General features: G+C 45.4%; 1 protein-coding gene across 1 annotated transcript; it reads right to left on the bottom strand.

Moving 5' to 3' along the window:
* Positions 1-64,337: 64,337 nt before the first annotated feature.
* On the bottom strand, positions 64,338-111,861 carry LOC141074132 (mucin-17-like). Its single transcript, XM_073561660.1, has 11 exons — positions 110,592-111,861; positions 107,747-107,848; positions 106,907-107,028; positions 105,838-105,896; positions 103,460-103,596; positions 93,180-93,251; positions 77,102-77,267; positions 71,676-71,837; positions 69,050-69,156; positions 67,906-67,982; positions 64,338-67,541 (listed from the first exon to the last, which is right to left on the bottom strand). The coding sequence occupies exons 1-11, from the start codon at positions 111,427-111,429 to the stop codon at positions 67,500-67,502; spliced, it is 1,884 nt and encodes a 627-aa protein (XP_073417761.1). The 5' UTR covers positions 111,430-111,861; the 3' UTR covers positions 64,338-67,499.
* Between the last annotated feature and the right edge of the window lie 32,318 nt (positions 111,862-144,179).

Below are 144,179 nucleotides of genomic sequence, written 5' to 3'. Positions count from 1 at the left end.
GTGGGTTCATTGAGGAGGAGGTTGCCGAACTCTCGTAGTATGTTCATACCCAGAATAACCGGATGTTTGCTGCTTGTGTCTCCTTGGGTAAGGACCACTCCCCGGCGGCCGAGTGATTTGCCGCTTATTGAAATCTGCATCCAGGCTACTCCGATGACAGGAACTGGTAGCTGGTTGGCAGCTACTAACTTTATCACTGTCCCCCACTGAGGTCTCACTGCTTCGGGAAAATGCTGCCGAAAATAAGTCTCTGGCATGGTCGTAACTTGCGATCCCGTATCTACTAGGCATCGCACGGCACGGCCTTCGATCTCTGCCCATACCACTGAGCACCGCTTGACCAGGTCTTCATGACTTCCACCACCCCGTGTGAGGAGCTCCAGCTCCAGGCGGCGTCCCCATGGCTCAGGGTCCTCTGCTCCTCTTGGCCAGTGGGGCAGGTTCCCCCAGAACGTGGGCACTCTCGGGCGGAGCGTCCCAATTCTCCACAATCGTAACAGGCAAATGGTCGTGGGGACCGACTTGGGTGGTGTCAGGAACACCGCACTGCACTTGCTCACTGAGCCAGTGCGTGTGTCCTGATTAAGACAACCTGTGCTCAGAGATACCTGTGGAATGGGCAGCAGCAGAGAAGATGCGTGCTTCAGACCCACAGGACCTGAAGCATGTGACTGCTGGGGGCGTGGCTTAAACTCCCGAGAGTTAGGAGCTGCAGAAAAACTCCTAGAATGGTAACTACGGAACAAAGTTACTAATAGGCATAGACAGGGAAATAAACCAGATCAGGCCGGGGTCAAAGCACGAGATAGCACGACAATTACCAAAGGGCAAGACAGAACGGATAGTCAAGACGTAGCCAAGAAGTCAGAAACCAGAGAAGCAGATATACAGTACAGAATCAACAGGCAAACACACAATGGGGGACAGAACTGGATCAGAACCATATAAGCAAGCTATAAGACAACGAACAGGCACACAGGGGTCACAACACTCGGCCAAAGGCAAAAGTATAACTGACAGGGATTGGAGTATCTCAGGGCAAAAAAGCTCTGCCTGAACCAAAGAGAGACCACGATAATTAACCCCAGGTGTGCAGGTCAAAGCCTGCACTGAGCTCAAGACATTAACCCCTGACGTGCAGGTCAAAACCTGCACTGGGATCATGACAGGTGGGGGCCGCGATGGTTCATGCCTCCTTTACTCGGCCCTGGCCGACTCCTTGTGGCCGCTTTCTTGGCTTCGGCCAGTTCACCCTTAATACTCTGTATCTCTTGCTTCACTTCTTGTACCCAGTGGGGTTCGCTAAGGGCGCTTACGGATGCTTCGATACTCCGAGCCATCCCCACGGGGACCGTCACCTCTTGCTCCTGCTCCCGAACCTGTGCCTCCTTCCCTATCTCTGAAAAGGTCAGATGTGGGTCCACTTGCACCCGCTCTCGCAAAGCCTGTCTTGCCAGGGTGTCTCGTAACCCGGTCACTAACAGGTCAAGTAATGTTACACCCACGGTCCCCACGCCGACTCCATCCTTCCTTTCAATGGCTAAAAACAGTTCCTGCAAAACATTTATATACTGGGTCACTGTTTCCCCCTCTTTTTGCACGCGTCTAAACATTTGGGTTCTCAGTTCCCCCACATCGATCGGGTCCCGATAGGCCTCTTCTAAGATCTGTAACACCCTGACGAAGGTGTTTCGCTGCCCCCGGGGCCGCAACATTACGGTATCCCGGGCTTCCCCGTCCAACGCCACCAGGGCCACTTCTGCCTCTAGGTCAGGGGTAAGCGGATGCATCCTGAATAACCCACGTATTCGCTCCGTCCAATTCCACAGCATAGTATTGCTGCCGGAGAACCTGGGTAGATTGCCTAGCATGGCCCCCAAAGAAATGCTGGGCCAGAGGCCCTTGCTGTCCGCGCTCGGAGACTGCATCCTGCCGACTACGCCAAATGTTTTAATTGCAGGTACGCAGGATGCAGTGACGAGTCGCGAGACAATTTGGTGCTTTCTATAATAACGTTTATAAGACTAGAGGGAACTTTCCTCAGTCACGGCTGCATCACCAAAAGGGGTAACACGGGTTACCCTCGCAGGGGCTCTAAAACAAGCAAACACAAACCGGTAGAACACGACTACTTCCAGCAATAGCCGGTCACTATAGGGCCGCGGTATGGCCGACTACGGGTCCGTAAATATATAGTCAACTTAGCCGTCCAGACGTCCCTCGCCGTTCCGGATGGTGGTCTTTCGGCGTAGTAGTCGCTGGGCCCAGTTGCTGAGGCGTTGGCGAAGTCTTTGCGCGCTCTGGCGCGCTGATGACACTGAAGCCCAACAGACCCCGGCGGAGTCCTTGGACGGGTGGGCCGCAGTCCCCAGACTGGGGCAAGTGGCAGAGATGTAGGGTGGTGAATCACAGACCACCTGCTCAGCTAGTGGCTGCGACAGGGAGTCCGCAGCCAGCAGAGGCCTGGCCCCTGCTGCGAACCGGAGCGGGACAGTGGTGGCTGGTGGCGGCAATGTACTTGCCGTGGCCTCTGGTGAGAGCAGGGCGGCTGTGGGTGGCAGGGAACAGGCCACAGCCATGGGCTGGAGCAAGATGGCAGCGGCCGCGGGCGACCGCAGGTAGTCCGCAGCTGCGGGCTGAGCGAGATGGCAGTGTCCGCGGGTGACAGCGGGTAGGCCACAGCCTCAGGCTGAGGGGAGGCGGCAGCGGCCGTGGGTTGAACTGTGGCTGCGGGCTGGAGCGGGGCAGCAAGTCCCAGATGATTGCCTCGGTACCGTCCTTCTGGAGTCCTCGGTGAGCGTCCTCCCTGGCACTGGTGAGTCGCTCTCGCTTTCAGCTGCTCCCACGGTCTCCTGCTGTCTCTGTGTCGGTCTGCTGACTCATCGTCCCGGGGATTCCCCACCTCCTTTATACTGGTCTCTCCCCCAGCCCATCTGTCTGTCACAACAGTCCGTCCTCGAACTCTGTCCTCAGGGGACAGTTTCCCCGGAACCCAGATGACGGCTCCCTTGGTTCCAGCCCAGACACTCGACGGGGGCCGTTCCTCCCACACTCACACACATATATATATACATATATATATATATATATATATATATATATATATATAAATCAAGAAAAAAGGGCAACACTACCAAAATAATATAGTAGGTGCAAAACCTATTCAGCAGTGTCTAAACAGCCAAATTAACAAAAGGAAAAAATAGGCAGCACTCAAATTAAATGTGAAAACAGTGGATACTTTACTGATCCTCAGGTGGCAACGTTTCAACGGTGACCCGTCTTTGTCAGCCTTGACAAAGACGGGTCACCGTTGAAACGTTGCCACCTGAGGATCAGTAAAGTATCCACTGTTTTCACACTTAATTTGAGTGCTGCCTATTTTTTCCTTTTATATATATATATATATATATATATATATATACACACACAGCTCTAGCAATAATTAAGAGACCAGTGCACAGTTTTATAAAAGCTTCTCTACATGTCTGAAAGCCGTTCCATTCCAGTGTCAGTTGAATTCCAACCAGAGTACACCTCATTCTACTTAATGTGCTTCTGATTAGGTGATCACTTGAACCAAATTGTATTTAACGAAGGAAAGTATAAAAAACCCTGCTGTGGTGTTCACAATCCTCTTGCAATAGGACAAGCCAGATGGCAAAACAAGAGCTAGTAATATCCCAAAAGTAATAGGGATGAAAAAATAACTTTTAACCATGCCAAAGGAGTTGAAAAGAAAAGTATTGAGTGAGGAAAAGAAGGGCTCAATTCTGGCTTTACTAGCAGAGGAATACAGTGAGCGTCATGTTGCTTCCATCCTTAAAATTTCTAAGATGGCAGTCCATTACAACAAGGTCAAGCAGCAGACATTGGGGACAACAAAGCTACAGACCGGAACAGGGCAAAAACGACTCTTCACTGACCGGGATGACAGTCATCTTATTCGAATGTCACTTAGCAACCGCAGGATGACATCAAGTGACCTACAAAAGGAATGGTAAATGTCAGCTAGGGTGAAGTGCACAGCAAGAACAGTTCGTAACAGGCTCCTACAGGCAGGGCTCAAGTCACGTAAAGGTAGAAAAAAGCCTTTCATCAATGAGAAGCAAAGGAGAGCCAGGCTGAAGTTTGCCAAAGACCATAAGGATTGGACCATAGAGGACTGGAGTAAGGTAATCTTCTCTGATGAGTTTAATTTTCAGCTTTGTCCAACATCTGGTCGTCTAATGGTTAGACAGAGACCTGGAGAGGCGTACAAGCCACAGTGTCTAGCACCCACTGGAATTTGGTGGAGGATCGGTGATGATCTGGGGATGCTTCAGCAAGGATGGAATTGGGCAGGTTAATCTTTGTGAAGGACGTATGAATCAAGCTCAATACAAAGATATCCTGGAAAAACAGTTGATTCCTTCTGCTCAGGCAATGTTCCCCAACTCTGAGGACTGGGTTTTCCAGCAGGACAATGCGCAATGCCACACAGCTAGGTCAATCAATGTGTGGATGAAGGACCACCACATGAAACCCCTGTCATGGCCAGCCCAATCTGCAGACCTGAACCCCACTGAAAACCTCTGGAATGGAATAAAGAGGAAGATAGATAATCACAAGCCATCAAAAAAAGAACTGCTTACATTTTTGTACCAGGAATAGCATAAGGTCACCCATGAAAAGCAGTGTGAAAGACTGGTGGAAAGCATGCCAAGATGCATGAAAACTTAGATTAAAAATCAAAGTTATTAATATATTGAAATATCGATACATTGAAATATTGATTTCAGTTTGGCTGGACAGCCAGGTCTAGGAAGAATTCTGGTGGTATCAAACTTCTTGCATTTAAGGATTATGGAGGCCACTGTGGTCTTAGGAACCTTGAGTACTGCAGAAATTCTTTTGTAACCTTGGCCAGATCTGGGCCTTGCCACAATTCTGTCTCTGAGCTCCTTGGCCAGTTCCTTTGACCTCATGATTCTCTTTTGGTCTGACATTGAGCTGTGAGCTGTGAGGTCTTATATAGACAGGTATGCGCCTTTACAAATCAAACACAGCTGGACTCCAATGAAGGAGTAGAACCATCTCAAGGAGGATCACAAGGAAATGGACAGCATGTGACTTAAATATGAGTGTCTGAGCAAAGGGTCTGAATATTTATGACCATGTGATATTTCAGTTTTTCTTTTTTAATACATTTGCAAAAATTTCTACATTTCTGCTTTTTTCACTCAAGATGGGGTGCAGAGTGTACATTAATGTGAAAAAAATGAACTTTTTTGAATTTACTAAAATGGCTGCAATGAAGCAAAGAGTGAAAAATTTAAAGGGGTCTGAATACTTTCCGTACCCACTGTATATTTATGTTACAGATGTATCCAGTGCAAGCATAACAAAAATGACATACCGTGCAAGCACTAATACGTGTGCGTGTCTGCCACATTGATTGTTTGTTGCATACCTGCACAATTGATCAAAAGATTTGATGCACTAAACATTCATATGTACATAAGGCATACTGTACATAGAAATCAATGGGCCTCATAGCAGCAGTGCTAATTGGGCTCACCCTCCAGAAAAATAAAAAATAAAATATTCAATATATTCAGTACTTTTGCCCAGTACTGCATGTGTTTATATATACATATATATATATTATATATATATATATATATATATATATATATACCACATGGACCGGGGATCATCCCACCAAATGCCAGCTCTCCTTTAATGTGGGCATGACTCTACTCATACAACACAGGGTGTTGCTTTATTGAACCACAAAACAGGCAGATAACACATAGAACAGTCCAAGCAAAATACCCAAAGTTGGTGCACATTACAGAATCTCCCGTTTCCGCTGACTCACCGGGAAAATGGCAGCTGTTACTTCAAAGCTCCCAGGGTTGGCTACCCCGCCTTTGGCATGAACACAGAGGGTAGATAATGACAAGCTTAGGAAGATGACAGTCCAGTGAGGTACAAGGCCAGTTGACCCGAGGGTCACAACCTGGCTTCTCCGAATATCTCCATGGAGCCAGGCGACCAGCAAGTTCCAATCCTAGCTTTCTCTAAACGTATCCATGGTTCAGCGATGGTCAGTGAAGCAGTCCTGTATTCCTCCAACTGGAATATATATTGCAGGAAATCTGACCTACATGAGCTGTTTTCCACATTTTGACACGCACCCACACCTTCATTATTTGCAGAGGTCGCAGTGAGACCCTATCGCCTGGATCTGCAATGATTAATCAGCTTTATGATGTTTTATGTAGTTAATCTATTATAAGTTTATGACATTATTACTTTACAAGTTTTGGCTGATCTATTGTATTGCTCTTTAGAAATACCCTGGTTTAGGGAGAGAGGGAAACTAGACAAGTGTGAAGCTTCCTCTGAGCGTAATAAGTTTTTACCAACAATAAAAAAATTATTTTAGCTGTGGTTATGCTCACCTTCAATCAATAAGAAGTGCATGTTGAGAATCTCAAGGAAACAATCCTTTTGGCACCTCTCCTCCATGTCTTCTATATTCCAATAAGGTGTGCAGCTCACTTTGGAGAGCTATGTGTTGATCCTGCTTCAGATCTACATAGGTGGTGAATAGAGTTCAGCGAAACGGGTCAGCCAAATCCAGAATTTGCCGACTTTGGCTAAAGTCAGGTTTCGCCGATTGGCCATGAGGTCGCCGACTTGAGCGCCAAAGTCGCGTTTCCCACAAAGCTTCCAGCGCCTTTTCTCAGCCAATCAGCAAGGACGCACACTGTGGGCAACGCAATTACATAGGCAGCGGCCCCTGCCATCTTAGAGAAGGGCGTGCAAGTGATTGGCTGGCTTTGTGTGGCATCACAGGGACTATAAAAGGGTGTGCACACCGACCGCCATCTTACTTCTGCCGATCTTAGCATAGGGAGAGGTTGCTCCTGCTCGTTCTCAATAGGGAGAGTGTTTAGGCAGGAGAAAAAACTGCTTCTGCTGATAGCGATTTTCACTGTACAACACTACAGTACAGTGTGCAGTGACAGGGGAGGCTATATTTGTGTGCAGCAGCTCTGTTGGTGATTAGGCTGCCTTATAAGGCTCCCTGGTAGCTGCATTGCTGTTTGCACACTGCTGTGCAGAGTGCTTTTTTAAAAGCAAAAAAATTTTTTAGTCCTTTTCTCTGCACAGTTACCAAGCCTTCATTTTTTCACACTTTTGTGTGCAGCAGCGCTGGTGGTGATGAGGCTGCTTTATAAGGCTACCTGATAGCTGCACTGCTGTGTGCACACTGCTGTGCAGACTGCTTTTTTCAAAGCAAAAATACTTTTACTCCTTTTTTTCTGCATAGTAGTTACTGAGCATAAATTTTTGCACACACCGTATAGAGGTGTACGCTCCTCACACACTACCATGTACCGGCTGGTATCACAGAAAAATACATGCTATATGTGTGTGACTCTGTAAAAAAATGCACGGAGATTAACATTTTTCCATACATACACCGTATAGAGGTGTCCGATTCTCAAACAGTATTGGATATCTGGTGTTCTTATTACTGTCACATCTACACAGAGTCAGCGTGTGTGTGTGACACTCCATAAATACATATACGGACATTTCCATTTCTTTATACACCGTATTGAGCAGTCCAATTGTCAAACAGTATCGGATATCTGATGTTCTTATTATGGTCACATCTACAGTACACAGAGTCAGCGTGTATGTGACACTCCGTAAATACATATACGGACATTTCCATTTCTCTATACACCATATTGAGCTGTCCGATTCTTAAACAGTATTAGATATCTGGTGTTCTTATTACAGTCACAACTACACTGAGTCAGCGTGTGTGTGTGACACTCCGTACATACATATCCATTTCCATTTCTCCATACACCGTATTGAGCTGTCCGATTCTCAAACAGTATTGTATATCTGCTGTTCTTATTACGGCCACATCTTTACAGAGTCAGCGTGTGTGTGTGACACTCCGTAAATACATATACGGAGATTGACAGTTTCACCAACAACGTATACAGCTGTACGCTTCTGATACAGTACCGTATATCTGCTTGTTGGATTACGGTGAAATACATACTGGGTGAGCGTCTGTGACTCACAAAATATATACGGAGATTTCACTTTTTACATACACCTTACACAGCTGTACGCTCCTCATACAGTACCATTTCTCTGCTGGTATTTTTGGTATGGTACATTTTCCCAAACATGAGGAAGTATGGTTGAAGAGCACGCAGATGTGGGCGGGGGGGCACAGCTGGTACTGATGGTGGTGGTGGTGCATCGGCTGGTTCTGGCAAAAGCACAATAGCAGCTAAGACAGGAGGTGTTGAGCCTGCGTCATCGTCTGGCACAAGAAGGCCTTTAAGGTTCCCTTTTCTGGGAGTAGGTAAACCGCTTTTAAAGCTGGAGCATCAGGAACAGGTTTTGGCTTACATTGCCGAAACAGCCTCCAGGTCTATTGCCTCCTCTCCTGAAGTTACAAAAACTGCACGCACAGAGTCGTCAGTGCAGGCTTCTGGTCAGGAACAACACCTTTCCTTGTGTCCTTCACCCACACTAAAAGTGAAGGATGCCGCAGCACACACTTCAGATTACTCCATGGAGCTCTTTTCACATACCATTCCTGGGTTATCAAGTCAAATCCTGAATTCCCCAGTCCAAGATGAATCTGACATGGAGTGCACTGATGCACAGCAACTGCTAGATGATTCTGCTGGTACATTCACCAACAGCACTACATTGCCATCTCAGTCTACTGAGCCCGAATCAGACCCTGATGAAACTCAGGTGCCCTTTCCCGCATACTATACCACCTTACACGGCGACACAGAGGAAGGTACAGAGGAAGGTGCAGATGACATTGAAGACGAGGTCATGGATGACCCAGTTGTTGACCCGGATTGGCATCCATTGGGGGAAGAGGGTGCCGGTGACAATAGGTCAGAACAGGAGAAGGATCCGCAGCAGGCATCGTCATCACAGCAGCGGTTATCAGGCAGGTCTGTAGCTGTCAAAAAACTTGCTAAAAAAACTAAAAGAGTTGCAGGACAGCTTGGCCAGATGGTCAAATTAGCACAGCGTGCAAGCCCTGAAAATTTGTATCATAGTAGGAAGAGTGCAGTGTGGCACTTTTTTGAACAAAATCCTACTGATGACGCAAAGGTTATTTGTAAGAAGTGCCGAAGGACCTTTAGCAGAGGGAAAAATCTAAGAAATTTGAACACCAGTTGCATGCTTAGACATGCACTTGCAAGCGTGGATGGACTACAAAAGCTCAGGTAGCACATGTGCACCTGTTCCGATTGAAGTTAGCCGGCAACGCTCCATCGCTTCCCCCACTGTAAGGCCACCGCTAAGCACACCACCATCAAAAAATGTTGAGGTGTCGTCGCTAGGCCAAAGCAGTCAGGGAATCACAATATTATACTGAATCTAGGCCATCAACACCCTCACCATCACCAACCCCTTCTCAGTCCGTCATGTCCAACAATAGTTCCCCTATATGCAGCTCTCAAGTTCAGCTCACCCTACCAAACACTCTCAGTAGGACAAGAAAGTACTCATCCTCTCATCTGCGTACACTGGCTTTGAACGCCTACATTGCCAAACTGATCACATTAGAGATGATGCCCTTCCGTTTGGTTGAAAGCGAAGCTTTCCGAGAGCTCATGGCCTATGCTGTCCCACTCTATGACCTACCCAGTCGGCACTTCTTTTCTCGAAAAGCCATCCCTGCCCTCCACCGGCATGTGAAAGACCGCATTGTCCATGCACTAAAACAATCAGTGAGTGGAAAGGTGCACCTCACAACAGATGCATGGGCCAGTAGGCATGGCCAGGGCCGTTATGTGTCCATCACTGCGCACTGGGTTAATGTCGTGGATGCAGGCTCCACAGAGGACAGCGGCAGTGGAACAGCGCTGCCTAGCTCACGGTATAGGAAACAGTTGGCTGTAGGCGTTCGACCCTCCTCCTCCTCCAGAAGTGAAAGCTCGTCGACAGAGCGCAGTCGCACGAGCACTCCATCCACATCTGTCAGTGTCGCACACAAGGAGTCCCACTATCGAACAGCTAGTAGTAAGCGGCAGCAGCCTGTTTTAAAAATGATGTCTTTGGGCGACAGCAGACACACCGCGGAAGTACTGGCCGACTACTTGCATCGACAAACTCAGTCATGGCTGGGCAGTCTACATCTTGAGCCAGGCAAGGTAGTCAGTGATAATGGATGGAATGTTGTGGCAGCCATAGCCCTTGCAAAACTCACACACATACCTTGCCTGGCTCACACCTTGAACCTGGTGGTGCAGTACTTCCTAAATAATTATCCGGAGTTAACAGCCCTGTTCCATAAGGTACGAAGACTGTGCTCGCACATCCGTCACTCGCCCGTACACTCCAGTAGTATGTAGAAGCTGCAGCGATCACTCAACCTCCCCAAGCACTGCCTAATCATAGACATTGCTACAAGATGGAACTCCACCATGCACATGGTTGAGAGGCTGTGCGAACAGAGGCAGGCTGTAATGCATTTGTCGGAGAATACACGGGCAGCCAGTTTGAGGGAAGACATGGAATTGTCAGGTGTGCAGTGGTCGAAGCTGAAAGACCTTTGTAAAGTCCATCAGTGTTTTGAGGAATGCACTAGGCTGGTAAGCGCAGACGACGCCATCATAAGCATGAGCATACCACTTATGCATCTGCTCATGCAAACTTTGACACACATTAAGGATCAGGCATCTGCAGCTGAGGAGCAACACGAGGAGGAGGAGGGAAGCCTTGATGACAGTCAGCCATTGTCTGGTCAGGGAACTGTCGTGGACGAGGTGGAAGAAGAAGAAGAGGAAGATGAGGAGGAGGATGAGGGGGATTATTATTTTGGGGAGGAGGATGCTTCTCAGGGGGCAAGAGAAATTGTGGGCATGCCAAGGTCAGGTACAGGGTTTGTGCATGACTGGAGGGATGTGGATTTGCCAGAAAGTGCTCCTCCACCCACCACTGGCAGTGTAGCATTGACACCTGGAACATTGGCCCACATGTGTGATTATGCCTTGCGGATCCTAAAAAGGGACCCCCGCATTGCCAAAATGATGAGGGATGATGACTACTAGTTTGCCAGCATCCTCGATCCATGCTATAAAGGCAAATTACACAACATCATGCCACAGGAGAACCTAGAGCTAATATTGGCTAACAAACAAGCAGCTCTGGTAAACCGCTTGTTTGAGGCATTCCCGGCACACAGCAGCGGTGCTGGTTCTCCCACGAGCCGTAGTGGGCAAAATGGAAGAGGTGTTCGTGGTGCACACAGCCAAACTGGCATTGGAAACAGGGATTTCCTGACCATGTTGTGGTCTGATTTTTCAAGTACCGCGCACACGACAGCTAATACAGAATCGATTGCAAGTGACAGGAGACAGCAGTTGTCAACTATGGTTACAAACTACTTTTCCTCCCACGTCGATGTTCTCCCTCACAGGTCATTCCCCTTTGATTATTGGGCCTCTAAACTGGACACATGGCCTGAATTGGCACAATATGCCTTACAGGAGCTCGCTTGCCCTGCTGGTAGTGTGCTATCTGAAAGAGTCTTAAGTGCTGCTGGATCAATCCTGACAGAAAAAAGGACCCGTCTGTCGACCCAAAATGTTGATGATCTAACCTTCATTAAAATGAACCATGCATGGGTTTCAAAGGAGTTTGTCCCACCTTCCCCTGATAACACATAGTTTGCCAGAAAAAAAGGCTCGCTTTTGTCCTCCTCTTCCTCGGACTTCTTCAATTCCTCCATTTGCAGCCGCTGAAAGTCCAGCCTACACATCAACATATGCTATTTTTTAAACCTGCCTAACTGGGCTGCCCCCCCAAGGACCGAGGTCACCACCTGGTGCACCCGGCAAGTGCTGTTGCTCTGAACAGGTGTGTGGCCCCACCCTTGGGCGACGGCACTGGCACAGGGCCTCTCATAGTACAATAAAGTGTCTCTGCCAGTGGGAGGGCCCTCTCGCTGTCAGACACACTGGCGTACTGTGAGGGGCCCTGTGCCAGTACCGGCGCCCATGAGTGGGCCCCCATGCTTGCTCAGGGCCACAGCACTTGCAATACTTACCTCTCCCTGCTCCGCCGCCGTGACGTCTTCCGCTTTTCCTGACAGTGACATTCAGGTTAGAGAGCGCAATGACATCATGTCTGTATGCCCTCTGCCGAAACAGTACAAGTGCAGAGAGCTTGAAGATGGCAATGCTGAGGAATCCAGAGTAGAGCAGTGCCCAGCGAGGAGAGGTATTTAGTTTTTTTAAATGTTGGGAGCATTTTTTGGGGAGCAATATACACTGGAGAATGATATATGGGGCCCATCATACACTGGAGCATCATCCATTTGGCCCATCATATACTGGAGCATTCCAAATGGGGGACATCAGACACTGGAGCAACATTTACGGGGCCCATTGTACACTGGAGCATTAGAAATGAGGCTCATTATATATGGAGCATTATTTGGGCCCATCATACACTGGAGCATCATCCATGAGGCCCATCATATACTGGAGCATTCTAAGTGGGGCAGATCAGACACTGGAGCAGCATCTATGGTGGTGGCCATAATACTGCATGGAGTAATATACTGTCCATTTTTTGAGCTATTGTTAGTGTTGAGCGATACCTTATGATATCGTGAAATATCGGATCGGACCGATACCCAAAAAGTATCGGATATCGCCGATTTCGATACCGGAAACCAATGCAAGTCAATGGGACAGAAATATCGGAATTAAAATAAACCCTTTCTTTCCTTGTAGGTTAATTCTACATGAAGAAAAACAACTAATAATAATGTAGAATGTATTGGGGGAGGTGGAGAAGACATTAAAGGCATAGAGGTTTAGCCCAATCAAATGGAATAGCAGGAATAAATTTTTTTTTAAGACGTTCGGAGTTACAAAGATATTGACTATGTTAACCTTTTTTATATTTTGTCAGTTATGTATGTTTCACTACTTCCATGCTCTTCACCTTCTTTTTTACTTCTCCCACACTTTCTCCTTCATGATCCTCAGCAGCAGCAGCAGCATCTTTTTCATCAACTTCTTCTTCACCTTATTCATCTTCTTCTTCTTCACCTTCTTCCTATTATTCTTTTTTTTACATTCTTCATATTCTTCTTATTCAACTATTATTATTCTACATATTCAACTTCTTCATCTTCTTCCTATTCTTCTTCATCATATTCTTGTTTGTGTCAGGCATTCATGTAGTTGTTATCTTTAAAAGTTTGAAGATTACACCAGCCGTTCTGCCTGTCACAAAAGATTTACAACAGGATTTGTCCACGTTCAGTTTGGCCTGCAGCAGCAGGCATTTTCCAGGGGCACCACGAGGAGGAACGGACTCACCCCCATACACTGCTTAGTCTTCTTCTGCTTATAATTTAGATAATATCTTTTGCTCTGATTTTTAGTCTTATGCTTAATGTTTTTCTGCTTTTTGTTCTTCTGCTTTTTGTTCTTCTGCTTCTTGGTCTTCTGTCTCTTGTTGTTCTGTATCTTGGTGGTTGTCTTCATGTTCTTTGTCCTCTTGGTCATCTTCTTCAGGGTCATCTTTTTGGTCTTCTTTGGGGTGGTCTTCAGGGTCATCGTCAGGGAGATCCAGAGTGATTACCAAAAACCATTTCAAAAATTTTGAACTTGGAAATGTAGCAGAAGGTACAAGAAGGCTGAGGAACTGCCGAGGACCAGCTGACGGTGCTGGAACCCGGATGGGTAGCAGAAAGAACAAGAGCCAATGACACTACCGAGGACCAGCTGACGTTACTGGAACCCGGTTACTAAGCAGGAGGTACCTGTGCTAGAAAGCACTACCAAGGACCAGCAGACGTTGCTGGAACTTGGATACCGAGAAGGAGGCACCTAAGCCAAAGACACTGCCGAGAACCAGTTGACGGTACTGGATCCCGGATGGGTAGCAGAAGGTACCCATGAAAAACAAAGTTGCAAGGCCGCGAGCCGGCCGCAGTTACCAAAACCCACAGTCCTACAGGGGGTGCTTATCCTATTGGCACTACGGAACCAGCCTTTATTGCCAGAACCCGCAGCCCACATAGGAAGCACCTAAACTGCAGGCACCATAGAGTCGGCTATCCCGACCGCAACACGACAGGACAAAGGTTTGGAGGCAAAGTGACGTTGACACTACCGGAAACAGCTGGCGTGCTGGAACCAGGCTGGGCAGGAGGGAGTACCCGTGCCAAAGACACTGTCGGGAACCAGCTGGTGGTACTGGAACCCAGGGTAAATACTACAAACAGAGTGGAGACAGAGGCCTAATTGGAGCAAGTTTAAAATCTGTAGTTGTGTGAGTGTGGACAGAGCAGGAGAAATTGCCGGACACACAGCTGGGGATCAGCTGACATTACTGAACCCCAATGACACTGGAGCATATGTTGACTATGCAGACGGCACTTCTGAGCAGCAACTGGTGGTGTTGGAGCCCAGGGTTAATCCTACAAACATAGTGGAGCCAGAGGCCTAATTGGATCAAGATTAATATCTGTTGTAGACTACAACTGATTTTAAACTTGCTCCAATTAGGCCTCTGGCTCCACTCTGTTTCTAGTATTTACCCTGGGCTCCAACACCGCCAGTTGCTGCTCAGAAGTGCCATCTGCACAGTCTAGTGGGAATGTGGACAGAGCAGGAGGAATTGCCGGACACACAGCGGGGGATCAGCTGACGTTACTGAACCCCAGTAACACAGGAACAAGTGTCGATTGTGCAGACGGCACTTCAGTGCAGCAACTGGTGGTGTTGGAGCCCAGGGTAAATACTAGAGAAAGAGTGGAGCCACAGGCCTAATTGGAGCAAGTTTAAAATCAGTAGTAGTGTGAATGTGGACAGAGCAGGAGACATTGTCGGACACACAGCAGGGGAGCAGCTGACGTTACTGAACCCCACTAACACAGGAGCTAGTGTTTTTCTCTGTGCAGACGGCACTTCTGAGCAACAACTGGCGGTGTTGGAGCCCAGGGTCAACCATGGAGTAGGCTGAGGCCTACTTGGAGCAAGTTTAATATCTGATGTAGTTTGAATGTGGAGGGACCAGGAGATATTTCCGGACACACAGCAGGGGTTCAGCTGGTGTTGCTGAACCCCACTAACACAGGAGCTAGTGTTTTTCTCTGTGCAAACAGCACTTCTGAGCAACAACTGGTGGTGTTGGAGCCCAGGATCAATCATGGTGTAGGCTGAGGCCTACTTGGAGCAAGTTTAATATCTGATGTAGTTTGAATGTGGAGGGAGCAGGAGATATTGCCGGACACACAGCAGGGGAGCAGCTGGTGTTACTGAACCCCACTAACACAGGAGCTAGTGTTTTTCTCTGTGCAAACGACACATCTGAGCAACAACTGGCTGTGTTGAAGCCCAGGGATTATAGTTCAGGTGGTAGAAACATGAACAAAACAGGAGACCTGGATACTGTTGCCAACCAATTATTTAATCTGGAAGAGGACTGGCAAATTCAGGTGAGATCCAGGCCTTGTTCATTTTCAGAAAAGTAAGCCGGTCAACGTTATCGGAGGATAGTCGCATGCGACGGTCTGTTAGTACACCACCTGCTGCACTAAAGATGCGTTGCGATAATACACAAGCAGCAGGGCAAGCCAGCACCTCCAATGCATACTGGTTAAGCTCTGGCCAGGTATCCAGCTTAGAGACCCAAAACTTGAAGGGGGAAGAGCCGTCTGGGAGTACATTGAGAGGGCAAGACATGTAGTCTGTCACCATCTGACGGAAACGTTGCCTCCTGCTGACAGGAGCCGTCTGTGATGGTGTAGACATTTGTGGCGGGCACACAAAACTTTGCCACATTTTGGCCATACTGGTCTTGCTTTGTGCTGAGGTGCTGCTTCTGCTCCCTCTTTGTGCAGAGCTTCCTCCACTGCCTCGACACACAGAACTGCTTTGTAAAGCACTAGCAGCACTGCTCTCGGGTAGAATGGAGAACATGATGGAATGCACCAGTGTGTCTTGGTACTCCCGCATTTTACGCTCCCGGTTCAACGGTGTTATGAGGCTTTGTAAGTTGTCCCGGTAGCGAGGATCTAGGAGGGTGTACACCAAATTATCAGCCGTGCTGAGAATATGGGCGATGCGGCGGTCGTTTCTCAGGCACTGCAGCATGAAATCAACCATGTGCTGCAGACTCCCAACTGGCCAAGAAACGCTGTCCCCTGCTTGAGGCATCATCTCTGCCTGCTCTGCATCAGCCCACCCTCGCTCTACATACTGACTACTAGAGCATTGTGTACCTCCTTCCTCTGGAGAGATGTCTTCCTCCTCCATGGACTCCTCCTCATCCTCCTCACAAAGTGTCCCCTGCCTAGGCCTTTGTGAGGAAGCATGTTGCGCAGACTGTCCAGAAGCAGATGGCATTTGTGACTCCTCATCCTCCACCTCTTCCAAAACCTCCTCCCTTAGTGCTTGCAGTGTTTTTTGAAGCAGGCAGATAAGGGGGACAGTCATGCTGACTAGTGCATCATCTGCACTCACCATCCGTGTGGAATCATCGAAGGCACGCAAAACGTGGCAGATGTCCTTCATAGAGGCCCACTCAGTGGTGGTGAAGTGTGAACGGTGCGCAGTGCGACTTGTTTGCGCCTGATGCAGCTGGTACTCCATTACTGCTGCCTGCTGCTCACACAACCGCTCCAACATATGTAACGTTGAATTCCACCTGGTGGGAAGGTCACATATGATGCGATGTTCCGGAAGGCGGAATCGGTGCTGCAGAGCTGCAATGCGTGATCTTGCCATGCTGGAACGCCGCAAGTGAGCGCACTCTGTGGACCTTGTGCAGCAGTGCATCAAGATCTGGATAGTCCCTCAGAAAGCTCTGCACAACCAAGTTGAGCACATGTGCCAGACATGGGATGTGAGTGAGGTTGCCTAGGCCCAGAACTGCCACCAGATTTCGACCATTGTAACACACTGCCAAGCCTGGCTGGAGATTCGCTGGCACAAACCACACGTCGCTCTCCTGCTTGATGGCATTCCAGAGCTCCTGCGCTATGTGGCTTCGATTCCCCATAGAAATTAATTTCAATACGGCCTTCAGACTGGATTTCTGAAATCCTTGGAGTTGGCAGAACACGTACAGCGCCACTTTCAAGATATGTACCCGGCTCCACAACATTGACCCAATGGGCAGTGAGGGAAAGGTATCGTCCCTGTCCATGGTTACTGGTCCACGCATCGGTGGTCAGGTGGACCTTGCTACTAACGGCATTTAGTAGCGCATGTTTAATTTTTCCCTCCACATGCTTTTGCAGGGCAGGGACAGCTTGCCTGCTGAAATAAAAGCGGCTGGGCACGGTGTATTGTGGGACTGCCAATGCCATGAAGTTACGGAAGGTGTCAGTCTCCACCAGCCTGAATGAGAGCATTTCAAGGGCCAGTAGTTTTGCAATGCCAGCATTCAGAGCCTGTGCTCGGGGATGGTTTGCCGAGTATGGCCGCCTTTTCTCCCATGCCTGTGCCACCGATGGCTGTAGAGTGGCCTGGGAGTGTGAGGATGACAGGGAACGTGGTGCTGTGGGTGGAATGTCACTGGGTCTCGTGGACAACAGTGCCAGAGGTTCTTCCATGGCAATCCTGTGAGGAAGCCGAACCAGCTGTGTGTGAGCTGGAGGAAGAGGCTACAACACGAGCTGAATAGGTGGTAGGTGGTGCTGTAGGTTGGCCTACGTCTTCAGTGTGTCTTTGTAACTCCACCTCGTGCTTGGTCCGCACATGTTTCCACATATTTGTAGTATTGAGGTTGCTGACACTTTTCCCTCTATTGACTTTCTGATTACACAGCTTGCATTTGACAAAGCAAATGTCATCTGCAACTGTGTCACAAAAGGACCACGCACTGCAAGTCCTGGTAGCGCCCGTTTTGGGTTTTGAAAGAGGCATGCTCCTAATGGGTGCCGAAGTGGAGGCTACAGGCAACCAAGTCTGCCCCCTCCCTCTCCCTCCTGATTTGGCTGTTCGGGGAATCTCTTCCTAAGAGCTGCTCCCACCACCTTCCTGTTCCTCACGCCATGATGGGTCAAGGACCTCATCATCTACACTCCCCTATTCCAACACCTGCTTCTCCTGGGTAGTCTCGCCAGCACAGTATGCACCAGAAAGTGGCACTTGAGTCTCATCATCTGATGAGCACTGAGGTGTGCTGACCATAGTCACTGGCCCACCCGCCTCTTCAGATTCAGAGGGACAAAGCAGTTGCGCATCACTGCATACTCCCTCTTCTTCACATTCTAGAATGCTGCTTGGCTGGCCCCCTATTTCCAAGCCAAGAGATTCAGAGAACAGAAGTAGAGATTGCTCCTGTCCAGGGCTCTCTGACTGCCTGGGCAATTTGGCAGGTGGTGAAGAGACAGATGGTTGCTCTTCAGTGCTCTGGCCCTGAGAGGATGTGGAAGTCATTGAAGTCGATGCGTTAGCTGCCATCCATCCGACATCGACTTCAATTTGTTCATCCCGTAGCAGTGGGGTACAGCGAGGTCCTACAAAGCTGCGCATAAAGGACTGTTCCCTGGGAAAACTGGGGGATGCTGAGTCACTGGTGCCCGCAGTAGGCACAGAATCCCCACATCCTCTCCCTGCAGAAACTCCACGACCACGTGCCTTACTCCCTGCCTTCTTCATCTTGGTAGACTGATAAAGATAGGCAGAAAAGTACAAAGGGGGGGCTTAGTGTGCTTACTCCTGAACAGTTGCTAACAGGTATAAGAAACACTAATTTTACAAAGAGTGGACTAGACTTTAATATGAGCTAATGTGGCCTACACAACTGTCAAGTGGAGTGTTTAGTGAACTTTATTTACGTGTTTTTTTTCAAAAAAACAAAAAGGATGTGACCAAAGATGTGAAAGCGATAGTATCACAAACTTTTTGGAGCTATTACAATGCAGGAAGGTAACCTACAATGCAATAGATGAGGCTCCAAAAAATAGGCTAATACTAATCTGGCTGGGGCTGCAGGGCACAAGCCAGAAAAAAGGCACCTCTATCTACTCCTATATAGTGTTTGCAACCAATCTAGCTGGATACAGATGGAAGCACACTAATAGGAGAAATTCAGGAAAAATAAGCAGCACTACAGCAAAAAAGAACAATGTATGAGGCAGTGACGCACGCTGAGCGGACTACAACCAGAGGTGGCTGCAGGACACACTACAGTGTCAGCTGCACTCACACACAGTCAGAGACCTCTCAGACAGCCGTGAACAGTGCAGATAACTGTGCACTAGCACTGAAAGGCTACAGAAAGGCTCCGCTGTGTACTCCTATTTAGTGTTTGCAACCAACGTATATGGATACGGATGGATGGACACTAATAGGAGAATGAAAAATGAGCTGCAATAAAACAAAAATAAATATGTATGAGGCAGTGACGCACGCTGAACGAACTATAACCAGAGGTGGCTGCAGGACACACTACTCAGCGTGAGCTTCACTCACACAGACCTTGCAGACAGCTGTGAACAGCGCTGCAAGGCAAAAGAAAGCTTCTCACAGGGGTTGCTAAACTAGCCAGGGTAAAGCACAATCTAGTAAATCGATATTTCTAACTGTCCCTCAGAGTCACAAGAGCAGCGTCCTGTCCCTAACTGAATTCACAGCAGAGTGAACCCTAAATGGCGGCTGCAGCGGTTTTTATAGTGCATCATGACATAATTTCAGCAGCCAATCACAGCCATGCCATTAGTTAACATGCCTACATGCCTAACAGGATGTTCCCACACTTCTAAGGATTGTCATTGGCTGAATCAAATCAAACTGGCTCATAGCATTATGGGAACTTCCGATTCCAGTATTCGATATGCTAAAAGTATCGGAACTCAGTATCGGAATTCCGATACCGCGAATATCGGCCGATATCCGATATTTGCGGTATCGGAATGCTCAACACTAGCTATTGTAGAATTTAAAATGGATATCAGTCATGTCATGTAAGCAGTGAAGTATTTTTCATTGTACTATACCTATATTTCTGTGCCGTATAGGAGCATCATGAATTGAGGTATGTGTTAAAAGGGCGCACTGACACTCTTTGGCCCAGGGCACACGAAAACCTGGAGCCAGCCCTACCCCCCCACAACTTTAGCCAAATAACCCCTGGTTTTCAATGCGTAACTATTATTATAAAGTAAATTAAGGGTGACAAGCTTAAGTAATAAGAATTGATGTTTTTAGCATTGCAATGAGCACTGTAGGTGTGTTTACTGTCCTCCACTCCCTGCCGACTTGCATTGGGTTTCGTGTTTCAGTCGGACCCCGACTTTTCCATATAGTCGGCCGATTTCGTTCGACCCGACTTTTAAGAAAGTTGGGTTTCATGAAACCTGACTCGGCCCGAAAAAAGGCAAAGTTGCTCATCTCTAGTGGTGAATTCTAAGTAAATGGAAATTCCAATGAATGTGGCGCTAATAAGCGTAGGATTTGTTGAATACATCCACTTCTATTGAAAATCTATTGCTAAAAGTTAATTTATTTTCTCAAAAAATGAAAAAAATTTTTTTAATATTTGTAAAGTACAGAACAATGCATTTCGGCTGCTATTTTTACAGTGCAGCCTTCATCAGGTAGCAAATATAATATTTTAAAACTACTTTTTTCTTTTTTTGAGAAAATAAATCTTTCTACTTACTATTGTACTGCTCGTAAGAGAGAAACCATGGTTTAATAAGGTGATTGTGAGCAGGTTGTATACTGAATATCTGCTAGCAACAAAGGAGAAAATGTTTAATATCAGGTGTATCTCCCAACATTAAGGCAAGAAACCTGTCACGATCAGGGGTGTGACCTTTGGCCGCACACTGCTATCACATGTGCAGGGGGGCTTATCTTAGTTATCCCACCTCTGTCACAATGTGATAAAAAACAGCAAGCTAGTCTTGCCCTACTGCAGGGGGGCTTATTTTGGTTATCCCACCACTGCCACACCATATCACGAACTGACGGGATTTATGTATATCCCACTTTTCAGTTCCACTTTGGAACTCGCAGCTCTCCAATGCCCCCTTTATCCTCAGGTCAGTCAGCGAACTGCACCTAGGATAATTAGTTGCCGGACGGGCTACTTGTTGTGCATTGGCTATTAGGCACGCTGCAGCGAGGGAATTATAAATGCTTTGGCCGCAGCCACACAATCAGCTTATAAAACCCCTTCCGTCACTGCCAGCTAGCCCACCTAGCCAAAACACACTTTGCTGCCACCAGCTTCTGATTTTCTCTATTAATATTTACATTAATAAAGGGGGACGAAGCCAACCCAACTTAGTGGCGCAATTAGCTTATAGGCACGTGAGTTCGTCACAGAGCAAGGAGACGGAACTAATAAATTTTATATTTACTCCAAAAAGTAGGCAGAGTTTACAGAGATATAAAAAGATTTTACAATGGGAGACAATTAAAATATGTTCAATACGATTACAAATAAAAAGGAGGATGAAAACAGAAAATGAACACTCACGTTATGCTTAGGTCATCTTAGGCAGAACAAGGCTGCTAGGTGGAGCCAAACATCACAATGCTTTGAGGAGGGGTATGGATGCAGCAGTTTCCCAGGCTAGAATGGGGCTGTCAAGTCTGAAAGTGACTTATACCCCTGGGCTTGTGACATCACTAAAGGGGCTGGCTTTTTGGGTATTTTGCTTGGATTGTTCTGTGTGTTATCTGTCTGTTTTGTGGTTCAATAAAGCATTGCCACAATGTTTTATCCACACCCTGTGTTATATGAGTAGAGTCATGCCCACGTTCAAGGAGATGTTATATGAGTAGAGTCATGCCCACGTTCAAGGAGAACAGGCATTTGGTGGGATGATCTCTGGTCCATGCGGTTTCGGATAGTGGACAGGGGCACCTGCCGATCCCCCGTGTCTCCACAATAATGTTCTAAAGCAAATCTTTATTTTCAAATATTCCCATCATCATCATCACATACTGATATTTACAATCTAGATATTACTATGCATGACAAAACAGGAAATGCTGTACAGATCAATGTTCACATATATTCCTATAAAAGCATTGTTAGGGCTGCCGGAACGCATCAAATAATGTGAAGATGGTAATAAGGTGCGTTTGCAGCCTGGGGTCCACCGTGCAGAGATGTTAACTGCTGCTTGGTAATGGCGGACACAAAATGGCGGTATTGCATTGGACACACGTGAGTTAAACGCCACTGTCATGTCGGACGCTGTTCACACCACAGCATCCGGCAGGCAGAGGTAGTTCCACCTCCAGCCACTATAGCCTCAGTGGCGACGGCCTGATCTTCAGGCTCTCGGGGGTTAATCCTGCTGGAGACCAGGTTGGATGGTTAGTCACGCCCACGGTCTTTAAATAGTCATGCTGGCCTATGGGCGTCGCCGATTATAGCTTGTGTTTCATACCAAGTGGTTCCGGTCTGGAGTGGAGGTGTTCAAGAGAGAGAGATTCATATCTGGTGTCGTATGATTGATCCGTCGTTATCCTTTCTCCTTCCCATATTTGTGTTTAGTTGTGCCCTGTTCACATTACTGTTTATTCCTGTGTGTGTGCGGCGCAGTGCAGTTTAAGTTCTCCCTGTCTGTCATTATTTGTGTGGGAGCTTTGGTGGTGACTTCTCACTGGGTGGAGGGTGGAGGGTTAAGTGCAGGGCTGAGCAGGAGATAAGGAAAGGTCGGAGGCTCAGGCATTTGCACCTTCAGCAAAAACCCTGGGTTGAGGGTCAGACAGGGTTTCCCCTAGTAAAGGGACACCACAGGGGCCCCGGGTATTTCAGCCTTAGTTGAACTAAGCCCCCGTGACATTATAATCGGCCCACATTTTTTCAGGAGTCCATGGATCCATTAGATTCCATAACCCGCCAGTTGGCGGCGCTGTCCATACAGGTCTCCGAGTTGAATGGGGCAGTTCAGCAGCAGGGCCTGGTAGTAGCAAAGGTGCAAACGGCATCTGCAGGTATCGGTGCAGAGCCGAAGTTTCCGCTGCCAGAACGATTTTCAGGCGATCGCAGCAAATTTGTCGTATTTCGGGAGGCCTGCAAATTATACTTCCGCATGCGGCCAATATCCTCAGGTAATGAGGCCCAGCGAGTAGGGCTGGTGTTGTCATTACTGAGTGGTGACCCCCAAGCATGGGCATTTTCCTTACCACCTGACTCTGCTACATTTCATTCGGTCGATAATGTTTTTTCTGCCCTCGGGCTCATTTACGATGACCCTGACCGACTGGCTCTAGCGGAATCTAAAATCCGCGCCCTCCGCCAGGGGGAGCGCTTGGCAGAAGACTATTGTTCGGAATTTCGCCGCTGGGCTGTAGACACACAGTGGAATGACCCAGCACTGCGGAGCCAGTTTATTCATGGGGTATCAGGGAGGGTGAAACAAGCCCTCCTGATGTATGAGACTCCGGCATCATTGGAGTCTGCCATGAGTTTGGTGATACGTATTGATCGCCGTTTTCGTCAGGGGGCACAGGAGATGCTACCTCTGGGGGAAAACAGAGGTGCAGGTGTGGTTGAAGTAGATGAGTCCCCTGAACCTATGCAGATTGCTGGCGTGGCACAGGTTCAGCCTCGCGCTCCGGGAGTCCGGAAGTCCGGAGCATGTTTCTACTGCGGTAAAGGAGGTCATTATGTTAACGTTTGCCCGGTACTACCTAAGAGGGTCACACCGGCGGAAAACTGTTAAGCTCAGAGGGTATGGAGGAGACCCAACTGAGCGTATGCATATCCTCCATGATGGTATCTCAATGTATGCTCCCTGCCAAGGTTATTGTCGCCGGCAGAGAGCTACCTATATCAGTGTTTGTGGATAGCGGTTCCGCCACCAATCTCATAGATGAGGAGTTTGCACACACCGCCGGGTTTAAGATTGAAAAACTTCCTCACCCCATACAGGTGGTGACCATTAATGCTGTTCCCCTCCCTCAAGGGGAGATTACTGAGTTTGTGGCAGAGGTGAAACTCCACATTGGGGTCCTACATTCTGAGTCGGTTACATGTAGGGTCCTCCGTAATCTCCCAGCTCAAATGGTCCTGGGTTTTCCATGGCTGTCCAGGCACAACCCGGTAATTGATTGGAAAACTCAGGACATAGTACAGTGGAGTGGTTTCTGCCAAGACAATTGCTTGGCCACATGTGTGTCCGCCGTGACGCCCAGCCTGCCGGAGGCTTTGCAGGATTTCGCGGATGTTTTCTCTGAGAAGGGTTGCTCAGAACTGCCTCCACATAGAGCCTATGACTGTGCTATTAGGTTAAAACCCGGGGCCAAATTACCTAAGGCCAGGATGTTTAATATTTCTGGTCCTGAGAGACAAGCTCTGAAAGACTACATCGCGGAGAGTCTGAGCAAAGGTCACATCCGGCCTTCGTCCTCGCCTGTAGCCGCGGGGTTTTTCTTCATTAAGAAGAAAGATGGGGGGTTACGCCCGTGTCTGGATTTCCGAGAGTTAAACCAGATTACTATCCGTGATCCCTACCCAATGCCGTTGATCCCGGATTTGTTCAACCAGGTAGCGGGGGCAAAATGGTTTTCCAAGCTGGACCTCAGGGGGGCGTATAACCTCATAAGGGTCCGTCAGGGGGATGAGTGGAAGACGGCGTTTAACACTCCTGAGGGTCATTTTGAGAGTCTGGTTATGCCGTTTGGGTTGACCACCACGCCTGCCGTTTTCCAACATTTTATTAATGATGTCTTTGCTCATGTCCTGGGGAGATTTGTGATTGTATACCTTGATGATATCCTCATTTATTCTAGCGATCGGGACACTCATTTGCAGCATGTTAGGCAGGTGTTACAGTTGCTCCGGGAGAACCAGCTCTATGCTAAGCTGGAAAAATGTTTATTTTTTGTCCAGGAGTTGCCCTTTTTGGGATATATTGTGTCCGCAGCTGGTTTTAAAATGGACACCGCTAAGGTGCAAGCGGTGTTGCAATGGGAGAGGCCGGAGAGTCTGAAAGCACTCCAGCGGTTCCTTGGGTTTGCGAATTATTATAGGAAATTTATAAAACACTTTTCGACTGTCGCCAAACCGCTCACGGACATGACAAAAAAGGGTGCCGATCTGGCGAACTGGCCTGAGGTGGCTATACGTGCATTTGAGCGTCTGAAGAATAGTTTTGCTTCAGCCCCCATTCTGGTGCAACCAGACGTGTCTAAACCTTTTGTGGTAGAGGTTGATGCGTCGGAGGTGGGAGTGGGGGCAGTACTGTCTCAAGGCTCGTCCTTGAGCGAGATGCATCCATGCGCCTACTTCTCCAAGAAGTTGTCGCCGGCCGAACGGAATTATGATATCGGCAACAGGGAGTTGTTGGCCATCAAACTGGCTTTTGAGGAATGGCGACACTTCTTGGAGGGGGCGGCTCACCAGGTCACAGTTATCACCGACCATAAGAATCTGCTCTACCTGGAGTCGGCCAAGCGTCTGTCTCCTAGGCAGGCTCGCTGGGCATTGTTTTTTACTCGTTTCAATTTTCTTGTGACGTACCGTCCCGGGGCTAAAAACACCAAGGCGGATGCTTTGTCTAGGTGTTTTCCGGGGGGAGAACCTCGGGAAGAGCCGGTACCCATCCTCCAGAAAGGGGTAGTGGTCTTGGCTCTCACGACTGAGGTAGAGGCGGAGATTGCCGAGGCCCAAGAGGAGGTACCACCAGGACTTCCCGCCAACAAACCATTTGTACCCCTGCATCTTCGGCCTAAGGTGTTGAAGGAACACCACGATTCGGTACTGGCTGGTCACCCAGGGGTGAAGGGCACCTTAGAGCTGGTATCGCGTCGTTTCTGGTGGCCCAAAATCCGGCAGGACGTGGTCTCGTACGTGGCAGCTTGCATCACGTGCGCTAGGGCTAAGTCACCCCGAACCCGTCCTGCTGGCACGCTACAGCCTCTGGGGGTACCCAATAGGCCATGGACAGAAATCTCCATGGATTTTATCACTGACTTGCCAGCCTCGGCAGGGAACACGGTCATCCTGGTGGTGGTTGACCGTTTTTCAAAGATGGCGCATTTTGTGGCGTTGTCCTCTTTGCCCAATGCTAAGACGTTGGCTCAGGTATTTGTGAAGGAGGTGGTCAGACTCCACGGAGTACCGTCTGACATAGTATCTGATAGGGGTACGCAATTTGTGGCGAGGTTTTGGAAAGCTTTTTGCTCAAGGTTGGGGATCAAGTTGTCACATTCATCGGCGTTTCATCCACAGTCTAATGGACAAACTGAGCGCATGAACCAAAATCTAGAACAGTATTTACGATGCTTTGTGTCCGACAACCAGGAGGAGTGGTCTACTTTCCTTCCTCTGGCCGAATTCGCATTAAATAATCACCGCCAAGAGTCATCAGGAGAGTCTCCATTCTTTTGTGTGTACGGTCAACATCCTCAGTTTTGTACCTTACGTCAGGGTGACTCCGGGGGTGTCCCGGAGGAGGATCAGCTAGGAGCCCAATTGTCATCAGTCTGGAGGCGGGTGAAACAGCGTTTGTTGAGCATGAGTGCCAGGTACAAACGGGTGGCTGACAGTAGACGCGTGCCAGGTCCGGACCTGTGTGTGGGTGAATGGGTGTGGTTAGCTACGAAGAACATAAAACTCAAAATCCCTTCTTTAAAACTGGGTCCAAGGTTTATTGGGCCTTTTAGGATTTCTGCCATCATTAACCCAGTAGCTTATCGGTTGGAACTTCCCGCGGTGTACAAGATACACAACGTGTTTCACAGGGCTTTATTGAAAAAGGTGGTAGGCTTGGTGGACACGACGCCGATGCCACCTCCAGTCATGGTGGATGGCGAGTTAGAGTTCGAGGTCGCCAAGGTAGTGGACTCTCGAGTAGTACGCCGTACTCTTCAGTATTTGGTGCACTGGCGGGGGTATGGTCCAGAGGAGAGGTCTTGGGTTCCAGCCTCAGACATACATGCGGATCGGCTGGTCAGTTCTTTTCACCGTCGTCATCCGGACAAGCCGGGTCCTATGAGTCTTGAGGGCCCTGGGGTCCCTCGTAGAAGACGGGGTACTGTCATGTCGGACGCTGTTCACACCACAGCATCCGGCAGGCAGAGGTAGTTCCACCTCCAGCCACTATAGCCTCAGTGGCGACGGCCTGATCTTCAGGCTCTCGGGGGTTAATCCTGCTGGAGACCAGGTTGGATGGTTAGTCACGCCCACGGTCTTTAAATAGTCATGCTGGCCTATGGGCGTCGCCGATTATAGCTTGTGTTTCATACCAAGTGGTTCCGGTCTGGAGTGGAGGTGTTCAAGAGAGAGAGATTCATATCTGGTGTCGTATGATCCGTCGTTATCCTTTCTCCTTCCCATATTTGTGTTTAGTTGTGCCCTGTTCACATTACTGTTTATTCCTGTGTGTGTGCGGCGCAGTGCAGTTTAAGTTCTCCCTGTCTGTCATTATTTGTGTGGGAGCTTTGGTGGTGACTTCTCACTGGGTGGAGGGTGGAGGGTTAAGTGCAGGGCTGAGCAGGAGATAAGGAAAGGTCGGAGGCTCAGGCATTTGCACCTTCAGCAAAAACCCTGGGTTGAGGGTCAGACAGGGTTTCCCCTAGTAAAGGGACACCACAGGGGCCCCGGGTATTTCAGCCTTAGTTGAACTAAGCCCCCGTGACAGCCACCCAGTGTGTAGTAGCAATGGGCTCTGTTGCTTCACAGAGCCACGGAACCGCAGAACACAGATAATGCACCCTGTTGACTGCCACAGGGCACAGCTGAGTCAGCGCTAGTGTACGGTTACAAGACTCTGCCCCAAGGGGGCAGAGCCTCTCTAAACCCACTAAGCGCACGCGTCGCACCTGCGAATGCCACTTATACACGATGTGGAGTGCAGACCAAGTGCACAGAGGCGTACAGTCACTAACTGGCAAGGCTGAACAACACATGCATACCAAGGGTAGAGGTTTCATAATGAGTCATTCACCAGAGACATTCATATGTGCATACAACACTCATTCCACATCGTGTGACCGTGCGATCCTTTTATAACCGCAGCCTTCCAGGACCTTGCTGATGGCCCAATCCAAGCTGCTTGAGGACCTGACCATGTGAACTCCGACCACCAATAAGCGGTCGTCTCACAGGCATGCTTAGATGGAAAAAAGCAAGACTTAGTCCCAGGAGCGTCTGCTCGCCGCTGACCAATGCTGGATGCTATAGCTGAACCTGGGGCAGCAGCAGCAACCAGACACATAGCATTAGCCTGAGCAAGATGTTGGGACCTATGTATCTGCTGAGCAGGGACTTCTGCACTTGAAGAAGAATGGGAGACAGCAGAGGATGTGGCTTGAGATTCCCTCTGTGCAGTGGCGGGAACTTGACGCCTAACATTCATAAAACTTTATTAGATATTTTATATAAAATTCACCACACAGTGCAAAACATGTGTATAAACCACAAAAATAGCATAAGTTGATAACATTAATGTTATGTCATGTCTACTATCCCTACCTGACTGTGGAAATTGGCACCCTAGAAGAGACGATTTTTTGGTGCCCCCCCACTCGACGACGGCTGGCCCAAACTGTTCATATTGGACCCTAATATAACGCAGGAAGGGCCCATTAAGGAGAGTTTGGGACAGCAGTCACGGAGTGGGGGCGCCAAAAAAGTCTCTTCTAGGGTCCCAACCTACACAGTTAGGTAGGGATAGTAGGGCATTGTAGGGACATAACAGGTTAATGTTATCAACTTATGCTATTTTTGTGGTTTATACACATTTTTTGCACTGGGTGGTGAATTTTATATAAAATATCTAATAAAGTTTTATGCTTTTATGGGAATATATGTTTACACTATAAGTCTTCTTCCCTATTCCTAGTGGACAATTTTTTTGCCGTACAGATCATTAAGGATAAAGACGTGTAGAGACATGTACTCGCTTAGCTGCGGTTGAGTCAGGCACAGGAAGCGGTATCAAATCCCGTCCATCCCATAGGTAGTGTGAATTTCCCCGAGACAGAAATAGCACTATGCACATGCATAATAAAACATATATTTATTGAAACATATTAAGACCAACAAACATGGATAACCTCTGTTATATGACACGAAAATTGCTATATGCATCCAGAAGACCGGTAAAAATGGACAATGAAGAAATCATTCAATGCTGAACAATGAATATATATGTGGAAAAAATTCCATAAAATAGTCCAATAAATACTTATGAACATGAAGCTCAAATCACTGACTCACCCTCCATATGTCCAATACCACTAGTTAGCCATCCTTGCAACATGTTAAGTAAAAATGTGCCCCAGCTAAATATATAGCTTAATAGCACTAAAAATCTAATGTTTGCAGATAATGCTAAACTCGCGATCAAAAAATGAAGCACCGATTGCTTACATGGATGTAGATAGCCGCGTGTCCCACTCCCCGACGCGCGTTTCGTCCTCTTCCTCAGGGGGCGTGTAACAAAGACAGGGAAAAGCGGGTCTTTTAAACAGTGCAGCACCAACCAGTGTAAGGCTACACAGCCCTAGTCAATAAAGAGTGATTCTCCATTTTGCGGCGCACAACGTCAATAAGCCGCTGCCTATGAAAAGCACTCTTCATCCCCGGTCTGTGAAACGCAAGCATACCGGTGGCCATAGTAATGGTCACGTGTATGCCAGCCCTCACCATCTTGCCGGAGAATCCAGAGTTGCGCAGCTGACAAAAGGACGCGCGCGCTCCTTGGAAAATCAATCAATACTGACAAAAGGCATTCTCGTACAAAAAACTATTTATAAAGGACTGTGTTCAATAATGTGCAAAAGTGAATAACATACATATAATAATCAAATGTGATACACATAATTAATATTACATTATTATAAATGCCATAATACTACAATCAAATTTACAAGCATTGTGCAAATATATCATGAGTCATTTATATAAATATGATACAAATAAAAAAACAAATAAATAAATTACTCCATGTTACACAAAAAATAGTGAATATACATTATAAAGATACATATTTATTGTCCCATAGTGTTATATAAAACCAAAATACATAAATCTACACCCAAAATCATAAAAACAAAAAAATACGTCACTATTCAAAACACCTAATAATTCCAAAATTCTGCACAAGAATATTGAACATATAACACAGTTTTACAGGAAGCGGTATTGCTGAAATGTCTAGGCAAGTTTATTTAAAGTTCACAAACTGCTCAGGATAGCAAAACAAACAACAGCCTTTTCCAGCACAAGGTGAAAACACAAAGTAAAAAGTCCATACAATACAGTGGGTCCGCATGCTCGGGATAGAGTCCGGTTCCTTAGGTCTTAGTGTAAGGGGTTGAGAGTCTTACCCCTTTAAGACTCCATTTTATAATACATGTGTGTGTATATGTATATTTATATACTGTATATTTGATTCTGTCGTACTATTTATATTTCTTATGCTGCTATATTTCTGCACAGTGTATATAATAGGGACAGTGCAGTGTACAGTATGGCTATTAGATGGGGGCATAGAGCTCATTAGGACAGGCCAACATATACATAGTTAACTGTAGGAGGGGTTAGCTGGGGAGTAAGAGAGGAGGGTCTTCCTGGTTATAGTCAGTCAGGGGCCTGACCCCTTAGTGCTCGTATGGGCAATGTGCCCAAGTTGCCTAACCACCCCATAACATTTAAGGGTATTCCCAGCCATCCACTCAGGAACTTAGAGGAGAACAAGGAACAGCAGAACCAGCAGTAGAGAGGAAAAGAAGGAAGTAGAGAAAGATGGAAGGTCACCGTAAAAGTGTACGGACAGGTCGCTCCAATATGTGGTGGATAGCCTTTGGGCTGGATCTCTATTGTCCGAGGCAAAGCAGGCAGGAGAACGCTCTACCGTGGTGATGCTCCACCAGGAGGACACTGAGGAGTCATCTGAGTTTCCCAATCCAGCTGAAACACTTAGTGACGCAAGGAACAGTGACGGGAAAGGTGAAGTAATGTGCTGTCTTTACTGTAATGGAGATGCTGGAAACTACATGGATGTGTTGTGTCCTGAAGCCATTAATTATGTTCAGTTAAGAGTTGCCCTGGACTGTGTCTCTATTCTGTGGGATCCGGGACCAGCTACAAGTCAGTGCAGCCAAGAAGACGCTGACAGCTCCGTGAATACCAAAAGTCATATGCAAGAACAATGGTACCGTTTTCCTGTAGAGGGAGGCCAGGGTGTACAATGCCCGAATACCAAAGCCACGACTGCCTCCCTCCCTTTACATTAGCACAGATCAACACACAGGTGATCTGCACATCTCCAGGTCCTAACACTGAAGGGAAGCACTCAGTCTCCATTTTATTTGCCAAACCATACTCCTGAGGTTGGGATGTGTGAGTCATTCCCACCCATCTCTTATGACTGCTCGTAAAACCCAGCCCTGGAATGGCCTAAGAACTCAATCAGCATTATATGTGCTGGAGCATGCTTCCGAGCTTACATCACTGGAGCACCCGCCAGGGCCGGGGAGGTATCTCGGTATGGGGCCGGTTCTTAAGGGGATGTGTCACGTCAGCAGTGACCTGGTCCGTGGGTCTGGGCGTCCAATGAAAATGATTATAAAAGGGGAAATAAAGTTCATAAGGGGTAAATTCGTGACGCCACCTGTGGTACTCGACAATAAGGTGTTGGCCGACGCTGCTTGAAGAGACCGCTGGGGCTGATGGTGATGCATCAGAGTTGGTACAGCTCTCCATAGGTAGAGCTAAGTCCCATGGCAATTATATTATTAAAGACGGTGATAATGGATGTAATGCAGGGCAGGTGACGCAGTAAATAACTCTGAAGACACAGCAGGGCAATAGTTTCCTTTACCTTTACTGGATGTTCTGAGGTGCAGACCGGAGCACTGGTACAGGTGGGAATGGAGATCTGGGCAGCCTGGAAGCAATTTAGCACCCCCTAAGCCAGATGGTGTTGGGGGCCTCCTTACTGCACTGTTCTTTGAGGTCCTTGCTGCCTTATGCTAAGCTCAGTCCTCTGTTCCTTTACTGTTCTTTAGTCCTTGCCTGTATTGCAGGCAGCTTAAGCCTTTTACAGGTGTCACTCCTTCATAGTGGCACGGCTCTGGTATGCTGCTGTACCTTTAGGTATGCTATAGGGCCAGGAGGGCTACAGTCTCCTGCCTTCTGGATTTGGCTGCTTGGACTGTTGTACCCGTGCAGCCATGGACTCCGGCGTCCAGTGTCAAGCGCTCTTCCCTGTGGTGAGCTTGGTCACAGCTCCAGTCCCCAGGCTTTCCCAAACTTCCACTTTCCTCACTCTTCATTCTGCTCTTGGGACGACCTCCTCACAGCTCCTGTCCCTTGTACATACTCTTGTAGGGTCGGTGGGGGGTCGGACGAGCTGGGGGGGGTAGGGGGTGGTCACACTTCTTACCGCGCAGAGATAAAACAGAGACACGATGGAGGCAGATTCTGGGTGCAACAGGTCCAAGTTTATTTCTTCACTTGCTGTCCGACTGACGGCCTCACACCTCGAGGCCCTCCGTTTCCAGAGCCGATTCTCCCACCGTACACTAGGGACGTGTCTGCACACACCGTCCCCTCTTTTACTGTCGACGCTCCTGACAGGTCCGTCACTGTGGCCGCCTTAGGCCCGTAAACCAACAGCGCTTCTACTGCTCAGTCGTCGTGTCACATACGGTGTCTCACACCCAGTGCCTCGTCTCTTCTGCGGTACTTTCCTGTCAGGACCACCCCCCTGACGTTCTCTCTCCTCAGTCTCCCTGGTCTGGATTCACCTCACAGTGCACAGACTGTCGCAGTCCTCCTGTCACTGCGGCTCCCCCTGGGGACTGGAACCTTCTGGAACCCTCCCTCAGTATTTATAACTCTCCCGGTTCCTTGAAACTGTCACTCTAACTGTCACTCCACCCCCCATGACCAACGGTTTCTAAAGCCCTAAGCTGATGTCACGTCCTTTGCTCACACTCCACCCTGCCATCTAATGGTCATCCCAAGGTACTGCACGTCACCTACACTTTCCTAGCTGTTTCCCAATATATTACTGACACCTACCTAAACTGTGCAAACCTTTCCTTCTTCTCTCTGACTAGTCCGTCCGTCAGGTCACCTTCCCTACACTCCCCCTTCCTTTGTCCATTGTCGTCCTCGACAATCGTCATCCCTGCCTTTGTCGTTCTGAAGCTACACCTACATTCTGTTGTCGGACCAGCTGTTAAGCCAAACCCACTATCTGCGGGGGCCGAACCATACTGGTAGCACTATGCTCTGAGCAGCCTACTGCTACTCACCAGCGCGCACGCCACATGACAACGTCTTTCAAATTGGGCTAGGTATACCCATATTCTCTCTATGGCGTGTACCTTCCCCTACTCTCCCCTACTGTCACCTTCCACTATTCGGTACGCCATGATCGAGGTCTCTTACCTTCCAGATCATTACCAGCACCCACCTTCCTCATTCAGGGGTGTCCGTGGTGTTGGGGACCTGACCTAGGACGGCTGTCTCTCTCACGTCTTCCAACTCATTTTCCTTTCTTTCAATAACATGTCATGGTCGGCGTCCCGGTCTCCCAGACCTCCTCAACTCTTAGATCCCTACCGGATCTCACACTTTCCTTTGGTCCCGCAGACCTTCCCTTACCCGGACCTGTTGCATATTACCTTGGCATATTATACATCAAACAACTTTATAATAGCACAAGTACCCATTTTTATAATTTTTTTTTTTTCTTTTTCGCTTGCTTTTAAACCCAACATATAACAGAAAAAAAAACATTGCAAGTCTTCTTTCTCCTCCCCCTTCCTTGGACACATGCACTCCCTCTGCTTTCCGTATCCCCGTTCTGTCAGGTAAACATATTTTCGTATATAAAGAACATAGAAAGAAGAAAGAAAGAGAGAGAAAATAGTTGCATCAGTTAAACAACAACAAAACTTTTTTTTTTCTAAATGCAACTGTCCTTATAATCTGCACAACGGTGCATCGAACTCCTGACAGTCTATACCACTCTCAATGGACAGAGGTGAGGGTTCCACAGCCGTGGAGCCCCCGGGGATACTGAGGGTGTCCATTCAAGTCCTCTTCCTTGAGTGTGGAGGTTCCACACTTCCTGCTCCCGGGCTTTCTTCTTCCTGATCATCTCCGCTACCCACACGGAGAGAACAGCACGGGCCCTGGAGTCCGGTGGGCGGGACTCCACTGAGAAAGACAGCAAGACAGAAACGGCCGAAGATTTCTGCAGCCCAGCAGCCGCTGGAGTCAGGTGGCAAATGGGGACAACCGGGTCCTCGGGAGCTGGAATCACAGGGCCCGCTAAGTCGGCCGCAGCCGACTCCAGCAGCGGCATAACCGCGGCCTCAGGACAGGCCGCATCCACTACATCCAACAGAACTGGAGTAACGGCCGATTTCAACAATGCAGCTGCTATTAGCAGGGGAAGCGCAGCAGCGTCTTCTTTGGGTGAGCTCTGCACTGGTGACTCCGGGCGGGGTAGTTCGGGGACATGAGCGGGGGCCTCGCTCAGTTCTGCATACACCACAGGGCCCAATGTAACTAGGCCTTCTGGTGCGCAGGGGGCCGCGTGCTGTGACAGAATGGTGGGGGCCGCTTGCGGAGGCACTGGTGGGGCCGGGGGTACTCTCACCTTCCCCGGCGCTGCGGCTTCCGTCTCACCATCACGCGGCTTTCCCCGCAGCCTCCGTTCCTCGCTCCACTGTCCTGCGGGCCTTTCCTCCAGACTCGGGGACTCCGCGGAGAAGTCCTCTGCCGGTATTGGTGGCGGCCGCTCTCGCTGACTCCGCTCAGGCTCCGCTCCCCGGCTCAGCATCCCGCTGCCTGCCCGTGGTTCTACAGATGACTTCTGGTGCAGCTCCATCTCCTGCCACCATTGCCACTCTAGGCAGCCAATGCCCCGACACCCGCAGCATCTCATACCGTTTGTTGGGCAGCACTCGAATGGCGTCAGACAGCCGCAGCCAAGTTTTTCTTTTGTGCCACTCCCTCTGTGAGGTGGGGTGTCGGCAGGCCTCTCCACCCACCTGTCAGGGTCCAATATAGGGAAGCGTCGATCTCCAGGCACATACTGCTTCTTTTTGGGGTACGTTGGAGGGGGTCCCAGTCCATTCTGAACAACTGCAAACACCCGGACCTCTCCTCTGCGCTGAAGCAATACCGTCATACTGCACAGTACCTGGTACCGCCCCGGATCCTCTGCTGGCCACACAGATCCGACACAGCGCTCCCAATTCATATTCCACAGGTAAGTCATTTGTAATCCACAGGTGTTTATAATCCATGCAGCATAGTCCAAGTCCTTTTCCATTACTTGAGGCAGGTCTGCCGCAGAAGATGAGGTATTAGCGGCGGCCATCCTGCCGACTACGCCAAATATAGGGTCGGTGGGGGGTCGGACGAGCTGGGGGGGGTAGGGGGTGGTCCCACTTCTTACCGCGCAGAGATAAAACAGAGACACGATGGAGGCAGATTCTGGGTGCAACAGGTCCAAGTTTATTTCTTCACTTGCTGTCCGACTGACGGCCTCACACCTCGAGGCCCTCCGTTTCCAGAGCCGCTTCTCCCACCGTACACTAGGGACGTGTCTGCACACACCGTCCCCTCTTTTACTGTCGACGCTCCTGACAGGTCCGTCACTGTGGCCGCCTTAGGCCCGTAAACCAACAGCGCTTCTACTGCTCAGTCGTCGTGTCACATACGGTGTCTCACACCCAGTGCCTCGTCTCTTCTGCGGTTCTTTCCTGTCAGGACCACCCCCCTGACGTTCTCTCTCCTCAGTCTCCCTGGTCTGGATTCACCTCACAGTGCACAGACTGTCGCAGTCCTCCTGTCACTGCGGCTCCCCCTGGGGACTGGAACCTTCTGGAACCCTTCCTCAGTATTTATAACTCTCCCGGTTCCTTGAAACTGTCACTCTAACTGTCACTCCACCCCCCATGACCAACGGTTTCTAAAGCCCTAAGCTGATGTCACGTCCTTTGCTCACACTCCACCCTGCCATCTAATGGTCATCCCAAGGTACTGCACGTCACCTACACTTTCCTAGCTGTTTCCCAATATATTACTGACACCTACCTAAACTGTGCAAACCTTTCCTTCTTCTCTCTGACTAGTCCGTCCGTCAGGTCACCTTCCCTACACTCTCACATACTGTCTAACCCCACCTACAGGCCAGAAATAATAAGGAAGCTTTCCTGAAACCAGGTTTTGTGCTCCCCTTCTGGTCTGGAGTCAGGAAAGGTGTTGTATGCTGGTGTTATCTGGTTAGGGAATCCCTCCTTGCTTCCAGGCATGGCATCACCCCCTGTGAGGAAGGCAATGCCACTGTGGCAACCGGACTCCTGGGGTGCCACATCACCACCTGTCTGGCGGCCATCTTACAGAAGATATAAATGCAGGTCCTATGAGATCTCTACATTATTTAGCATTTGTAAAAAAAAATGAGGATATAAAAGAGGAAAGATCTAGTATTGAAAACATCTACAATAAAACTTGTCGGCTTACAAATATTCAACCTGTCCAAGCATTAATCTGCAACTCTTGAAAGGCCGATTTTTCTGCCCATTAAAAACTGTTATTACAGAAGCTTTAAACTGCTCCTGGATTGTTGGGTACTTTGATCTTATTAGTTCAATCCCTTAGACGTCACAGTTAAAAGTCACTGCAGCATCTACACGGTTGAACACAGGTACCATACCTCATTGCTTCCTATATTCAATCTACATGATGTACATCGTTTGACTTTGCATCTTCTGTCATACAGTATTGCAGGTGTGGAACAAACTCTGCAAAGTAACAATGATTTAAAAAATAGAAGTGTTGATAGTTTATTATCAATTAACAAAATGCAAAGCGAATGAATGAAAGAGAAGCCTAAATCACAACAGTATTAACCTCTTTCCCTCCCTTTGATGTGGGCTCCGGCGGTGACAGGTGACATGTGCCCGGAACAGCAGCAGGTGGAATCGCGATCCACCCACGGCTATTAACCTGTTAAATGGTGCTGTCAAACTCTGACAGCAGCATTTAACATGCGCTTCCAGCAATCTCGCCGGAAATCCGTCCTTCAGTGACCTCCATCATGTGATTGTGGGTCACCGATGGGTTAACATGACAACAAGAGGTCTCCAATAGACCTCTATGATTGTCATAGCCAGATATGAGTGCCCCGCGGCAGCCGGCAGTCATAGCAAGTTAGCATTTCTGCTACATACAGGCGATCTGATCCTGTATGCAGCAGAGCCGGTGAGACAAGTGCAGCTTTTAGTCTTTCATGGAGACTATGAAGCATGCAAAAAATAAAAAAAATGTTTTAAAAAATATAAAAAAAATACCATTTCCCCATTCAAAATAAAACAATAAAACAATCAAATATACACATATTTGGTATCACCGCACTCAGAATCGCCCGATCTATCAATATAAAATAATAATTAACCTGATTGGTAAATGGCATAACGAGAAAAACATTCAAAACGCCAGAATTAAGTTTTTTTGGTTGCCGCAACAATAAATTAAAATGCAATAACGAGGAATCAAAAGATCGTATCTACACTAAAATGGTATCATTAAAAGCGTTAGCTCATCATGCAAAAAATAAGCCCTCACTCAACCCCAGATCCTGAAAAATGGAGACGTTACAGGTATCGGAAAATGGCACTTATTTTTTAAACAAATTTTGGAATTTTTTTCACCACTTAAATAAAAAAGAACTTGGACATATTTGGGGTCTATGAACTCGTAATGACCTGGAGAATCTTAATGGCAGGTCAGTTTTAGCATTTAGTGAACATGGTGAAAATACTAAAAAACCTGTGGGATTGCACTTTTTTTGCAATTACACCGCACTTTGAATTTTTTTCCTGTTTCCTGTTTCCTGGTGTCGTTCAAAAGTATAACTTGTCCCGCAAAAAACAAGCCCTCATATGGCCATATTGACCAAAAATAATAACGTTATGGCTCTGGGAAGAAGGTGAGCATAAAGTGAAAATGCAAAACCAAAAATACCTCTAAATGTGAATGCCTGTTGCCTTCATAACAGCAGCAATTCTTCGAGGTACAATTGTACACAGTTTTTGAAGGAATTCAGCAGGACATTGTTCCAAACATCTTGGAGATGTGACCCCTGATCTTCTGTGTATGAGGTTTGTGCAGAGCCTTCTGCATCTTCATGTGATCCCAGACAGACGGGATGATGCGAGATCAGGGCTCTGTGGAGTCGGATCATCACCTCCAGGACTTCTTGCACTTCCTTATACTTAAAATAGTTCTCACTGATTGTTCAGCCTTCATACACGTTGACACGGTGTGCAATTCAGCATTCAGCATAAACCATTGTTCTGTGTTCCAAATAAGCAGACTGTTCTCTGTAGTCTATCTTGTTTATTGGTGAACAGTATAGAACATGTGGTAAAACTATAAGAAATACAAACGACATGGGTAAGTATTGGGAAAGTGTACAGTGATGATCACACAGCTAACACATTAATAGAAGGTGTACAGTGCTGCAAACATTACATAAGAATACATGAATCTCTGATTACATTCACTGTGAACTGGAAGCTAAACAGTTAATGACATCTCCTGGCTGCTAGACAGTAAATAACACCTATGTAAATCGCTGCATTGCAAGAAAACACTGATCCTTACCAGATATGCTTTACCCAGATAGTGACTCAATTAGAGAAGTCACAGGAAAATAAAGATTAACAGGAGGACAAAATCACATGTGCGTTCTATGAGATACACAAAAGGAAAATGGCATCTCCCTCATCCCAGAATACACTGCTTCATTACCACAATGCATTGCTTCAATCCCAAAGTGGATTACTTCTGTTAAAGGCACAGGCTTTAAATGCTATTTAAGAAGTAGCTATAAATTCAGCCACCACTACATGGTGCTATAATTAACCCAGCACATAATACAAACATATTGCTTTATTCAGAGCACATAACACAACAGACTGCCCTATATCAGAGGGCAGAACACTGATATTGACTAGATGTTTGGGGATGTTGGCCTTCTCCAAAGTAAGATTTTTGTACAAGATGCTGTTATTACTGTTGCTTCAAAAATATCGGCCAATTTTGCACCACCTGGAAATGACACACCACACAAAGCTTTTTATGGATGAAGCAGAGTCCCGTGAAGTGCTTGTAGGTTGTCAGTTGCCCAAATACGGGTATTTTGTGAATTGATGTAGCCGCATATGTGAAAACAGGCTTCGTCAGTGAACCACGTATAGGTCAATATGTCTTATTTTTCAGCAATGAAGATCTGGAACTAATGAATATTGTTGAGCGATACCTTCCGATATCGGGAAATATCGGATCGGATTGGATCGGACCGATACCCCAAAAATATCGGATATCGTCGTTTCCGATACTGGAAACCAATGCAAGTCAATGGGACAGAAATATCGGAATGAAAATAAACCCTTACTTTCCTTGCAGGTTAATTCTACATGAAGGAAAACAACTAAGAATAATGCAAAATGTATTGGGGGAGGTGGAGGAGACATTAAAGGCATAGAGGTTTAGCCCAATCAAATGGAATAGCAGGAATTTTTTTTTTTTTTTTAAGACGTTCGGAGTTACAAAGATATTGACTATGTTAAGCTTTTTTATATTTTGTCAGATATTTATGTTTCACTACTTCCATGCTCTTCACCTTCTTTTTTACTTCTCCCACACTTTCTCCTTCATCATCCTCTTCAGGGTAATCTTCTTGGTCTTCTTCGGGGTGGTCTTCAGAGTTGTCGTCTCCAGGGTCGTCGTTTTCGGGGTCGTCGTCTTCTTCGGGGTGGTCTTCAGGGTCGTCGTCTTTAGGGTCGTCATCAGGGAGATCCAGAGTGATTACCAAAAACCATTTCAGAAACCTTGAACTTGGAAATGTAGCAGAAAGTACAAGAAGGCTGAGGAACTGCTGAGAACCAGCTGACGGTACTGGAATCTGGATGGGTAGCCGAAGGTACAAGAGCCAATGGAACTACCGAGGACCAGCTGATGGTACTGGAACCCGGTTACTAAGCAGGAGGTACCTGTGCCAGAAAGCACTACCATGGACCAGCAGACATTGGTGGAACTTGGATATCGAGGAGGCACCTAAGCAAAAGGCTCTGCCTGGAACCAGCTCACGTTACTGGAACCCAGGGGGACATATTCAAGATTAACTTCCAAAGAACCAGCTAATGGTACTGGAACTCGGATAGGCAGCAGCAGGTACACATGAAAAAAAAGTTGCAAGGCCGCGAGCCGGCCGGAGTTACCGAAACCCACAGTCTTACAGTGTGAGCTTGTCCTATTGGCACTATGGAACCAGCCTTCATTGCCAGATCCCGCAGCCCACATAGGAAGCACCTAAACTGCAGGCACCATAGAGTCGGCTAACCCGACCGCAACACGACAGTCCAACGTATTCGAGGCAAAGTGACGTTGACACTACCCGGAAACAGCTGGTGTGCTGGAACCTGACTGGGCAGGAGGGAGTACCCGTGCCAAAGACACTTCTGAGCAGCAACTGGTGGTGTTGGAGCCCAGGGATTACAGTAGAAACAGAGTGTAGCCAGAGGCCTAATTGGAGCAAGTTTAATATCTGTAGTAGTGTGAATGTGGACAGAGCAGGAGAAATTGTCGGACACACAGCAGGGGATCAGCTGACGTTACTGGACCCCAATAACACTGGAGCATGTTTTGACTGTGCAGATGGCACTTATGAGCAGTAAATGGCGGTGTTGGAGCCCAGGGTAAATAATAGAAATAGAGTGGAGGCAGAGGCCTAATTGGAGCAAGTCTAATATCTGTAGTAGTGTGAATATGGACAGAGCAGGAGAAATTGCCGGACACACAGCCGGGGATCAGCTGACGTTACTGAACCCCACTAACACTGGAGCATGTGTTGACTGTGCAGACGGCACTTATGAGCAGCAACTGTCAGTGTTGGAGCCCAGGGATTACAGTTCAGGTGGTAGAAACATGAACACAACAGGAGACCTGGATACTGTTGCCAACCAATTATTTAATCTGGAAGAGGACTGTCAAATTCCTGTGAGATCCAGGCCTTGTTCATTTTCAGAAAAGTAAGCCGGTCAACGTTATCGGAGGATAGTCGCATGCGACGGTCTGTTATTATACCACCTGCGGCACTAAAGACGCGTTACGATAATACACTAGCAGCAGGGCAAGCCAGCACCTCCAATGCATACTGGCTAAGCTCTGGCCAGGTATCCAGCTTAGAGACCCAAAACTTGAAGGGGGAAGAGCCGTGTGGGAGAACACTGAGAGGGCAAGACATTTAGTCTTTCACCATCTGACGGAAACGTTGCCTCTTGCTAACTGGAGCCGTCTGTGATGGTGTAGACATTTGTGGCTGGGACACAAAACTTTGCCACATTTGGGCCATACTGGTCTTGCCTTGGGCTGAGGCGCTGCTTCTGCTCCCTCTTTGTGTAGAGCTTCCTCCACTGCCTCGATGCACTGAGCTGCTTTGTAAAGCACTAGCAGCACTGCTCTCGGGTAGAATGGAGAACATGATGGAATGCACCAGTGTGTCTTGGTACTCCCGCATTTTACACTCCCGGTTCAACGGTGTTATGAGGCTTTGTAAGTTGTCCCAGTAGCGAGGATCTAGGAGGGTGTACACCCAATAATCAGCCGTTTTGAGAATGTGGGCGATGCGGCGGTCGTTTCTCAGGCACTGCAGAATGAAATCAACCATGTGCTGCAGACTGAAAACTGGCCAAGAAACGCTGTCCCCTGCTTGAGGCGTCATCTCTGCCTGCTCTGCATCACCCCACCCTCGCTCTACATACTGACTACTAGAGCATTATGTACTTCCCTCCTCTGGACAGATGTCTTCCTCCTCCATTTACTCCTCCTCATCCTCCTCACAAAGTGTCCCCTGCCTAGGCCTTTGTGAGGAAGCACGTTGCGCAGACTGTCCAGAAGCAGATGGCATTTGTAACTCCTCATCCTCCACCTCTTCCACAACCTCCTCCCTTAGTGCTTGCAGTGTTTTTTCAAGCAGGCAGATAAAGGGGATAGTCATGCTGACTAGTGCATCATCTGCACTCGCCATCCGCATGGAATCATCGAAGGCACGCAAAACGTGGTCAATGTGTACAGACTGGATTCCTGAAATCCTTGGAGTTGGCAGAACACGTACAGCACCACTCTCAAGATCTGTACCTGGCTCCACAGCATTTACCCAATGGGCAGTGAGAGAAAGATATCATCCCTGTCCATGGTACTGGTCCACGTATCGATGGTCATGTGGACCTTGCTACTGACGGCGTTTAGTAGCGCATGTTTAATTTTTCCATCCACATGCTTTTGCAGGGCAGGGACGGCTTGCCTGCTGAAATAAAGGCAGCTGGGCACGTTGTATTGTGGGACTGCCAATGGCATGAAGTTATGGAAGGTGTCAGTCTCCACCAGCCTTGTTTTGGGGTTTCGCCGTTCAAGGAATCTCTTCCTCAGAGCTGCTCCCACCACCTTCCTGTACCTCACGCCATGATGGGTCAAGGACCTCATCATCTACACCATCCTCTTCAAATGACTGCTTTTCCTGGGTAGTCTCGACAGCACAGTACGCACCAGAAAGTGGCACCTGAGTCTCATCATCAGATGCGTACTGAGGTGTGCTGACCATAGGCACTGGCCCACCCGCCTCTTCAGATTCAGAGAGACAAAGCTGTTGCTCATCACTGCATACTACCTCCTCTTCAAATTCTCAAATGCTGCTTGGCTGGCCCCCTCTTTCCAGGCCAACAGATTCAGAGAGCAGAAGTAGAGATGGCTCCTGTCCAGGGCTCTCTGAATGCCTGGGCAATTTGGCAGGTGGTGAAGAGACAGATGGTTGCTCTTCAGTGCCCTGGACCTGAGAGGATCTGGAACTAATTGAAGTCGATGTGCTAGCTGCCATACATCCGACAACGGCTTCAATTTGTTCGTCCCGCAGCAGTGGGGTACGGCGAGCTCCTACAAAGCTGCGCATAAATGACTGTTCCCTGGGAAAACTGGGGGATGCTGAGTCACTGGTGCCCGCAGTAGGCACAGAATCCCCACATCCTCTCCCTGCAGAAACTCCACGACCACGTGCCTTACTCCCTGCCTTCTTCATCTTGGTAGACTGATAAAGATAGGCAGAAAAGTACTAAGGGCTTAGTGTGCTTATTCCTGAACAGCTGCTAACAGGTATAAGAAACACTAATTTTATAAAGTGTGGACTAGACTTTAATATGAGCTAATGTGGCCTACACAACTGTAAAGTGGAGTGTTTGGTGAACTTTATTAACTTTTTTTTTCACAAAAAGACACTGGATGTGCCCAAAGATGTAAAACAGATAGTATCACAAACTTTTTGTTGCTATTACAATGCAGGAATGTAACCTACAATGCAACAGATGAGGCTCCAAAAAATAGGCTAATACTATTGTGGCTGGGGCTGCAGGGCACAAGCCAGAAAAAAGGCTCCTCTATCTACTCCTATATAGTGTTTGCAAATATTCTAGCTGGATACGGATGGAAGCACACTAATAGGAGAAATCTGGAAAAATGAGCTGCACTAATGCAAAAAAGGACAATGTATGAGGCAGTGACGCACGCTGAGTGGACTACAACCGGAGGTGGCTGCAGAACACACTACAGTGTGAGCTGCAGTCACACACAGAGACCTCACAGACAGCCATGAACAATGCAGAGAACTGTGCACTAGCGCTGCACGGCTGCAGAAAGGCTCCTCTATCTACTCCTTATAGTGTTTGCAAGCAATCTAGCTGGATACGGATGGAAGCACACTAATAGGAGAAATCAGGAAAAATGAGCAGCACTAATGCAAAAAAGGACAATGTATGAGGCAGTGACGCACGATGAGTGGACTACAACCGGAGGTGGCTGGCTGCGGAACACACTACAGCGTGAGCTGCACTCACACACAGAGACCTCGCAGACAGCCGTGAACAGTGCAGAGAACTGTGCACTAGTGCTGCACTGCTGCAGAAAGGCTCCACTATCTACTCCTATATAGTTTTTGCAAGCCATCTAGTTGGATACGGATGGAACCACACTAATAGGAGAAATCAGGAAAAATGAGCAGCACTAATGCAAAAAAGGACAATGTATGAGGAAGTGACGCACGCTGAGTGGACTACAACCGGAGGTGGCTGGTGCAGACCACACTACAGCGTGAGCTGCACTCACACACAGAGACCTCGCAGACAGCCGTGAACAGCGCTGCAAGGCAAAAGAAAGCTTCAGCGGTTGATAAAGTAGCCTGGGTAAAGCACAATATAGCAAATCGCTAGCTCAAACTGTCCCTCAGAACAGCAGCGTCCTATCCCTAACTGAATTCACAGCAGAGTGAACCCAAAATGGTGGTGGCGGCTTTTATAGTGCATCATGACATCATTTCAGCAGCCAATCACAGCCATGCCAGTAGTTACATGCCTAACATGCATAACAGGATGTGCCCACACTTCTTAGGATACTCATTGGCTGAATAAAATCAAACTGGCTCATTGCATTATGGGAACTTCCGATTCCGGTATTCGATATACTAAAAGTATCGGAACTCAGTATCGGAATTCCGATACTGCGAATATCGGCCGATACCCGATATTACAGTATCGGAATGCTCAACACTACTAATGAATTATTTTCTCTTGACTAGGCCCTTTCAATTCCTGAATAACAATGACTGTGTACGGATGAACCTGACCTTTCTTGGATGCTCGTTGAGTTGTGGAATATGACATGCCTGTCTCCATGGCTGGAAAAGCATGTGCAACAATTTATGTGCAGATGCCAGAAGTCACTGTTTCACATTTTGAATAGTTTCCTCAGACAATTTCAGACTTCCTCCATCATGTCTATCCAGTAATGTTCCTGAACGTTCCAGCTTATTCACCTTGGTCTTCGTCTTAGGATTACAGCCAAAATCTATATCTTCCACATGGAGAAAGCGACTCAAATATGCATGAAAACATCGGAACTAAGATGCAGGCAAAAGACAGCAGGTGCTCTGAACTAAGGAGTCCCACTGAGAAATATTTGGCTGTGGCAGATTCAGTTTGTTTCTTCTCTGAAGGACTGGAGAGCAGCATAATAATGAGGGTCTGCAGGAATAGTGAAGCACGGTGGAGGGTCCTGCAAATTTGGAACTGGATTTCAGCAAATGGAGCAGGGGATTTGGTTAGAATTGATGGTGTCCCGATTGCTGAGAAATCCATGGCAGATAATTACCCATCATGTGATACCATCTGGAGGCATCTAATAGGCTCCAAATTTATTCTACAGCAGGACAACGACCCCAAACATCCAGCCAATGTCATTAAGAATGATCTTGAGACTAAAGAAAAGCGAGGAGTGCTGGATGGTGATCCGGCCCCACATCATCCAGACTGTCTGGGATCACACGAAGAGACAGAAGGATTCACACAAACCTCATACACAGAAGATCTGGGGTCAGGTCACCAAGATGTTTACAACAACCTCCTGCACAGATCCTTTAAAAAATTTGTGTTATTGCGCTTAAAAACATACTGATAGGGAATTTGAATTGTGAGCGCCATCAGGGACAGCGATGATAATGTCTGTAAAGCACTGCAGAATATGATGGCGATATATAAAGAGATTACAGGAATCAATGAAGGAGAAGGGCGATCACCAAATACTGATTTGATTTATAGTTCTCTTTTCGTCATTCACATTACATTTTAATTGCTTCAGATTTTTTAAAGCATTCTTACTTTGCATCATTTTGTCCACACTGTCCTAAATAAATTTGCACCTTATGTGAAAAAATACAACATACACAATAAAGAGAACATCTCATGTCCCCAAACTCTATGTTGGACCTGCAGCTATAGGGCTAATCTACAAGGCTATTAGCGTTACAAAGCTGTTCTGTTGCCTTACTGGAAAAGCGGCTACTGGGAGAAAATGAACTTTATTTCTCCATCGACTTTCAGCCTTACATGCTTGTTCGGAGCAGCTACAGTCACAACTCATTGCACATGGCTGTAAGCTTGTCTTGGCATTTTGATTGACCGCTCACCCCGCAGTATATCGAGCACAGCAATATAAGTTGGCTTGCAACTTGCACATTTTTTCTTTGATGCCAGCATTGTTCATCACTTAATGATGTACACATTGGTCAGGCTACAAACAGCAGCCAACTTTGGAGCAGCATTAGCAAACTCTATGGCATTTGTAACCAACAGACATTAAACTATGGAGTTAAAAATCCCCCTTCCCTTCCATTCCGGAGAATGGAGGGAATATTTAAGAAGAGGTAAAGTGCAACGTTGCTTAGGCCTCTTTCACACATCAGGTTTTCCCCGTCAGGCGCGATCCGGCGCTTTTGACAGAAACCGGATCCGGCGAAATGCAATGCCGGATCCGGTTTCCCCCCCATTGACTTGCATTTGCGCCGGATCGCGCCGGATGGCCATGCGTTTCATCCGGTTTTCGCCGGATCCGGCAATGTGTCGCAATGTGTCGCGATCCGGCGTCTGGAAAAAACGTCTACTGTAACGTTTTTTGTCTCCAGCGAAAAAGTCGTACCCGCCGGATCCGGCGCGTCCGGCTTTTTCACACAATGAAAGCCTATGAGCGCCGCAATGCGCCGGATCCGGCGAAAGCCGGATCCGGTGGCCGGATCCGTTTTTTTTGGTCTGAGCATGCTCAGTAGCTCTGCCCACAGGAGATATATAAAAGCAAGACAATGGGACCCTCAGCCACACCCAACATGCCACCCAAGCCAAGAACCAGGAGCAGGAGAAGGCAGCAGACATCTGCAGCAGCAGCACCATCAGCACCACCCCAAATGGAGCAGCATGCTGAACGGGAGGGGAGTCCAGAAGCAGATGAGAGACGGTAATTATCAAATCCCCCATTCCTCCAAACTAGGGCCATGGAATATCAAGATATTCATTGGCCCTTTGTTTCTCTTTATTCAACAGCCGCCAAAGAGATGCAGCAGCAGCAGCAGCAGCAGCAGCAGAAATGGCATCACTGGCAGCAGCAATACCCACAGCCATGGAGTCTGGCCATCAACAGGACAGCACATCTTCTTCTGGGAGCCCTCCCTCGCATCGTCAGCGTTTGACGGTAAGTTTTTATTTCCAAAATCCATCATCTCTGTAATATATGTCTATTCATTGCCTTTTATTTCAAAACAGGAATCACAAGATGAAGAGGAGCTCCCAGAAGAAGAAGGAAGGGGTGGACAGACACCTGGAGTGGGCTCACAATTGGTAAGTTTTTTGCATCAAACGCAGAAACACAACATCACACTACACACAACACATAGAAAACAATGTTCTGCAGACCACACACAGCAAACAAATGCCTACATCCAAAGACATAACATTTTTTGTTTTCTTCTCTAGTCTTCCCAATCTGGTGCTCGGCCAAGAGGTCCTCGCAGTGCCTCCCAGGGTCATCGGCGACAGCAACGCGGCGGTCACCAGCGTGTAAGTATAAATATTTTTGCTTTGTTTTTTTGCACTTTTTATTTCATTTCTTTTGTGGAGGCTAATTATGTTATTTTTGTCTTTTTCTTTAACAGCCTTCACAGCGTGCTCCCGACTCTGACGGTGAGGATGGAGGGATTGATGTGGACCGCCTCATCGATCTCGTCAGAGAAAGGGAGCTGCTCTGGAATATGGCTGACCGCCGCCACGCTGACCTGATCGTTACCCGACGACTCTGGGAGGAAATCTGTTCGCTCCTTGTGGGCCGCTGGGAGGACCTCGATGTTCGGGCCCAGATTAAAGAGCGTAAGTATATACAGTACCGGTTGCTTGATGTAAACCAGTGTTTCCCGAACTCCAGTCCTCGTGGTCCCCACGGATCATGTGTTCAGGATTTCTATTTACTATGGAAATCCTGAAAACATGACCCCTGGGGACCATGAGGACTGGAGTTTGTGAAACACTGATGTTGTATACTAACCACTTTGTCCTTTCTCGTTTCAGGGAACAGAATTGTGAATCGGTGGCGGTCTGTGAGGGATCGTTTCAAGAAGGAGTTCAATAAAGAGATGCGGGCCCCGAGTGGATCTGGAGGACGCAGGAGCAAGTACAAGTACGCACAAGCCCTGTCGTTCCTCCAGGAAACAATGGTCACCAGAAGGTAAATATTACACACCACATGTGAAAAAAATGATTGTAACTTTTTTTTTTCAGCCAGGGCCATACCATGTCAGTATTTTAATTGTTTTTTTTTCTCTTTATTCCACAGCACGGTGAGCAGCACTCGGGAGCCTGCACGATTGGACCCTTCTGAGGTGATCCCTGAGGAGACCGACACCGAGGGACACTTCGACCGCCCCGGTACATCTGCACCTTCCCAGCCTTCCCACACATTCGACCCATCTGTCCCATCCACCAGCACAGGAGCATCGTGGCCGCCTACATTACACGAAGCTGCTGGTGAGGAGATCGTTTTCCCTTTACCCCACCCTTCTGCCCCTGCCGCCTCTAGTACACCTGCGGGTACTGGGCGGCAGCGGCAGAGGGATCAGGAAAAGAGTTATACGCAAGAGTTATTGCATCTGAATGCATCTTTCCAGAACTGTCTCAAAGTCTTGTCAGAGCAAATCTCCGCAGGCTTTCAGCAGATCAACTCCAGCATTCTGGAGGTGAAGACACTTCTGCAAACCATGCATTCAGAAGCAAGATCTTCGCCAAACCACACCTTTTTCAGGTCTGTTGTGGAGCGCATGGCAACACTATCTCCTACCCAGCAGATGCATGTAATGCATTCGTGCCACGGTGCTCTACAGCAGGTTACCTCCCAACCTCCACCTCCCACCACTGTAGTTCCTCCACCTGCACCCCCTCCAGCCACTTTCCATCCTCCCCCTCCTATTACATCTGCACCCCCTCCAGCCACTTTCCATCCTCCCCCTCCTACTACATACCAGCAACCTGCCCAGTACCAGCAACCTCCCCAGTACCAGCAACCTCCCCAGTACCAGTCATCTCCCCACTTCCAGCAACCTGCCCCGTACCAAACTCCTTCCCCGTACCAAACTCCTTCCCCGTACCAAACTCCTTCCCCATACAACTTTCCATCAACATCATCTGCTCCTACAGTCCCTGCCCAACCCTCCACTCCACCGCCCACCACCTCTTCTGCCTCCCACATGTCCACCCATTCTGTAGCTTTTTCCACACCTTCACCTCTAACTGTTCCTTCACCACCACGATCCCAGTCCTCTCTCCACACACCCAGTGTCGAAGTGTCCCGCAGCCCCTCCAGCAGTATTTCCACCCCACAGTACACAGAATTGTAATGTGTGTTTTTTGTAATAAAAATGCCCATTGGGTTTAAAACCTTTATTAAAAAAGTTTTTTGCACTTTAAAGACATTTTACAAAAAAAAAAAAAATTTAAATAAAAGTTAAATTATCGTTTCACAATGGTTGTCTGTCATTTCTTTCTGCGGCGAACTATGTTTTAAAAAAAGGTTAAATACAGGGTATTTCAAAGGTAAAAAGGTATTCAAAACCAGGTATATAACTGTGGGTAAATTTTAGCTTTTTGCCACAGTTGTGTTCCTGGTTGTGTTTGAAGCAAAGTATTTCACCTAAAAAGTTGTGTTTATTGTTGGTGATTTCCTACCAATGTACACAACTTTTGTTAAAAGGTGAAATACTTTGCATAAAACACAACCAGGTACACACCTGTGGCCTAAAGGTAAAAATAGTAAGACCATGACAAGATAGCCAACTTTGGTTGGCAAAGGTATATACTGTTGGTCCAGAAGGTACACAAGTTTAGGGCAAAAATCTCTCACACTCTGTCATCCCAGTGTACTCTGCCTTGAGGTGACATAAAGTATAGTGGAAAATTGTCCCTGAAACCGTCACAGAACTTCTAGTGGTAATATTTCCAATGACAACATCCATCTTCGCCAGTAACTTGCTCTTCTCTCCAACCTGCACTTTCTCCTCTACAACCTGTCAAAGAAGGGCTGTAGGAACATGCTATATCTAGTTTTCCAGTAGCCAATCCCGTTCGGAAGGCCACAAGGGTCAATTTTAAAAACCGGATCCGGCGTAATCCGTCGAAAAACGGATAGAAAAACGGATAGAAAAACGGATGAACCGGATGAGACGGATCCGGTTTTGTCTGTCAAGAACAAGACGGATCCGGCAGAAAACCGGATCCGGCACTTCAGGTTTTACAAAACATTTGCCGGATCCGGCATTCCGGCACGACGCCGGATCGCGCCTGACGCCGAAAACCTGATGTGTGAAAGTAGCCTTATTTTTACTAGAACTTTTTCAATTTTAAGCATTTAACAAGATGAATCACAGAACGCTAGAGTTGGAAGGGACCTCAAGGGTCATCGTGTCCAACCACCTGAGACAACATTTTTAAGAATATTGCAGCAACACCCACACAGAAGTTAATGCAAGACAGCATCTTCTCGGTCACAACCAACATTGGACTGGTCCATCATGGCACGGTACTATAGAATCTTCCGGTGGATCAAGTCTCTGATATACTGTTCCAGAAAGACTCACCCACATTCGACGATGAGTATGGTGCTAATCACTTTCTACTGGGGTCAATTTTTCAGGGATGATTGACAAATAACATTGACAATTTCTGTGTTTGTCCTGTGGGAATAAAAAGGCTATAGTCCAGTGAAAACTGCGCAAGCACAAGTCCTATACAGATGGAAGATGTTCTGCTTCCTCTGATTGGTCCTATAAATTCCAGGCCAGCAATCTCTATACCAAACTGCATATTGTCATGACTTTGAGACCAGAACCCATAGAGAACTTATAGTAATAGCCACAGCCTACTTCAGATATGACATATTGCGTAATAAAGTAAAGAACACCAATTGTGCTAAGCCAAAAAGAAAAGATGGGCCTCCATGACCCAACCTTCATTTGAATAATGGTAAATTCTATACTCCACATTTGGTCAGCCATTTACTGCTACCAACATGTATATATAAATAAAATATTGTTAAATAGTATAATTGTGTGATGTTCTCTCTTTTACTGGAAAAATAAATTTTATGGTGATATTTTGAGAGTATGTAAGTTAATTTTTAATTTATATGATTTTTTTTTTATTATTTTGAATCAGTGCCTAACGAAATGTATAGGGTGATTCACTCAATAATTTACCAGGAAGATTGCTGTAACTTTTTTTAAAATAAGATCTGTTGTTCTGAACTTTGGACTGTGCCATATTGTTGTAATTTATTATGCAGAAAATCTGGGGTCATAGCCTGAATTTCGTGCTGTATGTTCTCTCGGAGTGGAGCACGTTCTCCATCTTGCCAATCCAGTTTTGTTCCCGTACGTTCCAGCTTATTCGCCAATGACAGAATACACCGTTAGGATGGCGGATTTTGACCTTTAAAATTATTTAGAAGATCACTTTGGCACCTCTTTAAGGAATACGTTTTCCAATTTGTTTTCATATTAGAAACACGCTCCTCCAAACTTCATCTGTATATTTTTTAAAAATTAGTAGGAAATCGGCAAGAGTGAAATCCAAGCACCTCAGATAAACTATGGGCAGAAAGGTGCGCACAACCATCGGGGAAACAAGTTGGAGAGACCACTCGGCGCGAGGATGCTTCTCCTTGCTGTCATTGAGGTTCATTGTACCCTCACTTCTCATGAAATAAAGTATGTACAGAGCAAATTTCATTAAGGTCGACAGTCTCTTTTAGAAATTGCAGCAATTTTTCCAAATAAAGCATGTTAGGTGTCGAGTTCCCACCACTGCACAGGGGGAATCTCAAGCCATGTCCTCTGCGGTCTCTCATTCTTCTGCAGCCACAGAGGTTCCTGCTCAGCAGAGATGTCATTCCCAGCATCTTGCCCAAGCTAATGCTAGGTGTCTGCTTGTGCCTTCATGCTCAGCTATTGTATCATGCATGAGTCAGCGGCAAGCAGATGCTCCTGGGACTAAGTCCTGCTTTTCTCCTACTGAGCATACCTGTGAGATGACCTCTCATTGGAGGTTGGAGGTCACATGCTCAGGTCTTATTGCTACTCCGATTGGACCACCAGGAAGATCCCGGAAGGCTTCAACTATAAAAGGTTCGCATGGCCGGGCGGCCATGCGCTAATATAGAAAAAGATTACACCATGTGGAGTGAGTGTTGTATGCATGTATGAATGTCTCTGGTGAATGACTCATTAAGAAATCCCTACCCTTGGTACGTATGTGTTGTGTAGCCTAGCCTGCTAGCGCCCAGACTGAGGTCCAGGTAGAGGCAGAGTCAGAGACTGGCATCAGCATCCACTGGTGGCTTTGTCTGTACACCACGGTGCACATAGTCTGCACTCCTCAGTGGTCAGTGTTCACTAGAGGCGTCCGCAGGTGCGACGCGGCACACTCAGTAGGTCTAGAGGGACTCAGACCTCGTGTCCTTGGGGCTGAGTTCTGTGACCATTTACTGAGCGCTCTCTTGCCGAGTGCTGTGTGTCTTAACAGGCTCCGGCATTTATGTTCCGCGGTACTGCGGCTCTGTGATGTAACAGAGTCCGCTTCTGTTCACACCTGGTGACGTTAACCTGCATGTTACCTTTTGTATACCACTATATCCATCCGCCATTACTAAGCAGCAGTGTACCACCTCTGCACGGTGGACCCCAGGCTGCGAACGCACCTTACTATTATTTTACTATTTGGTGTGTTCTGCCAGCCCAGCAGTATCTAGTGAATCACCCTGTATTTCTTCATTGTTTTAACAGTTTTTATTAAAAAAATTGTTAACCATTTACTTTAACAGTAGACATGATCGAATCTTTTGAAATTCGTATTTTCCAGCTTTTGGCAAACTTATAAAAAAAAATTCTATTTCCCTGAAAAGATGTTTATAAGACACTGAGGTCTCCAAGGACTGTGCCCCTCTAATTTCAATCTCTTTAACGCATACCTAGTCTTAGTAATGTCAAAGTAACCTCAATGTAGAAATAGATGGTAACCCAATAGTAACCCACAGCCAATTTAAAAACACAGAAAATGTACTGACTGTTCATGTTATTTTTTAATGAAAATGCGGTCTAATTGATCCCTCTTAATCAATTGTGATCAGGCAGATAATTCTGTGCAGTGCAGTGCAACATTGACTCAAACTGACGGTGTCACTATCAGAGATCACATCATGCTGCTGTAACTACATTTAGTCCCTGTGGTGGTTGTGGTATTTCTACAGCTACAAGCAATTCCCACATATGGGGGCTTTTGTCTTGGACGGTTAGATAATAAATTAAGCGCATGCCCCTTAATGAATCAAGGCACCTCTGTATCCGTCTTGCCACAAATCTCACTCACACGTAAATTTGACAAGAGAGGTTTGCTTTGTCTTTCCACATCCCTGTCCTGCCATGACCCTACCCACTTTGTCAGAACTGGATGAAAATGGCATGAAGACATTAAAAGTTGCAGCTTCTTTTGTGCAGCCTTGTGTTATGCAAAAAATGTTGTGACTTTTCCAAGATTTTTACTCCAGTTTTCTGGTGTAATGGCTTTGATGAATTCATGAAATTCATCGGATCTCAAACTTGTTTTAGGAATGTACACCATAAAAAACTGCCCCTGCAACACTATTTTGGTGTGGCATGTAAGGATTTAAAATTTGACTAGTAAAACGTGCAAGAAAAATTGCATGCGACACGCATGCTTGTTGACTTAGTCAGAGTTAAATGTCTGGATTTTGGAGAATTTTCTTTTAAATTAAAAAAAAACAAAAAAAAAAAAAAAACAGTTATACCCCATCACAAAAAGGGTTGAACAAGAAATGCAAACACTCAGTACTTTCACTTGTGTCAAGCAAGTACACCCTCTAATACCGATTTCAGATTTTTATGGCTGTAAAAATTATTGTGCTGTCTTGCTGCAGTTCTCTAGTGCATTAAGAATGATGAACACAAAATATGTAAGTGTAATTCAAATGCAGAAGGACAGATATCAGCTATACCATATCACTGATCAATCACACTGAGTCTGGAACTGCTGCTGATACCTCCTCAATTGAGTTGTGTAGCATTTCTCCAATGTTTTATGACTTTTTCTTCCTATTTATTTTGCTGAGCTGTGATTTCTGATGTCCTCTCACTATACTAAAACCCTAAAATGACTGCTGCATTCACAGTCTCTCCTTTTATACAGGCTCTGATAGAAAATACTGATTTCTTGTACTTTACCATGTGATGTGATAGCTGTGAGGCATTATGAGGATGTCTGCGGTGTCACGCCTGAGGTCATGGCAGAGTTAATTTATTTTGAAATTCGTGCAAATCGAATCTAAAACTTTATTTTCCAGAGATAAATTAACTAAAAATTAAAAATGATAAACTAAAGAAATAAAAAAATAATAAAGTAGCTGCATTCACTTTGATAAGAATGAAGTGGAGTCAGTCCATTAGCACTATGTTTTTTTATTGTTTAGAAATTTCTATATAACATTTTTTTTCACTTATCATATGTGGACGCCTCGACGCGTTTCCCTGGTGCGATGGTTCATCAGGAGGACTATATGGTTAGTACCGCAGATAACAGATGCAATTTTGTGATGCCGGATACCATGATTAAAAAAGGCAATTTTTTCATCATGCTATCCGGCATCACAAAATTGCATCTGTTATCTGCGGTACTAACCATATAGTCCTCCTGATGAACCATCACACCAGGGAAACGCGTCGAGGCGTCCACATATGATAAGTCACCACTATGTGGTGTTTTGTCTGCTGCAATTAATGCTCTGACTATTCTTCTTGGACCTGGCATTTGGGCCACTAATATGTTATATGTACTATACCACTGGTTGGTCATGTTTAGTGTTATAATGAGTGGCATCTAATATGATCACACTTATTGAATTTTTGATGTGATCCATGCATGTTTGTAATGTATTTATTGATTGAGAATAGCATTGACGAGCTTGATCATTTTTTTTGTGGCTTGAAAATATGCTAAGGATATTGCTTCTCACATGTATGAGAATTGGAATGTATTGATATTTAATATTGTTTCCTACAAATTTACCTGCTAAATCCTTCCTTCCACTTCCTTCATCTCCCTCCTATCAATTATTGTTTTCCCACCTTTGATTGTAGGGTGAGGCAGGGGAGAGAGGGTCAGTCTACGTTGAGTGGGGGCGCTAAATAATCATTTTGGGTCGACCTCGCACGCCCAGGGCAGCGGGGTACTCGGTACCGGGCCGGCGTCAAGGCGGGAATGAGTCACAGCTGCGGTGACCCGGTCCGTGGCCCCGGGCGCCCAATATCAATGGAGGTGATGTTGTTAATGGTGTTAAAGTTTATTAGAAAAGTTTGTGACGCCACCCGTGGTGTTTGGCAAGTAAGGTGTTGAGCTAGCGCCGCATGCAGATCCACTGGGACTGATGGTGTGGTGCAGCAAAGATGGTGTAGCTCCCCACAGGTGGAGCTGTAGTCCCAGGGCAGTGTAGGTGCATTGGATGAGGAGAGGTACAGAATGGTATGGATGCTGGTACTCAGGTGTAACGGTGCGGGAATTACTGGCTGACACCAGAGTATGCGGTTCCAAAGCTTTACTCACTGTTTGCAGTTCACTCAACTGCCTGCCTCCGTACTGTGTTCTCCAGGTCAGGGCTCCAGCCAACCTCCAGGCAGCATAGGATTCTCCCTTCCACACTCCGCCAACATGTACCTTACTGAACGACTCCTCCAATGCGCCTTTAGGTGCGAAGCACTCCAGTACTTAGTTACCCTGGAATGCCTCTCTCTAGGTGTTCCTAGTCTTTACTTGTATGACAGACAGCTGTAGCCTGCTTCGGGGACTCCACTCTGCGTCCCGGCTCTCTATTCAGTTGCTGTTGTGCCCCAAGTCTATGATGGAAGCAGGGCGTTAGTGGCTCACTACTCCTCCGGTATCTGTTGCCGGACATAAAGATCCAATCAACCTCAGGGACCGGGCCCCGGCCTTTGCGCTCTCTGGACTGGAAGGGTTCTCTATCTTTCTTCAACCTGCTTCCCACCGTCCTTCTATTCTCCTTGGTTCCGATCTGTTCTATCTCTCTTATGGAAGGTTAGGTTATCAATCTTATCAGTCTCTTTCTCTGGTCTTTCTCGTGCCAGTAGCCCAGATCACTGGGACCTGCTGCAGCACGTCCCTCAGACACCCATCTTCTCTCTTCTCTCTCTCTCTCCAACTACTACCCTTAACTTTCACTCTTCCCACTCTTTTATATCATGTCACTCCACCCGCCTCCCAGCACATCTCGTGTTACGAAGCAGGGTTCCACGAGGGGTGCTCTGCTAACCCCCAGCCTGAAGCTGTTAGGTGGCCCCACTAAACTATCCTGTGTGTGGAATGCAGGTGTGGAGCGTGGTCAGGAGTTCCCACCTTACCTGGATGGTGGGGCACTACACCTTAGGAGAAGGTGCAGTACCTCTGTGGCGACTGAGGCCTCAGGGGTGCCACAATTTCTTTTAGGGTGCCAACCTCCACAGTAAGGAAGTTGTCAAGACAGTATTATTGCAGGGTTTTGCAAGACTTTTTGGTCTGAATATTGTATTTCTATTGTGGAATTGATTTAATTCCTTCTCTCACAGGACTAGGTGCTTTTTAAGAATTTGATAATTAAAGAATTATTTTTAAGCGACTACTCATTGATCACCCTCACATTTTGTTTGAGATGGGTGAAAATGTTGTGAAACGTCAAAGGTTGCAACATTTTTACACAGTCTAGCACTGGAAAAAATTTTAACTCATTTTAAAGCCTTTTATGCCAGATTTCTGGTGTAAAAGCTTTGCTGAATGAAGGTCCATGTGTACTGATGTGAGCAGGTTGCAGGATGCAGTAATGGACAGGAGGCAGTGCAAGGGTTAACATTTTTACTATGAACAGACTTTTACTTCTCGGAGAAGTATGGTAAATAGGAGTAAGCCAGGGTATGGGTATGCAATAGTAGGGTAAGATGCAGATAAAAAGGGGAGCAGCAAATAGTTCTTAATCTTATAACTTATCCAGTCCAGGAGACTCCTAGGGTGGAATGTCCATGAGCAGTAAGATGGCGCCAACGACGGTCAGTGTGCCGTGAGTCCGGCGTGATTCTCCAGACGTGAATGAGCAGGGTCCTGAGGGAGCGGTGAGTCCTTGCTGTCTGTAGCGAGTTCCAGGTTCCGGGAAAGCAGAGTCGGCAGAGAAATAAAGTTCAGCCTCTAGCTGGAGCTTAACATGGCCTGGCTGGTATGGATCGGGGTGTCAGGGTACAGTTCCCGATAGTGGGCCCGGTCTATTTTAGGTGGCAAGCGCGCAGCACTTACGGGATCGGAGTCTCTGTCACTTTGCCTTTCGGGAGGCAGTAGACACTCAGCACGTTGTTGATCACAGTCTCTGGCAATGCTAGCGTGAATGCTGCGGTGCCGGCCTGCACTACTCCAGTGCTCAGGGGACGGAGGAATTGCTTGTCCCTGACGCGCACTGTCTATTGCTGCCAAGTCTTAACGCTTCCGTGCACTCTCTCTCCTATTAAGCCTAGCCACACCCCCTGCCAACAAGTGCAAAGGTCAGTCCGGGTCTCTAAGTTTTCCCCTGGACAACAGAGAAGACGGCCCCGACAGTTCCGGACCCGGTGTAAAAGAGGTACCCCCGGCTCGGTCCTTCTTCTTACATTCCCCCTCTCCTTTTGCTCGCCATTCCATGGGCGAGAGTTCTTGTAGTAGCCGTTGACATTCTTCCACTCCTTGGACAATTCGCTGCCAAATAAATTGGTCCTGATTGTATCTGTTGGAGGGTATTCCAGCGGTTGCTCGTTCAGTGTGTCGTAAGCCGGTTGGAACCGTCGAATCTGGCTGAGAAGTAGGGCTAGGTCGTTCGGGTAAGGGGACCCGCCCGGATCAAGCGGGGACCCATCCGGATCCTGTGGACCCGCCTGGATCCAGTGGACCCACCCGGATCCAGTGGATCTGTTAATTTAGGGGTCTCAAGTGCCTGTTCTTCCCCTGAGTCCTCACGTGGCAAGTCTAGGCTCGCATCTTCTTCAGAGTCAACAAGTGTGGGAAGAGGTATTTCAGGTACACTCGGCATCTCCTCTACTCGATCAGGATCTTTAGACAAGCAAGGACGTAACATGTTCGGGTGCAACACTCGAGTAGGGGTGTGTTCTTCCCCTTCAGGTTGAACTTCATAAACGGGACCTTCTGAGCTGATTCTTCATTTTACCTGTACAGAGTTCCCTCCCACCGGTACTCCAGCATACCCCGTGTGCATTTGTCTTGAACCAACACACGGACTCCGACTTGGAGAGCTGTCCCTCGCAGAGGAGCTATTTCTTGTTGTTCAAGTTCCAGATATCTAGTCTGCAAAAGTCTATGCAATGTTTGCAAACCATGACGATGTTCTCGGGTAGTCTTCCCCTGGATTCACCTCCAGCTCGGTGATTTCTCTTCCTTGCCGGCCGGCCAAATAGTATGGTGTATGGTGTATACAACGCCCCCTGAGGAAGGAGTCCTCTAGGCTCCGAAATGCGCGTCGGGGACTGGATCGACCTCACTGCCACCACTGCTTCCAGGTATAGGAATGTAGCTATTAGCCTCCATCTTTGATGCTTTACATAGCATCGGTTATGTATGTTGAGTACACTCTACGGTCAAGGTATTCTTTTATTTGATAGGGCAGTAGCCTTTAGCTACATGGTGATGTCTTAGTACACTCCTTGCCATAAATGGTTGTTATTCTTTCCCTGACCGACTATCGGCAATCTGCTTACATCCTACACACATTTTTACCTCCTGGTGCGGTGCTCGCAGTTTGGCTGGTCCTTTTGACCATGATGTCATATTTTCTGTCTCTTCCCAGCCATGCACTGTATGTCCTTTACAATTTTTTTAAATATTATCTAATAAATTTTGCATTTTATGGAATTTTGACTGCTGTTTTCTGTTTGGGTAGTTTCTATTAAATGTGCAGTGTTCCTCACATTGTGTAGTCTCAAATATGTGGATCATGATATACAATATGTATTATTGATCATTTTTCCATGGCCATTTAATCACTGATTATCCGGCCTCCACATTAATATGTCTTCTTCCTATTTATTCCAGTGGTGCGATTTACTCAATTATTGTACACTCGGATGAAATCCCTGCAGATGGCTTGTGCTGCCGATTTAGCTGTCTGATCTTTGGTCGGAGTCACCACAGAAAATTTAGTAAAGTGGTCCGTCATCACTAGGCAATGTAATATTCATACCCCAGATGAGCCGGGCCGATGGTCAGGTAATCGATCATCAACACTTCCAGGGGAGCCGAAGTTACAATAGTCTGTGTGGGAGCTCTCTGCTCCAGGGGTTTGGCCAATTCACAGCTCCTGCACTGCCGACAGACCTCTTCCACCACAGCTTTTAATCGAGGATGATAAACTAGCCTCTGCAACCACTGGAACGTCTTGTCTTGGCTGAAATGAGCTCCTCTCTTGTGTCCATCCTTGGACACCTGGGGAAGCAGTGTCTCAGGAAGCACCACTTGCCAAGTATCTCCCAGTTCCTGGTGAAACTTGATCTTTCGGTACAAGAGACCTTCTTTTAGCTGAAGCCTTTCCCACTAACAAAGGATTTGAAGTGCCTCCCGAGAACAGCGCATTCCTCTCCCTCTGGCTGGGAAGTAGTTGCAGGGCCACACACCGTCTCATCTTGGCAAGTTCCTCATCTTCATGCTAAAGTCGCACCCACTCATCGCGGGACCACCCCAGGGTGCCTTCCTTGAATGACGCTTGAACTTGCTCCTGCGTGGCTGCCAACACCCTGGCGTAATCACAAAACTATGGGATATTTTCAGCCTCCAGATCTTCAGCTCAGTTGGGCCCCGGCTATTCATGTATCACTCTGGACAGGGCATCTGCGTGGGTGTTTTCAGCTCCTCTCTTGTAAGTGATTTTGTAATGATATTTAGCCATCTGTGTCACCCATCGCTGCTCCAGGGCCCCAAGTCTCGCATTCTCCAGGTGAGCCAGAGAGTTGTCATCGGTGCGCACCAATACCTCGGACCCGGACAAGTATTCTGCGAACTTCTCAGTCAAAGCCCACAGCAACGCCAGCAGCTCTAGCTTGAAAGAACTGAAATTGGAATCGAGAAGGGACCGACTTGCATAAACGATCACCCTCTCTCTTCCACCTTGTATCTGCAACAACACAGCCCCAAGTCCATGCAAGCTTCCGTAGGTGTGGAGCATGAATGGTTGGAAGAAGTCTGAATAGGCCAGCATGGGTGCTTCAGTCAATGCCATTTTCAGAGCTCGAAATGTCTCTTCCTGGCAGTCTCCCCACTGTAAAGTCTGGTTCTTTGCACCTGAGGGTACTCCTTTCAGCAGTTCTAACAGTGGATTCACAATAAGAGTAAAGTTTTTCACAAACCATCTGTAGTACCCTGTGAGTCCCAGGAAAGCCCGAACATCCTTCACTGTCTTTGGGGTGGGCCATTCTTGTACTGCTGCGATTTTCTAATGTGATAGTCTCACCCCTTCTGCAGAAACAACATGCCCCAGGTATTCGATTTCAGTAGGGAACAGTTGACACTTTCGAGGCTTTACTTTCAGACCGTGTTTCTGTAATCAACTCAACACCTGTTCCATCCCCTGCAGATGTTCCTCAAAAGTGGCTGTATAAACGATGATATTGTCTAGGTAGATGAGAGTGGCCTCGAAGTTTAAGTCACCTAGGCACCTCTCCATTAGCCGCTGGAATGTCCCGAGGGTGTTAGCAAGACAAAACGGCCTCCAATTAAATTCAAACAACCCCATAGGGTCGGTCATGCTCAGACTTGGGTACCTGCCAGTACTGGCAGGCCAGATCCAACAAGGAGAAGTACTTTGCATTTCCCAGGGCAGATGATGACTCCATAATTCATGGTAATAGATACGTGTCCCGCACAGTGCAGGCATTCAACTTCCGATAGTCCACACAAGAATGCAAAGTACCGTCTTTTTTGCTCACAAGTACAATAGTGGCAGCCCACGGGCTTTGGCTCTCTTGAATAACGCCATTCTCTAGCATATGTGACAGTATCCCCTTCATCTCCTGGTACATTAGCGGCAGAATCTGTCGATATCGTTCTCTAATAGGTGCGGTACTCCCAGTTGGAATCTCATGGGTGTTGGCTGTGGTGCACCTGAAATCATCATCGTGTCGGGCAAAGACATCCTGATACTGTCCTAGCAGAGCCTCCATCTTTTGTACCTGCTGTGGTGTGAGCCCTGTCAACTCAGCCCGCATCTGTTCTAATATTCGGCACCCCCTTGCAGATGTTGGGGTTCTGGTTTGGAGGACAAGTTTACAGCCACTGTCCAGGGGTTTCCCTGTTTCACCCTTAAATGAAAAGCCTTTGGTGGTATTAGCTCTTCCAGCATGCCCAGGATTTGCACTACCTCACTCTTGGGGGAAATCACAAGATTATCCTCTCTGAGATTGACACATCACACTGATACCTGTCCGTCATGTACGGTGGCTAAAGTTCGCACAACAATGAGCCCTAAAGTTCGCGCAACAATGTCTGAAATTCAACTCCTTCCAGGGGGGTACAGGCTCGAATGGGCAGAGTGAGCACAGTTTGGCCCAGCGGCAAGACGAGGTTGGTGGCGGCTGGAACGTTCACTTTCCTCAAAGTCTTCCCGTAACTCGAGGTCTCTTGGGCCTGAGCTACCCAGATCAACTGTTGGAACATTTTTCTTTGAGGGGTGTGAGGGCACCACTGTCTCAGGAACGCATCTGTGGACTCGTTGATGATAACATTTCCCAGCCTCTTCAGCACATTCATCCCCAAAGTTACAGTGGGGCCATTGCCAGAGTCCCTGTCGTTAACACAACTCCTTTATGACCTTGATCCTTGCCACAAACGGTGATTTGCATCCAAACCACCCCTGCGACTGGATGGGTAGTTGATTTGTAACCCTTAACTTTATTACTTGTCCCTGAAATATATCTCTGGCATCGTTGTCACCTGAGAGCCAGTGTCGACCGAACATCGGACAGTCCGACCATCCATCTCGGCCCAAACAAAGGGATACATAGAAACTAGACTTGTGGGACTTCTGTTTCTTCTTCTTGACTGCTCAGGCTTCGGGTGGCGGCCCCCAGCCACGGAGCCTCCTAGTTTAATGGACGGAGCTGGAGAGGTCGCACCCGTCGTCCACACCCTCAGGCCAAATGTCCAATTTCTCCAGGGTTAATCTGCAGCCTCCACACAGCACTAATTCCCTCAGCTGTCTTCATTGTTTGCAACTGCACATAGAGCTCTGCTTACTGCATGTCCAGTAACGAGGCACCAGGGTAAGCGGGCACCTGTCGAACCATACACTGAAGCTGCCACCTCAATACTTTGTGTTGACAGATCAAAGTTCCTTCCCATTCATCTCCCACTAATGAGTTCACCATCCCACTTTCTCCTCGCCACTTGACGTGTGAGCTGGAGAGTAATTAGAGCCCGGCACTGGGTGGAAACTCGGAGCCTGACAGCCCATGGGTTAGAACTTCATCTCATTCCGCACTGACTGTCCACTGGGGTAAGGATTAGTTGCAGAAAGCAAAGATCAGTCAGGTGCAGCATATGGACGAGAGCAGGAAAGTGACGAGGACCCCACTCATGGAGGCAAGTATGTGAGGGCGCTGGCATGCCCTCTCTGCTGCCACATGTCCGTAAGGAGGATGTGACAGGTGGCAGCAGCCAGATGGCCCCCCAAAACAGGCCCGGATCCAGTGGAAAATGGATGCTGGCACAGGCGGCGTCCCCAACGTCCAGTGGGCTCCCCATTTGCTTAAGACCCCGGCACTTGCACAGGTGCGCCGGGTGGTGATGCTTGGCCTGCCCATGGAACTACACAAATAAAATTATAGTTATAAAGGTAGTCTTCCTTGACACATGTCAGTGGTGCTAGATGTGTTGTCACCAGGCCACTTTTTCTTGGCCACAAGTGTATAAACAGGGCCAGAGAAAGTTAATCAGCACCCCTTCGTGACCGGGCCAATTTTTTAAATTCTGACCAATGTCACTTTATATGGTGATAACTCTAGAATGCTACAACAAATCCCAGTGATTTTGAGACTGTTTTTTCATGGCACATTATAATTTATGATAGTGGTAAATTTAGATTGATATATTTTGTGTTTATAAAAAATATCAGAAACTTAACAAAAATGTAAAAAAAATTGCAATTTTCAAAATTTGAATGATTATCCCTTTAATCCAGATAGTCATACCACAGAAAATAAATAACATGGGAACACGTCTGCTTTACATCAGCACCATTTTTAAAACGCTAATTTATTTTGTTAGCCTTTTAGGAGGTTTAAAAATGTAGCAGTAATTTTTCATTTTTTCAAGGAAATTTACAAAATTTATTTTTTTGAGGGACCTATCCAAGTTTGAAGTGACTTTAGGGTTGCTATATATAGGAAAACACCAAACATGATACCATTTTAAAAACTGCACCCCCTGACATATTGAAAACTGCTGTCAGGTAGTTTATTAACCCTTCAGGTGATTTTCAGGAATTAATGCAAAGTGGTATAGCCGGAATGAAAAAGTGTTTGTTTACCACCTAAATGTCACTAACTTCTGAATTGACCGCTATAGCCAGGAGACTCTAAGGCTGCTATTTAGCTATGAACTGCTTTGGCAAACATCAGGACCACACAATCATGATCTCGGTGTGTTATTTAGATTAAAGTGCAAGCCCCCACTATCTATTACCTATTTATTTGATGTAGTCACTTTTGACAGCAGCAACTAAGGGGTTAAACAGATATGGATGGTGCCAACACCGATCATTTGTGATACAGCAAGTTGTCAGATATAGTGGACAACCGACAGCTGCTGGATTGTCACCAGTATGGGGATGATATTCCCTTATAGCTCAGGTCAGTAAATATACATATTGGCTGTCATGAAGGGGTTAAAAAATGCAATTTCTTCTCTTCATGTTTCCTGACAGATGAGTGTCATTCTGCTGTGCGGCCTGCTCCAAACCAATAAGATGTCTGACTACTTTTACTCTTCCCTCCTCTCTCACATCATGCAATCTCACAACCACAGAAAAGTAAACTGCAGTTGCGTACCCCTCCTCATTCTTTCGAGCCCACATCAAGCAATCTCACAGCCACAACTGCATTCCCTCTCCTCCCACAGCATTCAGTTTTTCAACCACAAAGTAAGGAAACTACAGTATCCCTTCCTCATCTTCCATCTCACAAAGTGCAGTATCATAGCCAATCTTTTTTATAATAGATTATATTTTCAGAACATTTCATACAGGTACATTTTTTATAATAAGTTTTCTCTAAAAAAGTTATTTTTAAGTGCTGGGTACAATTTTAGGCCTTAATTTTTCAACACACTTGCCTTCATCAGATTACCTGGGGAGGTAGTTAATATTAAGATTAATAATGATCACCCTTTGCCTTATATATTGAGCATTTGCCTTAATACCACAACACAAGCACAGGACGGTCATTGCATTATATTGATTTTATTCCTGCATTGCTCATTTAATTGTGATTTTGAATCATTCTTAAATAATTGAGATAAAAGAAGTGGTAGTGGAACCACTGTGTCGTGGACCAAGAAGAGTCAGGGGGGTGTGAATAGGTGAACACCTGACTCTTCACTAGAGCCCCTGATGGTGCGGTTAGACTTGGCTTCAGATGGACACCAAGTGCTTTTCCAGGACAGACCTCGGAAACATGGTAGCTGACCTCCAAAAGGACAGGAAGCTGGAAAGGTCAAGAATGGGAAGGTTCACCTGTTACAGACAGGCATGGCAGGTATACAGAAGTGACAGGTGGTGGGAGGCACGGCTGATAAACAGGCATGCTCATCAGAGGCTGGCAGGTACAACTTATATACAGACAGACTTGGCAGCTATGGTGGCTGGTATACAGAAAGGCACAGCAGGTACGGCTGATATACAAATATGCACAGCAAGTGAAGGCAAGTTTGGCTGGTATACATGCAGAAACAGCAGGTGCTTGCAGGTGCGGCTGGTATACTGACAGGCATGGTAGGTGCTTGCAGGTTCGTCTGGTATACAGGTAGGCAAGGCAAGGGCTGGCAGGTACAACTGGTATACTGACAGGTACAGCAGGTGCTGGCAGGTACAGCTGATATTCATAGAGGTATAGCCAGTGCTGGCAGGCATGGCTGGTATATAGGCAGTATGGCAGGTGCAGGCAGATATGGCTAGTATACAAGAGCAGGGGACCTGAGAATTAGCAAGCATGCAGACAAGCAGAGCGAACTTGTTGCTCATGCACCTCCGAACAGGTGGAGATGCCTTAAATAGGGAGTGTTTCCCAGTCGTTTGCTGAGGATACATTAGGATGGTGCACAATGTCTATTTTAGAGACCGGGAGCATGTGCGCCCTAAGTACAGTGCTTAGGGATCTGCCAGATGTGCTCAGACCCCAGAAGACCGCAGCAGCAGGAGGAAATGCGGGGCGAGGGCTGGGGAGGTGAGTAAGTCGGCGTTCCTGCCGGGTAGAGGAGGATAGGGTTCACAGAAGGATGCCAGTGCTACAAAAGGTCCACATGTTGGATTGTAAAAGCTGAATACTGAGCTCGGTAGAGGAGCCACCAATTGTTTTGCATGTTATAAAATGCTTTTTATTGGTTATAGGTTCCATTGCATATTCAGAATAGTTAAAGGTCTGGAATGGTATCATCTATACTGGGCATTTGAGGACATCACACCTACCGTGTTCAGATGCACATTTATAACACATGCTATAGGTCCAACCAAAAACTAGATTCTGCTAAATACGGTAAAAAAATATTCTGGAGGCATTTAGAATCTTATACACAAATTTTTAAGATTTGGATGGATTTTAGATTTTGGTTTGTGTTACAGTAGTTCAAAGTCAAAACATTTGCGTACCTTTCTTTAATATAATGAATAGCCAAAATAAAACATCTTTATCAACGATTTAGATGAAGGAATTGAGGGTAAACTGATTAAATTTGCTGATGACACAAAGCTAGGAGGGATAGCTAATACTAGAGAAGAGAGAGAGAGGATTCAAAAAGATATAAATAAACTGGCGCAGTGGGCAGCAACTAACAGAATGGTTTTTAACAGGGAAAAATGCAAAGTACTACATCTGGGCAATAAAAATGAAAAAAGCATATACAGAATGGGAGGAATAGGCCTAAGCAACAGCACATGTGAAAAAGACTTGGTATACTAATAGATCACAGACTGAATATGAGTCAACAGTGTGATGCAGCAGCAAAAAAGGCAAATGCAATTCTAGGATGTATTAACAGAAGCATACAGTCTAGATCACGTGAAGTCATTATTTCCCTCTACTCCTCTTTGGTCAGACCTCATCTGGAATACTGTGTCCAGTTTTGGGCACCACATTTTAAAAAAGACATCAACAAACTGGAGCAAGTTCAGAAAAGAGCGACCAGAATGGTGACCGGTCTGCAAACCCTGTCTTATCAGGGTTTGCAGACCGGTTGCAAGACTGAGAGGAGACTGAGAGGAGACTTAATAGCTGTCTACAAATATCTCAAGGGCTGTCACATTGTAGAAGGATCATCTTTATTCTAATTTGCACAAGGAAAGACTAGAAGCAATTGGATGAAACTGAATGGGAGGAGACACAGATTAGATATTAGAAAAAACTTTTTGACAGTTAGAGTGATCAATGAGTGGAACAGGCTGCCACGAGAAGTGGTGAGTTCTCCTTCAATGGAAGTCTTCAAACAGAGGCTGGACAGACATCTGACTGGGATGATTTAGCGAATCCTGCTTTGAGCAGGGGGTTGGACCCAATGGCCCAGGAGGTCCCTTCCAACTCTACGATTCTATGATTCTAGGATGGAAAGTTGACTTGTCACAGGCTTTAGACCTCGGTTCTGGCGACTATGAGAACTTAGTACTAAGACTATTATGTTGTCTTATGGAGTAGATGTTGGCTTAAAATGTAATATTTTTTTCATTCAGGGCTGTTGACACATTATATGGATCTACAGTATATGATGGTCTTTGTTGAAGAAACCATTTCACTTTTGCTGACATTAGACATCTATTCAGCACAATTCAGGACATTGATGGACCGATCCCTAACAAATGATCATGTAAGACTTCATTTAAGAAGAAGACAATAACGTTGAAGAATTGACCTTCTCATTCGACAGCTAAGTAATGATTGATGAAGTCTGCACCTTTATCGATATTGCCAATGTTGGTTTCGCTGTTCTTTGGGTTTTCCAGAGACGATCCAGAAGAAAAACATGTACATGGCCATCACCTCAGTAGCACCATAATCTTTATGTTAATCCATCCAATCAATCAATCCCCTCTACTAGTAGATGGTCTAGTAAACCATTGGACAATGTTTTAGAGCCTGATCTTTCTTCAGTACCCTAGTAGACCAGTCCAATCCTGGTTATTGAAATGTAATATTGTTTATTACTAAGCAATGTTGTAAATAACTAGTAATTTGGGACCCCATTCCGTTACTATCCTGAAGGTCACTTTAAGCCAAGAGAGAATTGTGGTTTTTCAATCTTGAGCTGGAGAAAACAAAAAAACAAAAAAAGGCAAATTAAGGTGAGTTTTTTGAGAAAAGATAATCCAAAAATGTTTAAATAAAAAGTTGAAATATTAAATATTTATATACTGACTACTTTTCAAAAATGTGCCTCTTTTTACTGTATATGTCATATTAAGCCATACAGTATGTAGGTCGCAGAAGGCCAGGATTTGAGATCATTGGATATGCATCTGTTTACTTGAAGTCTGCTGGGTAATGCTACCTTTTGTTAAAGACCAACATGTTGTTTCTCTAAAACAACCTTATAGTATAAAGAGTTAAGAAGACCAGCAGACGACTTGCTGAATGTGAGACAAAGCAAAGACCTTGACCAATGAACTCACCTCGAATGTGCTATCTATAATTTCCAGGTTGGGCTTAAACGTCTCTTTCTTGGATGAAAAGCTGTTCTTAGCAGAATCTGCATAGATATTAAGATGGCTTTATAAATAATGAGATCATGAATGCTTCTCTGTTTTTAGGATAAACTTGAAGTTTTATTGTTCATTTTTAGATCGCGCCAAATCAAAATATGTAAAAGTAAACTATGACCGCCCAAAAGCAAACTTGACAAACCACGTCTAACCAGTGACTGTCAGTAGCCAAAAAAGGTTTTGGTAAAGAATCTGAAGCTAACGATGTGCAAATTTGTAAAAAAATTGAATTCAGCGGTTTAGTTGAATTAGGGGAGAAAATTCAATTTACAGCAAATTTATTTGATGATTATACCCTGAGATCTCTTTAGACCCCAAATTATTGTAAAGAAGGGGGTTAAAAATAAGAGAATAGTACACTCGCCATGCCGATAACTTGTCTCGCCTTTAGAGCTCCCTGCCCTATCTTCCACTAGGTTCCTCTCACTCTGCTTTCTTCTGGTCTTCACGGCATTAAATGTTCTCAGTAGTCTCAGTAGACCTTGGGCAATGCACTTCTTGACTTCACAACACACAATATCTAAAGCATGGTCAGGGTCAGGGGTGAAGAATGTTGTGATGTCTTGACATTATGACATCATGACATATGATGCCTGAGGCCTACTTAGCTGGTGCAGAGTGAAGGAAGATGCAGAAGAGAACATCAACTGCAATGAAAACCAGAGAGTCCAGAGTCGTAGAAAGCCAGAGGAGCACTGGGCAGGGAACTACGGAAGCAGAGAAGGTGAGTGGTGAGGTGAGTATACTATTTTTTTTACTTTTGAACCTCTTTCCCTACCTCTGCAACCAGAAAAATTTGTGACAGCCGCCTTTTCACTTAATTGATGCAGAAAATTTGGATTTGGTCGAATCATATTTGTTTATAACATTTGAGGTGTATTTGATTCACATCTAATTTGTCCACCTCTGTCTGAAGCCTACCCAAAATGGTCTTGTTCCTGTCAGACCAGATTCTATTTTTGACAAGAGTTTGGCATCTCATACAGGAAAGGTTTACATCCTCCCATGTAAAAATTATAATACCCATTTTAGATAAATAATGAGGTAACTTTACCTTGATCTTCATTATCTATATTTGCGCCCAGATTGGTGATACCGTCATGCCCGTCTTCTTCAACGTTATCAAACCAGTTTATTTTAGCATCATTTGCAAACAGGTCCCTAAAATGATGTCATAAATCCCAAAAATAAACTGAAAGTATTACTGAACAGATAAAAGTCTAAAGTCCAACAAAAGAAAAAATAAGCGGCAACTAGGGGACACAAATCACCACTGTAGACAGACAGCACTATTTATCTGAACCATTGCGGTATAAATATTCAGCTAATACAAAGGTCCTGGACCCGTAGAAGGGAGTAATCTCGAAACGGCCGTCGTCCGCCCTTCACTTCCCCCAGCATTCCTTTCACGTCCTGCTTGTCCTTTCATTTGTCCATGGCACGTTTGTGAAATAAAGGACGTGTAACTTTTCACTTCAGCTGGTGAGTGCTGCATTTTTTCTTTACGAAGTATTTGGACAGTTAAAAGTGTAGTTCAACTCTTTTTCGTATACCCTATTGGGGAATTCTGAATAGAATGCCAGTCATGGATGGTTACAAAAAGGGTTTTCTGCACTGGAAGCCCTGTCCTGTCCTGAATTACACATAAAGAACAGCGATTTGAATAGGCACCATGTAATACTTCATATCCCCTGAGGAGGCACTGTAGGGAAAGTGAACACTTACTGCTTTAGGCTACTTTCACACATCAGGTTTTTTCCAACAGGCAGGATCCGGCATCGCACCGTAGTGACGGATCCGGTGTAAATTGTGGAAAGCTGATGAAACGGATGAGTTTTTCCGCCGGATCCGTCTAGCGGAATCAGCAAAAATCTGGATCCATTTAATCAGTTTTCCATCCGTTACATCCTTTTTTTTATCCATTTTACGACGGATCCGATGTTTAAAAACGCCCATGGGAGGCTCCAATTTGATCTGAGCATGCTCAGACTTAAAAACCGGATCTGGTGACCGGATCCGTCTTTTTCCGGATCCGGCGCACTACGGCACCCACAGACTTGCATTGTAGCAAAAAGCTGGAAGCGCCGCATCAGGTTTTTGCCGCAGATGAAAAACGTTAATGGAGAAGTTTTTTCCAGATGCTGTAATTAAAATTTTAGCCGGATCCGGCGAAAACCGGAGGAAACGGAAGGCCATGTGGCGCGATCCGGCACTAATACAATTCAATGAGAGAAAAAACGGTTCCGGCGGCAGATTTCGCCGGTTCCGTTTTTTAAAAAATAGCCGGATCCTGCCTGTCGGAAAAAAACCTGATGTGTGAAAGAAGCCTTATTGCCAAAGAGATTACTGTTGACCTCTTGATGTCCGATCATGGAGACAATTTGTGATCAGCTTATTATCAAGGGTCTCTTCTAACAAGCCATGTTTGTCCAAAGTGGAGATCTCCTCCAGACATCTCATCTCAACAGTGGAACACGAACCCACCCCCCAGTATTATTGGCAGAGATGCTCAGCCTTCATCTTCCTTTATATGCTAGTGGTTCTTATAAATATGGGGTACCAGCACTAGTTCTCACTACATTGGGATACTTTCTTCTAAGATTTCCCTTTAAAATGAATAATCTTATCACCCCGACTGAGAGATCTGTCTACAGTTTTGTTTAAAGAGTATCTGTCCTTTTACTTTGTATTCAATAAATTAAGAGCACATGTAAAAAATAAGAAACTGTCATTTATCTTATCAGAGAAATCTGCTTCTTTCTTTCTCGCCCACGACTGAGCTTTCATTTTCAAAATTCTCAATTAATGGCTAAAATCTGTCTTCAGTAAAAACAGATTTTCCCAGTATTTATATATGGGATGACAACTGGTGCTCATGAAGTTCTGCAAGTGTCATTTCCGGAGAATTTGCAGCAGAGTGTACTGTATGTATCTGTCTCTAACTCCTCCCCTCTCCATAGAATTGTAAAAGCACCAATTGTCATCGCCTATCTCTATAATTGTAAAATCTGTATTCAGTGAATCCAGATTGAATCACTTAATTGAACGTGAAAGATCACCTCAGGAGAATAAAAAAAGTAGATTTCTCTGATACATTAAAAGTGTACTATTGATTCATGTAATAAAAGTTAAAACGATGGCTACTTTTCAACTTCCCTTACCAAAACCCAATTCTACTTTGATATCCCCATCTTCTCCATGCTACCCTGCCTGTATCTGCACTTCCAACCATTCCTAATAAATCCTGTTCCCCTTCCTAGAGGCCCTATCCAGGTAGTCAATCGGCAGACTGGCTAGGTCTTGGAGTCACCTAAGTACCTGGACTCCCATCAAATTTACAGGTTAAGGGGAATGTTATAGGTGACTTGTACCATGTGGTTGATTCCTAACCTAGGCATCACAAGATCCTGAGCGTGAGGTGACAATAGAAAATTCCACAAAGATCACAAAAATATTCAGAATTGAGAGTCCTCACTAAGTGGTTGATACCTTTTAATGAATGTACCATAAAGATCACAATGGTCCAGAAGTCAGGAATGATTTGAGTAGTCATGATCCTTCTCCAACCCAACAAGATCCCACGTGTTGCCACTTCTTTCCGTATTGAAATGAACAGCATCCAGTTCATTTTTTTAATTCATTTGTGAATTATAACAGTTCCTTCTGGATGCCATACTCACCATCTTGTGTTTTTTTCCTTTCTGGTGACAAAGCCGACAGCAACACAAATTATAATCAACAGGACTGCGATGGCTGCGCCGATCCCTCCATAGATTCCTGACTTTAATATCTTCCCATTACAGTTGGGTGATGTGTAGATGTATAGATCAGTTCTCGGACATCTAGAGAGAGTTGACACCAGGAAATGAAATATATAAACGGCAAATGGGAAGAATATAACAAACGTGGAAGGATGGAAAAATCTGTAGGTATCTACACATGGAAGTTCTAGATACATCTAAATTAAAATCCTAAAAATAGTCATCTACTATTGCTTGGCAAAAGTGTAATTTGCTACCTCCTCGCACCAACAGTAAAATGAATCTCCTTCCACTCTTTATTGGGACTCTGTTAACACAGAATGACTGCTCAAACTAAGTCGCAACGTTCCGTGCTTTACGATGGGGTCAAGTGTTTAAATATACCTTCCCACCAACTTATTTTGCTTCGACCACAATCCCCCTCTTCTTTGATTGACATCTCAGTCTTCATACAGCCAGAAAAAGGTGAAGATAGATGGAAACAAAGCAGGTGGAAAGGTGGATTTAAATTATTGACCCCACCAGGATCATAGGGTGCAAAACAGGATCATGGTGTGCATTAAAATAGGCCTGGATACACTTGATGAGAGCATTATACTGCCTCTGTACAAATCCCTGGTTAGACCGAACATGGAGTACTGTGTACAGTTTTGGGCACCAGTGCTCAGGAAGGATATAATGGAACTAAAGTGAGTATAAAGGAGGGCAACAAAATTAATAAAGGGAATGGGGGAGCTACAATACCCAGAGAGATTAGCAAAATTAGGATTATTTAGTCTAGAAAAAAGACAACTGACAGGCGATCTAATAACCATATATACAGTGGGGCAAAAAAGTATTTAGTCAGTCAGCAATAGTGCAAGTTCCACCACTTAAAAAGATGAGAGGCGTCTGTAATTTACATCATAGGTAGACCTCAACTATGGGAGACAAACTGAGAAAAAAAAATCCAGAAAATCACATTGTCTGTTTTTTTTTCATTTTATTTGCATATTATGGTGGAAAATAAGTATTTGGTCAGAAACAAGCAATCAAGATTTCTGGCTCTCACAGACCTGTAACTTCTTCTTTAAGAGTCTCCTCTTTCCTCCACTCATTACCTGTAGTAATGGCACCTGTTTAAACTTGTTGTCAGTATAAAAAGACACCTGTGCACACCCTCAAACAGTCTGACTCCAAACTCCACTATGGTCAAGACCAAAGAGCTGTCAAAGGACACCAGAAACAAAATTGTAGCCCTGCACCAGGCTGGGAAGACTGAATCTGCAATAGCCAACCAGCTTGGAGTGAAGAAATCAACTGTGGGAGCAATAATTAGAAAATGGAAGACATACAAGACCACTGATAATCTCCCTCGATCTGGTGCTCCACGCAAAATCCCACCCCGTGGGGTCAGAATGATCACAAGAACGGTGAGCAAAAATCCCAGAACCACGCGGGGGGACCTAGTGAATGAACTGCAGAGAGCTGGGACCAATGTAACAAGGCCTACCATAAGTAACACACTACGCCACCATGGACTCAGATCCTGCAGTGCCAGATGTGTCCCACTGCTTAAGCCTGTACATGTCCGGGCCCGTCTGAAGTTTGCTAGAGAGCATTTGGATGATCCAGAGGAGTTTTGGGAGAATGTCCTATGGTCTGATGAAACCAAACTGGAACTGTTTGGTAGAAACACAACTTGTCGTGTTTGGAGGAAAAAGAATACTGAGTTGCATCCATCAAACACCATACCTACTGTAAAGCATGGTGGTGGAAACATCATGCTTTGGGGCTGTTTCTCTGCAAAGGGGCCAGGACGACTGATCCGGGTACATGAAAGAATGAATGGGGCCATGTATCGTGAGATTTTGAGTGCAAACCTCCTTCCATCAGCAAGGGCATTGAAGATGAAACGCGGCTGGGTCTTTCAACATGACAATGATCCAAAGCACACCGCCAGGGCAACGGAGGAGTGGCTTCGTAAGAAGCATTTCAAGGTCCTGGAGTGGCCTAGCCAGTCTCCAGATCTCAACCCTATAGAAAACCTTTGGAGGGAGTTGAAAGTCCGTGTTGCCAAACGAAAAGCCAAAAACATCACTGCTCTAGAGGAGATCTGCATGGAGGAATGGGCCAACATACCAACAACAGTGTGTGGCAACCTTGTGAAGACTTACAGAAAACGTTTGACCTCTGTCATTGCCAACAAAGGATATATCACAAAGTATTGAGATGAAATTTTGTTTCTGACCAAATACTTCTTTTCCACCATAATATGCAAATAAAATGAAAAAAAAACAGACAATGTGATTTTCTGGATTTTTTTTTCTCAGTTTGTCTCCCATAGTTGAGGTCTACCTATGATGTAAATTACAGACGCCTCTCATCTTTTTAAGTGGTGGAACTTGCACTATTGCTGACTGACTAAATACTTTTTTGCCCCACTGTAAGTATATAAGGGGACAATAAAAATATCTCTCTGAGGATCTGTTTATACCAAGGAAGGTGACGGTCACAAGGGGGCATTCTCTGCGTCTGGAGAAGAGAAGGTTTTTCCACCAACACAGAAGAGGATTCTTTACTGTTAGGGCAGTGAGAATCTAGAATTCCTTGTCTGAGGAGGTGGTGATGGCGAACTCAGTCGAGGGGTTCAAGAGAGGCCTGGATGTCTTCCTGGAGCGTAACAATATTGTATCTTACAGTTATTAAGTTCTTTAGAAGGGCATAGATCTGAAGATATATTCTGACGGAATATAGGATGAACTGGATGGACAAATGTCTTTTTTCGGCCTTGCTAACTATGTTAGGCTAATTTCACACTAGCTTATTTTCCACGCAGCGCTCGTCGCCTCTAAGCCCCGCCCCCTGCTGGCTCCCTGCCCGCCCCATCCAGTCATCGCCGCCTAATATCGCACATGGCTGCATGCGATCTGCGCACCCTATCTTTAGCATAGGGTGCGCAGACCGTGTGCTGGCCATGTGCTAGTAGGATTTTAGCGTGCGCTGCGCACTTTTGAAATGCCATGTTGCATTTTGGCGCGCTCAGCGCACTTTCAAAAGTGTGCACACTAAAATCCTACTAGCACATGGCCAGCACACGGTCTGTGCACCCTATGCTAAAGATAGGGTGCGCAGACCGCATGCGGCCATGTGCGATATTAGGCGGCGATGACCGGATGGGGCGGGCAGGGAGCCGGCAGGGGGCGGGGCTTACCGGCGCTGAGCGCTGGGTGGAAAATAAGCTAGTGTGAAGCTAGCCTTACTATGTTAGTATGCAATGGAGAACCAACCGCCTGTACTTGGTTTGAACAGTTTTTCTGTGCTGACAGAGTCCCTTTAAGCCTTTGGATGTCAGAGGTTCTTTTGCTTAATGGAAGGAATTCTTAATTGATGGTCTGCAACGTTCCAGTGATCATAGTAACACATTGGAGACACCTTAGAGAAGACTCTTCTCCCAAGATAAACTACAATCTACAATTGTCCAAATCTCAAAACCCATTTTCATAACCCTTGAAATGAATTCTGTCTTCTGATAGTTAGCAAGTTCAGTCTACGGGAATCTCATCTTTTGCTTTCGAGTGAAGAACAATTCTGAAGAACATTCAGGAGGACCTGTCCTGTCTTGCATTTCACAAACAACTCACTGATTGGATCAGACACTGCATTGTGTAATGACTCATTGTCCCTTTGAAGGAAATTAATGAAATTGAGCACTTATTGCCAGGTTTCCCTATGGATTACAGATTATCACTGGGGTGGGGGGCAACGGTAGAGATGCAAAAAAGTTGGAAAGGTTCAAAGAGGATAGGCTTTCGAAAATTTAAAGGGATTCATTTTTCTACCTTATCTGAGAACAGCATGATGTGCGGACATAGACCCCGATTTCAATGATGTGTCACTTACTTAACTGGGTGATGCAATTTTGATTAAAAACTGTTTTATCTGCTACAGATCAAGCAGCTCTCTGAATGCTGATTTCCTTATAATATTGCCTACATCACTTATTGGATGCATTCTTTGTACACTGTGCATAGGCAGAAAGCAGCCAATCAGTGGTGCTGCCCTGGTTATTATTATTGGGCAATATTAACATCAGTGAGCACTTCTCGACAACATTCTTGAAGGCCACAAGGACACTTTTCCTAATTATGATGTGTGATGGTGTAAGGGGGTCAGGGCTTAGCCCCTTTAAATGTTCATGCTGCTACGTACATTTACATATATACAATTGTAATATATTGCATTGTGTCATATTTTCATATCTTTGTATGTTGAGTAAGATAGGGACAGTGTAGTTAGGGAAAAGGGCCACTAGATGGGGGCACTGAGTACACTGCATAGGAAGGTTTAGTTGTAGGACACTTAGAGGTTAATACTAGGAAGGGTAGCTGGGGAATAAGTCAGTGTGACTTCCTGGATATAGTCAGTCGGGGTAGACCCCTGTGTGCTGCTCAGGTGGCCTCTGGCCTGGGCTGCTTAGCTACCACGAAACGTTCTGAAGTAGAAGCCCAGCCATCCAAGGAAAGGAGTGGGGGTATGAAGGAAGAAGAGAAGAGTTAAGAGAACAGTATACGCAGCAACGTAGTGAAGTGTGAAGAGTTACAGAAGACGTTTGGGTACAGAAGAAGTTAGAGTAGGCCACCATGAATGTGCACAGGTAGGATAACCATTGAAGGGGTGGATGACCCCAGTAGATAGTATTTCCGAGTCTGGGACGAAGTCGATTTCAGGGAGATATATTGAAGTGGTGATTTCACCGGACTCCTCGTCCCGTTATATCTTTGTGGCCTATTTCTGTGAAGAAGAAGTTAGGGAAAGATGAAGAAAATGTATTGCTGGTACTGTGACGATTGTGCTGAAAGTATTATGGATGTGCAGTGTCCTGAAGAAAATAAATCCGTATTGATTAAAGTTGCTTTGGACTCTGCCTCCTGTCTTTTGAACGCAAGGAAGAATGGGGGACACAGCAGGGAAGAAGCAGCTGCCAGCGCAGTGAGTATGGATTGTGCTGACATGACTACCACCCTGTCGTTGTTTTACAATGGCACTAGATGACAAGTCTCTACATAACCATGTGTGATCACAGTGTCTGTGAAATCTACCTCTTATGATTTTAGCTTAAGTGACAACCATCATGGCCATCGTCAGAGAAGAAGAACCAAGGGCGTGTATGTTCTCATTGCTGTACAAATATGAACGGTGATAAATATTATATAGTTTATAGTCTTCTGTCCAATGTTAGTAATTATGTAATTGGATAGTATGGGTGGCAAAGATAAAGAACAATGTAGAAAGTGAGATTCAGGTTCTAAATCACAATTTAAAGCCTAGTGAGATTGAACAATCCCTTTTAAACAGTTACTTACAGGCAATGTGGGCCAGTATTGTTCAGGATTTGGCAACTTCCATCTTGACAATTTGTGTATTTCCAAGACATTGAGTCACACTGAGAAACGCAAATCAGTCCTGACTCATCAACCACTGAATTGAAAAAATCTTGAAAACCATTTGGGACTTTTCTGAAGCACAACTCTGTAGATAAGGTGAGACATTTTAGGAAATAGAGAAACAAACCTTATGTGTCTCATTAGTTATTGCGACATTTAATGTTTCAAATGTTCTAGTCTCTTAAGTTTGGTAAAAAAATGATTTTTCCCCAGCTAAAAGGGAATTTATCTACTGAGATAACCTCCTTCCAGAATGAATGCACCATAGAGAAAAGTTCCTTAGGATCTGCTCCCTGTTATTAGCTCATTGCCACAAATCAATATCCCTGTGCCCACAGCAAAAAGCTTATTTTTCTATGGCGTCCACTTTTCTAGGCAGAAATTTCCCCTGCAGTGGCCACCACAGGGAAATGAAATTAGAGGATTAGATGGTGGCTATTTGGACAAATGGCCATGTCTTGGCAATGCGGAGAAAGGGGTTGTTGGCTACTTGGACAACCCGTTCTATTTCCTCATGTTTGGCCCCATTAAAATAAAAACAGTTTATTTCAAATGAAGGACTTTATTCAGGGTGTATTTTTTTTTTACAATTTGACTATGGGGTTAGTAATGGGGGCATCTTATAGACACCATTACTAACCCCTGAGCTTGATGTTAGCTGCCCATACAAAGCTGACATCAACTGCAACCCTGTTACCCCACTTGTTACCACTAGAGTTGAGCGAAACGGGTTGAAAAATTTCAAAAGTTGCCGAATTTTGGCAAAGTCGGGTTTCATGAAACGAAACCCGACCCTAGGATGAGGTCGGCCACGAGGTCGGCGACTTACGCGCCAAAGTCGCGTTTCAAAAGTTTGTTTTGCGCTCTTTTTCAGCCAATCAGGATCCACGGACACTGTGGGCAACGTGATGACATAGGCACGGGTCACCACCATCTTTCAGAAGGGCATGCAAGTGATTGGCTTGCTTTGGTGGGCGTCACAGGGGGCATAAAAGGGCGTGCACGCCGACCGCCATCTTACTTCTGCCGATCTTAGCATAGGGAGAGGTTGCTGCTGATTCTGTAGGGAGAGCGTTAGGCAGGGAATAAGAAAAAAAAACTGCTTCTGCTGCTAGCGATTGTGCCTGTACAACACACCAGTCACTGTGTGTGCAGTGCAAGGGGAGGCTATATTGTGGTGTATCAGTGGTGTTGGTTGTTGGGCTGCCTTCTAAGGCTTCCTGACAGCTGCATTGCTGTTTACCCACTGCTCTGCAAACTGCTTTTTTAAAAGCAATCCCAATTTTTTTTTTTTGTCCTGCTGAGGTACTGAGCTGCAAACTGCTTTTTTAAAAGCAATCCCAATTTTTTTTTTTTGTCCTGCTGAGGTACTGAGCTTACATTTTTTCACACCATACAGCGGTGTACGCTCCTCACACAGTACCGTGTAACGGCTGTTATCACAGCCACAGTGAAGCTATCTGTGTCACTCTGTGAGAATAAGTCGAGGACATGTTCCGTTCTTACAGACCTGCACTCTAGGGAGATTCCTACTCTGCCCAATTCTACATACACCTGGTAGTTTGTGATACACTAGCCAATTTCTGCCTGTGACATAGCGCTGTGATATTCAGTGACCCTCACACAATCCAAAAGTGTCCAGTGTCCACAAGTGTCTGCAGAAATTCAAAATCTCCCTTATCCTCTAGTCACTTTGGTCACAGCTGTGCCATCGAGCCTGTGACATAGCGCTCAGATATTCAGTGGGCCTCACACAATCCAAAAGTGTCCAGTGTCTGCAGAAATTCAAAATCTCACTTATCCTCTAGTCACTTTGGTCACAGCTGTGCCATCGAGCCTGTGACATAGCGCTCAGATATTCAGTGGGCCTCACACAATCCAAAAGTGTCCAGTGTCCACAAGTGTCTGCAGAAATTCAAAATCTCACTTATCCTCTAGTCACTTTGGTCACAGCTGTGCCATCGAGCCTGTGACATAGCGCTCAGATATTCAGTGGGCCTCACACAATCCAAAAGTGTCCAGTGTCCACAAGTGTCTGCAGAAATTCAAAATCTCACTTCTCCTCTAGTCACTTTGGTCACAGCTGTGCCATCGAGCCTGTGACATAGCGCTCAGATATTCAGTGGGCCTCACACAATCCAAAAGTGTCCAGTGTCCACTAGTGTGAGCAGAAATTCAAAATCTCACTTATCCTCTAGTCACTTTGGTCACAGCTGTGCCATCGAGCCTGTGACATAGCGCTCAGATATTCAGTGGACCTCACACAATCCAAAAGTGTCCAGTGTCCACAAGTGTCTGCAGAAATTCAAAATCTCACTTATCCTCTAGTCACTTTGGTCACAGCTGTGCCATCGAGCCTGTGACATAGCGCTCAGATATTCAGTGGGCCTCACACAATCCAAAAGTGTCCAGTGTCCACAAGTGTCTGCAGAAATTCAAAATCTCACTTATCCTCTAGTCACTTTGGTCACAGCTGTGCCATCGAGCCTGTGACATAGCGCTCAGATATTCAGTGGGCCTCACACAATCCAAAAGTGTCCAGTGTCCACTAGTGTGAGAAGAAATTCAAAATCTCCCCTGTCCTATAGACACCTTGTACCTTGTTTTACATTACTATATAGTTTGTTGGATTTTGTCTACATTTCTACCAAAAATGAGGAAGGCTGGTGGAAGAGGCCGTGGAATTGGGCGGGGATTGGCAGCTGGTAATGATGGTGTTGGTGGTGGATCTGATGGTAGTGGCAAGAGCAAAATAGGACCGAATGCAGGAGGTGTTGAGCCTGCGTCATCGTCTGGCTCCATAAGGCTTCGAAGGCTTAGTTTTCTAGGAGTTGGCAAACCGCTTTTAAAGCCAGAGCATCAGGAAAAAGTTTTGTCTTACATTGCTGACTCAGCCTCCAGCTCTATCGCCTCCTCTTCTTCAGTTGTAAAAAGTAAAAGCACTGAGTCGTCATTGGAGGCTCATGTTCATGAACCACACCTTTCCTTGTGTCTTTCACCCCAACCAAGATTGAAGGATGACGCAGGCCATACTACTGATTACTCCATGGAGCTGTTTTCACATACCATGCCTGGATTATCAAGTCAAATGGTGAATTACCCAGGCCAAGATGAATCTGACATGGAGTGCACTGATGCACAGCCGCTGATGGATGATTCTGCTGGTACATTCACTCAGAGCACTACATTGTCCTCGCAGTGTACAGAGCCAGATTCTGACCCTGATGAGACTCAGGTGCCCCTTCCCGCACACTATACCACCATACACGGTGACACAGAGGAAGGTGCACATGACATTGAAGAGGAGGTGATGGGTGACCCAGTTGTTGACCCAGATTGGCATCCATTGGGGGAAGAGGGTGCTGCTTCCAATAGCTCAGATGAGGAGCATCCACAGCAGACATCGACATCGCAACAACTGTTATCTGGCAGGCCCGGAGCACTCCAAAGACAGGTTCCAAAAATCAAAAGAGTTGCTGGACAGCTTGTCCAGAGGGTCAAAAGATCACAGCGTGCTAGGCAGCAAAATGTCTGCCAAAGTAGGAAGAGTGCAGTGTGGCACTTTTTTGAACAAAATCCTCATGATCAGGCCAAGGTTATCTGTAAGAAGTGCGCAAAGACCTTTAGCCGAGGGAAAAATCTGAAAAATTTGAATACCGGTTGCATGCTTAGACATTTAAACACCATGCACTTGCAAGCGTGGACACAACACCAAACCTCAAGTGCCACATGTGCAACTGATCACAACGAAGGTAGTCAGCAACGCTACATTGTTTCCCCCACTGTAAGCCCACCGGTTAGCACAGCAGCAAATGTTGAGGTGTTGTTGCAAGGCCACAGCAGTCAGGGAATCCCACTGTTATATCAACGAAAGACTGATTCTAGGCCATCAGAAAGAACACCAACTCCATCACCATCATCAACCCTCTCTCAGTCTGCCCTGTCCACCGCTACTTCCACCATATGCAGCTCTCAAGTCCAGCTCACCCTCCCAGACACTATGAGTAGGTCAAGAAAGTACTCAGTCTCTCATCCGCGTACACTGGGTTTGAACGCCCACATTGCCAAACTAATCTCGTTTGAGATGATGCCCTTTCGGTTGGTGGAAAGCGCAGCTTTCCGCAAACTCATGGCCTATGCAGTACCACGCTATGACCTACCCAGTCGCCACTTCTTCTCTCGCAAAGCCATCCCAGCCCTCCACCATCATGTGAAAGACCGCATTGTCCATGCACTCAAGCAGTCAGTGAGCGGAAAGGTGCACCTCACAACTGATGCATGGTCCAGTCGGCATGGCCAGGGCCGTTACGTGTCCATCACTGCGCACTGGGTTAATGTGGTGGATGCAGGGTCCACAGGGGACAGCTGTGGTGGGACAGTGCTGCCTAGCCCACGGTATAGGAAACAGTTGGCTGTAGGCGTTCGACCCTCCTCCTCCTCCTCCTCCAGAAGCGAAAGCTCGTCCACAGAGCGCAGTCGTACGAGCACTCCATCTGCAGCTGCCACTGTTGTACACGAGGTGTCCCCCTATCGAGCAGCTAGTGGAAAGCGTCAGCAGGCTGTGTTGCAGATGATGTGTTTGGGCGACAGACACACCGCCGAGGTGCTGGCCGAGTACTTTCAGCGACAAACTGAGTCATGGCTGGGCAGTGTACATCTTGAGGCAGGCAAGGTAGTTAGTGATAACGGCCGTAATTTTGTGGCAGCCATAGCCCTTTCAAAACTCAGCCACATACCTTGCTTGGCTCACACCTTGAACCTGGTGGTGCAGTGCTTCCTCAAAAATTATCCGGAGTTAACAGCCCTGCTCCAGAAGGTGCGAAGACTGTGCGCGCACATCCGCCGGTCGCCTGTACACTCCGTTCGTATGCAGAAGCTGCAGCGATTGCTCCACCTTCCCAACCACCGCCTCATTATCGACATTGCAACAAGGTGGAACTCCAACCTGCACATGGTGGAGCGGCTGTGCGAGCAGAGGCAGGCCATAATGCATTTGTGGGAGGATACACGGCCAGGCACTTTGAGAGCAGACATGGAGTTGACAGGTGTGCAGTGGTCGAAGCTGAAAGACCTCTGTAAAGTCCTTCAGTGTTTTGAGGAATGCACACGGCTGGTAAGCGCAGACGACGCCATCCTAAGCATGAGCATCCCACTTATGCGTCTGCTCATGCAAACTTTGACGCACCTTAAGGAGCAGGCTTCTGCAGCCAATGTTGATGAGGAGGAAGAGGAGGAGGGAATCCTTGATGACATTCAGCCATTGTCTGCTCAGGGACCTCTCCTGGACGAGGTGGAGGAAGAAGAGGAGGAGGAGGATGATGGGGATGATTACTTAGGGGAGGAGGATGCATCTCGTGGGGCAAGTGAAAATGTTGGCGTGGCAAGGTCTGGTACAGGGTTTGTGCGTAACTGGAGGGATGTGGATTTGCCATAAAGTGCTCCTCCAACCAGAACTCGCAGTGCATCATTGACACCGGGAACATTGGCCCACATGTCAGATTATGCCTTGCAGATCCTAAAAAGGGACCCCCGCATTGCCAAAATGATGAACGATGACGACTACTGGTTGGCCAGCATCCTGGATCCACGCTATAAAGGCAAATTACAAAACATCATGCCACAGGAGAACCTTGACCTAATATTGGCTAATAAACAAGCAACTCTGGTAAATCGGTTGCTTGAGGCACTCCCAGCACACAGCAGCGGTGATGGTTCTCACACGAGCCGTATGGGCCGGGGTCAGCTTGGCAGAGGTGTTCGTGGTGCACACAGCAGAAGTGGCGCTGGAGACAGGGGTTTCATGACAATGTTGTGGACTGATTTTTCAAGTACCGCTCACACAACTGGTAATACTGCATCGATGGAAAGTGACAGGAGACAGCAGTTGTCAACTATGGTTACAAACTACTTTTCCTCCCATATCGATGTTCTCCCACACAGGTCATTCCCCTTTGACTATTGGGCCGCTAAACTGGACACCTGGCCTGAATTGGCACAATATGCCTTACAGGAGCTCGCTTGCCCAGCTGCAAGTGTGCTATCGGAAAGAGTCTTCAGTGCAGCTGGATCAATCCTGACAGAAAAAAGGACCCGTCTGTCAACCCAAAATGTGGATGATCTAACCTTCATTAAAATGAACCACGCATGGGTTTCCAAGGATTTTGTCCCACCTTCCCCTGATGACACATAGGGTGACAGAAAAATGGCTTGCTTTGGTCCACCTCTTCCTGGGACTTGACCTATTTCACCTTTTGCATCAGCTGAATGTCCAACATCAACATATGCCACTTTGTAAAACTCCCTAACTGTGCTGCCTCCCCCCCCATGGCCGGGGTCACCACCTAGCGCACGACACCGTGCGAGTGCCGTTGCCCTGGACAGGTGGGTAGGCCGACTCTTGGGCGCGGGCACTGGCACAGGGTCCCTCATAGTGCAATCAAGTGTCTCTGACGGTGGTGGTGCACACCCGCCGTCAGACACACCGCCGTACTATGAGGGGCCCAGTGCCAGTACCGACGCCCACGAGTGGGCCCCCCTTGCTTGGGCAGGGCCCCAGCATTTGCAATCTTTACCTCTCCCTGCTCCTCCGCTGTGTAGTCTGGGCCGTCAAATCCATACTGTGCCTGACACCGTTTGAGCCTGCCTCCTGATGTATAGACATATATTTTGAATGTGTACGCTATCCATACATGTTATCTGGGGATACGGTACCCTTTCTCACCTTTGTGCAATCACGTGCAATCCATACTGGGCCTAACACCGTCTGAGCCTGCCTCCTGATGTATAGACATATATTTTGAATGTGTACACTATCCATACATGTTATCTGGGGATACGGTACCCTTTCTCACCTTTGAGCAATCACGTGCAATCCATACTGGGCCTAACACCGTCTGAGCCTGCCTCCTGATGTATAGACATATATTTTGAATGTGTACGCTATCCATACATGTTATCTGGGGATACGGTACCCTTTCTCACCTTTGTGCAATCACGTGCAATCCATACTGGGCCTAATACCGTCTGAGCCTGCCTCCTGATGTATAGACATATATTTTGAATGTGTACACTATCCATACATGTTATCTGGGGATACGGTACCCTTTCTCACCTTTGTGCAATCACGTGCAATCCATACTGGGCCTAACACCGTCTGAGCCTGCCTCCTGATGTATAGACATATATTTTGAATGTGTGCGCTATCCATACATGTTATCTGGGGATACGGTACCCTTTCTAACCTTTGTGCAATCACGTGCAATCCATACTGGGCCTAACACCGTCTGAGCCTGCATCCTGATGTATAGACATATATTTTGAATGTGTACGCTATCCATACATGTTATCTGGGGATACGGTACCCTTTCTCACCTTTGTGCAATCACGTGTAATCCATACTGGGTGTGAGAACGGCTGGCGAGCTGTTAAGCAAGCTACAGCACCTGTGGCTTGCATACGTAAGTTTTTCATTTTTTCAGGAATGACGGTTAGGCCTAATTCCGGAACTGCGGTTGACCTGCACTTACTGGGAAATCATTGTTCGCGGGTAATAATTGTAATCAGTGATCCCCATCACTAACGTTGTTCAGCGGGTTATCTGCACCTGTAAGCGACAAACGCTGGCCTTTTCAGTGTAGCGCACATGCAGCCACGGACATGTAAGGGCATGACACACCAGTTATTGGCCAATCTCATGTGCCAGAGCCTCACGTGTCCCTCTAGTAAGCCGGACTCGGACCGTGGGGCATGACGGAGTCTCGTTCGTTAACGGAATTAAGCTTGCAATGTGTGCATCTGTTCTGTAGCTGGCATGGTTGAGGTTTCCCAGGTGGAGTCGAATTTAACCGTAGGCTCCACTCCTGGTGGTGCCCTTCTGGACATTCCTTTAAGGTTCAGCTTTGCAACCATACTGCCCACGTAAAACAAACACTTTGCCTTCATGAACGCTGTTTGGAGGGTCATGACTCGTGGGAATAATGCCGCCCAATCAGTTAACCTGCTAGAGAGATCGTTCGTTGCTCCCAAGCATGACATCACACTCCCTAGGAAGAAGGTAATGCCACTGTGGCGACCGTACTCCTGGGGGCGACACAAGTGCACTGATGCCCAGCCACTGCTCGATGAATCTGCTGGTACATTGACCCAGACCACTACATTCCCCTCGCACGCTACACGGCCTGAATCTGACCCTGATGAAACTCAGGTTACCCTTCCCATATACAGTTCCATCTTACACGGTGACAAAGAGGAATCTGCAGATGAAAGTGCAGGTTCGGCCCACCCGCCATCAGACACACCACCGTACTATCAGGGGCCCTGTGCCAGTGCCGTCGCCAACGAGTGGGCCCCCCCTGCTTGCTCAGGATCACAGCACTTGCAAAGTTGAAATACTGTGCAGTGAGATGGAAGATGGGGACGACGAGGAGTCCAGACAAGTACTGGGATTCCCTAGCGAGGAGACTTATTTGATTGTTTTCAATCTTGGGACAGCAATTTTTGGGGAGCACTATACTCTGGAGAATGATAGATGGGGCCCACCATACACTGGAACATTCCAAAGGTGGACATCAGACACTGAAGCAGCATTTACAGGGCCCATTATACACTAGAGCATTAGAAATGGGGCCCATTATGTTTGGAGCATTATTTGGGCCCATAAGACAGTGGAGCTTCATCCATGGGGACCAACATATACTGTAGCATTATGTGGAGCTCATCATATACTGTTTCAAACATTATATGGGACCAATGATTCTGTATGGAGAAATAGATGGGCCTCGTCATGAGATGTAAAAAGTGAAGTATTTTTCATTGTACTATACCGCTATTTCTCTGCCGTATCGGAGCATGATGAGTTGTGGTATGTGTTAAAGGGGCGCTCTTTCGCCCAGGGCACATGAAAACATGGAGCCAGCCCTCCCCCCCCCACAACTGTAGCCAAATAACCCCCATTTTTCAGTGCGTAACTTGTATTATGAAGTTAATTAAGGTTGACAAGCTTAAGTAAGAAGAATTGATGCTTTTGGCATTCAAATGGGCACTGTAGGTGTGTTTCCTGTCCTCCTCTCACTGCCGGCTTTTATTCCCCATTGACTTACATTGGGTTTCGTGTTTCGGTACGACCCCGACTTTTCCCTATAATCGGACGATCTTGCTCGACCCGACTTTTGGAAAAGTCGGGTTTCACGAAACGAAACGCGACCCTAAAAAACCAAAAGTCGCTCAACTCTAGTTACCACCACAGGTCAAGTTGGAAGAGCGAGGCTGAGAGCCAGATTTAGCACATCTTATGGATGCATCATTTCTGGGGCAGCTAAGGGCTGGTGTTGGTAGCCTGGGACGGGGGCAAAATCCCTGGCCCCTATCTAGGCTAGTAATCATCTTACAGCTGTCTGTTTAGCCTTTGCCGGTTTGAATTTATTGGAAGCCCCTACATCATTTTTTTTCTGGGGCCCCCATAAATTCACTGGGAAAGGCTAAGCAAACAGCTCTGAGCTGTTATTACTAGCCTGAGAATCTTTTGGTCATTGCCAAGGAAACCTGGGATTATTAACATCAGCCTCCAGCAGTGGGCTTTCCCTCTGCTGGTTATGAAAATTATGTGGGAGCCCAAGCCATTTTTTCAATTAAGTTCCTAATTTTACACACGATGTAGACAGTGGATGCTGAATAACACAACTCCCATCATTGTCGCCTGGTCGTGTTAATCTCAGGGAGCCGAGATGAGAATGATGAGAGTTGCCTTCAGCACCCGTTGCCTGGGAACAGCTAACTGTACTGATTTTCCCAGGTGCTGTTACTCAAGCACATGGACTGCACACAGATACAAGAATTTCACATGGATGTCACATACGTACATACTGATGACACACGGACATGGACCACGGATCTTCCATAGTGTAAGTGGAGCGCCCTCACTCACCAGGGCCGTGGGGTACTCGGTATCGGGCCGGTTGATCTTCTCAACGGGGGTTGTCATGGCAGCAGTGACCCGGTCCGTGGCCCTGGGGCTCCATTACAAAAGGGGTTGTTTCAGTGTGCTTATGGTGGTGAAAGTTTATAAGTGATTCGTGACGCCACCTGTGGTGTTCGGCAATAGAAATGTAAGCCGACGCTGCAGACAGATCCTCTGGGACAGATGGTGTGGTGCAGCAGTGATGTTATAGCCCTCCACAGGCAGGGCTGTAGTCCCAGGGCAGTGTAGGTGAAGTGACACTTAGATGGTGTAGTGTCAGGCGTTAGGGATGTGGCAGTGCTAGGCAGGTTGGCGCAGGAATAAGTGGAGGACACCAGGGCATGTAGTTCCAAAGCTTTACTCACAGTCTGTTGCAGGTGCAGATGCTCGCATCCGTGCCGTGTCCTCCGGGTCAGGAGCTCAGCCAACTTCCAGGCAAGATGAAGAACTCCTTTCCAACACTCCACCAACATATGTGCCTTTTCTGAACATCTCCTCTTACAGCGCCTTTGAATGAAGTACTCCTCCTAGTACTGAGTTACACTGGAGTTCCTCCTGTCAGATGTTCCTATGAACTCTACTTGTACGGCAGACAGCTGTAGCCTGCTTCGGGGACTCTTTGCTACTAAGTCCCGGCTCACTAATATGTTGCTGTTGTACCTCCCAAGTCTTGTGTGGGAAAAAAGTGGTCACTACTTCCATTCCTCCGGTGTCTGCTGCAGGACCATTAGTATCCGTACAACCTCGGGGACCAGACCCCGGCCTTGCGCTTAAAACTTGAAAAGGGTTCTCCTCTAACCCTGGTCCTTGTTCTCTTATTCTCCTCACGTTCTGTGCTAATCCTTCTTCCCAATGGATAATCAAGCTTCCTTTCTCTGTCTCTTTCCTGTGCCAGCAGACACAGATCATTGTGGCCTGCTGCAGCACTTCCTTTTTCCATCCCTCTCCCAGGGATCTTCTCTTTCTCACACTCTGTCCTTCTACATCCTCACTCATTGACTGAATGAAAGACTGACTCAACTCTTCCCACTCTTTTGTGTGAACTAAACTCCACCCACCTCCCAGCACGTTTCGTGTTCCAAGCAGTGAGCTGTTAGGATTGAGTCACCGAGGAGGAAAAAACAAAACACAAGCTCAGCCCAGAAAATCAGAGAGGTTGGAAACTAGCGGATTGCAGACCCCTAATCCTATCACACAACTAGCAGTAGCTGTGGAGTGTTCCTACGGTGATCCTAGACACCCCGTCACAGCAGGAGATCTAAATAAGCCTAAAGAGAGAAAAGGGAAAAACTGACTGCCCCAGAGCAGACCCCAAAGCAATAGGCAGCCCCCAACATATAATGACGGTGAAACGAGATGAAAACACTAACACAGATAGAAAGATAGGTTGAGCAAACGATGGGGCCCAAGCTAACTAAAAAGGACAGGACAGAAAAGCTGCTGTCTGCAATCCGAGAAAACCCTGCTAAAAATATTACCAACACAACTGATAAGCAAAAAGGACCCTGAAGGCACTAGACTTCAAACCCTATATCAGCACTCAGAATATTCTGAAAGCAGAGCAAAAGAGAACACTGATCAAGGAATAAGAATCCAGCACATCCCCGGCCGGGGATGGCTGAACTCAAAAAACAAGGTAAACAAAACCAAAACTAATAAGTTCAATAGCGGAGCAAAAACTTATCTTTGGGAAGCAGGAATCAGACTGGTCTCCAAGAATCCAGCAGAGAAATCACCAGCCACTCAGAAGGGTGTCGGCTGCCTTATATCCAATCTGAAGTTCCTGTTACCCAGTCGCAATCCACCTGGTCAGGTGTTTGGATTCTTTCATCCAAATCAGCCTCACTACCTTCCTTCACCAGAAGAGGGAGATCCTCGGACACAAAAGGTGAATGTACAGATGAGCTCACAACAGGGAGCCACCAAGGGGTGCTATGCTACACTCCAAGCAGGGAGCTGCCGAAGGTGCTTTGCTACACTACTTTGTGGTGTGGGGTGCAGGTGTTGGAGTGTGGTCAGGTGTCCACCTTACCTGGATGGTGGGGTACCACACCTCAGGAGGAGGTGCAGTACCTCTGTGGCGACTGAACCCTCGGGGGCGCCACATAAGTCACTGCTGGGCTAGAGACTGCAGGATAATGCTATGAATGCTGATTGGACTGAACTGTAAAATGAGCAGTAAGGAGGACTGACATCACAAGTAGAGGCGCTAACGTGGCAAATGGAACTCCTCTCAGAGGCTGTTTGTGAGAGGCCGGCGGTCTCCTCCCCAACTCCAAGTGATGAGTTCTACGTCCAGAAAGTGGTAAGACGAGCCATACAAAAGATGACCCTGGGGATGATGTGGAAGCTTTTCTGACTGTTTTGAGACAATGGCTGAATGGAAGAAACTTCTGCCAGAGCAGTGGGCAGAGGTGCTGGCGTCATATTTGGCTAGCGAACCCCAAAAAGCATATTATAACATAGCACTACAGGATGGGTGGCTAGACCTACAAATGAGGGGCATCCCAATCCCACTCAGGGGTCCGCTAAGACTGTTATTAAGGATGTGGTCTGTTGGCGATGTAGATTCCTGAACACGTAACCACCCGGTGTCACATGTTCCCTAAACCAATGGACTGCAGCCTAGGCAGATGTTGCTCCTATTATGCCTCTCTGCCCCGCAGTTTGGACTGTCAATCCGGTGAGGGACCACAGGCATGTAGTGTGTCCATCAATGGGGTACTGGTTCTTAGACATTTGGACTCTAGAAGTCTAGTGACCCTAATCTTAAAGATCTTACCTTAAGGGGGCCACTTCATAATTTTACAGTATGTAATGGGGTTGCTCAAGAGCGGGGGCTGAAACTAGGTTCCCACACTTTTCAGTCAATGGCAATTTGTTTTATCGGGTGACCAAACTGAGGGGAGGTGAGATAGTAGAGAAAGTGTTTTTTTCCGGGACCCTACCGGCAGAGGGTTTTACACATGGTCCATTTGCATTTTTTTAAATCTGGGCGTAGAGAAAACTCAGCAGAGAGTAGTGTGGACGTTCTATTGGCCAGGTCCAGGAAGTTACCGGGAGATCCTAAATTATTGTAGGTCCTGCCCCACCTGTCAGATAAACGCCTCTACTTCTCACTTCCGAAGTCCCTTAGTCTCATTGCCTATGACAGAAGTCCCCTTTGAGAGGATTGCCATGGACCTACTAGGTTCCCTAGTAAAGTCTGCACGGGGCCATCAATACATCTTAATTGTCATGGACTATGCGACCCAGTACCCTGAAGCGGTGCTACTAAGGAACTCGTCGGCTAAGTTTCGCCCAGGAGCTTGTCCATATCTTTGCTAGGATGGGCCTGCCAAAGGAGATTTTAACAGACCAGGGAAACCCTTCATCATCAAAGTGATAAGGGAGCTGTGTAGAGTCCTCCAGACTGCCCAGCTGCGAACCTAAGTTTACCATCCACAGATCGATGGCCTAGTGGAGTGCTTCAATAAAACCTTGAAGGCCATGCTCAAGAAGGTCACTGAGAAGGACAGTTGAGACTGGGACTATCTGCTTCCATTTCTGCTCTTTTCAATCAAAGAAGTCCCTCAAGCCTCCCCTAGCCCTCCTGTATGACCGACATATGTGAGTTCTCCTGGTCATTGCCAAGGAAATCTGGGAAGCTGAGGTTATGCCACACCGGAGTGTCATTGAGCATGTCAGCAAGTTGCTGGAGAGGATTGTGCACATGATGCCTATCATCAAGGAGTACCTTCTCCAGGCAGAGGATGCACAGGCAAGAGCATATAACTGATCAGCAAGGCTGAGGCAGTTCCAGCCTGAGGACCACGTGCTAGTATTTATCCCCACGAGGTGGTAGAAAGACTGGGTGAGGTGAACTACAAGGTACACCAACCCGGTTGAAGGAAGCTGCATCAAGTGTACCACGTGAACTTGCTCAAACCATGACGAGATCGGGAATCGTTGGAAGATCCTTACCTGAGGGTCCGTCCCAAAGCCAAAGTGGAGGAGGTCACGATTGCAGAGGCTCTAACACCAGCCCAAAAGCAACAATGTCGGAAACTGCTGCAGTGGAACTGGGACCTATTCTCTAAGAAGCCAGGGTGTACAGAGGTGGTGGAGCATAACGTTTTAATAGATCCTCATACAAGGGTGAACTTCAAACCCTATTGCCCTTCCCGAAGCATGCTGTGAGATAATGTCAAAGGAGGTAAAGAGAATGCTATACCTCGATATGATAGAGGAGTCAAAAAGTGGATGGTTGAGTCCCATCATCCTCGTGCTGAAGCCCGACAGCATGTGACGGTTTTTGTAATGACTAGCGCATGGTAAATGAGATATCCAGTTTTGATGAGCATCTGATGCCAAGCGTGGACAAACTCATTGATCAATGTAGGCTGATGAGGTACATTACAACCCTCGACCTGATGAAGGGGTACTGGCAGATCCCAATGTCCCAGAGCGTCAAGGAGAAGACGGCCTTCTCAACGCCTGATGGATGTTTCCAGTATACCAGAATGCCCTTCGGTCTTCAGGGGGATTCAGCTACCTTCCAGAGGGCGATGGATCGGATCTTGACTCCACATAAGAACTATGCAGCAGCCTACCTTGATGACATTGTCGTATTCATCTCTGACTGGAATAGTCATCTACCAAAGGTACAGGCGATCCTGGATGCGTTAAGAAAGCTGGGTTCACCGTAAATACGAAAAAGTGTGCCTTAGGGAAGGAAGAAGCCAAGTACTTAGGCTAAGTCATAGGGAGTGGTGAATTCAAGCCACAGTTAAACAAGATCGAGGCAATTCAGAAATGGCCAAAATCGCTTTCCAAGAAGCAAGTGAGGGCGTTTCTTGCAATTGTGGGGTATTACCAGCGATTATTCCTCAGTTTCGCCATAATGGCCAAACCATTAATGGATCTTCTCAAGGGCACCAAGTCAACAATGGCGAAATGGACTATTGAAACAGAGGTGGCATTTCAGGAGCTGAAGCAGGCTCTGTACAGACATCTGGTTCTGGTTGCTCCAGACTTCAGCAAAGAGTTCGTGACCCAGATGGATGCTTCAGAAGTTGAGTTGGGAGACATGCTGTCTCAGAAAATGAATGGGGAAGAGCATCCTATCCTGTATCTGAGCCGGAAACTATCGTCCTGCGAGAAAAACTATGCTATTGTTAAGAAGTAGTACTTAGCCATAAAGTGGGCCGTGGATACACTGAAGTGTTACCCTCCAGGCCGTAGGTTTAAGCTAGTGTTAGACCATGCCCCTCTGAGATGGCTAAGAGAAAAGAAGGGTAAGAATACCCAGGAGACCAGGTGGTTCTTAGCCCTTCAAGATTTCAGTTTCCACGTGCAGCATTGACCAGGGAAGTTATATGGTAACACAGATGCTCTCTCCCGAAGCCTCTGTTTGGTGTCTGAAGGTGCCAAAACCCACGGCTTTTGGGCAGAGGGGGGCGATATGTAACACGGTCTCTAGCACTGTATGTGAGGGGAGGTATGTGTCACAAGTGTGTAGTAGGCGGACAAAGGGTGGGGCATGACACTGAGACCGGGGGTGGGCCTACCGCTGGGTGTGAGCTTAGAAAAAAAAGCCCAGAGAGCTTCCTGCTCTGGAGAGCCATATGTAAAGAAACTGGATGCAAGAAATGAAGTGAATTTCAGGAGGAATCAAAGGTGGAATTAAAAAACAAAATGCATAGGGTGTTGTATATTACAATACAGCACAGATTAGATTAAAAAAAATTGGAATTTTGAGATTGGACAACCTCTCTAAATCACTGTTTTTCAAATGTAGTGGGGGAAATTTTCTGGCATAACCTGTTGCGCAATACCTGATCTAAAGCATGTGCCAAGGTGTCTGTGTGGGTGATAAAATGCTTTTTTGACCTGTTTAAGGCTTGTAAAGCAATATATGACACAGGGTTTAAAAGTGCAGCAAAGTGAGTAACTCTCTGCCATGCCTCGCCCCTGAGGATCTAACAAAGTAGTGCATATAATGGATAAATTTTGGCCAGAGTTTTCCTTCAAAAGTCATCTCTCCTCAAGCACATCACTTACCGTCTTCACTTTCCAGACTGTCAGTCTCTGTAACATTGAATTCATCAGAAATGCAATTCCTAATTGGCCCATCTGCAGTAAATAAAAAACAAAATTAATACAACTGTCCACCTACAGAATAATAATAATAAAAATAATTTTATTTTTATAGCGCCAACATATTCTCCAGCACTTTACAATTAAGCGTGGACATGTACAGACAACAAAGGCATTACAGAGTAACACATTGTTAGGGCTGGCGGAACGCACAAAATTATAAAATAATAGTAGGTGCGTTCGCAGCCCGGGGTCCACCGTGCAGAGGTGGTACACTGCTGCTAAGTAATGGCGGAAGAATTAAGCGGTGTGAAACCAGTCACACGTGGGTTACGTCACCCAATGTGAACAGGGCGAACTCTGTTACTGCACAGAGCCGCATAACCGCTGAACGTAAATGCCGGAGCCTGTTAAGCTCACAGAGTTCGGCCAAAAGAGCGCACAGTGTGCGGCCACAGAACTCTACCCCAAGGACACAGGGTTAGAGTCCTTCTAGGCCCACTGAACGCACGGCGTCGCTGCCGCGAGCGCCGCTATTGACGTTGGCTATGGAGCACGTGCACTGGGGCATGCCGAGTCCCTGGTGAGGACTGATACCTGACTCAGCCTCTGACCTACCTACGCCTAAGCCTGGGCGCTAGCAGGCTAGGCTGCACAACACATGCGTACCAAGGGTAGGGGTTTCTTAATGAGTCATTCACCAGAGACATTCATACGTGCATACATCACTCTCTCCACATAGTCTGTAAATACAGTCTATCCTAGCGCATGGGCGAGCGGCCATGCGAGCCTTTCATAGCCGCGAGCATCCGGGACCTTCCTGGCTTCTCGGATGGGCCAATCCGAACAGGAGCAGGACCTGAGCACGTGTCCTTTGAACTCCAGTGGGAGATCACTCCATGGACATGCTCAGTGACCCGACATGGGGACTTAGTCCCTGGAGAATCTCGCTGCTGAGCAGCGTGTATTGCCATAGCTGTGCCAGAGGTGGCAGCAGCAAGCAAACCCACGGAGCTGGTCAGGGCAGAGCGCCTGGACCGACGAGTTTTCTGAGCAACCTCCTCTGTGGCTGGAAAGGAATGGGAGACCACTGGAAGTAAGGCTCATGATTCTCGCTGTGCAGCGACAGAAATCCGACGCCTAACACACATACTGTAGTTCACCAGTTACAGGAGGAGTGAGGGTCCGGCTGCTTACAATTTATGAGGAAATGGAGGGGACACAATAGGTAGAATGTGCTGTCATATATATACAGGAGTGATTGAATCCAAAAGGATTTATTTTAATATCAAGCAAATTGCCAATTTATTAGTACAAAAACACATAGAAATATGTAACAATCATAGCACAGTTGCACATAAAATATGACGTCAAACAGCCAGGAGAAATATGTGGGGATAGTTAACAAGGCACCATCATGCTGAAACTCATTGTGAGGGTATGGCCCCTAAATGAAAGCCTGCCATCTCTATGGAGTATTATCAAGACCATAGTAGGTCAATAATGGCGGTAGGGCCCCACACAAATGTTCAACATGCATAGAAGATGGTAACAATGTAACACATTCCATAATGCGTCATTGTGCCCTAATGGAAAAGTAGCCAGAAGACAGGAACGTTTACCTAATGGTGCACAAGTCCACCAGGTGGTGGCAAGAACGCTCCGACGCGCGTTTCGCGCTTCCCACTGGCGCTTTATCAAGGAGCTGTGTCTAGTACTGGCGTAGGACCTTTTGTATCCATGGTGATAGTCACATGTCCGCCCATGTGACGAGAATACACCAATCGTCAGTGGCCATAGCGGCGCATGCGTCGTGACGTCATCCGGCTCACACACATGGAGATAAGCGCACAGCACCGGCCGCAGGCGCAGGGACTCAGGGTCACCGGCGCCTGCGCTGACGGCACAGAGGGGCGCCACCTCCATGCAGGGAGACACGGCGGGCACAGAGCGCATGCGCGCGACCGCAGAATGATAGTATCACCATGGACAAAATTTACCATATATATGTGACTACATGAAAAATGTATAAAACCACATGCGACATTAAAGACCGCTGATAGATACATAACCATATAGATTATATATGTGTTTGACATAAAAACATTGAACAGATACAATTTTAGCCCCAGACCCCACACAGATCAACTGTGGAATGATTAATGTAAACAGCATCTTAATGGTGTAATCCCATCTTCATAGGAGGGAGTTCCAGTACGGTATCCAACATCATATATCCACTTGCGACTGTATGGCTGAGGCCAAAACACAGAACAGATGGATCCCAACATCCAGACCAGCAACAAAATACATACAACTAAAAATAAAAAGATAAGCAGAAAAAATAAAATTAAAACCAATAAATGGGCGGACATGTGACTATCACCATGGATACAAAAGGTCCTACGCCAGTATTAGACACAGCTCCTTGATAAAGCGCTAGTGGGAAGCGCGAAACGCGCGTCGGAGCGTTCTTGCCACCACCTGGGGGACTTGTGCACCATTAGGTAAACGTTCCTGTCTTCTGGCTACTTTTCCATTAGGGCACAATGACGCATTATGGAATGTGTTACATTGTTACTATCTTCTATGCATGTTGAACGTTTGTGTGGGGCCCTACCGCCATTATTGACCTACTATGATCTTGATAATACTCCATAGAGATGGCGGGCTTTCATTTAGGGGCCATACCCTCACAATGAGTTTCAGCATGATGGTGCCTTGTTAACTATCCCCACATATTTCTCCTGGCTGTTTGACGTCATATTTTATGTGCAACTGTGCTATGATTGTTACATATTTCTATGTGTTTTTGTACTAATAAATTGGCAATTTGCTTGATATTAAAATAAATCCTTTTGGATTCAATCACTCCTGTTCTCCTGAATATATATGTATGTATGGAGTGGAACCATATATTATGGCAGATTATCATTTTAAGATACTGCCATTTATTCCTTGCAAGGTATTGGGCTATTCTGTTGTACTAATTGTGTTTTCTGTGTTGTTCATAGAATTCTTCAGCCCTACTATGGATTTTCGTGCACGCGACCACACCTGGCGTGCGCAGTTGAATGATGTCTTCCAGGAGGGTATTAATGTGGGCAGTGGTGGATGCAGCAACAATATGCAGGAGACTATGTCAAAGTTCAGAGATCTCTTAAGGAGACGTACACGAGTATGGTGGAACTGTGAGTTCCTAGACAAATACATCCAAAAAAGTCTCATTCCGAGGGGACTTCGTATCCAAGTCTTCCCTTCCTTTCCTATTGAGGACAATGAGTTTAAAGACAAATGGGAGGGCTTGGTTAACACCTGTTCTAGAGGTTTTTTGGATCTACTGAGGGAATATGATTTAAAAACTTTAAGTGCTCTTGAGAGCGAAATTGAAACTTTACAAATACAATTGCAGAAGGATCTCACTAGTGACCAGTTAATAATAATAATAATAAATTTTATTTTTATAGCGCCGACATATTCCGCAGCACTTTACATTTCAGAGGGGATTTGTACAGACAATAGACATTACAGCATAACAATAATCACATACAGTAGATTATAACAAATAACAAGAGGAGTGAGGGCCCTGCTCGCAAGCTTACAGTCTATGAGGAAAGAGGTAGACACGAAAGGTGGGTGGTAACAGTTGCTCTGATTGTATGGACCAGCCATAATGTTAAGTGTGTAACAGTACAGACACAGAGGGCTAATGGAGGCATAAAGCATGTGGGAACATGATGCTGGGAACCTGGTTATGGTAAAACTTTTGGCTCTGCCACACAGGGATAGGTTAGGTTAATGTGTTGAGGCGATAGGCCAGTCTGAATAAATGCGTTTTCAGGACACGCTTAAAATTAAAACCAGTTAAAAAAGTTTAATGATGAGATAGATGTTGATCTTCAGAAATGGGTATCAGATATTCAGACACAAAAAACTAAGAAGTTAAAAAGAGATATTCAGGATAAAACAACCGCCAAAGTATACAGATGGCGTAATCCGGCTGAACACTTTCGCTACCCATATAGGAAGTTTTCACGATCCAGATCGAGGTCAGCATCGACTAGATCTAATATGTCTATGGAAGAAGACTCTGTTTCACAGGCTAGCAATTTTAAGGATAATTCAATACGTGGTTCTACGTCAGGACGTGTAATGACTCGTCAGTCGGCTAGGAATAAAAATACCACTGGACGTACAAATGAGGGCCGTGCTACTAATTTGCAGGTGATTAATCTCTCATCATATGGTCTCACTGAGCTGCATCTTGAGGTTTTGAGTAAGGGCTTCACCTTCTCCCCAACTAACTCTTTTAACTTCTTCCTAGCACTAAAGGACTTACATCTCTTTTCGCGAAAACTACTGTTGCAAAAACTACATCACAGAGATGGCAGTGGAGAGATGATGAGTGAGATTGAGAGAGAGGCACTTCGCGCTCTTGAGGATCTCCTCGGGGAACAAGAGCCACCTACCCGAGGTAAGTTTCCTCAGAGCGTTCTACCCAGATCCACGAGGTTCCCACCTTTGTCATTGTGTCCCGCCATTGATATTTTCACAAAGCTAGTTATTGAGGACTTTAAAAAACTTTCCTCTCGGCGGAGATCTGACAATCTATCCTATAAACAACGACAGGCTATTATAGAACTACAGTCAATCCCAGGGGTATTGTTCAAACCCGCTGACAAGGGTGGGAACATCGTGGTATGGCCTACAAATTTATATGAGCGCAAGGTGTATAGACAACTGAGGAATCCTCATACATATGAGAAGTTGTCGTATAATCCCACCACCTCTTTCTCACTCTCACTACAGCGGATCTTGGTTTGTGCTTTGGATAAAGATATTATTACTAAGACAGTGTTTGAGGGACTATTGGTCAAGTACCCGAGGACACCAACCTTTTACCTCTTGCCTAAAATCCACAAGAACGCCCTCGACCCCCCGGGCCGTCCGATCGTGTCTGGTATAGGGGGTCTTTGTGACCCAGTATGTAAATTTTTGGACTACTATTTAAAACCTTTGGTGGAATTGTTACCCTCCTATATCAAAGACACGACGGACGTCCTGACACGGGTCGATGGCGTTCTTGTGGATACTCGTACTCTCCTTGTCACGGCTGATGTCGAATCCCTCTACACCTGCATTGATCATACTTTAGGTGTGGATGCGGTCCGTCTCTTCCTGGGAATGTCCAGCCTGGACGGCTCCTTATGCGATTTGATCCTAGAGCTGCTGCGCTTTGTCCTTACTCATAATTTTTTTGTATTCAAGGATCAATTTTATCTTCAGCAGTGTGGCACAGCCATGGGCGCGGCCTGTGCGCCTTCGTACGGTAATCTCTTCCTCGGCTCGTGGGAGAGATTCATTTTTGGCGATGGAGGCGTGCCGGCCGCTTCCCATGTGCTGTGCTGGCACCGCTATATTGATGATGTGTTATTCTTTTGGGATGGGACCGCGCAGCAGCTCGGGGACTTTATGGCGTGTCTTAATGCTAATAATTTCAACATTAAGCTCACCTACAAATGTGACCCGAGGTCTATTGACTTCTTGGATGTCACTTTGGAGGTGGATCATGGAGGTTACATTCAGACCGATGTATATAGAAAATCAACCTCGGTGAACGCCTTGCTTCACGCCAAATCTGCACATAACCAGTCCACCATTAGGGCCGTTCCGGTCGGGCAATTCCTACGGATGAGGCGGATATGCTCCACGGAAGTTAAATTTGAGAAACAGGCCCGCGATCTGAAAATACGATTTCAAGATCGCGGTTATAGTAACAGGTGTATAGGGAGGGGATATGACCGGGCAAGGAGAACTGCGAGAAGGGATTTACTGTACCCATGTGCACCAAGTGGTAGAGTGGATCCTGGCAGGGGGAGAACCCCTCGAAATTTGGGTCCGCCTCATTTTATTTCCACTCATAATCACGAATGGGACCATATGCGAGATATTCTCACTAAACATTGGGCCATTTTGAGATCTGAACCAGTATTGAATCAGATCATTGGAAATCATCCTTTGATGACCTCAAGAAGGTCTAAGAACCTGAAGGACCTCCTTGTTAGGAGCCACTATGTTCCTGATATAACCAATCCTTTTAGTACCAGGGGCCCAGTGGCCGGCTCTGTCCCGTGTGGTCACTGCCTTGCATGCCGGAACGTCTCACGGTGTTCCACGTTTCATGATTCAAATGGTTCAAGAGAATTTCGAATTACTGAACGTATATCATGCGGCAGCACTAACGTTGTGTATTATGCTGTCTGCGGATGTCCTCTTATATATGTTGGTTTAACGTCTACAGAACTCCGCGTGAGGATTCGCGAACACGTGCGTGACATTCTAGCGGCTAGGATGGTGACCGATCTTACTACCCTAAAGACGATCCCCCATCACCTCAAATTGATGCATAACTGTGATCCACAGACATTCATGGTCAGGGGGATTGATAGGGTACATTTAGGGATCAGGGCCGGTAATTATAAGAAAATCTTGGCACAAAGAGAAGCCAAGTGGATAGTGATGCTAGACACGTTAACCCCGAAAGGTCTCAATGAGTCTCTGAGCTTTGCCTCTTTCCTGTAATTGTTATTTTTCTGCGGCTGCGTCCACCACTGTTTATTACTCCCTATGGTTTGTTTTTTTATTGTTTTTTATTGGTTTTAATTTTATTTTTTCTGCTTATCTTTTTATTTTTAGTTGTATGTATTTTGTTGCTGGTCTGGATGTTGGGATCCATCTGTTCTGTGTTTTGGCCTCAGCCATACAGTCGCAAGTGGATATATGATGCTTGGATACCGTACTGGAACTCCCTCCTATGAAGATGGGATTACACCATTAAGATGCTGTTTACATTAATCATTCCACAGTTGATCTGTGTGGGGTCTGGGGCTAAAATTGTATCTGTTCAATGTTTTTATGTCAAACACATATATAATCTATATGGTTATGTATCTATCAGCGGTCTTTAATGTCGCATGTGGTTTTATACATTTTTCATGTAGTCACATATATATGGTAAATTTTGTCCATGGTGATACTATCATTCTGCGGTCGCGCGCATGCGCTCTGTGCCCGCCGTGTCTCCCTGCATGGAGGTGGCGCCCCTCTGTGCCGTCAGCGCAGGCGCAGGTGACCCTGAGTCCCTGCGCCTGCGGCCGGTGCTGTGCGCTTATCTCCATGTGTGTGAGCCGGATGACGTCACAACGCATGCGCCGCTATGGCCACTGATGATTGGTGTATTCTCGTCACATGGGCGGACATGTGACTATCACCATGGATACAAAAGGTCCTACGCCAGTACTAATGTATAAAATGTATTAAACCACATGCGACATTAAAGACCGCTGATAGATACATAACCATATAGATTATATATGTGTTTGACATAAAAACATTGAACAGATACAATTTTAGCCCCAGACCCCACACAGATCAACTGTGGAATGATTAATGTAAACAGCATCTTAATGGTGTAATCCCATCTTCATAGGAGGGAGTTCCAGTACGGTATCCAAGCATCATATATCCACTTGCGACTGTATGGCTGAGGCCAAAACACAGAACAGATGGATCCCAACATCCAGACCAGCAACAAAATACATACAACTAAAAATAAAAAGATAAGCAGAAAAAATAAAATTAAAACCAATAAATGGGCGGACATGTGACTATCACCATGGATACAAAAGGTCCTACGCCAGTATTAGACACAGCTCCTTGATAAAGAGCTAGTGGGAAGCGCGAAACGCGCGTCGGAGCGTTCTTGCCACCACCTGGGGGACTTGTGCACCATTAGGTAAACGTTCCTGTCTTCTGGCTACTTTTCCATTAGGGCACAATGACGCATTATGGAATGTGTTACATTGTTACCATCTTCTATGCATGTTGAACGTTTGTGTGGGGCCCTACCGCCATTATTGACCTACTATGATCTTGATAATACTCCATAGAGATGGCGGGCTTTCATTTAGGGGCCATACCCTCACAATGAGTTTCAGCATGATGGTGCCTTGTTAACTATCCCCACATATTTCTCCTGGCTGTTTGACGTCATATTTTATGTGCAACTGTGCTATGATTGTTACATATTTCTATGTGTTTTTGTACTAATAAATTGGCAATTTGCTTGATATTAAAATAAATCCTTTTGGATTCAATCACTCCTGTTCTCCTGAATATATATGTATGTATGGAGTGGAACCATATATTATGGCAGATTATCATTTTAAGATACTGCCATTTATTCCTTGCAAGGTATTGGGCTATTCTGTTGTACAGAATGTGCTGTCATGTATGGTCCAGCCATCATTCTAATAAAAATGGCATTTACTATAAGCTGTATGATCCAGTCAGCAGCCAATATCTGTCTAAGTGCAGTTACCAAGTGCTATTGGGTGCATGAAGGATGTGGAAACAAATGACAGGAAAATTTATAAAGTCAGAAAATGGAAGAGAATAGTGAAGCGAGATGATATGCATGTCTAAGGATACGTGTTTTTAAAGCATTCTTAAAAATGTGGGTGCTGGGTAACAGTTGGATTGTCCAGGTTAGTGCATTCCAGAAAACTGGCGCAGCTCGAAAGAAGTCTTGGAGATGGAATTGGGAGATTCAGATTATGGAGGATGTTAGACTTAGATCAGATGTGGTGTGATGAATATGGGTGGTTTGATAGACAGAGATGAGGAAGGAGATAAAGAGTGATGCAAAACTGTGGAGAGCTTTGTTGGTGAAAGAGATCAGTATGTATTGTATTCTGTAATTGATAGGTAACCAGTACAATGACTGGCACAAGGTGGTGGTACTGGTTAAGTGGCTGGTCAGAAATACAGCCCAATAAAATCAAGACAACCTTTTCAGTATGCTTTCGACATATTCCTGTAATTCTGAAGTATTGGAGCTCATTACATCACATTTACATGCCACTTTAGGTCAATCTTTCCTAAAGACAGAGGGAGTCATTAGAAAAGATAATGAGGCTAACTCGAAGATGAGTCTTTTCCCTCCGCAGCCCTCATACCAGCCACATACACTAAAGTGGCAACAACATAACTTTTGAGAAAAAGTTTTTGGGAACAGGAAGTGGTCATTGTCACCCTAACTTATTAATATGTCCATGTCCCATTTTGAAACAATTTTAGGTGGAATATAAAACACAAAGAGCACACAACCTATTAGTATATGGAGGAGGAATATTTTGACAGTTTAGTCAAAGTACTTAGTCTTTAAGCAGAACTCTGCAAAAGTATAAAAAATATAAAGTAAGAATTGTTACAAGAATAGAAACATTAATTTACTTTTATCAATTAACAAAATGCAAACTGAAGGATCAAAAGAGGAATCTAAATCTCATCAATATTTGGTGACCAACCTTTTCCTACATCACTTCTTCTAGGTACTTGAACTTGTACACAGTTTTTGAAGGTCCTCAGAGGGAGGTTGTTCCAAATATCTTGGCAAACTGACCCCAGATCTTCTGTGTATGAGGATTGTACGGATTCTTCTGTCTCTTCATGTTATCCCAGACAGACTGGATGATGTGAGATCAGGGCTCTGTGGGGCCGGATCTTCACCTTCAGGACTCCTCGTTCTTCTTTACACTGAAGATTGTTATTAATTACATAGGCTGTATGTTTGAAGTCACTTTCTTGCTTGCTACAGAATAAATTTGGAGGTAATCAGACACCTCCATCTTGGGCTTGTATATTGGCTTTATTTCTCACCACTGAGCACACCAAGAAATGGCAACATTGAGGACCCAGTGGTCGACCAAGGAAACTTAATGCAGCGGAACAAAGATACAGCATGATGACTTCCCTTCATGATCGGAAGATGCTCAGCAGTGCCATCAGCTCAGAACTGATAGGAACCACACTCATCCAGCCTGTCAATGATTAAATGAAGAGACTGAGGGATTTGCATAATCCTACACCCACAGAAGATCTTTGGTTAGTTCTCCAAGATGTTTGGAATAATCACCCTTTCAAGTTCCTTCAAAACCTGTGTGCAAGTGTGATGAAGACAAAGAGAGGTCACCAAAAATTTGTGTGATTTACATTTTTTTGTTCATTTACTTTGCATTTAGTTAATTGATAATAAAATGAGCTATTAACTCTTTTAATTTTTAAAGCATTCTGACGTTGCAGAAATTTGTACACACCAGTCTAAAACATTTGCATAGTACTTTATATACGAAGGTGGGTTACATTGTCAATACGTATATGTCTGAGGGACACGTTTTACTTACCAGGATTGCTACATACAGTCTTGTTCAACGCTTCTTTTACATGTTTGATGGCATCTTTATACTGCTGACTTACACTAACGTTGGACTTATATACTATCTCGATGATGATATTATTATCCACCACAACACTTCCATTACTATGAATGAGAAATGTTGCATGTCAACACACCAGGAAACAACTTCTAGACCCATAAATGTAAAAAGTTAAGAACTACAACTCTAAAGAATTCATGGGGCCTACAGCTCCACAGCTCCATGATACTAAATACAACTTTCCCCAATATAGTCACACTTGTTATAAATGCTTAACCAATATACAATTCCATCATTGCTTACGATGCAGCTACTGTGCCCCATATTTTCTGTTGATGGTTAAATGGTCATCCATATATCTCTTATGGAGCTAATATTAACAGCAGTGTAATATGTTGTTGGGTTATTATTAGGGATGAGCAAACGTACTTGGCTATTACTCGAGTATCACCGAGGTCGAATGTTCTCGTTACTCATGAGCAATGGGTGATGCTCCATGTAAAACTCGAATCCCTGCCCCATATCTTTGGCACCTGTTATGCAGCCAATAAGCATGCAGGGAGTGCCTGTGAGTCAGTGTAATGCCGTAGCCATCTTGGTATGACATTATTGTGATTGGTTGTCTGGCATCATCAGGGATTATCAAAGGACAGGCACTGCCCTGATCCTCCTCATCCTCCATCTCAGATGTAGTATCTAGAGCACATCCACATCAGCCAGAAGCTGTTAGTTCAGAAGCACAACCTCCCTGTGAAAAAGCTATTGCGAAACGCACATCGGGATTGTGCCAGGCCCTGGGGGAGATCAACCTACAATATGGGTAAGCTCGGTTAATGATGAGTTATATCCTTGAAATATGCACCGCACCAGTATATGGAGGGTGGTACAAATGATGTATCAAATATTGTACCATTCACCTGACATTACTATGGGACGTTAGTCATATGAACACTGTCTCTTGGAGTATAGGTTGTACATTTAAATAGATCATGACTCCGTCCTAGCCTTATATGAGGATTATTTATCATTATCCACTGTTATCATATAGAGGTTGTTCTTCTGACCCAGGTCTGGAATGTTTCCAGCCTTTTGAGATGAAGCTATTCTCTGTGAGTTCAATAATACTGCCTCAGCAAAGTGGCAACAGGCTCTGCGGAAGCTAATTTGGCTAGAAGACAAACCGCACACTGTGGCAGACAGATCTATGGTTTTAACTACTGAACCTTCAACCATGCATGGTCGTGTGTGATAATGCCTGTAACCTCATTTTGGCTGTGAAGCTTGGCATGCTCATACACTTACTATGCCTGGCACATGTGCTCAACTTAGTAGTTCAGCAGTTTTTGAAAACATTACCAAATTTGCCAGAGCTTCTGATCAAGGTATGCTGCGTCAGTGCCCATTTTCGCAAGTCGGCTACAGCTGCCGCTGCTCTTGCAGTGCTGGAGCAGTAAATGCAATTGCCAGCTCACCGACTGGTGTGTGACGTGACCTCATGCTGGAACTACACGTTACGCATGCTGGCAAGGATTTGTGAGCAAAAGAGGCCAGTCGATGAGTACCAGCACCAACACGCCGATAGGTATTCTAGTCAACCTCTGCAGATAATAACTGAAGCATGGGCATGGATGTCTGATATTTGTGCAGTTCTCCAAGACTTTGAGGATTCCACAAACATGATCAGTGGCAATGAAGCCTCAGTGAGCACAACTATCCTGCTTCTGTGCCTACTTAAACAGTCGCTGTTCACAATTAAACATGAAGCTATGTATGCGTACCAGGTGGAGATGAAGGAAGATATAACATAGAGTGATTGTAGCCAGCACAGCCTCATCTCATCTGCTCAGTGCGTATTGGGTAACAATGAGGAGGGAGAGTAGGAATAAGAGCTGGTGGCTAGCGCAACAGAGGCTAGTAGCCACACAACCTTTGTCCCATCTCTCCTACGTGGATGAGCTGAGGATGGGAATGAGGAGGATGAAAGGAAGGAGGAAAAGGAAATGGAGGCTCGTCATCATGTTAGAGACAGGGAAGTGTTATCTGTATGGAGCTTGGCATATAAAGCCAACTTTATGTATGGCTGCCTTTCCTGTCACCATCGCGTTACATTCATCTTGGCCAAAAAAGAGTATTGGTTGTTCACCCTGCTAGACCCATGCTACACGGAGAACTTTGCATCTCTTCTTCTTAAGGTGGAGAGGTCTTCTAAAATGGTGCTATACCAGAACATCATTATGGAAAATATGTTAAAAAAATTCCCATTAGAAAATGCTAGTGGCAGAGGTCAAGTACTATGGGTTGAACCAATGTTTTAGAAACTTTATAACAATCATGGAACTATTTACCTGATGGACAGAATTTGCACATCTTGGTAACCTGGGACATCTTTGTAGACAACTTTCATCTGTTTATGGTGGAAAGGAAGAGAGCAATGTTACACTCTGATCTTCAGTGAACCCTGGAGAAACCTGACTATGCTTTTGATTCTCGACTGATTCTTTTTGAACCTAGTTACCAGACTACCTGCTTGACTACTCCTTGACTGTGCTACCATACTACATTTAGGCTTTGCCTGATCTTAGTGACTTTGCATTCCCGGCACATCGCTGTTCCTACACTGGAACATTTTGATGTTGACTATCTTAACCCCATTCCCATTGTATCTGGTCCCACCTCTCAGAACAGTGAGCACTTCCGCTATAACTGCTATCTGGGAAAAGGGAGTCCTTAAAAATGCCTTCTAGGATCATAACAGAAACTCTGCCATTTTGGAGTATTGGCATGAATGATGGCAAACTAGCATATTTCTTAACTGTATGCCCCAACTAAAGGCCATAAATAGAAAACTTGGACCATGTCACAGTCGCCTTAGACCAATAGTTGTATAGATGGGTCTAACCTTCCTTCCTCACAAAAAATGTAATTCACTGTTGTCCCATGCTAGCAGGTTGTAATCCACATGATAACCTCTGGGAGGCAAGACATTGACTCATGGAACATAGGCATCTCCTGACAGAGTATCTCAAAATATTTTTTTTATGAATGCTGGTCTTCTCACACCACACATTTCTATATTTGTGAAGCCAAGAGAAAAAGATAAGGAAAACAAATCCGTACATTAGATGTCTAGATTGTACTTAGTTTTTTTTATTTTATATTTGCATTCCTAAACTTATTGCATCTGAGCTTCAAGGTATCCATGCTGGTAATACATACAAGTAACATCCCCACACACAATCTCAAAAGAATGTATACCCTTAACCCACAAAAGCAGAAAACACCAGAAAAAACAGATACTAATAAGCAAGAAGGATGGTAATGCCATTCAATTATTATATACCTCGGTAAGGATAGCCTGGCAGAAGTATGCCGAACTCCTAAAAATTTATCGAAATGATGGCCACTGATACTTACATCTTTTTTAAAATCTGTGTCAAACTTTTTATACTCATTGGAGTTACTGTCCTTGAAATTATTTCGAAAATCCAAGTGAGTGAATCGTAGACTCCCTTCTATAGTCGTGGTGACACTTCTTCCTGTGTTGAGAGAATGATGGCTTGAACATTGGTGCAGCGTAAAGATCTGGAAAAAAAATCCTCTGTGTTGTGCTCAGGGCCGGCCCGAGAGATTACGGCGCCCTAGGCGAAACTATTTTGTTGCGCCCCTACTATTCTTGGCAGTAGATGAAAACTTGGGATATAAATTTAGGAGCAAAATAAACCACAACAACAATGATTAATTAACTCTCTCATAACTCTTTAATCTTCTGAGAAGTTGTATAGGACAAATATATACAAAGTAATCAATAACACAAAACAAAAACGACCATAGGTAATTAAAATTTTTGTTTCCTTGCCTTTTATTTTTGAAAAGGATGACACTAAGTCACCGAGATTAATTTGTTTAGCAACTTCAGATTCTATCGAAATTGTTGCCAACCCAACCAACCTCTCTTGCGTCATATTTGCCCTTAAATATGTACACTTTTCTTTCCATCCCTAAAACTTTTTGCCTTTTGAAAAGATTTTTTATAATTTTTTCTATTTTTTCTCTGGTGCCCCCTTTGAGTCGGCGCCCTAGGCGGCTGCCTAGTTCGCCTATACTTTCTGGCCGGCCCTGGTTGTGCTACTACTTTTGAAGTACAAGCCGCTTTAAATATCACTACAAACAACAACGGGCATCAGCAAAGATCAATCCCATCCGTTTTTCTAAAAACGCATACACTCTATATATAGTCTGAGATGAGTTTCTTACCAATCCTAACTCTGTCTATGATGTGCTCACAAAGTGCTCCATAGAAATTGTCAAGACATATGCACTTTATTCCATCGTAAGTGCCTCCATTGTGACATGGCTCTGTAGAAAAGAGATATAGGGCTACAAATGTATTTTTGATAAGGTATCTGTGCACATCTATACAGTATATTTTACTTTTGTGTAGGAAACAGATGTTGACACAGCTGCCAGAGGTCATCGCTGCCAGAGGTCAGGGCCACCCTTTGAGCATGGTGTCCAATATAGCGAATTATTCTACCAATTCGCATGGATCATTGGGTACAACAGTCTTTTCTTAGTATTGTGAAAGAAATAATATAATTACATTTCTAAGTTTTAAATGCAATTCAGAATATACAGTATTTTCATGGTTATGATCTCTGTCTTCATGACATCCTTGTTTTTACAAGGTTGAACAAAATTTGGCCTTGACCAAATGCAAGTTTGGCTGTATAAGTGGACATGAAAATCCCCTTTTTTCTATAAAATGGTGGGAAAGTGCGAACTTTTATTTCGGGCAAGCACAAACTTGTTGATGGTGGTTTTTGAGATGTGGTCCAGGCATCACAAGGGGCGTCATAATGACAATCCATCATGTCATGTTCTCATTGTCTCTGCCAATAATTCTTTTTACCAATATTCATGTCAATTAAACAGAGTCAGCATGGGTTTGTAACTAATAAGTCATGTCAGACTAACTTAATTTCCTTCTATGACGGTATCACTGATTGGGTGGATCAAGGAAATGCTGTAGATATAGTATATCTTGACTTCAGCAAAGCATTTGACAAAGTCTCTCATACAATCCTTATTGAAAAAATGACTAAGTATGGAATGGACAAGGCAACTGTTAGGTGGATTCATAACTGGCTTAGTGATCGGACCCAAAGAGTGTTCGTAAATGGCTGTACATCCAGTTGGAAGAATGTCTCAAGTGGGGTACCACAGGGCTCTGTCCTGGGCCCTGTATTGTTCAACATCTTTATCAACGATTTAGATGAAGGAATTGAGGGTAAACTGATTAAATTTGCTGATGACACAAAGCTAGGAGGGATAGCTAATACTAAAGAAGAGAGAGAGGATTCAAAAAGATTTAAATAAACTGGAGAAGTGGGCAGCAACTAACAGAATGGTTTTTAACAGGGAGAAATGCAAAGTACTACATCTGGGCAATAAAAATGAAAAAAGCATATATAGAATGGGAGGAATAGGGCTAAGTGACAGCACATGTGAAAAAGACTTGGGTATACTAATAGATCACAGACTGAATATGAGTCAACAGTGTGATGCAGCAGCAAAAAAGGCAAATGCAATTCTAGGATGTATTAACAGAAGCATACAGTCTAGATCACGTGAAGTCATTATTTCCCTCTACTCCTCTTTGGTCAGACCTCATCTGGAATATTGTGTCCAGTTTTGGGCACCACATTTTAAAAAAGACATCAACAAACTGGAGCAAGTTCAGAAAAGAGCGACCAGAATGGTGACCGGTCTGCAAACCCTGTCTTATGAGGAAAGGTTGCAGCATTTGGGAATGTTTAGTTTGCAAAAGAGAAGACTGAGAGGAGACTTAATAGCTGTCTACAAATATCTAAAGGGCTGTCACATTGTAGAAGGATCAACTTTATTCTCATTTGCACAAGGAAAGACTAGAAGCAATGGGATGAAACTGAATGGGAAGAGACACAGATTAGATATTAGAAAAAACTTTTTGACAGTTAGAGTGATCAATGAGTGGAACAGGCTGCCACGAGAAGTGGTGAGTTCTCCTTCAATGGAAGTCTTCAAACAGAGGCTGGACAGACATCTGACTGGGATGATTTAGCGAATCCTGCTTTGAGCAGGGGGTTGGACCAGATGGCCCAGGAGGTCCCTTCCAACTCTACGATTCTATGATTCTATAATAGTTAAGTAATAATTTATGTATCCAGGCCCACTATAAAAGATGGGCCCATGTTATAATAAATAAGACTATCTTGAAAGACAACCAGCTGTGTGTGTCTCTGCTAGTCTTCCGATACACCTGACAATAAATACCTAATTTTTAAGTCTTACAGTATCAGAAGTGTAGAGTGTAAAAAAAAAAAATAATTCTCACCCATCCCACCGTCCCTCCAGCCCACCGTCCGGCCTTTAGGTCCTCTTCTTTTCCCCTTCCCTCGTCACACAAATTCTCTTTGGTAATCTTCACTTCAGGCCAGGACTTCTGCCTCTACTAGGCCTTGGACGTCACTGTAAATGGTTCCATTTTTCTTGTGAACCGCTTTGTAACATCATGACATCACACCATTATGATCATGATAACGTGGTACACATGTGCAGTGGAGATGGAAGCCCCTGCCTGGAGTGAAGATTACCTAAGGGAATGTCAGGGAAGAGGAAAATAAGAGGTGCCGAGAACCATGCAATGAGATGCAGAGACAGCTGAGCCTTGAGCATTATTTATTTTTTTTAACCAGTTGCCATGATCTGAATGGTTAAGCAAAATCAGGTCACAGCTGACCACTATTTTGTTGAATTCATGATGAGCTAATTACGAAAAATCCATATTCTGCAGCATATGAATTTGTATAAAATTTCAAGAGAACTCAGTTATACAAGAATAAATTCTCTCACCTCTAATGCAACCATATATGAATCTAAGAACATGTAATACACTGGTGGACCCGGTCACTCTTGGTTATTATGCCATTATAATGATCAGGAATCCCCCTCAATTTCATCATATGCCATGTGAGGGCATATGTAAAGAGGTTTTCTTGGCGAGACAAACATTATTATAATAAGATCCTTCAATCCTTAAAAATTTCAACATTTTACTTACTTATTGTAGGTATATCTGGTTTAGCTGTAATTTTGGTTGTAGTTGGAATTGGAATTCTGGTTGTACTTTTGGCTAAAGTAGAAGGAAAAATTGTGGTTACTGGTACTGAAGTTGAGGGTTTTGAAGACTCAAAAATTGTTGGGCTTGAAGGCTCTGGAGACAGAGACTGTGCCTTGGTCAAAGGTGAAGACGGTTTAGATGCAATTGATGATGCGGAGGATGAAGATGATGTTTTTTCAGGCTCTGAAGGTAATTCTGATGTAGATAAAGTTTTCCCAGACCCTCTCGTTGTCATTAGTGACTCAATTTCTCCAGATCCAACTGTTGTTTTTTCTGTTGGCATCATTGTTGTAGAACGAGATTCCACAGTTTTCACTTTTGATGATCCTGCAGAGGAAGTTTGGATTGAGCCTTCAGCTCCTATCGATGTGACATAAAGTGTTAAAAAGTCTCCAGATGTGTGGAAATTTGTTATTTTTGTTGTGTTTACATTTACTGAAGAAGCTAATTGAATGGTAGAACTTTTTCCAGAAGCACCAAGAGTTGCAAACAGAGATGTAGATCTTTTTCCAGTAGAAGCATAAGTTAAACCTTCAGTAGGACTAATGTCATTGCTGACAACAGAATTGCGACTTATTGTGACTGTTCCTGATGAAGAGAATCCTACTGCTGGTGTTGTAACTATTTGATCAGTTGATTTAGAATCTTTAGAGATCCCTGTTATCACAAATTCAGTACTGATAGGTGATCTGGTCCCAGGTTGTGGAGGATTATCAGATGTGGTGTGAAAATTAGATGTTGTAGAGATATCACTAACTGGCATTGCTGTTGTTTCCATATCTCCAGATCCTTTAATTGTTGTGGATTTTTGTGTTTTTGATATTGCTGTGGTGTCAGTGACATCTGAAAATTCAGGTGAAGTTTCAGCAATCAATAGTGTTGTGAATATGCTAAAAGTTGATGGAGAGCAAATCTCTATAGCTTCAGAGCCTTGAGATGTAGTTGATACATAAGTTACTGAGGTTGATGTAGTATTAATGACTCCAGAACCTTGTGGTATTGTAGTTGGTGTTGTTTTAGTGTCATCTTCGGAACCTTCAGATGTTGTGTATGTTTCAGGCAGCCCAGATGGTAATGTTTCTACACTTACAGATACTTCTGCTGTTGTAAAAATATCAGTAACTGATGATACTGTTGCTGAAATATCGGGCTCAACAGTTTGACATGTTTCCGTATCTCCAGAACATTCTGGTGTTGTGATAATTTCAATTGCAGAAGTTGATGTTTTTTTCAATGTCTCCAGTTGCCTCAGATAATGTGGACTTTTTAGGTAAATAATTTGGAGTTGTTTCAGTGTCCGCCGACCCCTCAGGGGTTGCAGATATTTCGGGTATATTTGTTGTTTCTATTTTTCCAGATCCCTCAGGTGTTGTATAGATTTCAGGTACATTAGTTGGAGTTATTTCAGTATATTCAGATCCTGCACTTGCTAAAATCTCAGTCACAGATGTGAGAGATGTTTCATTGTTGCCAGATCCATCAGATATTGTGGACATTTTAGGTATATCTGTGGGTTTGGTTTCTGGTTCTCCAGATCCCTCTGGAATCATGACAGTTTCAGTTACAGATCTGTGTGTTGTTTCCCTGTCTCCTGGTGTTGTTATTTCAGGTATAGTAATTGCACTTGTTTCAATGTCTCTAGATACTTCAGCCGCTGTCGACATTTCAGATACATTTTTGGATGTTGTGTTCATGTCTCCGGACCCCGCAGATTTTGTGGAAATTATAGGTAAAACACTTGTACTTGTTTTTCTATCTCCAGACGCTTCAGGTGTTGTAACTTTTACAGTTAAAGATGTGGGTGACATTTTAGTGTACGCAGACCTTTCGATTGTTGTGGATATTTCAGGCACATCAATTAGAGTTGTTTCAGAAATTTGAGACCACTTGAGTGTTGTGGATATTTCGGACACATCAGTTAGAGTTGTTTCAGTGTCGCCAGATCCTTCGGGTGTAATTGATGTTTCTATGTCTAAGGACCCCTCAAGTGTTGTGGACATTTCAGGCAAATCAGTTGGATTTGTTTCAGTGTATCCAGTTCCTTCAGGAGTGGTTGATGTTTCTCTGTCTCCAGACCCTTCAAGTGTGGATATTTCAGGAAAATCAGTTGGAGTTGTTTCAGTGACTCCAGATCCTTTGGGTGTAGTTGGTGTTTCTATGTCTCCAGACCCTTCCAGGGTTGTCGATATTTCAGGAACATCAGTTGGAGTTTTTTCAGTGTCTCCAGGTCCTTCAGGTGTGGTTGGTGTTTCTCTATCTCCAGACCCTTCAAGTGTTGTGGACATTTCAGGCAAATCATTTGGAGTTGTTTCAATATCTCCAGATTCTTCGGGTGTTGTGGGTATTTCGATGTCTCCCGACTCTTCAAGTGTTGTTGATATTTCAGGCACATCAGTTGGAGTTGTTTCAGTGTCTCCAGATCCTTCGAGTGAAGTAGTTGTCTCTATTTCACCAGACCCCTCGAGTGTGGTGGATATTTCAGGCAAATCAGTTGGAGTTGTTTCAATGTCTCCAGATCCCTCAGGTGTTGTTGATATTTCTGTGTCTCCAGACCCTTCCAGTGTTGTTGATATTTCAGGCACATCACTTGGAGTTGTTTCAAAGTCTCCAGATACTTCGGGCGTGGTTATTATCTCTGTGTCTCCAGTCCATTCAACTGTTGTGGATATGTCAGGAACATCAGTTGGAGATGTTACAATGTCTCCAGATACCTCAGGTGTTGTTGGTATTTCTATGTCTCCCGACCCTTCAAGTGTTGTGGATATTTCAGGCACATGAGTTGAAGTTGTTTCTGTGTGTATAGATTCTTCGAGTGTGGTTGATGTTTCTATATCGCCAGACTCTTCCAGTGTTGTGGACATTTCAGGCACATCAGTTGGAGTTCTTTCAGTATCTCCAGATCCTTCTGGTGTGGTTGGTGTTTCTATGTCTCCAGAGCCTTCAAATGTTGTGGATATTTCAGGCATATCAGTTGGAGTTATTTCTGTGTCTCCAGATCCTTCCACTGAAGTAGTTGTTTCTATTTCGCCAGACCCCTCGAGTGTGGTGGATACTACAGGGAAATCAGCTGGAGTTGTTTCAATGTCTCCAGATCCCTCAGGTGTTGTTGGTATTTCTATGTCTCCAGACCCTTCAAATGTTGTGGATATTTCAGGCACATGAGTTGAAGTTGTTTCTGTGTGTATAGATTCTTCGAGTGTGGTTGATGTTTCTATATCGCCAGACTCTTCCAGTGTTGTGGACATTTCAGGCACATCAGTTGGAGTTCTTTCAGTATCTCCAGATCCTTCTGGTGTGGCTGGTGTTTCTATGTCTCCAGAGCCTTCAAATGTTGTGGATATTTCAGGCATATCAGTTGGAGTTGTTTCTGTGTCTCCAGATCCTTCCACTGAAGTAGTTGTTTCTATTTCGCCAGACCCCTCGAGTGTGGTGGATACTACAGGGAAATCAGCTGGAGTTGTTTCAATGTCTCCAGATCCCTCAGGTGTTGTTGGTATTTCTATGTCTCCAGACCCTTCAAATGTTGTGGATATTTCAGGCACATGAGTTGGAATTGTTTCAGCATCTCCAAATTCTTCGGAAGTGGTTGTCGTTATGGTATCTCCAGACCCTTCCAGTGTTGTTGATATTTCAGGCACATCACTTGGAGTTGTTTGTCGTTATGGTATCTCCAGACCCTTCCAGTGTGGTGGATATTTCAGTCAAATCAGTTGTTGTTGTTGTTTCAATGTCTCCAGATCCCTCAGGTCCTGTTGGCATTTCTGTGTCTCCAGACCCTTCAAGTGTTGTGGATATTTCAGGCACATCAGTTGAAGTTGTTTCTGTGTCTCCAGATCCTTCGGGTATGGTTGGTGTTTCTATGTCACCAGACCCTTCCAGTGTTGTGGACATTTCAGGCACATCAGTTGGAGTTGTTTCAGTGTCTCCAGATCCTTCAGTTGTGGTAGTGGATTCTATGTCTCCAGAGTCTTCAAATGTTGTGGATATTTCAGGCACATCAGTTGGAGTTGCTTCAGTGTCTCCAGATCCTTCGACTGAAGTAGTTGTTTCTGTCTCGCCAGACCACTCGAGTGTGGTTGATACTACAGGCAAATCAGTTGGAGTTGTTTCAATGTCTCCAGATCCCTCAGGTGTTGTTGGTATTTCTATGTCTCCAGACCCTTCAAATGTTGTGGATATTTCAGGCACATGAGTTGGAATTGTTTCAGCATCTCCAGATCCTTCGGAAGTGGTTGTTGTTATGGTTTCTCCAGACCCTTCCAGTGTTGTTGATATTTCAGGCACATCACTTGGAGTTGTTTCAAAGTCTTCAGATCCTTTGGAAGTAGTTGTTTCTGTTTCTCCAGACCCTTCAAGTGTGGTGGATATTTCAGGCACATCAGTTGGAGTTGTTTCTGTGTCTCCAGATCCTTCTGGTGAGGTTGGTGTTTCTATATCACCAGGCCCTTCCAGTGTTGTGGACATTTCAGGCACATCAGTTGGAGTTCTTTCAGTGTCTCCAGATCCTTCAGTTGTGGTAGTGGTTTCTATATCTCCAGAGCCTTCAAATGTTGTGGATATTTCAGGCACATCGGTTGAAGTTGTTTCAGTGTCTCCAGATGTTTCTGCTGTGGTGAGAGTTTCTATGTCTCCAGACCCTTCAATTGTTGTGGATATTTCAGGCACTTTAGTTGGAATTGTTTCAGAGTCTCCAGATCCTTCTGCTGCGGTGAGTGTTTCTATGTCTCCAGAACCTTCGAGTGTGGTGGATATTTCAGGCAAATCAGTTGGAGTTGTTTCAGTGTCTCCAGATCCATCAGGTGTGGTTGATGTTTCTATTTCTCCAGACCCTTCCAGTGTTGTCGACATTTCAGGCACATCAGTTGAAGTTGTTTCAGTGTCTCCAGATCCTTCTGGTGTGGGTGATGTTTTTATGTCTCCAGAGCCTTCAAATGTTGTTTCTATTTCAGGCACATCAGTTGGAGTTGTTTCAGTGTCTCCAGATCCTTCGACTGAAGAAGTTGTTTCTATTTCGCCAGACCCCTCAAGTGTGGTGGATATTTCAGGCAAATCAGTTGGAGTTGTTTCAGTGTCTCCAGATCCATCAGGTGTGGTTGATGTTTCTATTTCTCCAGACCCTTCCAGTGTTGTCGACATTTCAGGCACATCAGTTGAAGTTGTTTCAGTGTCTCCAGATCCTTCTGGTGTGGGTGATGTTTTTATGTCTCCAGAGCCTTCAAATGTTGTTTCTATTTCAGGCACATCAGTTGGAGTTGTTTCAGTGTCTCCAGATCCTTCGACTGAAGAAGTTGTTTCTATTTCGCCAGACCCATCAAGTGTGGTGGATATTTCAGGCAAATCAGTTGGAGTTTTTTCAGTGTCTCCAGATCCATCAGGTGTGGTTGATGTTTCTATTTCTCCAGACCCTTCCAGTGTTGTCGACATTTCAGGCACATCAGTTGAAGTTGTTTCAGTGTCTCCAGATCCTTCTGATGTGGTTGGTGTTTCTATGTCTCCAGAGCCTTCAAATGTTGTGGATATTTCAGGCACTTTAGTTGGAGTTGTTTCAGAGTCTCCAGATCCTTCTGGTGTGGTGAGTGTTTCTATGTCTCCAGAACCTTCGAGTGTGGTGGATATTTCAGGCAAATCAGTTGGAGTTGTTTCAGTGTCTCCAGATCCTTTGAGTGAAGTAGTTGTTTCTGTATCACCAGACTCTTCCAGTGTTGTGGACAATTCAGGCACATCAGTTGGAGTTGTTTCAGTATCTCCAAATCCTTCGGTTGTGCTAGTGGTTTCTATGTCTCCAGAGCCTTCAAATGTTGTGGATATTTCAGGCATATCAGTTATAGTTGTTTCAGTGTCTGCAGATCCTTCGGTTGTGGTAGTGGTTTCTATATCTCCAGAGCCTTCAAATGTTGTGGATATTTCAGGCACATCAGTTGGAGTTGTTGTTGTGTCTCCAGATCCTTCAGGTGTGGTTGATGTTTCTTTGTCTCCAGACCCTTCCAGTGTAGTTGACGTTTCAGGTACATCAGTTGGAGTTGTTTCAGTGTCTCCAGATCCTTCTGGTGTGGTTGATGTTTTTATGTCTCCAGAGCCTTCAAATGTTGTGGATATTTCAGGCACATCAGTTGGAGTTGTTTCAGTGTCTCCAGATCCTTCGACTGAAGAAGTTGTTTCTATTTCGCCAGACCCCTCAAGTGTGGTGGATATTTCAGGCAAATCAGTTGGAGTTTTTTCAGTGTCTCCAGATCCATCAGGTGTGGTTGATGTTTCTATTTCTCCAGACCCATCCAGTGTTGTCGACATTTCAGGCACATCAGTTGAAGTTGTTTCAGTGTCTCCAGATCCTTCTGATGTGGTTGGTGTTTCTATGTCTCCAGAGCCTTCAAATGTTGTGGATATTTCAGGCACTTTAGTTGGAGTTGTTTCAGAGTCTCCAGATCCTTCTGCTGCGGTGAGTGTTTCTATGTCTCCAGAACCTTCGAGTGTGGTGGATATTTCAGGCAAATCAGTTGGAGTTGTTTCAGTGTCTCCAGATTCCTCAGGTGTTGTTGATATTTCTATGTCTCCAGAGACTTCAAATGTTGTGGATATTTCAGGCATATCAGTTGGAGTTGTTTCTGTGTCTCCAGATCCTTCCACTGAAGTAGTTGTATCTATTTCGCCAGACCCCTCGAGTGTGGTGGATACTACAGGGAAATCAGCTGGAGTTGTTTCAATGTCTCCAGATCCCTCAGGTGTTGTTGGTATTTCTATGTCTCCAGACCCTTCAAATGTTGTGGATATTTCAGGCACATGAGTTGGAATTGTTTCAGCATCTCCAAATTCTTCGGAAGTGGTTGTCGTTATGGTTTCTCCAGACCCTTCCAGTGTTGTTGATATTTCAGGCACATCACTTGGAGTTGTTTCAAAGTCTTCAAATCCTTCGGAAGTCATTGTTTCTGTTTCTCCAGACCCTACCAGTGTTGTTGATATTTCAGGCTCATCAGTTGGAATTATTTCAGTGTCTCCAGATGCTTCGATTGGGGTAGTGGTTTCTATGTCTCCAGAGCCTTCAAATGTTGTGGATATTTCAGGCACATCAGGTGGAGTTGTTTTTGTGTCTCCAGATCCTTCAGGTGTGGTTGTTGTTTCTATGTCTTCAGAGCCTTCAAATATTGTGGATATTTCAGGCACATCAGTTGGAGTTGTTTCAGTATCTCCAAATCCTTTGAATGAAGTAGTTGCTTCTATTTCGCCAGACCCCTCGAGTGTGGTGGATATTTCAGGCAAATCAGTTGTTGTTGTTGTTTCAATGTCTCCAGATCCCTCAGGTCCTGTTGGCATTTCTGTGTCTCCAGACCCTTCAAGTGTTGTGGATATTTCAGGCACATCAGTTGAAGTTGTTTCTGTGTCTCCAGATCCTTCGGGTATGGTTGGTGTTTCTATGTCACCAGACCCTTCCAGTGTTGTGGACATTTCAGGCACATCAGTTGGAGTTGTTTCAGTGTCTCCAGATCCTTCAGTTGTGGTAGTGGATTCTATGTCTCCAGAGTCTTCAAATGTTGTGGATATTTCAGGCACATCAGTTGGAGTTGCTTCAGTGTCTCCAGATCCTTCGACTGAAGTAGTTGTTTCTGTCTCGCCAGACCACTCGAGTGTGGTTGATACTACAGGCAAATCAGTTGGAGTTGTTTCAATGTCTCCAGATCCATCAGGTGTTGTTGGTATTTCTATGTCTCCAGACCCTTCAAATGTTGTGGATATTTCAGGCACATGAGTTGGAATTGTTTCAGCATCTCCAGGTCCTTCGGAAGTGGTTGTTGTTATGGTTTCTCCAGACCCTTCCAGTGTTGTTGATATTTCAGGCACATCACTTGGAGTTGTTTCAAAGTCTTCAGATCCTTTGGAAGTAGTTGTTTCTGTTTCTCCAGACCCTTCTGGTGAGGTTGGTGTTTCTATATCACCAGGCCCTTCCAGTGTTGTGGACATTTCAGGCACATCAGTTGAAGTTGTTTCAGTATCTCCAGATCCTTCGGTTGTGGTAGTGGTTTCTATGTCTCCAGAGCCTTCAAATGTTGTGGATATTTCAGGCACATCAGTTGGAGTTGTTTCAGTGTCTCCAGATCCTTCGAGTGAAGTAGTTGTCTCTATTTCACCAGACCCCTCGAGTGTGGTGGATATTTCAGGCAAATCAGTTGGAGTTGTTTCAATGTCTCCTGATCCCTCAGGTGTTGTTGACATTTCTATGTCTCCAGAACCTTCAAGTGTTGTGGATATTTCAGGCACATCAGTTGGATTTGTTTCTGTGTCTCCAGATCCTTCTGGTGTGGTTGGTGATTCTATGTCACCAGACGCTTCCAGTGTAGTGGACATTTCAGGCACATCAGTTGGAGTTCTTTCAGTGTCTCCAGATCCTTCAGTTGTGGAAGTGGTTTCTATATCTCCAGAGCCTTCAAATGTTGTGGATATTTCAGGCACATCGGTTGAAGTTGTTTCAGTGTCTCCAGATGTTTCTGCTGTGGTGAGAGTTTCTATGTCTCCAGACCCTTCAATTGTTGTGGATATTTCAGGCACTTTAGTTGGAATTGTTTCAGAGTCTCCAGATCCTTCTGCTGCGGTGTTTCTATGTCTCCAGAACCTTCGAGTGTGGTGGATATTTCAGGCAAATCAGTTGGAGTTGTTTCAGTGTCTCCAGATCCTTCGACTGAAGAAGTTGTTTCTATTTCGCCAGACCCCTCAAGTGTGGTGGATATTTCAGGCAAATCAGTTGGAGTTGTTTCAGTGTCTCCAGATCCATCAGGTGTGGTTGATGTTTCTATTTCTCCAGACCCTTCCAGTGTTGACAACATTTCAGGCACATCAGTTGAAGTTGTTTCAGTGTCTCCAGATCCTTCTGGTGTGGGTGATGTTTTTATGTCTCCAGAGCCTTCAAATGTTGTTTCTATTTCAGGCACATCAGTTGGAGTTGTTTCAGTGTCTCCAGATCCTTCGACTGAAGAAGTTGTTTCTATTTCGCCTGACCCCTCAAGTGTGGTGGATATTTCAGGCAAATCAGTTGGAGTTTTTTCAGTGTCTCCAGATCCATCAGGTGTGGTTGATGTTTCTATTTCTCCAGACCCTTCCAGTGTTGTCAACATTTCAGGCACATCAGTTGAAGTTGTTTCAGTGTCTCCAGATCCTTCTGATGTGGTTGGTGTTTCTATGTCTCCAGAGCCTTCAAATGTTGTGGATATTTCAGGCACATCAGTTGGAGTTGTTTCAGTGTCTCCAGATCTTTCGAGTGAAGTAGTTGTCTCTATTTCACCAGACCCCTCGAGTGTGGTGGATATTTCAGGCAAATCAGTTGGAGTTGTTTCAATGTCTCCTGATCCCTCAGGTGTTGTTGACATTTCTATGTCTCCAGAACCTTCAAGTGTTGTGGATATTTCAGGCACATCAGTTGGATTTGTTTCTGTGTCTCCAGATCCTTCTGGTGTGGTTGGTGATTCTATGTCACCAGACGCTTCCAGTGTAGTGGACATTTCAGGCACATCAGTTGGAGTTCTTTCAGTGTCTCCAGATCCTTCAGTTGTGGAAGTGGTTTCTATTTCTCCAGAGCCTTCAAATGTTGTGGATATTTCAGGCACATCGGTTGAAGTTGTTTCAGTGTCTCCAGATGTTTCTGCTGTGGTAAGAGTTTCTATGTCTCCAGACCCTTCAATTGTTGTGGATATTTCAGGCACTTTAGTTGGAATTGTTTCAGAGTCTCCAGATCCTTCTGCTGCGGTGAGTGTTTCTATGTCTCCAGAACCTTCGAGTGTGGTGGATATTTCAGGCAAATCAGTTGGAGTTGTTTCAGTGTCTCCAGATCCTTCGACTGAAGAAGTTGTTTCTATTTCGCCAGACCCCTCAAGTGTGGTGGATATTTCAGGCAAATCAGTTGGAGTTGTTTCAGTGTCTCCAGATCCATCAGGTGTGGTTGATGTTTCTATTTCTCCAGACCCTTCCAGTGTTGTCAACATTTCAGGCACATCAGTTGAAGTTGTTTCAGTGTCTCCAGATCCTTCTGGTGTGGGTGATGTTTTTATGTCTCCAGAGCCTTCAAATGTTGTTTCTATTTCAGGCACATCAGTTGGAGTTGTTTCAGTGTCTCCAGATCCTTCGACTGAAGAAGTTGTTTCTATTTCGCCTGACCCCTCAAGTGTGGTGGATATTTCAGGCAAATCAGTTGGAGTTGTTTCAGTGTCTCCAGATCCATCAGGTGTGGTTGATGTTTCCATTTCTCCAGACCCTTCCAGTGTTGTCGACATTTCAGGCACATCAGTTGAAGTTGTTTCAGTGTCTCCAGATCCTTCTGGTGTGGGTGATGTTTTTATGTCTCCAGAGTCTTCAAATGTTGTTTCTATTTCAGGCACATCAGTTGGAGTTGTTTCAGTGTCTCCAGATCCTTCGACTGAAGAAGTTGTTTCTATTTCGCCAGACCCATCAAGTGTAGTGGATATTTCAGGCAAATCAGTTGGCGTTTTTTCAGTGTCTCCAGATCCATCACGTGTGGTTGATGTTTCTATTTCTCCAGACCCTTCCAGTGTTGTCAACATTTCAGGCACATCAGTTGAAGTTGTTTCAGTGTCTCCAGATCCTTCTGATGTGGTTGGTGTTTCTATGTCTCCAGAGCCTTCAAATGTTGTGGATATTTCAGGCACTTTAGTTGGAGTTGTTTCAGAGTCTCCAGATCCTTCTGGTGTGGTGAGTGTTTCTATGTCTCCAGAACCTTCGAGTGTGGTGGATATTTCAGGCAAATCAGTTGGAGTTGTTTCAGTGTCTCCAGATCCTTCGAGTGAAGTAGTTGTTTCTGTATCACCAGACTCTTCCAGTGTTGTGGACAATTCAGGCACATCAGTTGGAGTTGTTTCAGTATCTCCAGATCCTTCGGTTGTGCTAGTGGTTTCTATGTCTCCAGAGCCTTCAAATGTTGTGGATATTTCTGGCATATCAGTTATAGTTGTTTCAGTGTCTCCAGATCCTTCGGTTGTGGTAGTGGTTTCTATATCTCCAGAGCCTTCAAATGTTGTGGATATTTCAGGCACATCAGTTGGAGTTGTTGTTGTGTCTCCAGATCCTTCAGGTGTGGTTGATGTTTCTATGTCTCCAGACCCTTCCAGTGTAATTGACGTTTCAGGTACATCAGTTGGAGTTGTTTCAGTGTCTCCAGATCCTTCTGGTGTGGTTGATGTTTTTATGTCTCCAGAGCCTTCAAATATTGTGGATATTTCAGGCACATCAGTTGGAGTTGTTTCAGTGTCTCCAGATCCTTCGACTGAAGAAGTTGTTTCTATTTCGCCAGACCCCTCAAGTATGGTGGATATTTCAGGCAAATCAGTTGGAGTTTTTTCAGTGTCTCCAGATCCATCAGGTGTGGTTGATGTTTCTATTTCTCCAGACCCTTCCAGTGTTGTCGACATTTCAGGCACATCAGTTGAAGTTGTTTCAGTGTCTCCAGATCCCTCTGGTGTGGGTGGTGTTTCTATGTCTCCAGAGCCTTCAAATGTTGTGGATATTTCAGGCACTTTAGTTGGAGTTGTTTCAGAGTCTCCAGATCCTTCTGGTGTGGTGAGTGTTTCTATGTCTCCAGAACCTTCGAGTGTGGTGGATATTTCAGGCAAATCAGTTGGAGTTGTTTCAGTGTCTCCAGATTCCTCAGGTGTTGTTGATATTTCTATGTCTCCAGAGCCTTCAAATGTTGTGGATATTTCAGGCACATCAGTTGGATTTGTTGCTGTGTCTCCAGATCCTTCTGGTGTGGTTGATGTTTCTATGTCACCAGACCCTTCCAGTGTTGTGGACATTTCAGGCACATTAGTTGGAGTTGTTTCTGTGTCTCCAAATCCATCAGGTGTGGTTGATGTTTCTATTTCTCCAGACCCTTCCAGTGTTGTCGACATTTCAGGCACATCAGTTGAAGTTGTTTCAGTGTCTCCAGATCCCTCTGGTGTGGGTGGTGTTTCTATGTCTCCAGAGCCTTCAAATGTTGTGTATATTTCAGGCACATCAGTTGCAGTTGTTTCAGTGTCTCCAGATCCTTTGACTGAAGTAGTTGTTTCTATGTCGCCAGACCCCTCAAGTGTGGTGGATATTTCAGGCAAATTAGTTGGAGTTGTTTCAGTGTCTCCAGATCCATCAGGTGTGGTTGATGTTTCTATTTCTCCAGACCCTTCCAGTGTTGTCGACATTTCAGGCACATCAGTTGAAGTTGTTTCAGTGTCTCCAGATCCTTCTGGTGTGGTTGGTGTTTCTATGTCTCCAGAGCCTTCAAATGTTGTGGATATTTCAGGCACTTTAGTTGGAGTTGTTTCAGAGTCTCCAGATCCTTCTGGTGTGGTGAGTGTTTCTATGTCTCCAGAACCTTCGAGTGTGGTGGATATGTCAGGCAAATAAGTTGGAGTTGTTTCAGTGTCTCCAGATCCTTCGAGTGAAGTAGTTGTTTCTGTATCACCAGACCCTTCGGGTGTTGTGGACATTTCAGGCACATCAGTTGGAGTTGTTTCAGTATCTCCAAATCCTTTGAATGAAGTAGTTGTTTCTATTTCGCCAGACCCCTCGAGTGTGGTGGATTTTTCAGGCAAATCAGTTGTTGATGTTTCAATGTTTCCAGATCCCTCAGGTGCTGTTGGCATTTCTGTGTTTCCAGACCCTTCAAGTGTTGTGGATATTTCAGGCACATCAGTTGAAGTTGTTTCTGTGTCTCCAGATCCTTTGGGTATGGTTGGTGTTTCTATGTCACCAGACCCTTCCAGTGTTGTGGACATTTCAGGCACATCAGTTGGAGTTGTTTCAGTGTCTCCAGATCCTTCAGTTGTGATAGTGGATTCTATGTCTCCAGAGCCTTCAAATGTTGTGGATATTTCAGGCACATTAGTTGCAGTTGCTTCAGTGTCTCCAGATCCTTCGACTGAAGTAGTTGTTTCTCTCTCGCCAGACCACTCGAGTGTGGTTGATACTACAGGCAAATCAGTTGGAGTTGTTTCAATGTCTCCAGATCCCTCAGGTGTTGTTGGTATTTCTATGTCTCCAGACCCTTCAAATGTTGTGGATATTTCAGGCACATGAGTTGGAATTGTTTCAGCATCTCCAGATCCTTCGGAAGTGGTTGTTGTTATGGTTTCTCCAGACCCTTCCAGTGTTGTTGATATTTCAGGCAAATCACTTGGAGTTGTTTCAAAGTCTTCAGATCGTTTGGAAGTAGTTGTTTCTGTTTCTCCAGACCCTTCAAGTGTGGTGGATATTTCAAGCACATCAGTTGGAGTTGTTTCAGTGTCTCCAGATCCTTCGAGTGAAGTAGTTGTTTCTATTTCACCAGACCCCTCGAGTGTGGTGGATATTTCAGGCAAATCAGTTGGAGTTGTTTCAATGTCTCCTGATCCCTCAGGTGTTGTTGACATTTCTATGTCTCCAGAGCCTTCAAATGCTGTGGATATTTCAGGCACAACAGTTGGAGTTGTTTCAGTGTCTCCAGATCCTTCGAGTGAAGTAGTTGTTTCTATTTCACCAGACCCCTCGAGTGTGGAGGATATTTCAGTCAAATCAGTTGGAGTTGTTTCAATGTCTCCTGATCCCTCAGGTGTTGTTGACATTTCTATGTCTCCAGAACCTTCAAGTGTTGTGGATATTTCAGGCACATCAGTTGGATTTGTTTCTGTGTCTCCAGATCCTTCTGGTGTGGTTGGTGCTTCTATGCCACCAGACCCTTCCAGTGTTGTGGACATTTCAGGCACATCAGTTGGAGTTCTTTCAGTGTCTCCAGATCCTTCAGTTGTAGTAGTGGTTTCTATATCTCCAGAGCCTTCAAATGTTGTGGAAATTTCAGACACATCGGTTGAAGTTGTTTCAGTGTCTCCAGATGTTTCTGCTGTGGTGAGAGTTTTTATGTCTCCAGACCCTTCAATTGTTGTGGATATTTCAGGCACTTTAGTTGGAGTTATTTCAGAGTCTCCAGATCCTTCTGCTGCGGTGAGTGTTTCTATGTCTCCAGAACCTTCGAGTGTGGTGGATATTTCAGGCAAATCAGTTGGAGTTGTTTCAGTGTCTCCAGATTCCTCAGCTGTTGTTGATATTTCTATGTCTCCAGAGCCTTCAAATGTTGTGGATATTTCAGGCACAACAGTTGGATTTGTTCTTGTGTCTCCAGATCCTTCTGGTGTGGTTGATGTTTCTATGTCACCAGACCCTTCCAGTGTTGTGGACATTTCAGGCACATCAGTTGGAGTTGTTTCAGTGTCTCCAGATCCTTCAGTTGTGGTCGTGGATTCTATGTCTCCAGAGCCTTCAAATGTTGTGGATATTTCAGGCACATCAGTTGCAGTTGCTTCAGTGTCTCCAGATCCTTCGACTGAAGTAGTTGTTTCTGTCTCGCCAGACCACTCGAGTGTGGTTGATACTACAGGCAAATCAGTTGGAGTTGTTTCAATGTCTCCAGATCCCTCAGGTGTTGTTGGTATTTCTATGTCTCCAGACCCTTCAATTGTTGTGGATATTTCAGGCACTTTAGTTGGAGTTGTTTCAGAGTCTCCAGATCCTTCTGCTGCGGTGAGTGTTTCTATGTCTCCAGAACCTTCGAGTGTGGTGGATATTTCAGGCAAATCTTTTGGGGTTGTTTCAGTGTCTCCAGATTCCTCAGCTGTTGTTGATATTTCTATGTCTCCAGAGCCTTCAAATGTTGTGGATATTTCAGGCACATCAGTTGGATTTGTTCTTGTGTCTCCAGATCCTTCTGGTGTGGTTGATGTTTCTATGTCACCAGACCCTTCCAGTGTTGTCAACCTTTCAGGCACATCAGTTGAAGTTGTTTCAGTGTCTCCAGATCCTTCTGGCGTGGGTGGTGTTTCTATGTCTCCAGAGCCTTCAAATGTTGTGGATATTTCAGGCACATCAGTTGCAGTTGTTTCAGTGTCTCCAGATCCTTCGACTGAAGTAGTTGTTTCTATGTTGCCAGACCCCTCAAGTGTGGTGGATATTTCAGGCAAATTAGTTGGAGTTGTTTCTGTGTCTCCAGATCCATCAGGTGTGGTTGATGTTTCTATTTCTCCACACCCTTCCAGTGTTGTCGACATTTCAGGCACATCAGCTGAAGTTGTTTCAGTGTCTCCAGATCCTTCTGGTGTGGGTGGTGTTTCTATGTCTCCAGAGCCTTCAAATGTTGTGGATATTTCAGGCACATGAGTTGGAGTTGTTTCAGTGTCTCCAGATCCTTCAACTGAAGTAGTTGCTTTCGTTTCGCCAGACCCCTCAAGTGTGGTGGATATTTCAGGAAAATCAGTTGAAGTTGTTTCAGTGTCTCCAGATCCTTCTGGTGTGGCTGGTGTTTCTATATCTCCAGACCCTTCCAGTGATGTGGACATTTGAGGCACATCAGTTGGAATTGTTTCAGTGTCTCCAGATCCTTTGAGTGAAGTAGTTCTTTCTATTTCGCTAGACTCCTCGAGTGTTGTGGATATTTCAGGCACATTAGTTGGAGTTGTTTCTGAGTCTTCAGATCCTTCTGGTGTGGTGAGTGTTTCTATGTCTCCAGAATCTTCGAGTGTGGTGAATATTTCAGGCATATCACTTGGAGTTGTTTCCATGTCTCCAGATCCCTCAGGTGTTGTTGGTATTTCTATGTCTCCAGACCCTTCACGTATTGTGGATATTTCAGGCACATCAGTTGAAATTGTTTCAGTGTCTCCAGATCCTTTGGAAGTGTTTGTTGTTTCTTTGTCTCCAGACCCTTCAACTGTTGTGGATATTTCAGGCACATCAGTTGGAGTTGTTTCAGTATCGCCAGATCCTTCAGGTGTGGTTGATGTTTCTATGTCTTCTGACCATTCAAGTGTTGTAGACATTTCAGGCACATCTGTTAGAGTTCTTTCAGTGTCTCCAGATTCTTCGGGTGTGGTTGATTTTTGTATGTCTCCAGATACTTCCAGTGTTGTGGACATTTCAGGTACATCAGTTGGAGTTATTCCAGTGTCTCCAGATCCTTCGGGTGTGATTGGTGTTTCTATGTCTCCAGACCCATCAAGTGATGTGGATACTTCAGGCAAATCAGTTGGATTTGTTTCTGTGTCTCCAGATCCTTCGGGTGTGGTTGGTGTTTCTATGTCTCCAAACGCTTCGAATGTCGTTGACATTTCAAGCACATTAGTTGGAGTTGTTTCAGTGTCTCCAGATCCATCGAGTGTGGTTGATTTTTCTATGTCTCCAGATCTGTCAAGTTTTGGTGATTGTTCTGGCAAATTTATTGTAGTTGTTTTAGTGTCTCCAGATCCGTCTGGTGTGAATGATAATTTTTCATCTCCAGACACCTTATCTCCAAATACAGATAAAAAATCAGAGAGTTTATTTTTGTTTGAATTTATATTGTTATGTCCTTGGTTTTTTTTCTGCCTTGAACAATGTTTTATTTTTGCCTAATATTGTAATAGTATAATTTTCTACATATTGTGATTGGCTGTTTGTTTCTTCTGTATTTATATATTTTCTTGCAATTATGTTTTTCTTTTTAAGGTTTGGATCAGATTCTTGGGCATTTCTTTCATTAACTGTTACTTGACGTATCCACCTGTGGTGACTCCACTTGGCCACTAATAAAATAAAAAAATGTTGTTTTCAGTATTGGAAATATATATTTTTGTAATTGCTTTTAGATTACAAAACAGTAGATATGATAAATTCATTTGTGATTTAAGAACATTAATTATTACTATGGTAGATACTTTTGTCAAATCTCATACATAAGTATACCTAATGAGTATTGATTTTCTAAAGGTTAATTGGATTGGCCTTGTATTGAGTCTTGTAGTAACGATCGGATTATGTTTCAATATAATTTATGACTTTTGTTGTGCAGGTTGGTATAGTGATTAGCCAAAGAAAGATATATGTATGCATGTTGTGACGTGCTGATCATCACTAAGCAGGTTGAGGTACACCCACTTGGCAGCAATATTTAAACAAACAGCAACTGTTTCTTCATTTGCATAAGTCCATTCCTGGTTTATTACACCACCATAAACCACGGTAGGCCATGTAAGCAACACGGAAGCAACAAACAGTCCATTTCATTAGCGGTTATGTCCGCACAGTTCAATACCTGAAACCCGTCAGTTCATAATTCCCCAAGCTCTGGTTTACCTGCATAACAGATTCTCAGGTTTCCCAGACTGGCTTCATATTGGTCCTGTCAGTAGTCTAGACCCTTAGTGGCTTCCTGGACTTTCAAGAGCCCCAGCTAGCTCCAGTCTCACACATGGCCATCTTCCCCCCATGTGGTGTAACTAGGGAGTATATAGGATCTTTCTGATGTCACAACAACACACTCCCTGGGAGGTATGTGCTTAACCAGACCCATCCATCATTTTCTGGTGTACCCTTAAATCCAGCCCTAATACAATGCACAGGTTTGTGGGACAACAAGACCCAGCCAACCACCCCTCGGTTCAAACAGGTGGAGATGAACTCATGACCACAATCCAGGGCCCCAAGAAAGGATGTCTCTGTCATCTTGAGCTACCAGTTGAGGGGACCCTCTTCTACTATGAGCGTTGGCTCCTGGAACATGATCCCTCATTGTCACCTGATTCCTTAGATAGCTACCGTTCGTCACTGTCACCAACTTCCTTTTTGTGATATATCTGTCATCACACTTTGTCATTTCACAATCCCGAGTCACGAGTTGGTTAGACCTTCCTCTCCCCCGGCGGTCAATACAGCAATGTGATTCATTTCCCTCTGTATCTACAGTCAAGCCAGAATGCTGTAAATAAGCCCCTGATGGCGGTGTCGGCAGCTGATAGTCGAAAAAATAGGTGACAGATTCCCTTTAAAGTCATCATGCACAGACTCTCTGGCACACTTTTCTCTCAAGTCTTCTGGAACCTCTACAAGGAACTTGAATAAGGGAGTCTCACCCGTCTCTACTGCCAAGAGATGATCGCCTTGCTCAGTTTCTGAAATCAGCTCTCTCCAGACTTCCACTTCTTCAAGACGGTTTATCATAGCAGACACATGCCGCTCCATCTTCTCCAAGGCTGCCTCATTCATCAACTGGTTTTCTGTCAGGCGACTTTTCAACTTGGACATCTCTCTCTCCAGCGTACTTATTCGGCACTCGGCAGCCTGTCTCTGAAGTTCTTCTTGCTCCAATTGCTCCTTTATCCTCCTTAGCTCGCTTCTTCTATCCTCTGGATTGTTTGAGCTTCCATCAGGTATCAGCTTCAGGTCTTACTTCTTCTGTGGCTTCTTCCACTTCTGCACCCTTGGTCTTCACCTGGGATAACAATAACAGCTTTAGCCTTCTCATGGGTCTCAGCAGTGTCACCTTCAAAGGTGTTCACTGCCTCCAACTCTTCACCCTCAATGTCTTTGGAGTCTTCAACCTTCTCCACTTCTTCACCCATGGCGCTGTTTTTGTTTCCAGCCTCAGCTGCTGGTACTGGCAATGACATTTCACCTTCCTTCCTACCCGCCTCAGTGTCTGGAAGAAAACTCACACATGGAATAGAAGCACACAACATTCTACTATCAGCAATGGTCACTTGGGACACTTCTTTGTGGCCCTTGATCCTTCGGCAATGGGAGGATTTGCTGTCCTTGTTAGGCCCTTCCTTACTGGACTCCTTTTCTTTCTCAGAGTAACAGTTACCCCCGGAGTCTGTGTCACACCCCACAGTATGGTGAACCCCTAAGTCATTCTCTAACTTTGTGTCAGCTCCACTCTTGTTAGCTACCACATCACTACCAGTCATACTGTGGTACAATTCATGTGACATCAGGTTGCTACTAGTGATGAGCGAGCACTAAAATGCTCGTTACTCGGGTTGAGCAAATTGGAATACTCGGGTACTCGGACAGAACAACGAGCCCAATGTAAGTCTATGGGAGACCAGAGCATTTTTTCCGCGATTCCCCCCGGGGGTCCTTTTAAGGTCTAAAAACATCTGAAAATGATGGAAACACTGCTCAAATGACACATTTGAACATCATGGCAAATGCCCCTGGATGCATTTCTGACTCCTAGGGTCACAGCTGTAAACAATGTTGTCAGAGTTTCATGCCATTTTAACAGGCGCACCAAAAAACATACAAAAACGAAAGCAAAATGGATTTTGCTGGGAAATATGTTAAGGAATATCCTTTCCTGGTTAGTAACTTGTATATATATGGCAAATTAATTAACTCAAAACAAAAATGTTCCTCCACCACTTGGGCTATGTTCACATACAGTGTTTTTGAAGCGTTTTTCAACTTTAGCATGGCTTTCAAGTTTCAACCAATACAAATGCATTCACTGGGAAATGTCATTGTAACATTTAGCAACCCTAGCTGGGCATGTGGTGTGTGACACATAAGCAGACACATCTTGTTTCATTTATGAAGGAGGGACTCTTAAAGTCACAGAGCCTATTTTTAGAGGGCCATCAGGCGGCATTAATATTCTTAAAGGGCCATTATTAAACAGTGATTCTCCTATACTGTTATTGCCTATGCAGTGAGTGGATGGGCTGCCAAGAATTATGACTCACCCCAATACCCTTTTCACGAGAGGTACAGGAGGGCTTCCTGACAAAATGTTGCATTGAATACAAGGCCTGGCCGGCCCAAAGTTGCATGCACCCCAATAAGCTTTTCAAACCACGTACTGGATGGCCTCAGGACTATCCACTTCTCATTATTCATTTTGTACTCCCATACTGTTTTCTTATGCATTGACTGCAAGGCCTGCCCTGCTACCAAGTCATATGCACCCCAATAAGCCTTTGAACACAGGTACTGGAAGGGCACAGGAATACCCACATCACATTCTTCAGTTAGTCCTGCCATATTGTTTCCTTATGCATTGAATGCAAGGGCTGCCTTGACCCAAATTTGCATGCACCCCAATCCCCCTTGGAAGAAACATGGAGGAGGGCCTCATAAAAAAAAGTCCCATTACAAAGGAGCAGGTCTCCTAGACTTGTAATGCCCATACACTAGGTGTATGGGCTGGCAAACATTTTCCCCTGTGGGGAACGCCTCAACCTTTTTCATAACAATTATTTTACGCCCAGCATAACCACCCACCCTTGTTAAGAATTCGACACTGGCTGTAGCAGCACGGAACACGTTAACCCTGGTGATCTAGTGGCAGTGGATGATGAGTTGTGGAGGAAGGTCTCATTAAAAAATATGCCCAATTTAAAGGAGCGGGTCTCCTAGACTTGTAATGCCCATACACTTAGGCTGGCAAACATTTTCCCCTGTGGGGTACACCTCAACCTTTTTCATAACAAGTATTTTATACCCAGCATAATGTAATGATACTACAAATATGCTCACAATCAAAGTACCCTTCTAGAAAGTTCCATAGCTGTACAGACACACGCTGTGGGTTTTTGACTCCCCCTCAATCACGGCTGGGAGCTCTCTCTCCCTAGCCCCCTTCACTTCCCTGCATGCAATACTAAACCCCTCCTACCCCTTCCTCAGGAATGTGTTAATTAGCAGAAACCAGTTCATTGTGTCCAACATGTGCTTACTTTGTTATATGTGGGAATTATTATTAAAGATGGAATAACTCGGTCCCATTCAGTGACATAGATACAAAAATTACATATTTAGGACCTGCGATGTTAAAACTACATTCCAGCGCTTTTGCCTAAGCTCTGGCTCCAGCAGAATCCGAGAATCCGATAAATGGATTCCTACTTAACCGGTTCATACAGGTACTCTGTACTTGAACTTAAATGAACGCCAACGCCATGCTGAGTAAGATGATACTTTATTTGTTGCTATACGAGGCTCCCTCCCCGAAATATGATACTTATGAGCTATTAGGCATTTGTAAAAAGGGCAGTGCTTTATAGCTCCACCCTCCTCAGTGATGTCATGACCAGGGGGTATAAGATAGGGTAAGCTCAGTTTGCAGCAGCTTTTGCCCTGGAAACCTGATGCAGAGAGGCTCTGTGATGCACTTTGATGTATCACCCCCCCCCCCCCCGCAACCTCATGGTCTGCTGTGAAATGACTTAAGCAATTGTAAGTGCTTTTCCTCCTTTAATCCCTGTTATTTTGTAATCGTTTGTACATATTTAAATTGTCTCCCTTTGCAATATCTTTTATACCTTTAGTAAACAACTCCTTGCTCTATAATGTATCTTAACGTCCTCTGAGGCTAAATTCGCTACTGATTGGGTTGGCTCCTGACCCGTTACTAATCATAGTAATAGGAGCTGGTGGCGGTGCTGTGTCCGGGGCTTGTTGGGCAAAGCTGGCAGTGACAAAATGGGTTCTATAAGCGTATTGCCTGGCTGCAGCTGGCTGGGAGTAGTTATATTTCCCTCGCTGCAGCATGCCTAATATCCAGTACACATTCAGGCTGCCCATCTGGGGACTACTTATCCTAGGTGCAGTTCCCTGACTGACCTGAGGGTGATGGGGGCGCCGGAGAGTCGTGAGTCCTAAACCAGAACTGGAAAGTGGGATATACATAAATCCCTGAAGTTCGTGACATATTTGTGGCAGAGGTGGGATAACTAAATATATCCCCCATGCAATTGAGATGTAATTTCATCACACATAACCACCCACCCTTGTTAAGAATTTGACACCGGCTGTAGCAGCATGGAACACGTTAACCCTGGTGATCTAGTGGCGGTGGATGATGAGACGTGGAGGAAGGCCTCATTAAAAAATAGGCCCAATTTAAAGGAGCGGATCTCCTAGACTTGTAATGCCCATACACTAAGTGTATGGGCTGGCAAACATTTTCCCATGTGAGGTACATCTCAACCTTTTTCATAACAAGTATTTTACGGCCAGCATAACCACCCACCCTTGTTAAGAATTTGACACTGGCTGAAGCAGCACGGAACACGTTAACCCTGGTGATCTAGTGGCGGTGGATGATGAGATGTGGAGGAATTAAAAAATATGCTCAATTTAAAGGAGCAGGTCTCCTAGACTTGTATTGCCCATACACTAAGTGTATGGGCTGACAAACATTTCCCCTTAGCAGGGTACATATTTTTTTTTAAATTTGGTGAAGGGCATCATAACACCCTTGCCAAAAACTAGAGTGGCTGGAGCATGACGGAGTACGTTCACCCTGGTGTTCGAGTGGTGGGGGATGGTGGGGATGAGGAGAATGAGGAGGAGGACACCAAATAGCCAAAATCAGGAAGCGTATACCCATGTGTGGGTATGAAGAGGTGCATGGGAACATACCTCCCAAAAAGACACTAGATTGGAGGTTAAAGTTATGTATCGCTGTCATCATTTGGTGGTGTTGAGAAGTCTGTCCCAATCCATCCCTTGTTCATTTTTATAAGAGTCAGCCTGTCTGCATTTTCCTTTGACAGGCGAATACGCTCATCTGTGATAATTCCACCAGAGGCACTAAAAACCCGCTCTGACAAAACGCGCTAGCGGCAGGGCAGGCCAGGACCTCCAAGGCGTTGAGAGCCAGTTCATGCCATGTGTCCAGCTTGGATACCCAATAATTAAAAGGCACAGAGGAATCACGGAGGATGTTGGTACGGTCAGCAAGATACTCCCTCAACATCTTAGAAAACATTCCATTCCTTGTGACATTACCCCGCTCCTCAGGGCCAGGGCGATGGGAGGGTCTGACACAACTGTCCCAGAACTTTGCCAGTGTTCCCCTGCCTCTGCTGGATTAGAGTTGTGTCTCTCTCACCTGTACTCCTTGGTTGTCCAACAAACTGTTATGTCTGCCATCAGCGATTTGAGAGGGGAATTTTTTAATAATTATGCAAAAATGACCCTCTGGTACTGCCCCATTTTAGTACACCTGTGTGCCTCTGGAACAAGAGATTGAAATCTCTCCTTGTAGCGTGGGTCTAAAAGTGTCACTACCCAGTAACGACTGTTACCCAATATTTTTAAAATACGAGGGTCACGGGAAAGGCAATGCAACATAAAGTCTGCCATGCATACCAGACTGGTAACAGGCAAGCCTTCTGTGTCCTCACCAACAGGACGACTGACCAAGGTGTGCTCCTCCTCCTCCTCTTCCTCCCTGTCCTCAGGCCATCCACGCTGAACAGACGGTATGACAGTTGTGCTTGTAGTACCGTCTATAGCGCATGAAAGTAGCTCCTGTTCTTCCTCCTCCTCCTCTTCCTCATTGTCAACCAATCCACGTTGGGATGACATGAGGCTGGGCTGTGTGTAATCACCCTGTATGGTTCCTTGCTCCATGTCCTCGTGCTCCGCCTGCAATGCATCCTCTTTCATTGTGAGTAGAGTTGAGCGATACCGTCCGATACTTCAAAGTATCGGATCGGAATGGATCGGCCGATCTTAAAAAAAAAGTATCGGTATCGCCGATTCCGATACCGGAAGTCCCATTCAAGTCTATGGGACTTCCGGTATCGGAATAAGAAAAACCATGTTTTTGCCTTGTACAGCCTCTCTGGGGTCTGTACGGGCCTTTCGGGGGGCTGTGCCGGCCTGCCAGGGGGTCTGTGCAGGCTCTGGTGGTCTGTGCCGGCCTGCCGGGGGGCTGTGCCGGCCTGCCGGGGGGCTGTGCCGGCCTGCCGGTGGTCTGTGCAGGCTCCGGTGCGCTGTGCCGGCCTGCCGGGGGGCTGTGCCGGCCTGCCGGTGGTCTGTGCAGGCTTCGGGGGTCTGTGCAGGCATCGTCCGATGGGACTACAAGTCCCATCGGGCGATGCCTGCTACCATGACAGTGATTGACACATTAGCCAATGATGGGACAGTAGTAGTCCCATCATCCGGCTAATGTGTTGAATGTAAAAAAAAAAAAAAAAATTACATGCTACATACATACAACATGCATACTACATACATGCTACATTCATACTACATACTACATACATGCTACATTCATACTACATATATACTACATGCAACATACATACTACATATATACTACATGCATGCAACATGCATACTACATATATACTACATGCTACATACATACTACATATATGCTACATACATACTACATATATACTACATGCATGCTACATACATACTGCATGCTACATACATACTACATGCTACATACATACTACATATATGCTACATACATACTACATATATTCTACATGCATGCTACATACATACAGCATGCTACATACATACTACATGCTACATACATACCACATATATACTACATACATACTACATGCATGCTACATGCTACATACATACCACATACATACTACATACATACTACATACATACTACATGCATGCTACATGCATGCTACATGCTACATACATAACACATATATACTACATGCATGCTACATACATACTACATGCTACATACATACCACATACATACTACATACATACTACATACATACTACATGCATGCTACATACATACTACATGCTAAATACATACTACATATATACTACATGCATGCTACATACATACTACATGCTACATACATACTACATATATACTACATGCATGCTACATACATACTACATACATACTACATGCATGCTACATACATACTACATGCCACATACATACCACATACATACTACATATATACTACATGCATGCTACATACATACTGCATGCTACATGCATGCTACATACATACTACATACATACTACATGCTACATACATACCACATATATACTACATACATACTACATACAATACATTCATACAATACATACATAGACATACAGTACATATAACATAGAGTAACATACTTACCAATACTTGTCACATTGTTCCCCGAAGCCATTGTCTTTTACGGAATAAATATTAACATAACAAACCACAAAAATACTCACCCACGATCCGAAGCAGTCCACGAGTGTGTCCCATGACGATCTTGGGTAGAGAACTGCAGCATCAGCTGATGCTGCCGTTCTCTACGGGCTGCAGGAATCCAATGACGGAAGGTAGGTATCCTTCCGCACTGTATTCCTCCGCCACTTAAAAAAAAAAAAAGTCCCTAGTCTCACTTTATGCCATTGCTGTGTGGGAATTTCCCATGCAGCAATGGCATAAAGTGAGACTAGGGACTTTTTTTTTTTTAAGTGGCGGAGGAATACAGTGCGGAAGGATACCTACCTTCCGTCATTGGATTCCTGCAGCCCGTAGAGAACGGCAGCATCAGCTAATGCTGCAGTTCTCTACCCAAGATCGTCGTGGGACACACTCGTGGACTGCTTCGGATCGTGGGTGAGTATTTTTGTGGTTTGTTATGTTAATATTTATTCCGTAAAAGACAATGGCTTCGGGGAACAATGTGAAAAGTATTGGTAAGTATGTTACTCTATGTTATATGTACTGTATGTCTATGTATGTATTGTATGAATGTATTGTATGTAGTATGTATGTAGTATATATGTGGTATGTATGTAGCATGTAGTATGTATGTAGTATGTATGTAGCATGCATGTAGCATGCAGTATGTATGTAGCATGCATGTAGTATATATGTAGTATGTATGTAGCATGTAGTATGTATGTAGTATGTATGTGGTATGTATGTAGCATGTAGTATGTATGTAGTATGTATGTAGTATATATGTAGTATGTATGTAGCATGTAGTATGTATGTAGCATGCATGTAGTATATATGTAGTATGTATGTAGCATGTAGTATGTATGTAGTATGTATGTAGTATGTATGTGGTATGTATGTAGCATGTAGTATGTATGTAGCATGCATGTAGTATATATGTGTTATGTATGTAGCATGCATGTAGTATGTATGTAGTATGTATGTAGTATGTATGTGGTATGTATGTAGCATGCATGTAGTATGTATGTAGTATATATGTGGTATGTATGTAGTATGTATGTAGTATGTATGTAGCATGCAGTATGTATGTAGCATGTATGTAGTATGTATGTAGTATATATGTAGTATGTATGTAGCATGTAGTATGTATGTAGCATGCATGTAGTATATATGTAGTATGTATGTAGCATGTAGTATGTATGTAGCATGCATGTAGTATATATGTAGTATGTATGTAGCATGTATGTATGTAGCATGCATGTAGTATGTATGTAGTATATATGTAGTATGTATGTAGCATGTAGTATGTATGTAGCATGCATGTAGTATATATGTAGTATGTATTTAGCATGCATGTAGTATGTAGTATGTATGTAGTATATATGTAGTATGTATGTAGCATGTAGTATGTATGTAGCATGCATGTAGTATATATGTGTTATGTATGTAGCATGCATGTAGTATGTATGTAGTATGTATGTAGTATGTATGTAGCATGCATGTAGTATGTATGTAGTATATATGTGGTATGTATGTAGTATGTATGTAGTATGTATGTAGCATGCAGTATGTATGTAGCATGCATGTAGTATGTATGTAGTATGTATGTAGTATTTTTTTTTTAACATTTAACACATTAGCCGGATGATGGGACTACTACTGTCCCATCATTGGCTAATGTGTCAATCACTGTCATGGTAGCAGGCATCGCCAGATGGGACTTATAGTCCCATCGGACGATGCTTGCACAGACCCCCGGACATCAGCACAGCCCCCCGGCAGGCCGGCACAGCCCCCCGGCAGGCCGGCACAGCCCCCCGGCAGGCCGGTACAGACCCCCACAGGGTGCACAGACCACCGGCAGGCCGGCACAGCCCCCCGGCAGGCCGGTACAGACCCCCACAGGGTGCACAGACCACCGGCAGGCCGGCACAGCCCCCCGGCAGGCCGGTACAGACCCCGGGCAGTCCACACAGCCCCCCGGCAGGCCGGCAGAGACCCCCGGAAGGCCCGAAATGACGGCGCATCATGATGCGCACACACCGCGCATCATGATGACGTCATTTCGGCTGTCAATCAACTTTGAACTTCCGATTCCGATGCCGACTTCCGATATTGAAAAAATATCGGAAGTCGGTATCGGAATTCCGATACAGCAAGTATCGGCCGATACCCGATACTTGCGGTATCGGAATGCTCAACACTAATTGTGAGCAGAGAGCTTTTCAGAATAAACACAAATATACAAAACGGGCTAAAAAAGCCCTAGCCAGCTCACCAACTACAGCCGGAGCACGGAACATCGTCTGGATCCAAACGATTGTTGATTGTAGACAAGGAAAGAGGAAATGTTTCAGCTTCTAGGATAATAGACTTTATTCCAAAAATAGAAATTTTAAAATTCCATACACAGCTTTCTCCCCATATGCAAATGGATGTGTGTCGGGCACTGAATCAGCTACGCGTTTCGATCCTTTGTGGCTCTTTTTCACAGCTGAAAAATTAGTGACATGACGCAAACCTTATATTTTTTTCCAGGACCAATAGAAATGACAGCCGCTATCACATGATTGAAATTGACAGGTCCTGCATGCATTTGTCTACATATGCAAGATTGCGTTATACCACTTCATTAAAATACATAACAGAAACAGATTTGACATATATTAAAATAGAAAAAATAATTAATAATAATACATGATCTCATTTCTTTTATTTAGACCGCTGGGATATCTGGAGCCTAAATATAGGATCCAGAATGCTTCTCTTATGAGAAGCAGCTTTTTTCTATCTCCTCCACGTTTGGAGCTTTTAACACATTCTATTCCAATAATTGACATGGTTTCTAAATTACCATTATGTTGTGTCAGAAAATGTTTTGAGGCCATAGATATATTACGTGTTGTTGTTTTCTACATCCCTAATATGCTCTAAAATACCAGTTTTTAACTTTCTTGTTGTGCAACCTATGTATGATAAATTGCATTTTGCGCAATGTATTTTATATACCACGTTTTCGGTATTGCAGTTAATAAACTGCTTAATACTAAATTTTTGAGTATTGTCTGAATTATTAAAATTATTTTTTTTATGTACGTATTTGCACATTTTACACTTTTCTAAACCACACTTAAAAAAATCTGTAGTTTTCTGCTAATTATTTATAACAGATGCAGATGAAAAAAAACACGGAGAAGCCAGATCCCCAATAGTAGGAGCTCGTCTAGCAATGACATTAGCACCTGACTCTAAAATTTTTGACAAAATGTCATCTTTCGTACAGAATTGGTAAATGTTTGAAAAATTTTTTTTGATCTCATGTGATCTCACTAAGAAAAGTTTTTTTATTTACATCATTTTTATTTTCATGATTTTCTTTCGGTTCTAATAAGTCTGGTCTGTCCCTTTTCCCTGCAATTCTCTCCGTCCTCTTCAACATCCAGTTAGGATAACCACATTTTTGTTAAATTTTTTGTGCAGTTCTGCAAATTCTTTATTTTTAGTTTGATTATCCGTGCAGTTTCTTTTTAATCTTATATGTTCACCAGTAGGAATAGACCTAATTACATGTTTAGGATGTCCACTACGTGCATGCAATATCGTATTCCCTGAGATGGCTTTGCAGTACGTGTTGGACTTAATATTCTGTCCTTCGATTCCCCATAATTCTAGATCTAAAAAAGATATATGAGTTTTATCCATTTTGTAGGTAAATTTTATATTGTATATATTGGAATTGAGATATTCCACAAAAACTTTTATGGTAGACACATCCCCCTCCCAAATGATCAGGGTATCATCGATGTATCTACCATACCAGTTAATGCTCTGTACAAATGGATTTTCCACCGAGTATATGAATTGTTTTTCCCAATACGCCATTGTTAAATTGGCGAGCGATGGGGAGTATTTCGCTCCCATAGGAACTCCAGATTTTTGTAAATAAATTGTACCATTAAATGAAAAAAAAAATTATGTTTCATAAGAAAATAAACCACCTGTAACAGAAAATTAATAAGGTCTTCCGAATAATTACTTAGATGAACTAAAGAGAACTTTGACGCTTCCATGGCTAGACTATGCGGAATACAAGTATATAGCAATATAACATCGCAACTTAACCACATGTAATTTCCATGCCGCATTTTTTTCGAAAAAGTGGCCAACACATCTCTGGAATCTTAGAGGTAACCTGGTAAATTCCGTATTAAAGGTTTGAGCAGAGAATCTGCCCATTCACACAAATGCTCGTTTGATGAGCCAATTCCTGACACTATTGGTCTCATTGGGGGAATATTTTCAGTTTTGTGGATTTTCAGCAGACCATAAATGATTGGTAAGACTGGATTTTTTACCTCTAGAGATTCCAGGTAATGTTGTGGGACACATGCTTGTGTAATGCCGGGACGGCACAGTGGGAGAAATAGTGGTGGCTGGGGACCGCGTACCTTGGGACAGCCGCCGCCATCAGGTTGCGGAAAGCTTCTGTATCCCCGAGCCTAAAAGGCAACATTTAGAGCGCAAGCAGACGAGAAATGTGTGAATTTATTACTGTGGGATGTGGGGCATTGGCTGCGTATTTCCGATTACGTTCAAATGACTTTGGTATGGATAAGTGAAGGCTGCGCTGGGACAACGTGGATGTGCTTGATGATGGTGCTATTTGACTGTGGACAATGGCAGGTGCAGGGCAGGAGACACCGTGGACAGGGGGTTGGCTTGCACACACAACAGTGGAAGAAGCAGTGGTGTCACCCGCAGACACTGTAACTGGAGCCTGAGGTTGGGTCCACAAAGTCGGGTGATTTGCTGCCATGTGCCTGATCATGCTGGTGGTGGTAAGGCTGGTAGTTTTGCTACCCCTGTTGATGCTGGCATGACAGGTGTTGCAAATGGCCTGTTTGGGGTTATCGGCAGAGTCTTTAAAAAATAACCAGACTCGGGAAGACCTAACAGGTGGACTGGCAACTTCCATCATGTTGGTGTTACAGGAAACTGTCTGCAGCCCCCACAACTGTCTCCTTCTGTCTGCAGCCACAACAGTACTTCTTCCTGCCTGAAGGGGTGCTACGCCTCCCTCCCCCTCTGTGCTGATGTCCTCACTCTTCATGTCTTCCTGCCAGTTGGGGTCAGTTACTAAATCATCCACTACCTCATCTTCCACTTCCGCACCCTGGTCCTCCTCCTGACTTTCTGGCAATTGTGTCTAATCATCGTCCACCTCTTGTGACCGTGGCTTCTCAAATATTTGGACATAGCTACATGGAATCTCATCTTGTGCCGCTTCAAGTGGACCAGGTGAGCTGCACGAATCTATAAATGGAAAACTGAACAGCTCTTCAGAGTGTCCGAGTGTGGGATCAGTTGTCTCAGGGCACTCAGCATAGTGGGAGGAAGGAGGATCAGGGTAAGGAATATGCTGTCCAGATTCACGGCTACTCAGACTTGACCGTGTGGAAGACAGGTGGTGGTGGATAAGTAACTGGAAGTATTATCCGCTATCCAACCAACAACCTTTTCACACTGCTCTGGCTTCAATAGTCTTGTCTTGCTGCAGTACCCTAGGACTTCGGAGACTAGGGTCCAGCGAGAAGATGTGGGTGTTTTTTGAGGCCCAATTTCAGCTTGCCCACGGCCTCAGCCTCGGCATGCACCATCGCCATCACGTCCACTTAGCCATCCCTTGCCACGCGCCTTGTAAATGGAGTAGAATATTATAGACATTCACTACAAATGTCTCAATTGGGAGCAAACTTGTACGTGATACATGTGCGGGAAAACCACACTTTAAACTATCTGGACTGTAGTTAAAAATGTTTTTTTGGTTAGCAAATTGGTGTTAATATGTGCCGTGACAGCAAAAACACTAGAATATGTAGGCCTAAAATGGCCAAACTTGGAGCACGCAGATAAATGAGGCCTGGCATGGAGATACCACACTGCCAAATATCTGGCCTGTTTTTTTTTTTATGCAAAATAGTCCTGTATATTACTAGAGTGACAGACAGCAAAAAAAAAGGGAAATTTAGGCCTAAAATGCTCAAATTTTTAGCGCACAGATGTATGAGACGTGTCACAGATATACCACACTGTAAAATATGTGGTCTGTGTGTATTTTTTGGGGGGGTTCAGCAAAATGGTGTCAAGAAATTGGGGAAGACACTCAAAAAGAATTCTACTCTACCATACCACATAAAAATGTGATTTTTGGGACCCCTTTACAATTGCTGGATATTCACGCTGTGCTAGGAAAATGATTTGGCTGTATTATGCAGTGTCAAGAAGCAAATGGAGAAAAAATAAGTGCTCTGGATTGCTTTGGAATAAAATATTCTCTATCAACCTGGCAAAAAAAAATTCCCAGCCAATTATACCTGGGGCTACGTATATAAGGTCAATATATGCTATAGGTAGCAGCAGCAGACAGACAGTAATGGAATGGACCCTATTGATGTATGCAATGAGATCTATATACACACATACAGTGCCTGCAGGCCTTGCATTGATATGTATAGAGCAATGTACACTCCCCTGCCTACCTAGCACTGCAACCTATATACTCCAGAATTAGTCCTTAGAAGGACTATTGGTTTAGCTGAATTTTAGTACTTTAGGATGGTAGACCCCACACTGAATAATAAATCCCCAAATCTGACCCTATCTCGGCAGCAGCTCTCCATACACTATCTCAATCTGGAGCTGAATGTGCTGAGCAGGGTGACGTCCTGTCTCTTATACCCCTGATGATGCTGTGTGGCCAGCCAATCACTGCAAGACCACTGCAAAGATGGCTGCGGTGTTACAGTGCCTGGCAGACAATCCCTGCATGGTGATTGGGTCTCTAAAGACCGCCAAAAATGCTGGGTGGAGACCCAAGTTCCCGTTGAGTAATCCCAGAAATGCTCGGTGTTCACCGAGTACAGTGATACTCGGGCGAGTAACGTGTAGCGGCGAGCACGTTCGCTCATAGCTAGTCGCTACGTTGGGCAGACGCATACCTTCCTCTGGTCACCCCTACATCTGAACTATCAATTTTGGGAGGTGTTACCCAACGCTATCAGCAGAGAGCCCTTCATCTTCCTGCTGTAGAGGAGCTCCCTTCTCCCACAAGACCGAGAACAGCCTAGAGTCCCAGCCTATTATCACCGGATAGGTTAAGTTCAAGGCTACAACGACATCATGGCTTGCAATATCATTGGCCATCTCAAGGATCACCCAGGACACCAGATACTCTTTAGTGCCCCCATGGATGCAGGTGGCCCCAATCTTCCTTTTGGGTAGTACATATACATTTGGCGCAGCCCTCACTAGGGTCACTAAGCTCCCAGAATTGACCAGTCTGACCACGTCCTCTGTGTTCATCTGCAGGGCACACCCATGTAGGCCCTTTCTGGGTGGGTAGTTCCTATGTCAGACTGGGCACACATAGTACAATTGTCCCCAACAACAGTCCGACTGCGCCACCCCTTTGACTTTGGGATGCTCGGCCCTCTTTTGGGCAACTACTACTTTCCAGGACTCTGCCCTCTTTTGGATCATTATCACCCTTAGGGTTACCACCCCCTTTTGGGCTTCGCACCCTTTGGGACAGCTAACCCCTTTTGGGCTACCGCCCCCTTTTTGGGTACTTTCCGCGGACACCCCACCAGCTCTTACAGATGCCCACGGATCATGGAATGATAGAACTCCTTGAGAGCATCACTGTAGCCACTTCAAACATGGCTGGCTCACCTCCCATGGCTGTTGTTGGACCTCCTGGCACCCCCAGTTGTCGGACCCCTGCCACTGCACACTGATCCACGCCGGGCATTTTACACAGCTCCTGCTGCGGTCACTCTTGGTCTTTGCACTCTCCTCTGAGCCACAGCAAACGTGGGTTGAGTACGTTGATAACATTCGTAACCCCACCGAGTTACAGCCAAAAGCTTTAATCTTTGTGGCCCCGCTGAGCCACAGCCAGATGCTTGCTTCCGCGTGTGCTGTTGCAGCTATATCGATGCCCCCAGCAACCAGACTGCACTGCTGCAGAATCCTTAAAATGTGCATCTCGTCCATTGCCCCCAGCAACCAAGCTTGTAGGCCTCGTCTGTTGCCCCTATGTAACATCTTGGCCGGCGGGTCCCATCTCCAAATTGCTGGGAGATCGGGTCTCGCCAGTTCGTGGACATCCCTTGGTTCCCCGCAGAGCTTCTCACCTTGTCCACGTTCCAGCGGTGCTCCTTCCAGCTGCAGTGTCGGCCTAGCATGTTTCCTCTGCTCCCCTGCTTCCTGGTTGCAGAGGAGGGAGCAAATGGTGCACGTGCACCACTGTCTGAATATTTAAAGGGCCAGTGCACCCTTTTTTTCTGAAGTGTCCTTTCAGCCAATCACTGTGGGATCTGTGAGTATTTAAGGTCCGCACTTACTTTGGGAGGAGCTTGGGTAATTTTGTGTCTTTTTTTCCAAATTGCCGTCCCCAGGTCCCAGTCCTGCCCTTTTGCTTCCTAGTGCTATTTTGGTCGCATGCATTTACACTTTGTGTCTTTCTCCTAGCACCGTGTCCTGTCCATCTGCCACCTTCCCTCGGATCCTGTTACCTCTCTTCCAGCTTCCTGGACTTCCCGCTTCCTTCCTCGGTGTCTCTCCATCCCACTTGGGTCCGACCCTCCAGTCTTGGAGCCGTCACACTAAAGCCTCCCTGGCTGTCTTGGGACAATCCCTATATAGGGGTTCGCTCGCCGGTTCTCCCTCTGAGGTATTTGATGTCTTGTTCTGGGGGGTTCTTCCCAGTGGGTACTACTTGTTGTTATCCCTAATAAAGTCCTGCATTCACCT

This window comes from Dendrobates tinctorius, unplaced genomic scaffold (assembly GCF_039654945.1).
Source record: "Dendrobates tinctorius isolate UK_male_01 unplaced genomic scaffold, ASM3965494v1 ptg000324l, whole genome shotgun sequence".
NCBI classification, from domain to species: domain Eukaryota; kingdom Metazoa; phylum Chordata; class Amphibia; order Anura; family Dendrobatidae; genus Dendrobates; species Dendrobates tinctorius.
The sequence above is the reverse complement of the archived record's forward strand: the minus strand, read 5'-3'. Positions and strand labels throughout refer to the sequence as shown.

Bases quoted from the DNA above. Each gene is read 5' to 3' on its own strand.
- LOC141074132 (XM_073561660.1), bottom strand. From the start codon at position 111,429: ATGGAAACAACAGCAATGCCAGTTAGTGATATCTCTACAACATCTAAT. The intron at 71,838-77,101 runs GTAAGTAACTGT...AACTCTCTCTAG, and splicing joins AATACTGGCCCACATTGCCT to ATGTCCGAGAACTGATCTAT. The intron at 67,983-69,049 runs GTAAAGTTACCT...ATATCTATGCAG, and splicing joins TATAGATAATGAAGATCAAG to ATTCTGCTAAGAACAGCTTT.